General features: G+C 38.7%; 4 protein-coding genes across 7 annotated transcripts in view; 1 reads left to right on the forward strand and 3 right to left on the reverse strand.

The window, feature by feature from the left end:
- Positions 1-270: 270 nt before the first annotated feature.
- Positions 271-30377, reverse strand: RALA (RAS like proto-oncogene A). Of its 3 annotated transcripts, none has more exons than XM_054273663.1 (5): positions 30297-30377; positions 11064-11218; positions 10041-10249; positions 6430-6604; positions 271-2219 (listed from the first exon to the last, which is right to left on the reverse strand). In XM_054273663.1, the coding sequence occupies exons 2-5, from the start codon at positions 11175-11177 to the stop codon at positions 2097-2099; spliced, it is 621 nt and encodes a 206-aa protein (XP_054129638.1). In that variant the 5' UTR covers positions 11178-11218; positions 30297-30377; the 3' UTR covers positions 271-2096. The 3 variants fall into 3 exon arrangements, with proteins under 3 accessions (XP_054129638.1, XP_054129640.1, XP_054129639.1); XM_054273665.1 differs by lacking the exon at positions 30297-30377 and adding an exon at positions 29608-29632; XM_054273664.1 differs by lacking the exon at positions 30297-30377 and adding an exon at positions 29435-29491.
- A 506-nt stretch (positions 30378-30883) lies between these two features.
- LOC128935621 (mediator of RNA polymerase II transcription subunit 1-like) lies at positions 30884-59321 on the forward strand. Its single transcript, XM_054274071.1, has 7 exons — positions 30884-30950; positions 44815-44869; positions 45294-45426; positions 55579-55774; positions 56087-56182; positions 56623-56731; positions 57804-59321. The coding sequence occupies exons 1-7, from the start codon at positions 30884-30886 to the stop codon at positions 58069-58071; spliced, it is 924 nt and encodes a 307-aa protein (XP_054130046.1). The 3' UTR covers positions 58072-59321.
- A 100-nt stretch (positions 59322-59421) lies between these two features.
- YAE1 (YAE1 maturation factor of ABCE1) lies at positions 59422-64210 on the reverse strand. The gene is made up of 4 exons (XM_054274223.1): positions 64159-64210; positions 63021-63323; positions 61296-61417; positions 59422-60859 (listed from the first exon to the last, which is right to left on the reverse strand). The coding sequence occupies exons 2-4, from the start codon at positions 63135-63137 to the stop codon at positions 60433-60435; spliced, it is 666 nt and encodes a 221-aa protein (XP_054130198.1). The 5' UTR covers positions 63138-63323; positions 64159-64210; the 3' UTR covers positions 59422-60432.
- Positions 64211-128966: 64756 nt separating this feature from the next.
- Positions 128967-144179, reverse strand: part of POU6F2 (POU class 6 homeobox 2) — a 309033-nt gene continuing 293820 nt past the window's right edge. For both annotated transcript variants that reach the window (XM_054274174.1, XM_054274175.1), the window contains exons 8-10: positions 141244-141412; positions 132785-132953; positions 128967-129575 (exon numbers count right to left, since the gene is read on the reverse strand). In XM_054274174.1, coding sequence (XP_054130149.1) covers positions 129071-129575; positions 132785-132953; positions 141244-141412 — 843 coding nt within the window. In that variant the 3' untranslated portion in view covers positions 128967-129070. The remainder of the gene's footprint in view (positions 129576-132784; positions 132954-141243; positions 141413-144179) is intronic.

Below are 144179 nucleotides of genomic sequence, written 5' to 3' on the forward strand. Positions count from 1 at the left end.
AAAAGTAATTTTGGATTACTTTTGTTTGTCAAGTTTGTTGCCCATTTTCAGGTAGCCTTGTAGCATCTAAGCAAATTACCTATGGATAGAAGGCAGCACACACATAGCTTTTAAAAAGTGGCTTTTTACCAGGCTAATTTAGTTAAATGTACAATTTTCTTCATGCACATAAACCAGTCTTCTAGAGCACTTAGGTTTAACTGCTTGACAATTGGTATTAGATGCAGCAATGTTTATGAGTAATACAGTTATCAATTAACACTGCACAAGTATTTTAGAAAAATGGAAGTTTATTCATCTTTCAATGGCTCAAATAGCAAATAAAAGGACAGGATAAGGCATCAGCCAAGACAAGTTTTGTGTGTCCAGTGGCTTCATAACACCTCAGTTCCCAGTATACAGGTTCCAAAGCAAAGTCACAATGTTAGTGGTTAGACTCCCTGGCTAGATAGACCCAAATGAGTACACAGTAAGAAGAAGACTGGCTTATATTTGCCAGTTACATGAGTAACTTTTATTCTGCACTTGGCAGTGTACTAAATGCACATACAAAATTCCTACTGATAAATATTGAACATGACAAATGTAACTCCTAAGACTTGAGTCCCTAAAACATCTGTTAGCATTAAAGTTAAATATTTGTTACCTAGTTTTCTTGAGCACATTTTAAACTGTCAGTTATAGGCTTATACATGTATAAAAAGTATAACAGTTTGTGGAATTGATCTAGGCTATCTCACCCCAGAGGAGTCCAAAACCCTCAAACATTCTGGTATATTTTTAGTTAAGATGTAGCACACTGACCATGTGCTAGTATTCTTCTTGTTCTGAAGCAACTGAGGCAGTATGTTTTGTTTGGGGATTTTGGATGTGCATGTTAAAGGTTTCTGTATTGCAAAGCACATTTGATTGTTTGATATCAACATTAAGTAGAAAAGGTAGCTACACTGTTCCCCATTTGAAAATCAACATAGACTAAACAGTACAAAACCTGCAAAGAGCTTCAGCATAACACACCATGTTCCAATAGCTAAGTATTAGGAACATAAAAGAAATTAACCAGAATTTCCCAGACAACATCTTAACTCAAAACATATAAGCGCTACTAGATCAGCCCCACTCCACCCAATTCCAGGGAGTTAAAACCCAAGGAACATCTAGACAAAAATCTATGTGCAAAAGGGAAGTTTCAAGGTACCAGCATGTTAAATTTTAAACAACAATTCCAGGCTTTTATGTGCCATAGGCTTATGACTTCAGTCTTATGTGTATTCTGACCTTTTAGTTTTAAGATACCATATTGTCTACCAAGTTACAGATGATAGAATATGCTCTGTATTATTCACATTACCAGAGTATGGCACACATTTAAAGAACAAACACTGCTAGCAGACAGCTAGTGAGTGAAATCATCCAAGTAACTGCGCTCCACAGAGAGGGCAGTCTTGCACTGATGCATAGGGACAGTCTCCATGCAACAGAGTTGAAAATACACCCTTGATTAAGCAACCTGCTATGTTTGGGTTTTAAAATTAAGGCATATTCAAATGTTTCATGTAAAAGATTACATCGCTCTTCTAAGTTAATCAGGTAATGCAGAACCACATATAGTTTTCCTCAACATAGCTGTTCACATATACATTATTCTTTTTTAATTTGCATAACTCCATGGCAAAACAGCTGCATACTGCTTTGTTAGGTATCATGTTCACAATTGTAATTTTCAAGGCAACAAAAGACAAGATGAATTGACAAATACCAGTGATAAAAAAGTATGCTTTATAAGAACCCACAAAGTAATACTTTGCCCCTCTTGTTCACTATTAAAGAAAAGACTACCTATGAAACACTACATTCAGAAGAAATGTGAGAAGGTAGGCAAATATGAAATGGACTGAACTTTGCTTCCCTTGAAGCCACATAATTTTTTTTCAGTGAATTTGACTTTCAGTGCCGCTCCAAATCATGCTTTTAGTGGTACATTACATTTTCCAACATATTAGGGTAATTTCAGTCACTTCAGCCTTCAATGGCATGCTTATAAATTATGGTTTTTATTAGTATGGTCAGGGTAGGAAAGGAATCCAAGCTTTTGATTATAAAATGCAACATCTTTCTCTGATTCTCTTAGCTAGGCTTTTTCTTTTCTTCTTCCCGTTCTTTTCTTTGCTGTCTTCCATTTTTCTGGCTCTAATTTCTCTCATTAAATCAAAAAACACCTGAAAAAGATATAAAATGATAAATGCAAAAACAAATGACAGACATGCATTAATTTAAGCTATCACTGACATCCACTTCAGTTGTTGTGAATAGAATCAATTACATGCAATCAGGTTGACCAAACAAATATTAATTCAAAAAATCTGTCACAGGTTTTGAAGGTCAAGTGGATATGATGCAATCCTGCTTGTTTCACAGCACCATAATGTTCCCTTGTCTTCTGATATTCGCTTATGAATTCTTCAGGCAATTTTAAACACGAATGGAAAGAAGGGTCTCATTACCAGCCAAGATTTGCAGACATTGTATGTACATATTACTGAAGAAACTTTAGGAAATCAGTTTACCTTTTGAATATTTTAAGTCATGAGCTGCAAAGGCTGAAAAGTGCAACATCCAATTTTAGAAACTTCTTAATGGAGAAGTAGCATAGACTGAAATGCACGTATGTTGTATGGTATGTTCCATAATGCAAGTCTAAGCACAAAGTGACTAGAGAAAAAAACCAAACCCAGCATTTCCTCTAAAGCAAAGTCTTCAAACATACAACTACATAAACAATTTTGTTGCAGTGTGATTTCATGGTTTAGCCCAGAATCCCAGTTTCTCCCCTGAAGATTCCCTCCCAGGTGTGTCCATCACCTCTCCTTTCCCCACCCTGACCCCTGTCGAGCACTGTCTGTCAATCCTGGAGTTCCAGAAGGTCTAGAGTGATTGGGCAGATTCAAAAGATGCCCTCTACCCCTGGGGGAGCATTGGGCCATCCAGATGTCCTTTGTCCCTTGAGACCTCCTCTCCTGTACCTGGTTGGTGGGCTTCCTATCCCTTCCCTCCTCCCCTCCCCTGGGTAAAAGGGTGAGCAACCACACTGGGAGGTCGGTTGGAGGAGTTGCTGGGTTCAGAGGCCTGTGGGCCAGAATAAAAGCTCTGGATCAAAACCCTCCTTTCCTTCACTACCACCCTTAAAGCTTCTCCAGCAGAGGGAAACCTGAGAGGAAGCTCCATCCCGTCGCCACTGGAGCCCCGGCATGCCTGGACTTGTCTCCATGCACCCAGCTGCAAGCTACAGCTAGCCAAAAGTGTCTCTGGGGTGAAACACCACAGTTGCTGCTATTTGGTTCAGCCACTGGGGCCAGACAAGCCAAGGCACGTCCTGTCTGGAAATATTGGTAATACCAATACAATTTCTTACATCAGAATCTCAGCTGCAGCTACCATATTACAATCTTAAAGTACACAAAGTTCACTTTCATCAAATGGTTTAGGACAAAGGTGGAGATACACCACTGACTCAGGTAAGAGAGATTCTACTGACGGACAGTTAAATCTTTATGATTGGACTACTTAAAGCTACTTTACTAATTTCAACAGCAGATCTTGACTTGATTTACAGAAGGTTACAGCAAACAGTATGTATACATCTTCATAATTTTACTGTAGGAAATCAGCTGAGCAATTCAGAAACTTTTCTCTCAGGAGAGAGCCTTTAGATACCCTATCAGCCTGAGAATGCTGAATCTCATCTGCCTTGGAAGCTGTGCAGGATCAGGCCTGGCTAGTACTTGAATGGGAGACTACTTGGGAATACCCAGTGCTCTAGGCTTCCCTGTTCAGCCTTGAGATGAACTCAGTTGGTCAGAGCAGGATGTTAATAACACCAAGGTCACGGGTTTGATCCCTATATGGGTCATTCATCTAAGAGTTGGACTCAATGATCCTTGTGGGTGCCTTCCAACTCAGAATACTCTGTGATACTTTGAAATTTGAACTAAGCAATACATCTATGTCAAGGGATTTGATCCATTTCTGTGAAACATGGACAGTGCATGGGCTGAAAAGCTCCTCTACAGAGCTCAGTAGGTTTTTATTACATTGCAGGAAAAGAATCAACCTTCATCACATCAAATCCAAAGAAAATCAATGAAACTAAACATTTCCATCAAGGAATGAGATTGCCTTTAGATTTTTAAATGTGCACTAAGTTACTTGTATTTAAATCTGTGCTAATGGCAAGATGCAACTGTCAGCTTGCCTAAGTACTCATAACTGTACAACAGTACTTAGCTGTCTGGGATACATAACCTTCTGAGAAAATGTTTAGTGGGTCACCTTTGCCAAAATGAGTGGAGGTTGGCTGTGTTTTTTCAAGTGAGTAAAATCACTATTCTGGAATTCAGAGAGACCAGATTGCAATAGTAACCCCAAGCTTGTGTAGCAAACTCCAAAACTTCATATGCTTCAAGCAACTAAGAATACACAGTATTCACTGGTGCCAACAAGGTCTCATTTATGGCCTGCCAAACCACAAATCTATATGAGACATGCTAATCTGGATCCATTATGCCATCAGCTCCATGTATGTGCAAAGGCTATTGATCCAAGAGCTACTGAAAAAATATGTTATATGCACTTTTTTCCCCAGCTGCTAAACAATAATGAAGTGGATTTCAAGAACTGGATTTTTACAACTGTAATAGATGGCTGTTAACTGCAGTTATACACCAAAACTAAAAGATGTGTTAGTTTTTAAAACAACAAAAAAATTAGGGCTTTATTCAACAATGAGGATGAGTTCTGCTGTACTTGATTAAGAACTCTTTGTTGTTCTGTAGGGTAAATCACTATAGTTCTGAAAAATAAGTTTCTTCAGTAAGATAACTGACAGGACACAACCAACAGTTATTGCAAAAGAGAATTTGCATTACAGCTCTCGTGCTGCAATTGACAGCTCATATATATGGATTTACATTAGAGAATTTTTCACCAAATGCAAGATGCACATTTGGATCAGGGCAAACTCAGACATCAGTACAGATTGGGAGATGAACTTGTTGAGAGCAGCCCTATAGACAAGGACTTGTGGGCTTTTCATGGATAAAAAGCCACAGCCCAGCAGGCCAGTGATATCCTGGGCTGCAGTAAAAGAGGATTTGCAACAGGTCAAGGTAGGCGATTGTCCCCTCCTACTCTCTCATGAGACCCCACCTGCAGTGCTGTGCCCAGGTCTGGGGTCCTCAGCACAAGAAAAAACATGAATCTCTTGGAGTGGGTCCAGAGGAGGCCACAAAGATGCTCAGTGGGCTGGGGCAGCTCTGCTATGAAGACAAGCTAAGAAAGCTGGTGTTGTTCATACTGAACAAGAGAATGCTCCAGGGAGACCTTACTGCAGCCTTTCAGTTCTTTAAGAAGGTGTATAAAAAAAGACAGAAAGAATCTTTTTATGTGGGCAACTTGTGCTAAGACCCTTGTGGGAACAATTTTGAACTAAAAGGGGAGAGATTTAAATGATTAATTGTAAAAAACTTCTTTACTGTGAGGGCAGTGACGCACTGGAAAAGGTTGCCCAGAGAAGTTGTGGATGCCCTAACTCTGAAATTGTTCAAGGCCTGGTTGGATGGGGCCTTGAGTAACCCGATCAAATGGTTGGTATCCCTGCCCATGGCAGGGCAGTTGGAACTAGATGATCTTTAAGGTTCCTTTCAGCACAAACCTGTGATTCAAGGGGGGATCAACTTTGTCAACAGCTCTGAAAGGCTGGCACATTGCATTAAACCTACTTATTTCTTTTGCCACACAACTGTGACTCTTACAGTCTGCAAGGCTGACAGTTATTCTGAATTGCAAGACCTTGCATTCTTGCTGAAGCACTTACAACTAAGCAGGATTTTCTTTCCTCGGAGAAAAATATTCTTATGAGGTTCTGAACCAGGTTTTATCTCTGAAAACTCATGAGGCATTTTTAGGCTTTTCATAGCTTTTTGGGTTCATCTAGTCTTCATCAAAACAACATACAAAGAGGCAGATGGTTAAATGACGGTAGGGGAAGGCTCAAATCCCTCCCCCTTATTTGCTTTTATAATGAGGATCAGGAAGTATTCTTCACTGTTCAGAAGCAGACTCTCCTCTAGTTACAAAAAATGCAGTATGAAGTCTAGGCCAAAAGAGCTGACCCAGGAAAATTTTATAAGGACTTTTGTGTCTTGGATAATAATTACTTGCAGTTTAGAATGGGATAAATGTCTTATGCCTAACATTTTCACTATTCTACAAGGAGTCACCTAGTCATGCGCTCCTGGCAAGCTAAGGAAGAAAAGTATTTGATTAAAATTCCACAAAATTATTGCTAAAATTAAGAACATAAGGAGTATGATCCATGAAAAAGAGGGATAAAGTAAAAACTGATGAACAGATTAAGAGGCCAGTTATTACCTTGTCAACGTTAGCTCGTGTTTTTGCAGAAGTTTCCACATAATTAACATTCCACTGATCAGCTCTGTTTTTTGCTTCCTCTACAGAAACTTGCCTTTTATCTTCCAAATCTGATTTATTACCAACTAGCAAAAAAGGAACATTCTCATCTTCTTTTACTCTTAAGATTTGCTCCCTGGAGAAGAAGAAAAGAAAAAGGAAAAGAAAATTAAGCTTTGCATAGAGTACCATTCTTAGAACACATAAAGAAGAACTCAGACTAAATACTTTCATATCTTACAGTGACAAGCCACTTATTCCTATTATGTAGTTTATGTAACAGGAAAGTCTTAAACCTCATTATGACATTTTACAGAATGAAGACAGAGACAGACAGCTAGTCCTTGAGGAAGGAAGCAGTTGAGTCAGTAAAAAATGAAAAAAAATAGAAGAGGACTGGTTTAGGTGATAATCTATATTAATAATTAATTTCCATGAACAATGTTATTTGCAAGCATCTACCATTACATTACTGTTTTTGATGGTCATTTTTAAGCTATCCAAGCTTCAGATTAACAGCTGATTCTTTCCTAACAAAATGTGCCATTTTAAAGCTGATGAAATGGTCCATAGCACATCAAGAAAAAGATTCCTGAAAGGAAGAGATTTTCTCAAGTCAATTATATTCAATTTCTCCAGAGATCTTCATTTAAATATATACAGGTATGTCTGTACACATACCTGTGTACGGACACAAGCTGTATATACATCAGATTTTTAAGGACAGACCCTGCTACTGTTTTAACTGCTAAGATGACAGGTTTACAACTATAAATAAAACTCAATACCACAAATAGTTTGGTACTCAAGTCTTCAACACTTAAAAAATAATTAAAGTTTTCTTCTAATTGAAAATGCATTAATACTATCAGGAAGAAGAGTTGTCTCAAAAGAAGAGCATTCTGTATTTTGTCTATGAAAAAAGGAGTATAAAGTTAGTTGTGAAATGTAGCTCTTTATCATAGAGCAATTCCTGAAAGACTGTAAAAAGCACAGAGAAATAAATATCTTTTGGTGGCTGAGGTGAGACCAAATTTAAAGTTGAAGAGAGAGAAGTTGAAGACAGTTAAGTAATTGATATTGATTTGGTATACAGCAGGATGCTCACATTATAAAAAGCTCTGAATAGCATGCAGTCTTGTGCAGGAAGCCTACTGACAGAGCTGAGAAACTGCAGATAGTCCATAATTTTTTTTTAAACTGTGCACTTGAGGCAGACTGTGACATCACCTTTAGTATGAGGTATAATTAAAAAGCAACATTTCTCCTCTTCCACACAAATACCAGTGCAAATGTTTTAACAGAGCCTGCAGCTATCCAAAATAGTTTGAATAGCCAGGGGATCAGGAAGGTGACCAGATGAAAACTCAGTGCATCATGGCAGTACCTGTGTAAATAAGACTTCTGGTAAGAACTAGTAGCTTGCAACACTAGTTATCCAGTCAATGCTATACTGGGTTAGCGTGACAAGGTTTTGTTAGTGGTGGGTCTATAGATGTGGCTTCTGTGAGAAGCTGCCAGAAGCTTCCCCAATGTCCATTACTGGCAGAGCCAATGCCAGCTGGCTCTGGGAGAGACCCACTGCTGGCCAAGGCCAAGCCAATGGTAGGTAGTAACACCTCTGTAATAACTTTTTTAAAAGTAATACTGCACAGGTACAATTACACTCAGAGAGGAAAGGAGTGAGAATATGTGAGAGGAACAACTACATAGACACTAAGCTCAGTGAGAAGGGGGAGGAAGTGCTCCAGGCATCAGAGGTGGGATTCCTCTGCAGTCCATGGAGGACACTCATGCTGGGGTATGCTCCTGGCAAGGATCTGGGGGCCCCTGGAGAGAGGGATCCATGCTAAAGTGGGTTTACTGGCAGGAATTGTGGGGGACCTATACTGGAGCAGTCTGTTCCTTAAGTACTGCAGCCCATAGAAAACAACCCATGCTAGAGTAGTTAGTGAGCTGCAGCTTGTGGGAAGGACTCACAGTGGAAAAGTTGATGGAGAATTGTCTCCCATGGGAGAGACTCCCCACTGGAGCAAGAGAAGGACTCTTCTCCCTGAGGAAGATGCAACAGCAGGAACAATGTGCAATGAACTGATTGTAACCTCCATTTCCTGTCTCTCTGCACCACTGGGAAGGAGAAGATAGAGCCCAGCAAGGAGGGAGGGGTGGAGTGGAAGGCATTTTTAAGGCTAGTTTTGCTTCTCATTCTTCTGCCCTGATTTTGATTGGCAATAAATTCAATTCCTTTCCCCAAGCGGTGTCTGTTTCACCTGTGATGGCAATCAGTAACTGAACTCTTCCTGTCCTAAACTCATCAGCCTTTCATTGTATTTTCTCTTCCCTGTCCAGCTGAGCATGGAAGATATAGAGGGGCTTTGGTGGGTACCTGGGATAGACCACCACAGATGCCAAACAAACTTTGACATTTTTACAAAAATGTAAAAAGTTAACCTAAGAGCAATTCAGATTATGATATTCATATTGTCCTTTGAGCCCCTTCTGAAGACTAGACAAGAAATATCTAATTAATGATGTGCCAGTTTGAAATTGAGAACTTTAAAAAAAACGCACATTACGAGAGCCAGAACAATTCTACTGAAAGCAAGCCCAAATTTTAACAAACAGGTTTTCAAGTATTTAAAACTATTGTTATTGCAGTATTATCATTTTCTAAGGCCAAAGATTATATACTTTGAAGCACTGGCATGATTTTAAACACAATTGAATATATTCTTTTGCACTCTAGGGGAACTGAACTGTACTAAACTGTCCTCCATGACTGACAGTACTCAGCATAAGCCTGCAAACAAAAAAGACCTCCTCTTGGATCTCTCAAAATATAGAAATACAGATATATAGAAACACAAATAAATTAAAAACACCAGAAGATGAAAAATTTACTTTCTCCCCTCTCCATATCTCTTCCTCCTCCCTTAGATATTAAACATATGCTGCTACTTAATGCTAATTAAGTTGAACTGTGAGAGCATCTCCAAGAAGACTAATTTCAATGGGAGGCAGATAACTCTTTTTTATTTCTTTCCTTAATTTTATTTTAAATATTTCCTATTTCAAATATTTCCTATTTCAAATATTTCCTATTTCAAATATTTCCTATTTCACTACACTTGGAACTGGTAAAACTGTTTTCTATTATCTTTTGTCTTTTATAAAAATACAGTAATGAGTTATTTAAATGTTTTCTCTCTCAACTGAAATTAAACATCTGCAATATAGTCCTACCTGTACAATATTCTATAACTATCATAAGAGTTTTAATATGATGCAGTCAGTGGTTGAGACCATGGTGAGGCAGCTATCTTCTGAATGTTGCTGTGTGTCTGTTCTGTGGCAATAGGCTTTCTGGTATTCCAAAACACAGCAGCTAAGACATCTAAAGTTCTACAGATAGCAAAGGCCTGACTAGGCATCTGTTCAAATCATTATGTGACAACAGTAAGAGCTGCAATCCAGTCTGCACCACCAAAAGGTAATTACAAAACACACACACACAAAAATCACTTTCAATCATCTCAGTGTATTTAGAATGATTATCTTGCCTTGTAACTTACCTGAAGTCTGCAGTTGCTGCAAAGGATTCCAGCTCTGTAATAGAGAAGACGCAAAGAAAACCTTCTCCACTTCGGAAGTAGTTGTCTCTAATTGCAGCATAGTCCTCCTGCCCTGCTGTATCCAATATATCAATTTGGACTTCTTCCCCATCCAGAACAACCTTTTTCCTGTAGCTATCTGCTTTGGTGGGCTCATAGTCTTCAACAAACTAGAAAAAAAAACCCTTTCACGATGTAAAATCATGCCTGTATAAGAAACTTGCTTCTGTTTGTGCATCTGGATATAGCAAACATGAAATGAGAACTGTAACTAATAACTAAGCATTGTGCATTTAGGCCCTGTGAAGTACTCAAGCAACTTGTAGTTAAAGCAGACTCTTCATCAGCCCAAACAGTTTTTAGGTTTTTGCTTTCCTCAGCCATTACAAGGAAATGTGGAGGTAATTTCAAAACATCAGTGTGTGCCCGACCCAAACTTCTTCTGGTTCAAGCACAACATCTGTCTGCATTCCATTATGAAATCAGGTAATCTTGACTTTAGATAAATTTAGTATCTACTTTTAAAGCACACTGAATGCTTAGCTTCTGACTTTTAACAAAAATGGATGACTTCCACTGGAAAAAAAAGGAAAAGAGAAACTGATTTTCTTTCCTGTCCTCAACACCAGCACAAAAAACACAGAAGAAACTGGCTGTTTCAGGTGTCATGCAACTCAACTAAGTGAAGAAGCTTTGAGCTATAATTACCAAGTTCTTAGTCTTGTGATCAATGCAAAAATACTCCAGTGATAAGACAGAGTATCTAACAGCTGAGAAGTCTGAAAAATGCCAAATTTTACCTTCACAGGTACCTTTAGAGGGCAAATCAGTAATCTCAAAACATGTTTTTGTCACACTTAACTGCTGAATTTCATACCACATCACTTACATTTAGACCCTTTCAGAAAATAATTCTACAAATGTAACTTAAACAACACTATGTAGCAGGTACCTCCTGAGATCATTTCTATGACAGACTCTTACCTCATCATACATAAACTGTAGTGTTAAAGCAGATTTTCCTACACCACCACTTCCCACCATGATGACTTTGTGCAAAGCCAACGAATTCTGTCCTTTAGGTTTATTTGCTGCCATCTTTGGATTGCAGAAAATTCACAGGTATCAAACAGAAAAATCTAGAAGAAAAATATTTCTTTGTTAGTTTTCTTTTCCTTCTCCTACATGAACTGAAAAAATTGATTTTTTTCAAATTCCTACATATTTAATGACTTAATTTCAGTTCTGCTTTAGTGAAAGCTACCTGCTCTTTCACTGGAAACCATTCCACAAGTCATATTGAGCTCACCTCTTTTTTTTTTTTTAATCAAGCAAAGAAATCCTTCACCATTTGGAAGCAGTATTTTACTATGTAGTATTTTCTTTTAGGGGTACAGTAGGTGTCAAGAACTCGTGATAGTTTACTACAAGAATTGAAAAAGGAAGCCACAGTGAATCAACACAATATAAGAAAACATGATATGACAGCTGGAGGGGAAGGAAACAGACTTTTGAAGGATTTCCAGTTTAAATGGCAAGCTCTAAGACATAGCGGCAAGGATTAGCTAGAGTACTTTTACAGGAAAAGCAAGCAAACTTAAGATCTAAAAATACCCAGTTTCAGTAAATCAGAAACCAAAATAACAATCGAGTTTAGACAGAGTGGAAAGATTCAACTTGCCTACAAATGTAATTATTTGGTATATTTGGAGTAGTCGTCTCAGTCCTGTGACTGCTTGTTTGAACACAAATCTCTGCATCTCACCAACACCAAGGGGCTCTATGACAGCTAATTCACATAGTTTAATGTATGTGAATAACACAAGCACAAAAAGTAGCAATTCCATTAACTTTAAAAAAAAAACACGCGTGCAAGAGTTTTAGTGGATCTCTATTTTCCCCACACTTTTGTTTCATTCTCAACCTATCTCAATAGTAATAAAACTGTATTTGTGAATGCTTGCACAGTTCTTAAAACACAGGGAAGTCCCTCTACAGTGACTCTCATCCAGAAACTTCAGGTCAAAACAAGGTCTGAACTCCAAAAGAGACAGTGACATCTACATTACATATATAAACACAAGGAAGTTTTATGGTAGCAATTGAAAACCAAATGTAATTTTCATATTTTAATTAAAAACTCAAAACCAGCACATTCACATAGCTCACTTATATAACTACCAGATAATAACGTAGCATAGTAACTTATAATGATTACCTTGTTACCTTTAGCCATCATGATTATTTGATAACGTCACACTAAAATTACATCCTACTGCATGATGAATTACCCTTGTGTGCAGCCTAAACAATCAGAATGTGAAGCATGACAACTTCCTTCAAACTTGTATCAAAAACCCTAGTTGAGGCCATGCACTAAGGCCTTGTTAGCAGTGATGCAGGTATATAAAAGCACCATGACTAAAGCTTCATCGAGATGAAGCCAATCCTTCATGGAAGTAAAATAAATACACGCCATCAAGGTTCTCACACTGCCATGCCAACAAGCAGGCTGGGAATGAGCAAGCAGCTAGGAGAGCTACTGAGGACCATCAAAGGGACATCACCATGCCACAGCCCAGCAATAAAAGTTGTCAGAGAGGTTTGAAGTTTGTCAGCACTGCCATTGCTCAGGAACTGCTGGGCGTTGGTCAGCTAGCAGTGAGCAAATTTTCTTTTAATAAGTTTTCTTGGGTTTGTTTTCCTTTTTAAAAAATATTTATTAAGTTATCATTATTTCAACCCACAAGTTTTCTTACTTTTACCCTTTCAATTCTCTCCCCGCTCCCACGAGTGGCAGGGGGAGCGAGCAAGCAGTGGGACTTATCTGCCTACCAAGCTAAATCCAAACTATGTAAAAAACTTTTGAGATCACATCAGCACAGCTACCCATTCTACTGTCAAAGAATTCTGAAAATGCAACTGAAAAGTCAGTCAAATTATTGTCCCTGGAAAGATTATCTAAGCAAAATAAGCATAAGTAAGGTGCTGTACTCAGTACAGAAATATAGCAGAGAAATACAACTTATATCATGGTACAAGTTCTTTTTAAAAGAAGATGGAAAACAGCAAACATTTCTGTTTTGGCTTAAAAAGAACAATTTCTTTCTTTTTACTCAAGAGGGAGTACAAGAACATACATAAATAAATAGTTCCAAGTCACGCTTTCAACCTACCACATTGTTTTTCTTTGTGCACTTTTCTCTTAAAAGGAAAAACACATCCTGAAAATGATGCTTCTTAGTATGTGTGTCAGACAAGAAAGAAAATTCATCTGAGTTCCACTATCAACTGACAACAGCTCAGTTTACAAATGTTAAATTACCATATCCACCTGGATGTGACCAACTCTAAGCTTACTAAGCATGAAAATATGCTATTCTTCTCTAAGTACTCCAATACTGGAACCAGTCCAAATGAACTCAGCAGGACCTCACGCAGGTGAGTTTGGGCTAACAATACTACAGTCTGAAAAAAAATTTAAATGCACAGTAGCAATATTTCACTGTAATATTTGCTGTAAATTAATCTCCAGTCTTTAAGTAGATTGAGCAATGTGAAAATTCATATTTTACTTCAACTTACAATTTAACAAGTAGTGTCCCAGTGTGACAAACAAGTTGCCACTTTTTGTACTCTCTGCAGCAGCTGACCCATAAAAAACCCAAAACATTTCCATTTCCAATTTGATCCTGACAAATAATTGTCAGTAAACAACATTCCATTAAGATACTGAAAATAGGAAAACTTCACACTACCACAGACTTGAAATCTTCAAGATAAGCTCGTCATAAACACTATGCCACCTTTGAGAGTAGGAGAGTGGCTCAGGGATGTAAGTTTACTCCCAAGTTCTTCACAAGCCAATAAAGATATAATGCTGGCAAAAACTTAGGTCTCTTGAGTAGTAGACAATGTGCAAAGAGAGAATTAAGTCACAAACAATGCAAGTACAATATAATACGATACTGTGCAAACAACACTTAATCCGAAGAGACTGCTTCAGAGCAAATATTGTGCCAGAGAGAAGAAAGACCTTGAAAGGGATAAGTTCTAAGCTGTTGGCACAATTCTACCTGTTTCAGTGTGCTTTGAAAAACAAAGAAGAACCTAGATTCCAATTTTAACAGTAAAGCACCTGAGATGAAGTTTCATGCAAAGTCTTTCTGCCTGTAATTTATGTAGCCTGACTTATTTTCATAAGAAGTATTAATTTGGGTCATATCTAGTTACTGAACTGTCCTACTTTATAATTACGATAAAACAGACAGAGACTATGGCAAGAACCCTGCTGTGTGAAGCTCAAAAAAGCATACTTCCTTAATAAACATACCATGGCATTGCTTAATTTTGCTTAATAAGTGCAAAATTACTTGCAGGTCAGAAGATAAACACAGGATTATCCTACAGTCAAATCCTACGTCACCTGCAGAAGAAAGATGTTCACAAAGAGCCAAGCGCGGTGTTGTCAACAGCTACATTATCCATTTATACAAGTCAGCTTTTTACCACACCCACTGGAAATCCCAGCACATCAGTCCAGATGGTAACATATACAAAAGTTTACTCTTAAACAGTTCTTCATGTGGTTCAATAAGCTGGAACAGAAGCAAAAGCTGAACTGGCTCAGCAATGTACTGCAGTGTCTTCATTCAGAAGGGCAAGAACATTGTCTAACCACCACACTATGGATCCGTTCTCACCTCTACTGCAGATAAAACTCAGAGGAAGCTGCCCTTTTCCAACATATTTGAGCAGATAAAGACACAAACAAATGAATCTCTGACTGCTCAGACAAAGTAAGCAGTTCTCAAAGCTCCTACAGCTGTTTTATTGCCTGCTTGCAGATAAACACACCCATGATTCTGTGCTCCATCTAATGGCAGTCTTCCAACTGGAGCTAGGATTTTTATTTTTTTTAAGCCAGGCTAGCAAGCAATTAGATTAACTAAGAACTGCAGGAGCAGGAATTATAATTCATGTTACCATCAGTGATATTGGACAAGACAGTGTCTTGTCCAGCAGTCTAGAAATCTGATCAAAGGAAAGAAGAGTAGATAGCAAAATAACGTTTATTTTTACATTATTAAGATCATAAAGGAACTTCCATCTGGAGCTGTAAAGCAGTTGCTTGTCTTGAGTGATTGGCTTCTACCTGCATCAATACTTCTGAGAAACTTATATACATTACAGGTGCACAGGTCCTCTGCACAAAAATTACAATGTTGCCTTGAGTCCCCCCCCCCCCCGCCCCCCCGTGGATTTAAACACAACATGCAGCTCCACCCTCCAGAGGAGCAAGCTGGATAGTGTAACACAACTTAGACACAGTATCGTGTTAACTTCTGCACAAAGTCTTCAAACACAGAATGGTTACCTCCAGCTTCAGAAGAGTAAGAGAGATAATCAGGTACCAGCTCAAAAAGCAGTTTTGATCTCCAGGAACAATATTTTCAGGGAGAAATTTTTGCAAATACAAGTTAGGAGAGAAAAAGACCAAAAAGAGGAATCCTTGGTCTCTCTTTCTTAGTCTTTATTTTGTCCTCCTATGTACTATTTCAGCCAAATAAATGGAGATAAAAATATACTTATGGGCAAAAAAACCTAATGGGTTTTATCCCTCACTCAACTGAGATGACTCTTCTTAAGCTGTCCTATTCTTACGTTGGCTTTTTCTTACAGAATCACTTGCTCCAAACCAATCAAAGCATGTTTCCTTGCATACCATTCCATTTGTCCTCTACATCCCTCCCCAGTACAATAATCCCAAGGTTCATACACTAAAGGAGAGCAAAAAAGTGGCCAACAGAACAGCTGCATACCATCCAAAAAGGGCAATAGACACCCAATTTAGATTGCTTTCTTTCCTTCACTGTGGATCACAGGGTACAGAATTCCCCATATTTAGCCAGCACCAAATACTGAAGAAATTTATAGAAACAATCATATCCAAGATACCTACACCTCTGTCAAAATGTACCCAAAACTGGCCAAGAGGTCAAAAGCTAACAAAGAACAGAGCATATGATCAGCCTCATTGTCTTAGACAAGGTGACCAAAAGAAGTCTAGAAGCTATTCCATTCATTTTAATTCCTTGGAGTCTTGTAAATGCAATGTAAATGAGAACAGACCAGGAAAAGAAAAGCATTACACCAAAGTCACATCACTACAGGCACAAGTTCAGCTGGCATCTTCTTCACTACTATGCATAAAGCTGAATGCAGGCCTTGTGAATATGCAGTTGTCCTTAACAGGCGGACTTTGGTTTGCTGCAGACATTTGTTTGAAGGGGTCTAGTTAAACATAGCTTGTATTTACAGATAGCTGGTACACTTAGCATAGTTGGTTCTAGTTAATAAGTAGAGATATTGGCGCCTTTCATCAATTGTAAAACAAATTTTTATTGTCAACTTTATAGCCTACATAAAACTAATACATCAAAACTAAATCCTAGTTCATTTCCTTTCCTTTAAAAGAAGATTACATAAAGATTTGAAAGTCTGTCATATTAACCTCATTACCCACTCACTTTTAAGATCAGTAATTTTCTTCCCTGAAGACTGCTTTATATAAAAAGCATCAATTACAACTGCTAGCTGATACATTATTGCACCCACCTTTACTCTGTTTAACAGAGCTAGAACTTGATACATTTGAAGGAACAGGAAAAATTTAACTGCAGTATGTGAGCTGCCTGCACAATATCAAGAACTACTTAATATGCTTTTGGCCAAAATACTTCCAGAGAGGCAAAAATTATCACTTACTTACTGAATAATTAAAGAAAATTTTACAGTGGAAACTCATATTGCTCTAAACAAATAACTTTTTTTACTTGAAGAAATTAATGCCTGTACAACTCTGCACTTTACACTTAGTATATATCACCTCTAGAAACACAATCCACACCTTATTTCACACTGAAGTGAAAATCTATGGTAATTCTTTTCTAAAGAGAGTTAAAAAATTTCCCAAAGTTTTGTAATTTCCTGATGTGTATCAAAACTCTGTTGCCTTATGTGACCTACAAATTCCAAATTCAATTTTCTAAGAAAAAGCACAGGAACAAGAATTTTGAAAAGTGGCAACTTATTTCACATCCAAGGACCATGAAGCAATATAATCTTACCTGTTGTGAAAATATCACAAATTCAACCAGTTACTTAATTGTTTATTGAGTCCCATAGTTTCAGTTTTGTTAGCAAGAGCAAAAGTATACTTGAGAATACATTGTTTGAAAAGAGCACTAGCATACTAAGTGCCAAATATCTGGAAGACTCCTCACAAATTATTCAGATATTTCTGCAGCAAAAGCATTCCTGGAAAAGGAGGGAAGCAACTCCAGGCAAGCAGAATCTAACCCTCCCAGCATCTGGTTCCAATTACAACATTCAAACCAGATCAGCAGAAACACCCCATGACCCAGAGATTGATAGGATATGTGAGGACACAGATGGAACACGATAGCAGCTGCTTTAAGAACTAGAGAATAAGGAAGTTTTAAAAGTTAGATCAGCATTATTGTTGTGTCATCAAGTCTGATGGTGTTTTATTATAGTTTCAATGCACAATATCCAAACTCTGCACAAAGTAATATCAGTATTTTATTCAGGTAAAACAAGTGTTTCAAATGTTAAATAATCACTACAAACTTTAAGTAGTAGACTAGAGAAAAAGAAGGAATCCAAATGTTCAAACCTATCTCAGTAATGAGTAATCTCATTAGATAACAAAACAGGCCTCCTGAAACTCAGCCTCATAACAAGTTAGAAACTTTCACAGCAAGTATTTCCCTATGTCCTGAAAATAATCCTTTGACATAAACATGTTGAACTAGGAATTAAGATATGAAGCTTCCCATGAGTTTAACAAGCAACTAAATCGCATTCAAGGTTTTGTAAGAATCCTTCTTTCTAAAGCTTTCTAGGGCACACCTTAGCAGGTGCTTATGCCTCCCACACCCACAGAACATATTTACTATGGTGACTGACTACACACAAACTAACAAAAGTAAAGGACAGAAGACTGACTTCAGTTCTATCTCTCAGCAGAAGCAAATTTCCTCAGGCAAAAGGCCTGAATTTCCCAGCTCCTAGAGACAAGTACTTCAAATCATAACCTTACCCAGGCACTTAAACTGGAAAAGTCAACCAGTGAGCTCTTCACCCAGTATCAGAGGTCCATCCATCCCATAAATTCCTTTGTGTTATAAAGAATACTAGTTCCCTCATGCCCACAGCTTTAGACTCCTAAGACATCATCAGAAGAATTGCAATTTTTCCAACAAGAAGTCACTAAAACACAAGAAAAAAGTTCACAGACTTCTAAGAATTCTCCCAGAGGCTTCACAGGGCCTTAGTGCCAACTTCTGGGCATGGCCATGAACTAGACTGCACTTTCTGAAGTGAGAACAGATATGTATTTCTTATGCTTTAAGGTATCATTTCAGCATTTTCTTACTAAAAGGCCTCTTCAGCTTCCTGCAAGATGACTTGGGGAAGTACTTCCATAAGGAAATTTCTTGAAACCCACATGGAGCAGCACATGAAAACCCTGACAAACTGAACAACAGAAACAGTCTAGAACAAAATGAAAGTCCTAAGATTTCAAACCCTGTAGTGTACAGAAAAGAAAACGAAGCAGCTACATCACTGTCCACATAAACAGCTGACAAAACATGCAGCCCTTGAGCCCAAGTGTGTGTATCTGCAACGCTGATACAAACTGAACCTCCAACACTGTGTCTGATATTCCCACGTCCTTTCTCCCAACAGCACTGGTGCAACTATTAGGTGGCAAAGCATTTAAGGAATTGCTCTAGACAAAAACTAATCTATACTGTTTTTTGAACAGATACGTTACCTAATCAAGTCTTCTGGTACAAAAGGCAGCCCAGAACACATTGCTGAGCACAGGGAGAGCAAAACTACAGCACTTCCAGCCTATGAACACTGTGGCAAAGCAATGCAAGTGTTCTAGGGCTCCTCAACCATAACCCAGCACCTGTTAAAGATATCTCACTTTTTTCAAGTTATGTGATGGCTATTACAAAACACTGGGAAGAATTCTAGATACTTGCAATGGTTTATCAGTGTCACCATTGAATCAGGACTAGATGACAGAGACTCAGATCAGAAAGCTCAGAGGCTAGAAGCCCTGCATTTATTCAGACCTCTTCTTTCATACACTGATTTGCTACAGGTGGACCTGATTGGTCATTAAATCAACACATTTCACATGATTGGCTAATTAAGAAGACACCCTCTTTATGAGAAAAAAAACTTGCTAAAAACACCACCTGCAGATTGTTTATCATTTGATTATCATTCTTTCTCTCCAGGTCCCTAAAGCTTCCCAGACCAATTCATGGGAAAGCTTATCTAGCTTTTTCTCTTCTGACCAGACTGTCACGTCCACATATCTGGACTGATCCAAAGATGAGTGGGAAGTGCAGCAAACTCAAGCCCACCACCAAGGTTAAAGGTTGCTTTCATAGTCCAACAGACTAAAGTTACACTGTGAAATAATTTTGATAATATACACATTTATATAAGAGTCTAGAATACTGTTCCTGCACCTACAAGTTCAGTACATGGCTGCTGCACTCTCTCAGTCTATTGTAATCATTGAGGGCACTCAGCTTTCTGAGGCTGACAGTGCTGAAGTGCTTTAACCCAAAGGCTAAGGGTCATGTCTTCTTCCATATTCAATTTGTAAACATGAAGATCTGTAATCTAGCATATTAACAGAAGGCATTTGTTTTGTATTGATTTAAGATTATACACCATGAGGAAAGAATTAACAGCCACAGCAGACACAACAGTATAATGAACAATTACAACTACAGGCCACTAGCCTGTCAAAGCTATCTGCAGACTTGTATGGATTCAGAGCAAAGGCAGAAAACAGGTACTAAGGTACTACAGCTGATTTTTTACCATGAAAGGCAGAAACAGATGAGGGGGACATTGTGGAAGAGCCTCCCACATCAGTTATCCATAATCAAAAGTCAAGTTACATTCATGGGAGATGCATTTGATATAGAACAAAGACACTCTTCTCAACCCCATCCCCTCCAAAATGTAAGAGTCAACATACAGCCTACAAGGATGAATTTTAGTAATGCAGAATCAACAGCTCAGGTTCTTAACTAGTGCTGTTCCAATAAGAACTCAGTGAAACATTTCAAGGACACATTTAAGTTAGTGTCACCTAAGATATACAAGATATAGCCATTTTTATCCTATGTTTCAAGTACAAGAAAGCTAACTTTTGATTAATGATAAGCTAGGTTTCACTGACACTTGCACAGGGCTGCTGCTTCCAGCTGTTCTAGAAAGCAACAAGAATGGAGTTCCCTTGAAGGCACTATGCCTTGCAGCATGAGCTTCAGCAGTGCACTTCTAAAAGCAGTTCAAGAGCACTGCGTTCAAAACTTGTCCACAGCATATTCAGTATCAAAAATTCAGGGGTTTTTGGTCAATTGTATTTCAAAAGCAATCTCAATCACATCAGTGTGTCCTTTTTGCCCCTGTACATTTACACTTTGATATAGACTATAGAAATTTTAGGTAGATTTAAATGCTGATTTGGCTTGATGGAGTAAATTCTTTGAGAAATGTCTGAAGGTAGCTTCCCAAGACATTCTTGAAAAAATAGGTTTTCCTCTAACCCAAGTATCTTTTTAACTGTTAAAAACCCTAGTCTTCCTTCAGAAGTTCAGAATGTCAGATGTGCATTTTCTAGAAACAGCACACATTTGCATGGTCATTTTTACAGCCAGAAAGAATGACAATCAAGATCCATATTGACTAAACATAAAACTGCACCCAGACAATTTCACTGCTCTAAGGCAGGAAAGCTAACTCTTGACAGAGAAACCTAGAAACAAATGATATCTGCAAAGCAAAATAGTCCTTAGGCTCATGGCAGTCTGCACCCAACAATCTTATGGAATCTATAGAAGGGATGCAGACAGCATCCCTTCTATAGGTTAGGACTTCCTCTTGTTGTTTTGCAGGCTTCTCTTGTCACACCAAGACAAGTTCTGATGCTGATAGCTCAGGGAATTTATCCTGCTCAAACAACTATTTTTCCTTGTTAGCCAGTCATAACAGTACTATGGTGAAAACTCACATGAACACCCTTAAATTCTTTCAAGTATTAGTACAGACAGAACAAACACAGGAGCCTTATTTGAGTAACACTCCTATGAAATTCTTGACAAAGAAAAAGTCTAAGCTTTCAAATAATGCATTTTCAAGGCAGGCACTGCCTTCTTCCATAAGTCAGTGCCTAGGTGAATGAAGTTTCAGCAAAAACTGAGTAGGAATACTGCAATACATTCTCTTTCACATCTCAGGGTAATAAAACAGCTAACAATGAAGGATGCAGGAAATGAGTGCTCCAGCAGGTGCAAGCACGTTTACATCAAAGGCCACAGCACAATTGGCACAAGCACACAGGACTGAATGCAGGGCACTAACGAGACACACCAAGAAGCAGGTACTACCAAGTTCTCTGTCTCCTCTTCACAAACACAGGCAAGCATTCTCTCTCCCACAGGCAGACTGCACCAATACACCAGCCAAATGGAACCTAGTGAAATATGAGCATGTTGGATTTTGCACTTCAAAATTTTCCTTTTATTCCTCTAAGGAACCATGCAGCTGCAGCAAATTTCTTTAGTGAAATCTGACTTAGCAAAATAAGTTACTTCATTCATTTTATGACTTTGCCATCTGTTTTACCACCTAATTAGAAATGCACAAGTTGGTTTTTTTTGTAGTATTACTGCAAGAGCATTACTTTTGCAGCCATATTTTGTTCCAGTAATGTCTCCTGTTTATATCCGATGCAGTACAAATTTCTCCTCCTAAAATCATAATTTTTCTGTTTTATTCAGAGAAAATGATTTCATAGGCACGACTCACTGAATGAGACTGGTTTGCAAATACACAAAAACCTTCTGCATAGGTGATTCAAGAACACAAGTGGTTATAGATCTGATATTGCACAGTAATACAACACACAAAGCTGAAACACTGTTAGGTGGATCTCTCCCCATTTTTAGATGCCATTTATCCTAAAATTGTTAGATATACGATTTGACAAATTGATAGAGTTAATCTAATAGACCCAAAGGACCCAGTTGGGCAATGAATTGTACTTTAGTTCAATATATGCTTGCCAATCACGATACACAATAGACTTTCATGGCTATTTCACATATTATGGGCATTAAATTTGCAATGACTGGAAACAGAGGGCATTCAGTTCATTAAATTAATATGAAATTATTAACATTCATGTCAATTTAACAATTTTCACATAAAGTGCCTGTGCAAGGTGGTTTTCATAATTTCCTGCTTAAAATACTGATCACACTTTTCTTGCAGTACCACAGAAGGGATTTTCAAACTGAATGTTCACAAACTTAAAAATTGCTTTTTGCTCCTGTTTCAATTCCTACAGCTCTTACAATGCACAAAGTAACTTGGAACTGTTAAATGACTTTACAAGAATGTGCGTAAGTTCCAAGTTTTAACAGAACAGGCTATGTAAAAAAAGTTCTTTCCAAAGCAACGTATGTTAAAATTATAGATCAATTTCAGAACACAGGAGCAAGCATAACATTCATTTCTGACTATCTGGGGAACCAAGCAAAGCAGCTATCAAAAACTTCTGATAAACAACCTAAAAATTAGTTTTTTAATCGTACTCCAAAGGCAGACTCTCAGAAAAGGCACCATTAAGGTGGATGGGTCTCAAGTGAGTCTCTCCTCCTATGAACTAACATGGAATGCAAAAGCTAAAGGCATTCCAGCAGTGGCCAAACTCAGGTTATTTTAAAGGCCTGTCTCTCCACAGAAAAACTACTATAGAAGTCTGTCTACAGTGAAATCCAGTATCTTTATCAACATTTAACTAATTTAATTCTAATTTAACACATGTTGCAATTTTAAACAGTACCAAGTGTGAACTGCTTCCCTTTCTGTACACACAACCTTTCACATTCTTGTGAGAAATATGTGATCTAATACCTTTTCAATGTTCCATGGTTTTCTCTGGCCTAAGAAACCTTCACTACCTCTGACTTATAAAAACATCTTCTTTTCAGCTGGTCACTTGCAAGCTTTCAATTCAGTGGCAGTATTTGTATTAGCATCAGTTCACCACAGAGTCAGAAGCTAATTTTACTGCTTTTCTCCTTGAGGGGTTTATTTCTTTTACCTTAATGCACATGCAGTCAGAGCCCTGCATAAAGTCTGGAAAACTTAGCGTTATTAAAACTCATTCCTGTTGTTCATAGATGATAGTATGACTTGTCTTAGTTTGTAGTAAAACTGGAATTACATTTCAGTTTTAATATCTCCTTCAAACCCCTGACCACCCATGACATTCTGACTGGGTTAGGTTTCAGTATTATTATATTGTATTTCATTGTTCATACTATCTGAAAAGAAATCCTAGTACTTGGCTACAAGATTGTTTCTGTTTCAGTTTTCCCTCAGAGAAACATATTTTCCCCCAAACTCATAAAAATACTCTTCTCTCCTAAAACTGTAGTAAAACTTATTAGAAAGATTACACTAACTTCACTCCTCAAATAACAGACTGTTTTCCTCAAATTTTCCAAACTACTCTTAAGATCATTAGATCTTAAGGCTGTTTTTACAATGCTCTTCAAAATACTCCAATCTGAAGAAAATCACAAACTCTGCTTGTTATAAACATGGTCTCAGTTCTAACTCATACATCTTGCAGAGAATATTTTTGTTAGTTTACTTCATTCCTCTATCTGCTTTGACTGCAAGAGCTATAAAATTCAAACAACTTCTCAAGACAGCAAATACAACAGATACAGCTTAACTTTCACGTAACTTTTAGAAAAAGATGCTCTTCTACTGAAATTCAACATGTACTAAACAAAGTTACCTAAAAAGACACAACTTTCTCATTCAGATCCAAAGAACAACATTAAAGAGGCAGGACAGTGAAGAAGTTTCTCAAAAATCAGGACCTCCTAAGGCTTCAGAATTATTCCAAACCAAAACATTTCATATCTCACTCTGGCTCTGGGGCAAAGAAGAGCCGAGAAATTCCAGCATTTTTGTGAGTGGCTACACTATACAGTCTTTAAATGTAATTGTCACTTGAAGCCCAGCAGTAAAGTAGTAACTACGTGGCCAAAATTAGTGATCCACAGGGAGACAGTTGCATGGGTATACACACACACACAGGCCTTCCTAAAACATTTTGTGAATCAGCTACTGACCTCTCCAACATCATCAACCTATAAATTATGACTTCCTATACTCTCAACTCAAGAAAAACCAGTTGGCAATGCCTGCAATGGGATTTCTTACCAAAGCACAGAGGCATTTAAGATACGGAATATATATAGGTCCAAACTGAGTATTTTCCCCTAAAAGCAGAAGAACAAGGATAAAAAGTTTAAATCATGACTTAAGATTCAAGTTATTATCATGATTTTTTTCCAAAAGACCTTCATGTTACACTATAAACTAAAAAAATTGAGTACTGATGCAAACCAAATTAATCATTCAGATGAGCAGCCTTCTTGCTCTTCATCAGTACCTTAACTTTTCCTTACTTTTCTTATCACAGTCTTCATTAAATAGGGAAAAACAATCAAGTACTCCCATTCATTTCACACATCTCAAATTAGTGAGTCTCTTCCTACAGGGTACTCTGAGATGTTCCAGAACACCTGAAATTAATGATGAATTTTACCTGTAGCTATATTTTCTTCCTTACAATACTAACCATTTAGTAACATTTTAGATGGTAAACTTGCTGAACTGAAAGCAGTTTCTGATATTTAGTCTAATGCATCTGCTCCTTAAATTCTGAGTGACAATACTGGACTGTATAGAGAAGGACTCCAGAACACAGTGATTTCTTTCTAGGTTAAGTTTCCCTGATTTTTTATATACTTTACTTCTACTGAATATGAAGCCTGGAACCTCAAAGCCATCAGGTCTAATCAGCAGCAGACAAAAAATATGCAATCTGGACCAGTAAAGAAAGATGCTTTAATAAATCACACTCATAAAGGCCCATGCTGTATCACTGACTTCAATATGTAAACTACATCAATGTAAAATACATTTCACATTCATTTTCAAATCAGTAACAACTTAAAAAATGTTAATTTATTAAAAAATCAGAGAATTCAAGTTGTGATAAAGTGCACTAAGCTACCAGTCATGACTCTCCTGACCAGTCACTGAAGCATGGGAATGAACTCTTAATTTGGACATTATAAATTTTGACCTTACAAAAATCAGTTCTCATGAGTGTGCAGTGTTATTTCATAAAATACAAGTGTTCTGAGGATTGGAATGAAGCTTATGTGCATGTTACACTACATAGGTAAAATTAATTCAGGTGTTTAAGTGTGCAAGAACTTTATGACTTAGAGGTGTCATCCCAAAATAGCTCTTTCACACAACAGTCACTTGGATTCAGTGATTGGATTCACTGATTTTGCTTACTTGGATCTCCAAAGGTAACAGGGACCGATGGTCAATGAGGAGTTGCTTTGAGTAAGGCCTTGATGTCCATCTACTCAAACATCTCACATTGCATGCCCTCACCCATCAAGTGTGGGTTTTGTGACTGACACAGCATGCCCACAGATGTTAATGTCTGGCACATTAACATTGTTTTCCTGTCTGTATCATTTCTTCTATCTTGAGATCTGACATAAATCCCAGAGGGCAAAGTGTTGCAGGTATTAACTACTTCTGTGTTAAAAGCCTTGTCAGGACACTCAGCTATACCAACAGGACTACTCTGCTACATCTTGAAATGACAGACCTCCTTTACTCTACCCTGCCTGACGGGCTTGAATGGGAGTACTAGTAAAGAGATGGACTGTTCCACACACAGCTGGCTTTTTACTTTCTTCACAGATGTTTCATTTTTGCAAGACTTCCATGTTTACTGCAATCTATTTCATGTCGACAAAAACATTTCTGGCTGCCTGTGTGTAGGTGCTATGCATACAGCATTGTCAGACTGTCAGAAACAAGGATCAGAGTTAAAGATCAAGTCTTACAGTAGTACAGAAGGCTACTAAATTAGTGTTTCAGACCATAAAAAGAAACAGGTACCAAGGCCTGAATGCATGGCTGATCCCTACTGCCTACCTACTAAGCACAGGTGCAAAGCACCTTCATAAATAGCATTTTCCATCATTTGCAGAAATACTTGTTTGCTGGTACAGTATATTTACATGCCAATTTTTAATGAAACCTTGTGGGCCACTGCACCAGACATTTCCACACTCTTGCATCAAATGATGTAAACATACTACTATAGAGAAAAACACAATGCATTATGCATACATACAATGCATGAACTTTAGTGGTAGGAATTCAATGTACATTATAATTACTTCAACTAAGGAGCCAACATCACAAAAAAAGCACCATCAATTCCACTAAAGTAACAACTGCAGAGTTACCATGCAACCAACTCTACATCTCTTGTTTGTTCTACCTTCTTTACATTCTTGGCTCCTCTCCGTTACAAACTGATTACAGCACAGCTTACTTTGAATTCTCTGCAGTAACTGCCCATGTCATTTAACATCTCCAACACACCTTTCTCCATTATTACCCCTCTGTGCTAAGCCTGGACACTTCAGTGTTGCCAATCTATTGTCCCAAAGGTGCTGGAAATTTTGAGAGACAAACCGAATCCCAAACAAAATATGACTAGTAAATACTAAGCCCCTTTGGGCAAAGGCAATGAACTCTCTCACTGGTTCATTCTAAGGCAGCATTACCTAATCTATACTACATTTCTTTCCAACTTATTCCTACCTTGCAATCTCATACTGTTTTTTCTATGGGAACTACAGATTCTGTTTTTCTGCTGTAAAGAGTCCCTAAAGCTCTAACCTATAAGCCTAACCTGGTGATTATGGTTTGCACAACTACCAAAGGGATTCAACAAGCAGCTGTAACCACTGATAGATCCTTGGGCTTTAGGTGCTCTGACTCACAAGAGTTAAGAAAACAGGACGAGCAGCAAAACAGGATTCAATGATCCCCTGATCTGCAAGGTACGTTTGCTATAAAGCAACTCTAAGTTATTTATATCCACAATGACTATGACCATTTTCAGATTCTGCAGACAGTAAGCCTTAAAAATAACTTTTTATAACTATCCTGAGAGCTGATTTTAAGTACTGCAACAGACTAATAAAATGTAACAGTGTCTTCCCTACTTAGCAAGTTATAAAATGCAAAATATTTTGCAGAACATTTAGTGGACATACATAATACAAACTGTTCTAATTACTTGGTTCCTCACATAAATTCTTCCTAAGGTAGAAAGGAAGCCTAACACAGTTGTCCTGTAATTGTGTGTTTGAGGCAGGCAGCCCACAATATGCTCACAAGAATGCTGTCACTAGCCTACCAAACTACCTCATTCACATAAAACAGATTTCAATTTAGATGCAAAGTAATTTCCATAGCTTGGAGCCATTAGAAGTTTACTGGAAGCTGGCTATAAGCACTTTCAAGGGGGTGGGGTGTTCCCTGTCTAGAAGACACTAGACACTGATTCCCAAGACCACTACATCCTACACTACTTGCTAGGACAGCAAAGCAACCAAACCTAACCACAAAGTTAAAAGATATTTCTCATATAATTATTTTTTCTTCAGTTGTAAAACTGCAGCCAAAAAAAAAAATGCTGTTGTTGGCTGAAATGAAGTGCCTAAACAACTTTTCAAATAAGAAGACACTGTATCTACAGTATCCTTTGATATCTGAGACTGCCATATATCAGTTTCTAAGACAGCAGCATCTTTTGCCTCAGCAATTATCTTCTTCCAAATCAGATACACTTGAAATTTAACAGGAGCAAAACCACTTCTTAGATGGAACATCTTTGTTTCAGGATAATCCCTCAGAAGAAGTAGATACAGGGATATCGGTGCATGACTTAGTAACTGAGGTTAAGAACACAACTGTTCTTATGGGAACTAGAAGTCAGTGGGAATACAGAACACATATGGACCACTGCAAGTTCTCCAACCACACTTGTTTAACAGTCTTGTGCTCCTCTGGGTCACCTTTAGCCAGCACTGCTTTATGCTCACAGCCACATCTCTCCCTGCCCCACTTTCCCCAGCCCATCCCTTCCCCTCACTAGCCCACTATTTCTGCGGGTTATTTATCCAAGAGTATGTGACCACTGGTGACAGAGTTTACAAAGCTAGGACACATTCCAGTTTTCACTTTCCTTGCTAAAGATTCCTTAAGGTCAAAAAAAAAAAAAAAAAGACAACATTATTACAAGAATGTCAAAGAACATTCAACTCAAAATACTTCACCTTAGGATGTCTGTAATCTTTCCCCCACTCAAGTTCGAAACAGCACTAAAAAGGAAAGACTGAGATCAAGGAATTTGCAATAGTGGAGTAGTACACTCACTATCCAGCAACATAACTTATTTAACCTCACAGCTGACCTCTCATGCAGTGGACTGAAGGCTTTTTTTGATATTTTTGTGCAACACTATGTCATATTCACCTATTTCTGTAGAAAAGAATAAAGAGTAAACATGACTAGCACTATCAATTTCTCAAATTTCTACCATTTAGAGGCTTCCACAAAAAACGTTTGACAAACTGTCATACGAGCACAGAATGAAGGATTTAAATCTACATCAGAGATTGACATTTCAAGCAGTTATTCTTCACTCTAATAAGAATGCTCACAGTTTCTCAGGACTTAAATGTTGAGGTACATGCTATTAGATTAATAAGTCAGCCAAAAAGAAGTGGATTTTTAATTAAAAATCCAGGTATAACCACTACTAATTCCCCTGAAAACTAACAGAAGAGCAGGATCTTCTCCCAGTGCAGCCCCTCTCTCAGGAGCTCCTCGCTTTTCAGTTTAACTTTCAGTGGAAAAGACAAAGAACAACTGATAGGTTATGGAGAGATCTGAACATAAAACTGTATGTGAACTGAAATGCCAGCAGAGACACATATTGCTAGGACTTATGGAAGTGTAATGTTGTGCAGTGCAGAACACAAGTCTCTTTCCAATAAGAACTGGAAATGCAAGCATGAAACAAAATATCAGGGTCATTTTGAGTCTGAAATAAAAACATTTTGGCAGTCTTCCTGCCAGGATGGTTTGGGGATGCTACAAAACAAACACACAGATCGCTCTTCAGGTGGCTCTTGGGATACCTATGGCCCACTTCACATTTTCATCCTAAAGACTCAATTAAGGAGAAGGAGCTGAAGCTATTAACTTCCATTTAAACGAAACCCAACAGCAAACACCAAATCGCATACCTAACCAAATAGGTGAGCGTCGAAAGGCTCTTTCATTTGGGGAACTTAATTGCATACTTCGTACTTCTCCCTTGTGTCACAAGCAAACACAAGATCTAGTTAGCAGTGACTACAGAAAAGCCCAGCACATGAAAGCGGGCAGCTATTAAATGTTACAGAAGCCCTGTTCTTACCCTAGAAACCGCAGCGCCCACATTCACGCGCAGGGTCTCCGGCACCCGGCCGGGGCAGGAATCGCCGCCGCAGCCGCCGCCCGGTCCCGCCGGGCGAGCGCCCCGAACCTTTCCCCGCCAGCCCCGGGGCGCGGCCCCTTTGTTCGGGGTGCGGCCGCGCCCCGCCCTCCGCAGGTACGGGCGGCGCCCGCGGGCGCCCCGCAGCCCCGGGAAGCCGCACCCGCCCCCCGCCGCAACAGGCGGCCGGACCCCGCCGCGGCCTCAGCCCCCCCTCCCCGCTGTTCCGCGCCCGGGCGGGCTGCGGCCGGAGGTCGCCAAGGTCGACGCCCGTAACCTTCAGGGAGCGGCCACCAGGCCACTGCAGGAGGCTCGGGGCGCCGCCCGACCGTCCCCGGGGTGGGGCCGCCAGGCGCACACCGCCAGCCGGGCACGGCGAGGCGGCAGCCGCACCCCGACGCTAATTCCCGGGCGGCGCAGAGCGGCGGGTACGGAGCCGCCGGAAGCCCCCGCCCGCACGGCAGCTTCCCCCACACCGGGGAGCTCTCCCAACGCGGGCGGAGCCGGGTCCTTGCGTTCCCCCCGGCCCCGGCCCCAGCCCCGGCGGCCGCAGTGGCGGCGGCTTCACCCTGGTCTGGTCTGATCTAGTCTGGTCCGGTCCGGCCCGGCCCGGCCGCACGCCCCCATCTCACCTGCGGCCGTGGTGCCGGCGGCGCGCGCACCGCTGCCCGCTCGAGGAGCGCGCGGGGAGGGGCGGAGCGCGCGAGGTGAGGCCCTGGCGCCGCCTCCGCGCGCACGGCCAGCGGCGCGCGCGCGGCCCGGGGCGGAGGGCGGGCCCGGCCGGGGCGGGGCGGGGCGGGGAGCGCCGCAGGGGCCGCAGCGTCGTCACCGGGCGCGGCCCCGCCGTGCCCGCCCCGCGGGCGGAGCGCGCTGTCAGGCGCCGAGGCGCGCAGGCGCAGTGCCGGCCAAGGTGGAGCGGGGCGGAGCGAGGTGGGGGCGCGGCCGGACACGGTTCCCGGAAGGGGGCGGCTGCTTCCGTGTGAGGCGCGGGCGGGGCCGGGCCGGGCCAGGCGGGGCGCGGCGGGGGCGGTAACGGGCGGGCCGGCGCCGGTGCCTGTGCCTTCCCCGGGCGGGTCATTCCCGTGTGGAGCCGTGTCCCGCTTGTCCCGCTCACCGTAACCCCGAGCCTCAAACGGCCGAGCTGCTTTCCTTTCCTGCATCTCCTCCTTTGTTTCAGCCGAAACCCTTAAGGGAGATAGTGAGGAAACATTGTAGCTCGATGTCTGTCCCTCCTGCTGCTCAGCTAATCCCCCATCTGGAGAATAGAGGGGGCGTGTCCTGCCATGGTAAGGAGATAAATTCCCTACATCTGTCGCTAGGTTTATAAACACAATTATTTTTAGTGGAGCTTTCCTCAGGGCACAAGTGTAAGTTGAGAAAGCATTTAATATACTGAGTTTAAGGAAAACGATCACTGGCAGAAGGGAACATGAAGCAGTGAACCTCTTAAGAGTTTTTCTTTTATATAGTAATGGACCATTCCATGCATAGAGGATTTTATAGACGCCAAACAGAACAGGGAGATAGGAGCATTTCCATGTTAATTACAATCATTCAAATAATAATAACAAGAGTGCCTTAATAACTGTATCTTTTACTGCAAAATTGTGGACATCAAGAGGAGCTTTGTGCAAACACAATATGATTTAAACTCATGGTATAAATGATGTAATGAAACCTAAGCATAATATGCTTATATAAAAACTGACTGCTCATTGTGTGTCTGTTTTTCACACTGTAACCATTCACAGACAATACAAATTGTTTTGAAGCATCCCCTTCTCCACATAATTGTTTGGCTGAAGGTAGTTTCCAAGTCCAGAAATTCCATATTTTATCACCTCAGATGAAAATTTTGACCTCGCTGTTCACCTCATGGAGCCATTGCACTTTGCTTGCAAAGCAGGTGCACTTTAAAATCTTCATTGTTCTCTGTGCTCTGTTTTCTGAAATTTTTGACATCTTGACATTTTGACATAATTTAGCCAGTGTTTAGTCCATATTACTCTAGAATTTCGTTTTGTTGGTCTCACATTTCAGCATAAGCTAATTTTTGCAAATTCCTGAGAGTTTGAGAAACTGATAGCAATCCAGATGCAATTAATTCTGATTAAAATATGAAAGTACATCCATTTACACAAAGAAATATTGGATTCTGTTAAATGGAGAGGGCAGGGGGAAAAGGAGGGGAGGAAAGGAAAGCTAGTAACACTGAGTCAACCAAATGTCCAAAATAGAATATTTTTGATATTTCATGACAGGGAAAAGTTTTCATGGTATCTATGATTAGACTTTTCATGAGACCACAAAAAGGTTGGAAGAGTCTTTGTGTGATCCTGTACAAATAATGATTTAGGAGTCCTCAAGAAATCCTGGCTCAACTTCTGCAGCCCTTTGAGTATCTCTGTGCTGTATTACTTTTTAATACGTATTTCAGAATGCCTCTGTTGCAAAAGAGTGGGTGAGTCTTAGTTAAGGTCTCATTAATACTGATGTCTGCAGCCATTCAGTACTTCCTTATTCCTTCAATACTAGAGCTAGTCCAAAATAACCTTTGCCCTGTAAGACATATAGTGTACTTACCCAGATGTTGGTAGCAGCTGTTGTTGAGAGTAATTTCCATTACTCTCTGGAAATGCCCCTTTGCATAGAATGGTTTGGGTTGGAAGAGACCCTAAAGGTCATCTAATTCCAAACTCCCTGTCAAGGGCAAGATGACACCCACTAGATCACGTTGCTCAGAGCCCCATCTAGGCTGGCCTTTAACACTTCCAGGGATGGGGCGTACACAGTATCTCTGGGCAACCTGTTCCAGTGCCTCACCACCCTCAAAATAAAGAATTTCTTCCTAAGATCTAATCTAAATCTAATTTTTTAGTTTACAGCTATTTACTCTGTGTCCTATCACTAATATGCTCATTGCTCTTTTTACCCTTTAGGTATTGGAAGGCTTCAATGAGCTCTTGCCAGAACCTTCTCTTCTCCAGGCTGAACAACCTGAGTTCTCTCAGCCTTTGTAGGAGAGATGCTTCAGTCCTCTGACCATTTTCGTGGACTCTCTCTGGCAGGTCCACATCTTTCTTATGCTAAGGACTCCATATCTGAACACAGCGCTCCACTTGGGGTCCCATGAGGGCAGAGTGGAGGGGGATAATCACCTGCCTTGATTTGCTGGCCACCCCTCTGTTAATACAGCCCAGGATACCATTTGCCTTCTGGGCTGCAAGTGAACTCTCTAAGTCCTTCTCAACTCAGTTGTTCTCAAAAAGTTCTTCTCCCAGTCTGGACTCACGTCTGGCATTGCCTTGACCCAGGTGCAGCACTTTGCACCTGGATTTGTTGAACTTGAGGTTCCTATGGGCTCACTTCTCAAGTTTGCCCACCTGGATATGATCTCTTCTTTCTGTTGTGCCAACTGCACCATTCAGCTTCACGGGTCTGCAGACTTGCTGGGGTGCACTCAGTCCCACTGACAATGTCGTTGACAAAGGTATTAAAGAGCCCTGGAACCAAGACAGGCTCCTGAGGGAGACAACTCATCACCAGTGTCCACCTGGACATGAGAGCACTCACCACAACTCTGGCTGCATCCATCCAGCCAATTCCTTATCCACTGAATATTCCATACATCAAATCCGTGTCTTCAGTTTGGAGATAAGGATGTCATGTGGGACCAGCTGACAGAAGTCTAGGTAATTGACATCTGTCAGTCTTTGTTTGTCAGCTGTTGCTGTCACTCCATCATGGAAGGCCACCAGATTGGTCAGACATGATTTGCCCTCAATGAAGCCATATTGGCTGTCTTGGATCATCTCCTTGTATTGTATGTGCTTAACATTTTTCCATAAGTATCTGCTCCACAGTCTTCCCAGGAAGGGGAAGGTCTGTCCTTCCCTGGGTTGTCCTTTCTCCCCTTTTTTAAAATATGATGTTTCTCTTTTTCCAGTCACTGAGCACTTCACCTGACTGCCAGGGTTTCCCAAATATGTCTTAACAACATCAGTCGCTCCCCTCAGGACCCTGGGATGTGTCTCATCAGGCCCCACAGACTTGTGGCTATTCAGTTTCATCAGGTGGTCTTGAACCTGCTCTTCACTTTACAGTGAAAAAAACCCAGTTTATAGTATACCTTCCATTTTTTGCTTGGATCTGTCCTCTGGCACCTTACCTAAACAAGTGGAAAAAATGAACTCTTTAACCCAAAACTAAAAGAAGTATTTCTATGGAAATGCACTACAATAATAATTCCTATTCAGTTGCTAACAAGTGACCATAGTGAGAGCATCTCTGGTGCACCTGGAATATTTTATGACATGGTTGTGGCTCCTCCCTGTAAGGAAGCAACTGGTCAGAGGAGAGTAGGTATTGCAGCTACTTCACTCCATTGTCTGTACAAGACACAGCCCAAGGCAACAAGAGGTTTGAATTGCTCTCTGGTGTTCAAATGCTACAACAGGTACTTAAAACCATACAGGTTGTGTAGTAGACATTTGCAATGTGGTTATAAAGGGTGTAGATAATGAATGTCCTTTGTTATGTGTTAGCATATGTGCTATTACAGCTCTGCACATAAAATTCTTGAAGGGAAAAATGATGAAGAATAATTAGGTAGAGATGTAATTAATTGTGTGCTAGTAGCACTTGCATTATGTACCTTAATACAATGAAGAAATCAACTGACAAATACTTCATTTATCTTAAAAAGCTAAAGATACAGTGGACATGTCAGACAAAACATGTCTGAAACTTTGGGAAAAACATTGATGTGCAATTTCCATTCCCACAGAGCAAAAAGTACTTGTTCCCTTTAGAACACATTTAGTAGCACACAATTTATATATAAACTATGCATAATTTAACACTGTAATTTTATCTTAGATTTCTGTTGACGTGAATAAATGAACCACATTCTTTGGAAAACCATCTTATCATGCATAAAACATCCATTCTTCCTACAAGTGCTCAATAAATCTTCCAGGGTGAAAGAGACTTAATTTTTCGAAGGGACAAAAGAGTAAATGAACAAAACCACTTACTGGTTCTTGAGGGCACCCTCCTATTTCAGGCCAGGATTGATTACCCTGGCATCTGCTGGGTCTGTGGGTGTATGAGCCTTTGTGTTGTGAAGTATTGCTGAAATGAAATCAATACATGGAGGTAGGATTTCCTGGTATTATGGTTAACTTCTTCTCTTTTAGAGAGAAGAAATTAAAATTTATTAGACAATGTTTTATTACAAGTGTGTAAAGATGCATAAAATTTATTTGTGAATTAATGGAGTTTCTAAGTAGCAGGCCAGTTGAAAAGAAATCACCTAGCCCAAATCCACATGTATTCTGAGCAGAATCACCCCTCCCAATAAAAGGAAAGTGCTAGAAGCTTTTATCCACCTTCAGTTTGCATTAACTGTGGGAAAACATAAGTAACGAGTGAAGAATATGCTAAATAATTACTTGACTAGTTATTAACATAATCATACTTCTCAAGTTTGTAACTGTGTGCTTTTCTGTGCTGTTGTGTAAGGAACAGTCAGCTTTTAAGGACATACTGCTCTTGAGGTATATAACTGGCACGCTAAGGACAGATTGGGGATGTGGCTCCCACTTTACACAACTGAGTGATGGCTGCCTTGAGGCAGTGGTGCATCTGCTGCTTGGGGGGTGTGAGATCTCCCTCTGAGTGGGCCTCTTTCTCTCTGAAAACTAGCAGGAAAATCTGATATGACAAAGTTTATTTTGGTGCCTGCTGTTAGGCAGTACAACTCCAGGTCTTAAGTGACAGACTGCTGGATTGGAATTCATATAATCCTACTTCTACTCTGTGCTGGTTTTGGCTGGGGTAGAGTTAATTTGCTTTGCAGTAGATAGTGTGGGGCTATGCTTGGGATTTATGCTGGAAACACTGTTGATAACACTGGGATGTTTGAGTTACTGCTGAGCAGTGCTTATACAGCCTCAAGGCCTTTTCTCACACTGTCTCACCAGGGAGGAGACCGGGGGCACACAAGAAGCTGGGAGGGGACACAGCTGGGACAGCTGGCCACAACTGCCCAAAGAGATGTGCAATATGACCCGTACCTTATAGTGTCATGCTCAGCCATAAAAAGTGGGAGAAGAAGAAGGAAGAGTGGGGATATTTGGAGTCATGGCATTTCTCTTCCCAAGTAACACATGGTGGAGCTCTGCTGTTCTGGAGGTGGCTGAACCCCTGCCTGCCCATGGGAAGTGGTGAATTAATTCCTTGTTTTCCTTCACTCGCAGCGCGCGGCTCTTGCTTTCCCTATTAAACTGTCTTTATCTCAGCCCTGGAGCCTTCTCACCTTCTGGTTCTCCCTGCCCTCCCCCCACCCTGCTGCAGGGGACTGACCGAGGGGCTGCAAGATACTTACTTGCCAGCTGGGATTAAACTACAGCGTACCCTCACAGTGCCGCTAATTAGCTCTCATCTTGGCCAGTCCCTCCATTTCCCATCCCAGCTTTCATCTATCTTTTACAATTAGAGGTCAAGCTCTGAAAATTATACAAAATTTTCAGAAAGGCACTACCTTTCTTTATGCTTTTTTCAGCACGTACAGCCTGGGGAATGTTTTTGTGATGTGCGCAGATAAATAAATATGTAACGCAGTACAGATTCTGAATGCTATAAATCAACACACACAGAGGCTGTGTGGACATTTTGTGGACATTTGTTTCTTGCCCAGTGCAAGGACATAATCTATCAGCTTTCCAGAAGCTTCACATCATCTGTGGCTGATTCCAAACTTGTCACATGTGTATCCCAACACTTGCAAACAAATATATACACCCTAAAAAAACACATAGGGGTATGACTGTAATAAGATTTTGGGCAATAAGATTCTTGTATTTCCTTAGCTCTATTACCTGTCCAAATGACAATATTCTCAGTACTCCATCTGAGCTAGTCATGTTTCTTAACACTTACAGCTTTCTTACCGATTTCAAAAGGTTCTTCCCCAAATGCATCATACCTATGGAGAAAGTGAGGTTAAGTGACTTGAATAACAAGGAATTAATGAGTAATGATGAGTTTGCAGTCATTCATCTTGTCATTCAACAGAGCTAAGACAAATTATGTCATTCTAGTAGGTGACTAGGAATCTGGAAATCTGAGAAACTCTGAGAAAATCTGGAAACTCTGAGAGTTGAGGGTTACAGCAAAGTTGGTTCATAATACGTAAGAATGGACTAAACATTTTTAAGAAGGTAATTAAGGAATTAGCAAGTGTCTAAAAATATAAAAGCATTAAAATGTATAATTGAATGTGTATTGCATGTATTTATAACAAGCCTTCATAGTTTAATTGGTTTCAGTTTTAAAATGTAAGATATGAAAAACAGTGTCAAATTGTTTAACCAACATAGAATGATGTAAAATGTGTACTTTATATGGAGTTCCTGTCTGCATGGCACCACTGTAATATCTTCAATTGGCATTTGTTGGGATTGAGCTCCTTTATGGTATTGCCTTTCCTGAAAAATGAGTCCTTCCCACATGCTATTTTATTGAAATCAGTATTTGCCACTGAGCGCTGTTTCTTTTTTAGTCTGCATGTTATATAATCCATATCCTTGTATACATTCAATCAGAGCCCTTAAGCTGAACAATCATCTCCAAACTAATATTGGTTTAAAATAGCTTAAAGTAGACCTAAACTCATCTTACTTTTCTGTTATTAAAATAACACAAAATTTTGTATATTTTTCAGATTTTGCTGTTGTCTATATAATTATTTAATATTTTCCTTCCTATGTATTTTCTGCTTTTCATATCCTTTTTCTATTATTTCTGGTTTTCATACTTTATATGGCTTCATACTTGTATCATGTTTCTTTTCATGCCTTTTTCTGGTGATTTTCTAGTCCCTTTCTCCACCTCTTTCTTTCATTGCTAGTTTCCTTCTTTCTTCTGTGTGCTACAGGATGTGCTAGAATAGAGTCAGGTAAATTGCAGTCTGGTTTCTAGTTCTGTGGCCAACGTTTCAGGAGTCACTTCCTCTCTCCATCTCTCTGCATCCCAGTATGGAAAAACAAGATAATAAGCTGGCTCCTGTGTGGTTAGCTTTGAGGCACACTGGTGGAAAGCTCCTTTAAGTAGAATTATTGTCTTTCTGTACTACACCTCTACCTCAGTGATCTCCCCAGTGCTCATCACTATTTTCAGCTCCTCAGCTAATTCTTATCTCCCACTTCTCCTTCCCTCCTCCTCCATCCTCATCTTCTACCAGTAACATTTTCAATGTAGACCTTCAGCATAGTATGGGTATTACTAATTTTGCCATTTTGTGCAGATTATGTGCCAGCTACATTCACTTTATCTCTCTTCAGGGAGAGCTGTGGCAGCTCTCAAGTGATTAGTTCCATTGATTTCATGCTGACTGATGTCAGTAAAGAACATGAATGATGGTGCAACACCTGATTTTAGTTATAATAATGATCACAAGACTCTTGAGAATATAAGAGATGTAGAAAAAGCAAAAATGTTCATTTATGAACAGCAATCATGGTGTCCTATGAAACCCTGTAAGGGGCAAATGCACACACGTGAAGGCAGCCCTCACATGCTCTTTCATGAGGTTATTTAAATTGTGGTTACATGGATCTAGGGCCATTGGAAAAAGATTTATACAATAACTACTTGGAGATTATAGTGCTAATGTCAAGTACAAATCAAATGTTAGCCATATCTTGACTATGAGGAAAAGATATGCCCTGTCTATGTCAGTATGTTTCTATATCCACAGTAATTTGCTATGAACCTATTTTTCTGATGTTTGTCTATACAGCCTTTGACTTTGAAGAATTTTAATCACTTTCAGTGAAGAAGCAGGAAACAGTCAAATCCTGCCAATGTTAAGTGTCTCAGACTAAGTGCCAGAAGTGCTATTCAGTGTTGTCAAGTAAAACTGGCTCAGTCTATATGGCTGTAGTGAAATAAAATGCATCCACTAACATTCTGATGTTACTCTCAGGAGCTAAATATTCACACTGTGTAACTGAGGAGAGGATGTAGAGACTGAATCAAAGATGGCAAAGCATACTGTAGTTTTTATGGGTTGTAAAGCCATAAACTATAGACCATATCAGACTAAACTATAGGAGGTCATAAAAGCTAAGCAACACTTCCATCCTACCTTAATGGAAGAGCACCTAGGATAGATAAAGGAATTGTTTGAATGCTCATCATTTTTTGTAAACACTGATTCATGTTCCTGTTACATGCCCGTTTTATAGCTGTCACTGCTGATCACTCTAAAATCCCATGGCACTTTGTGAAAGAACACAGTTTTAGCTCTGACCTCATAATTTCAGCAACATCTCTTACACGTCATGCAGTTCTAACTGGAACCACTGGTTTTCACTGAGTGCCCAAGGCCCCAGTTCTGTATTTAGGCTTACTGTGGGCTGTTACGTAGGTGCTGTTTTTGCTGGTCAGCAGTTCAGCTGAAGGCTTCTGGAAAGATGCAATTCCAATAAAGTGCTGGAGGCAGGCCCATGAAGATATATTGCTGGTCATTTATTTTGATTTTATGCTTTAAATGAAAAAGAATCAAGACTGGATATAGGAATAATAGAAAAAAAGCAACTCCCAGTGTGCCAAAAGAAACCAGAAACAAAAACCCCACCAATAAAGCACTGATTATGGAATACTGGAATATTTTCTGAAATGATGTCACTAAAATGCATCCATTATATAAAAAGTAAGCCAAAGTTTCTTATGTTCTATAATAAATCTAGAGTATCTTCACTGAAAAAAATAATTGAATTAATGCAAGGATGTGAATGAGCAATATGTTGATTCTTTCTCAGAAAAATTAACATTCAATGAAGTGGAAAAATTATCAGAAATGTTAGAACTATGAAATTACAAAATGCCATTTTCATATGAATCACAATGTGCCCAGGCCATGCATTGTGAAGCATATTACAGAGTCAGGAATTTAGCAAGATGCAGACAACCATGACAAAAATCAACCAAGTAGTAATAATAATTAATTTCTCAAAAGGTGCCTGAAGAAGCATACCTGTTTTACCCTTTAAAAGGGAATAAGATAACTTGCAATTATTTGAGAGCAAAAGAGGATCTAATCTGGGGAAAACTTATTAGGTAACTGTGCACATGAAAGATTCTTCCAGCAGCAGTTTTTGATGAACAGTCAGAGAGAGTAATCCAGAGCAGGTGGGCATGTAGGATTCATGCAGTAATTCTGATTATTTTCTATACTCATGATAATGCATGTCCAGTTGTTGGTTTTTTTTTTTTTTTTTCACGAACTGACCCAGTTAAATGTTTGTGTATTTAATATGCCTGAGAAGCTATAATTAGACCATTTTTAATTATTCATCACTCTTAACTCTTGTCTCGAGTGCAGTAATTCAATACGACAGTTCTGAGTACTGGAACAGCACGTTGTTGTGAGGAACTTTCTGACAATACTTAAGCTTCTGTTTCTCATATGTGATTTTTTCCAGTCCTGCAATTTTATGTGAGGACTAATAATTATCTTGGAATATTTGTCTTGTTATGAATCTGTTTCTATCCTGGAAAAATGGTACAAATTCATTTACCTAAATACATACATTTGAGCACAATGGAAATGGCTTTTTTTGTTTAAAAGTTAAAGTGTATTTTAGGCTTATCAGCCATACTGTACTGTGACTAACTAAACTTGAAGTCCTCTGTTTATTTGCAGAGCAGCTATTATGCAGATCACGTAAGCTGTGGCATGTTTCGTTCTGTTATTTTGGAAGTGTTCTCTTCAAGATAATCAGCAAATAATTTACTTTTCTGCTTATTCAGGACATGATCAAACCACTGAAGTTAGTATCAAGGTCACAGAGACTCCAAAGAGCTCTGGACAAACATTTATGAAAAATGCCACAAAAGTATTAAGCAGTACCAAGCTGTGGTATGTCATATTTGCACATACCCATTCCTGTGATCTGGACTGAGGCAACCTACCTGTTCTTGCTCAGCAGAAAACATTTCAATAGGTTGTTCAAACAAACCTAAGCTAAAATGACTCCCTCGAAATGCTGAAAACATGTTTTTAAATTCATGCACCAATTAACAGGTAAAGCTCATTATTATAGCTATGATTATACCTGTGCTGACTGCTAATGTCAGGTTAAAAAGTAAATTAGTATTTAAGACCATACACCAAATGAATAATTTTACAGAAGTGTGATTTACCACAAGTGTGGAATTACATTATCAATTTACTTAATCACATTTCACCTCCTTTGTAAAAGCTGAAGTGCAAATATATTTAACTCACTCAGCTGCATTGACTTTCTCTAATTAATATGCTTGACACCTGTCTGGAGACAAATACCACTTTTTGACATATACTTCTCCTAGAATTCCTAGGCCCATGCTTAGTTTTTTTTTTTTGTAATCTTATTGAGGCCAATGAACTATGTAGTTTCTACTCAGGTTCCTACATTCAAGTCAAAAATACTCTATTTTATGTGGTATGAGACTATTTCCAGTACTGCATCATGAGGGATCATAGCTGGAAGCAGGTTTGCTGTAAGGTATCCTGAAACAGTGCCACCCAGGGGTTATGTAGGAGACATGCTCTCCTTGCTGTAGACCTGGACATTCCCAAGTAACCACATTTCGAGCTAGTGCCTGTTCAAAGGTCCAGGGTTAACCCTTGAACCTCACTCCACCATTGTGCACTGATTCCTATGTACAAGCAGACTGCAACCTGAGATGGCCACAAAATATACACATTTTTGTAGAAATACAATGAAAACATTATTGATACTGGTTTTTTCACTCCCTCCACTAAAAAGCAAGACAAACTCCCCCTTTTGGTGTGCTTTCCTGTTTTGCTGAGTGATTTTTACTATCATACCTCCCCCTGCTTTTGTCCCCCTGTTAAATTCAGTCTCTGAGAATACTACACCTTCTGAAAAGATGGGGATAGACATTATGCTTTAGATGTGGAAAAACATGGCTAACAGGGTACCTCTTGTAAAAAGTAGCAGAGGTGATGTTGCTGTGCTTATCAAGCCCCAAATTCAAACACAAATCCCTGGGGACCAGTTTTTTGAAGGAGCAAGACTTTTGCCTTGCACAGCAGCTATGGGTGCTGTGTTGCAGCTGCTACAAATAGGAGCCTTGGTTCTTGCACTGTGAATGGAGATACAGGGTGGGTTGCAACCCTTCTTTCAGCATGAAGGCTTGGGTGAGTGGGGGCATGTTCCCAGCAAGTGTGCTTGCAAGAGCTGGTTGGGGTCCACTGCTCCCTCTTCCTCCAGCTGGCTGAGGTGGCCTGATTTATAAGGAACTGTGGTTGCTGCTCTGTCATCCTCCCTGAAGGAGGAAGAAGCTGCCAGTCCCTTCTCACTATCCCTCCTTGGTGTATGCAAAAGGCCATCCCTCTCCTAGTCCATCTGTCTTTCCCCATGTAGTGCCTCTTGCTCAAAGGGGCCAGATCTCTGCAGCTGTTGTGTCCACTAAGTCAAAGAAGCCCTTGGTAATATTTCTTCTGGGTGGCATCTTGCAGGACTCAATTTCTTCTTATTAATAAAACTTTGGAGTCTTCCTGCCTGTCTCAGACTGATGTATTAGGAAATTCACTCCTGTTTCTCTCCTGATAGAGGTAAAGGTTATGGAAGTATCACATCTCAGCAAAAAACTTTCTTTGTACATCTGGATTCTGTGTTAGGCCAGAAAGAATATTTATAGGGAGATAGATGATGGACTGAATATGTTCCTTCTCCCAGCCCCATTCTCATTCCTTGCCATCCCCAAAAACAAACAAACAAACAAAAAAGTTTCACCACTTCATTGAGATTATCCTCTGCAAAAGTGCAGGATAATTTATGTTGGAAGGGACCCTTAAAGACCATCTACTCCAACCCTCCTGCAATAAGCAGGGACATCTTCAACTAGATCAGGTTGTTCAAAGCCCTGTCCAACCTGACCCTGAATGTTTGCAGGGAGGGGGCATGCACCACTTCTTTGAGCAACTTGTTCCAATGTCTTAACACCCTCATCATAAAAAATTATCTCTAATTTTTTATCTCTAATTAAAGTGAGCTTTAATGAGCTCTAGGTGGGTATATCTGGAAATCTCAAGTCTGTGGCAAAGCCTTGGTATTTATAAAGAATATACATAAGAAATTTTGCATAGGTAAAGAAAGCCTAATGGTTTAACAAACTGAAGATTTGGCTGCATATCTGTATTTAATATTGAGAATACTTGCCTATACAAATCTCCTCCTGCTCTTTTTCTGTCAAAGTCCTACACAAATTAGATGGTTGTATGTGCAAAATTCAAGTAAAACATTTTTTTATTCCTTCTTTGAAGCATAACATCTATGACCTTAGCAAGGTTTTACATTTGTCCTCCTCCAGCATTTCTGGTTGCCATTATATTTAGAACATTTTGACATGTTTTTCAGGTGTTGTGAGAGCTATTTCTACAAATGCTTTAATGGAACAGTTGCGTTTAAAATACCAACAAAGGCCATGGACTGAAACTCTGAGACTTGTTTATTTTTGCATGGTAAGAATCACAGGTTAGGTGAGAGAAGGATATGTGGTATAAGAGTATGTTTCCAAGGTAGTTAAAAATTGCTTGACTTTCAAAAACAAGCAAATCAACCAACCAACCAAAAAACCTCATGCAATCCAAAACCAACCAAAAGATAATCCCCAGAAAAACCTGGTGCCTAGTATAGCCTGGCTCCCCATTTTTCTTAGGACAATGGGTTATAAAGTTTCCTGTCTGATTTTAACACTTTAGGGGTTGTTTCTAGCATTGTTTTAACTTGTTTTAACATTGTTTTAACATTGTTTTAACTATTCAGGAGTTAGTACTGATTGTCTACCAGTTGAGGTTACATTCACTATCATTACCATATTCATAGTATGTAAAGAGAATTTATTGCCTATAGGACTAGGAGGAAATATTGTATTTTAGAAGCTGGTCTGATATCTGCTATCTAGACTTTCTGCTGCTGTAATATACCATTCCACACTTCCTGCCCTTCCAGTAGCTGATTTAAGAATGATTGTCGTAAAGAGCAGATTAGCACAACTGCTGTGAGCTCAGTATAAAAATTCCCATTTGTTTCCACACTTCTTTTTATTAATGCTTAACTCAAGCTTTACTCTGAAAACAATGTCCTGAATTTGAACAAAGTGAAAACTCTTCAGCAGTGAGTGTTCTTTGTTAATTGAAATGTGGAATTTGAGAAGTTTTCAGGCAAGAGCTTGAAGAGAACCTGGGAGAGTTTGCTTGCCACTGAAGTGAATGGCTCCACAAGCTGAAACTTGTATTCTAATCTAACCAAGTACTCCTGTGGCACTTACTGATCTCTTCTATTCACTCAGGCAGATTTTTTCTAAAATAAAAACGCAAGTATTTTCTTAGTTTATCTCTAGCTTCATAATGAAATTAGCTGACACATCTAGTGATCAGCTCAAAAGACAGGGGAATGGAAAGCCACTCCTTGTTCCAAAGGCATCTGGTATGTAATTACTGCACAATAATATCTTGACAAATCCATTCAGTGCAGCCATTTCAGAGATAGCTTCAATCGTAGGTAACCTCTGTGTTTGACAAAAACAAATAACCAGAGGTTTGTTGTATGGGGCATCTGTGTGCTCTGTCTCTTAGCTAGTAATTTAAGGAATCTTTCTTTGTCTCTTGTTTTCACAAATGTGCTAGGATAACGCACTGCGAAAGCCTGTCAGTAATGCTCCAGATGGTCTGTTGCTTTCATGCATGGAGAAGATAGAGAGGACACTAAATGGTAATCAGCTGTTGGATAACTCAAAGTACATTTTTTAAAATATTGTATGGAATCTACCAATCCTTCTCTACTGATGTTCTTCACAAAGAGGTCAAATGTACAAACACAGAGGTGGATAAGAGACAAGAGACTTGCAACTCATCTTTGGGCTAAGCCTTCAGGCTATAGTAATCTTAAAGCCTGAGAATATTTGCTACACAGCACAGCACTTACTAGTCATAATAGTTGTCATTAATAACAAGTCATTCAAGAGGTACTGTTTTCCTATTACCTAAATCATGTTCTTTAAAACAAGAAAATACTGGTTCTACTTCTTGATCATTGCAGTTTGATTAAATTGCCTTTCTGGTTTTTGCAGCTCAATCCATGTTTTCTGTGATGAATGTGTTGGAACGTTTATCCAGACAAAAAGGGTAAGTTTGTTTATGAATAAATGCAAATGAGCAGGCATGGCCTCAAGTCCAGAGAGGAATACCATCTGGATGGCTTGTCAACAATGTTATTTTTTAGCTCAGTGTTCTAAAGGAGTGTATTTGCCTATTTTGATTAGCCCTTTGTGGAGAAGGTTTTTGGGTAAAGAGAGTGTATAAATGCCTACATCCCAAAGCTACAGACCGAGGTTAGTAGTTTTGAGCTGACCAACATGATAATGCAAAGAGCAGAGCACAAATACATGCCTGGTTGGATAGTTTCCAGAAGCTGAGCCAAGGAAGAATTATTTTTGAAGCACTCCTGGTGTCTCTTCCCATGACCAAGTGAACTATACTAATTTCCGTTTTTAAGTGACAGAATTTTTATATATACAAGCTTTTTTTTCCCTTTTCTCATCCTTCTCAGACTTACTGTTCATGTTAGCCCCAGTGGGACCACCTGCTACATAACATCAATGATGTTTTATGTAGAAATTCAGCTGGAGGAGGATGGAGATGTGATGGATGTAAAGTTGGCTCACTTTGAAGAAGCTCCTGTGGTAAAATTAATTTTCTCTGTCTCTCATGACCCTGTAGTCTCCCACCTGGCTTCCAGCTGTCATGTCAGAAAGGTTTTGACTTCCTTTTGGTCTTGTCACACATGCAAGCCTGTTCATGACACTAGCTACCTCTTTAGGCATCTGAATCTCTCACCTAAACTTACAACTCAGTTACAGATACTAAATACTCTAGTGCTAAGTATTACAGTAAAAGTCAGCTGACAGACTCACCTTCCAAGAATTTTGTGGTATCATGCATAAATATTTTTATTTTCATGCTTCGATGTTACCAGTATACAGTAAATAACAAGGGCTTAAATATTTTCCTACGAAGGTGTAGTGCAATATATATACTCAGTGGGTGTCTTGGAGCTATTCTCTTTTTTATTCTGCCTTCTTTAGGAGTATATATATTTCTACTAGTGGGGATGTTTTTCTGGCAAAATTTCCATTAAATTATCCACAGAATATCACCCTGAAATTCACATATCACATTCTGCAGTTGTTACAGAATTACAGACAACCCTTCAGGTCCAAGATATAACAACAAGCTGTTGTGGGGGAGTTGGGGGACATAAACTCTGTTTTTTGTCACTAAGTATCCAAATGATTACATTATTACAGTTATTACTTTGGAGTTAATTTTGTCCATTATTTTTAGTTTAAGTCAGCCCTGAAATTTCAATTTGTTCATTTAACCTGCACAGGTCTGTTGATCAGCGAGTGCTGGACAATATCATTAGAATGAAAATGCACATTCAGAGAATTCTAGCACAACCAATAAAAGAAAAACTGGCCAAGATGCATTTTTTTTCTGAAAGAGTTATCAACAAAATATTTCTGTTAATTTTATCCTCTTTCACAGAGCCTTTTTTCTTCCAATTATTATAGTAATATTTTTTTTAACTATTGCACTGTTAGTCTTGGTTTTGAGTGTTGGGGATATTTTTTATGCTAACCATACAGCTACTTAACAGTAATGGGGATCAAGCTTATAATTACTAATGAAGTGCTTATAGAAGATGTGACACAAATTGCAAGAAATATGAAACTCCTGTCTCTTATTCCTGTAGGTTTGTGATGATTTGGTCCAGCTTCTAAGGTAAAGAATCACATATAGGGTTTCATGTTGAACGGAAAGGAATTCCTCATGTTAGAACCATTCCAGGGTAAAAACTAAAGAGGGAAAAAAAAAAAAGAAAAAGGACAGAGGATCAGGGTCCAATAACGTAACAATCCAGAAGACAATAGAACTGACACTGTTTTGGATTACATTTTTTGTGGGAAGTTGGTTCCAATCCTCCATATTGGAAGTTGGTTGTCTTTGTAACTATTATTATCTGCTTTGAATTTGTAAATTCAAGGCTAAAACTGCAGCAAATATAATTTTGTAAAGATACTCCAGGCATTATTTATTTCTCAAGTCATTCCATTGACTGCATCTGCTTCAATGGAGCAAGGGTAAAGAGTAATCCCCAAGGTGTTGGCTCTAGCTGCCAAACACAGCATTGGAATACTGGCCTCTCTATTGATTGTAAGAATTATAGAGCTACTTGGACCCATAGTTTTGGTAATGGACTGATGATGACAATTCAGAACTGGCAGATTTACGCATACAAACTAGGCATTACTTTTCCTCTCCTCCTTCCATCAAATACTAAATAGCCCTTGTATTGTCCTTATGCAAATACCTTAACTGCATGTCCTTCAGGCTTCTCTCAAAGCAATGAAAGAAAGGTGGTACCACATGGTCTGAGTTTCTTTGCAAATACACAGGGGGAGATGTGACCCTAATTTTCTCATGTAGCAGTAGGGCAATTTATTTATTTATTTATTTATATATATATTTATTATTACCATGTTTTGTTCTGTTTGAATAGTTGCTGCTCCACGTCAGGCCACCACTTTAAAAGTCTATTTTACAGATACTTCAGTGAATATGATCAAGGTTCCAGATTTTAATAATAATAAGTATATTTAGGAAATTGGATTCTTAAATCCTGTGGCCGAATAGTTGATAGGGAAGGTAAAAAGAGTAAGAGTAATCATTGACCTTTAGTGTTTGTCACGGTTTGAGGCTGGCACAATCCCAGTGCCCCCATGAAAATACATTCTCCCTGGTGTCTGCTGTGAGATGTGACCAGGAATAGAGCAAAGCAGGCTCCCATTTAGGAATAAAGAAGAGAAAACTTTATTAACCTACAACTATATGTAAAAAGAAACACACAGAAAGGATGAAAACCTTCCAAAAACATTCCTCCTCCCCCCACCAAATTTCCAATACATCCATCCCTCAGATCACGAACTCTCAGTCCATCATCAGCCTTTAGATAATCAATTCTCAGTTCATCAAGGAGAGAGGAGTCCCTCTTGTGCCATAGGCTTCCCCTGGAAACACAGTTGAGACCTCTTGTGTTTCCATGTCACACGTAGCACTGCCCGGAGATCATTTGCCATCCTGACATCTTCCTTCCATGCCCAGTGCTCTCACCACTGCACATGGACCAGAGCTGCTTCTAGGGTTCTCCTCTTAAGGGTGCTTTGCCCAGTTCCAAAAAAACCCACAGTCTCTCACTTTCGGGACACCAGTCCCCCCCAAATTCACCCCCTGGGGCTGAGGGGTCTCGAGAACAGAGATCTTCTTCTTCCCTGGAGACGGAGGGCACCACCACCCTCCTCACCCATTGTCTCTGTTCACGCACTCCTTCACATAACATCACTGCACTCTCTTGGCTCCAAGCCATTGCCTCCCCCTAAATGCCGTCTCTGTGTCACAGGAAAAATGGTTCTGTCCATGGCTGTACAAGAAAAGTCCAGCCAAAGGCCACTCCATCATCTCCAGCCACCTAGAATTCTCCTCCACTTCTCTCGTGGCCCATTTCCTCTTATCTCTATCTCTCTTCTCATTCAGCTCCAGGAGGATCAGCATTTGTAAGGTTTCCATCATGCAAGGAAAGGGTTAAAAATCTCAGGCTCTGCCTGTCCAGAACTCCCACGGCTGTCCTGCTGGGCACCTTCTCGCCACATCCCCCCCTTCTCCTTCTTGGCTGGCCATGTTATCAAATTTCAAGGTGGCACAGGCACAGGCTGGCGCTCTCTCTCTCTTTCTCTCTCTCTCTCCTGGTGGAGGGGGGCTGCCCGATGCCTCTCGGTGCTCCTCCACCCTTCCATCCTCAGGGCCCTGGCTCACCTCACCCCTCACCGGGCCGCATGGCTTCCCCTTCCCCACCCAGCCCGCAGCCAGGCAGGGGAGCTCTGACCTCTTTCACGGATGGAACCTGTCACGGTTTGACGCTGGCACAATGTCAGTGCTTCTATGAGAGAGAAGGTTTTCCTGGGAGTTCTCTGCTTTTAACCCCCTGTGTTCTCAGAGGCGTATCCATGTCCTCAGTGGCCACATCAGGTGCCAGTATTCAAATCTGAGCATCTATTGGTTTGACCACAGCATACCACTCACTTCCTCTCAAACCAGGAGAGTGTTCAATCTTTTGTATTATTCATCATCAGTTTTTTCAGCCCCCTTTTTTCCTCAGAAATGAAGTTATATTAGCTCTATGAGTGTAAACAGCTATGACTTAAAACTTGAACTTACATTTTCCTAGGTTTTTGACTTCCAGTGATGTTAATGCCAGCAGTTTGGCTCTTGATCACTGGTATATAGGTACCATTGGTACTGTGGGTGCTGCTTTTCTGCCTTCCTGGCTTTGTTAAGATTTGTTACAAACCACAGGTATCCCTTCTACACCTCTTGGTGTAGTATTTTATTTGGTTGTAAGGCAGTTTCTTATATGTGTAATGTTTCCCATCAGTCTCAAAGTAACTATAAAATTAAGATTTTAAGAACCAGCCAGCTAATGCATAGGCTAGTACTGTGTCTGTTTCTGTACCACACATGCCTGCTTCCCTCTTTTTTCCCTGCTCCCACACTAGTCCAGCTGGAAAGAGACAGAGAAGAGCTGAGTGACTTGTTTAGGTTCCAGGTTTGAAAGAGTTTGTTCCAGTGTAAAAGTTCAGGCAGGCTTATTTTCTCTCTGCTGATCCACACTACTGCCACATCTGTATAGGAAAGATGGGTCACATCTTCCACACTGCAGTCACAGAGCTGTCTGTGTGACTGCACACCAGAGTCTAGTAAGGTTTATAAAACTCACATAAAATCTACTTAAGCACAGGTGGGTTAGTCTGAACAATGCTCCACGCTGCCTCACCAAGTCGAAATCCACAGCAGTTCTGGGGTTTGAGCAGTCTGAACCATTCATTTACAAACCAAGGCATTTGTCCCTTTTTTTTTTTCTTTTTTTTGATTGATGTATCTATCAGTTATATTTAAGGTCTGTCTCTCTCACATGGTGCTGTGAATTGCAGCATTAATACAATTTTGATATTTTAAGATCAATGTATGCATGCAAGGTCTTAGGGAGGTAGTACTACATGATTAGCTTTATTGGAACATCAGGAAAAATGTTTTGCAGCTGATGAGCTGTCATATTTGTGTTTCATGTACAATTATTGCTTTCAGTAGTGCCTACTTCAGTGCCAGTTTCAGCTATAATTACAGTGCTTGCAACAAAACCAAAGGTTCACATTTTCTGGTATCTTCTAAGAAAATTTAAATCAGTACTGCTACTTGATCTGAGGAGGGGGCCACTGTCACTCTGAAATGGTGCCTTTTCTATTAAGTTGCGTATAAAAGAGTTATGTTCCATCTCATTTACTAGTGATAGTCATTATTTCATTTTTTTTAGGATGAAGAACTATGATGCCTTCGGCAAGATTCTAGAAGACCTGTCAAATATGTATCAAATTCCAGGAAACAGGTTGCAGTTATTTTTTACTCAAAAACTTTTGAAATTCATAGCCTAACTTTTATTTACTTACAAAAATAATAAATTGTCTTTTCTCTCTCCCAGCGAAATGAAAGCTAAGGGATATCTTGCTTTGCAGGCCCTTGAAAAAGACCTTTATTCAATGTCACTTCTTGACAGGTAACTTACAGTCTATGTCTTTGTCCCTTTGCCTCTACCCACACACCTTCATTTCACTAAAAAACAAGTTAACTGATCTAATTATAAAGCAGGATGTTGAAGGCTAATGAGTTTTCTCTCACTGGGAAGCCTGAAGCCTTTGTCAACCCCAGAGAAGCAAACTAGTTAATCTATTGAACTGTGCTTTATCTGAGGGACTTGCGGGGAAACTGGTTGGTTACAAAGCTTGAGGGTGTGTGCACATGACCACCCACTGGGAGCAAACACTGTGCCTGAAAGTCAGCAGTCGTGTTTAGATCTCCCTGTGGCAGAAGTAAAATAGACTTCTTCGGGCTCTGCTGTTTGGGTATGTCATTTCGTCCTCAGGTTTTAGATCAGGAGGAGTGGATGCCAGCTTTTCTCCTTCCTTTTCTCCTTCCTTTTCTCCTTCCTTTTCTCATTTGTTCTTTCATAGAGTAGGATTACAGATAGATAGGGAACAGTTTCCTAAACCTTCTGGTAATTGTGCAAGGATTTTCATTGTTTTCAGTAAATGAGAGTTGAGGGCAGTGCTTTCCTTCTGGATTTTTGATATATCTTCTCTGATACCTTGCCTATTAAGTTACATACACACATACCTTGGCAAGTATGGCCTCCTGTAACTTGAAATACCCTCTTGGATTATTTTTGCAGTTTTCCCTTATGAAGCATAATAACACTATGAACTAATGTACTATATCCCCACTGGTCACGGATATCTCAGTAAATATTATTTATAAGTTAAACAGATTATTTTTCCCATCTATGCAGAGTTAGTACACAGCTATGTAAATGTATGGCTGTATATATTTAGCTATGTGAACACACTTGAAGTCAGAGGGTGGTTCTGTCCAAGTTAGTTAACCAGGCTGTTTCTTCATTCTTTGCTCAACCAGTTGCCACTCTAATATTTTGACCCCCTTTATTTCTGGTAAATAGCACACCAAAGTGCAACATGAAAGAGCTCAGATACAGGGAAAGTGGAAGCCCAAGTCCCAGCATTTATGGAGTTGTGGTCTTTTGGAAGCTGGACATACAATCTACTTCCAAGAAAACATTGTCTGCTTTTGATTAAGATTACAAATTACAAATTACATTAGTCTAGCTAGCACTGCAATGCAGGAAACACTAATTAAGATGTGTTTTGAAATAGAACACAGGATCTAAACAGAGTTAATGAAGTACTTCATGGAAAAGTAGGACACCTGGTGCCAAGAACTGGAGGTGATTGTTTTTCCTTTTTTTCCCCTTTTTTCTCCCTTTTTTTCCTCCATTTTCTTTTTCTCCCCCCACCCTCACCTTTTTTTTTCTTTTCCCGTTTCTGAATTTAAAGAATTGTAATCAAAGCACACTACTGAGTTGATCTTTGTGTACAGGAAAGATCCTCTACTATTAATAAAATCTGCTGTAGGGATTTACTGTGCCTGTATTCTCAGATAACAGACATACAGAACATATATTGAACAGATATTGTAAGTAGAGATGTACTCTTAGAAGGAATCCCCTCTGCCCATCTACAGTGTTGGTTTTTTCACCTTTATGGCAAGGCACCCAACGTATTTCCTCTACTGACCTGTGTAGTAACCATTATTTTTTTATTCCTCAGGAACCCCAATGAACATTGAATTTTACATTTCTCCCTATCAAGTTTTGGAAGCAGAACTAAATAATGGTAAAGCTATTTCAGCTATTCTGCTGTTTCAGCAGAAATAGCTAACAAGAGTTTTTCAATACTACCTGTTTCATTAAGCAAAGTTAATTAATGAAAGCTCAGAATTAAAATTTAAAATTCTAGTTTAGTAGAACAATTTATGTGATGCATTTTAGCACAGTTTTAATGTCCATCAGGAAACTACTTTCCATGTCTTGGTTGTTGATTCAGCTATTGCTGCTATCATCTTTGGGCAACTTTGGCCTTTTGGGTGTGGTCAATGTAGGCTTCTCTTCACTGCCCACACCACTGTGGCTGTCAGTTTGACCTGACCTTCCAAGTCCTTACCATTGTATATTTTGTACACATAAGATTAATATACACTAAATTAAGGAAAATAATGTCATTCTCTTTATCCCTAAGGTTCCCAGGTATGTGGAACAAAAACAGTTGTAACTGTTGAAGGCACAGATACACTCCATAAACTGCCTCTTTCTCCATTAATTATAGATCCTCAAGCTGGAGAGGACAGGTGAGGCTCTGGACACTTGTCAATACAGCAATGGATTTACAAGTCCCTGACTTCCACATAACTTATATTCAGCCTCTGCTGAAACAGTTCTGTTTTATTTATGGCTTTGTGCTCCACAGCTACACCATCTATAATCTGTGGCTTTTATGGTTTTCCCAAATGGACTTCGAAGGTATTGTGTTCATATTTAACTGTGTCAGTTGCTTTGAACTATGAATTTATTCATAGATTTCAGGCCAGAAAGAGACACTGGAACAGTATTACTGAACTTCCAATATTCAACAAGCAAGTCCTTCATAGATTCACAGTAAAGAAAGCATATGTTGAAAGATATTACACCTAAAATACACAAAATAGTTTGTCATCCCACTATGGGTACTGACACCTCATCTCTCTCTACCTCAGTGTTGTCTGGAGGGGAAGTCTGAAGTAACTTTCCAAATTAAATACTTTAAAATTATTTGTAAAAAACACCACTCAGTTTCTGTGTCTCACTTTTCCTTTCTGTGGGTTTTCACATTAACCATGTTTTAAACTAATAAAGTTGCATTTATATAGCAAAACACTTCTCAAGCCAGAAAATGTATGGAACATAATAAACTGCTAGGTACCTAACAGTGGCCTTGCATTTAGAGTCCTTGTTATGGCAATTTCTGTAAAAAACCTTTCATTCTGACAATTTTTTCCTAGTGACCCTGCTTTTTTGCAACTGACTGATGAACTCAGCATGGATTTGCCAGCTCATTTTGTTCTGAAGTTTCATCAGCCTGTTCCAATGTCTTCATCCAGTATTGAAGAGATACAGAAGCTCACAGGCATGTTATAATTGCTTTTTAAGACTAAGTACTTCTGTGACTATGCATTGCTTATTTGCTTTTTGCTTCCCCATGTTGAAGTAGCAAGAAGTTGCTTCTTGGGCAGAACATATTCTGTTCTACCAGTCCAAGAGTAACAACCAGTGCAAAACACAAAAATTCTAAGAAAGATGTGACAAAGGTAAAGTTAAACACTCTACCTCAAATTCCCAATAGCAAAAAAGGGGAGTAAGAAAGCAAATCAGTATTTTTGTCTTTTCAAAATATTGGGTTTAGTTTTTAATAGTAGCTTTCATAACCTATTGTCTTAACCTAATTGCTAATAATGACCTGGTTTCAGGAATTCAGATTTCTGGCTTGAAGCTAGCTCCACTGTATGAGCTAATTGTTCAGTCTACTCTTAAAGAAAAATGCAGTGAAGACTTGTCTACAAATAAATCTTGTTTCTTTGTGGTAAGTATAGTGTGCATCTGATACACACTGTGCTGTTGTGCAAGATATATATACTGAATTACCATTTCCCCATAAACAAGCAATGTAGGTTTCCCAGAATCCCAACAAAAGTGCTCTTTAGGAAATAGCTCAATTTACGAAGCAGTATTAGAGCCTTTCATGTAAGTGAGCTTTTCATCCTCATTAATAAAACACTGTGTGCTTGGCTGCTGAAGTCACACTAATTTGTCTGTGTGTAACCCAAATATTTACTCTTCTAAAAATTATTCAGAACTTTATCATTAATGCCTTAAAAAGAAGGGAACTTGTTGACTGGTGTGAGGAGCAAGTCCCAAGAAGGTACTTACCTAGATTTTTGAAGATCTTTATCATGCTGCATGTCACACTGTTTTAACAAAAGGGGTTTCTTAATTAGATAACAGTGGGACTATTGATTCCTCTTGAAGGGACTAGCAGGAAGAAAAATATAAAGCGTTACAACAGTGAAGCCAACTGCTATCTAGAGACAAGGCTGTTTGAAGAAGGCTTTCCTTTTAATAACTGCATTATTGAAATACAGTTGCTTAGGCTGCATTGGATGTAAAGTTTTAGAACAGAAAGCTGTGGCTAAGATGCTTTCTGCCAGATTTATGTACAGGGCAACTACACTAAAAGCTTCAAAGATCTACTTTTTTATTTGCTAGGAAACATTAATTTTGCAATTCATGGCAGCAGAAGAAGAGGGTACTTTTTTCTGTTCTACTAGCAGTGTTTGTAGAGCTCATTGCCTGCTTAGTTCTTGGACCTTGAGGTGGTGGTACAGAAGGTAGTAGTAAATTTGCACCATGTTAAAATAGTGTTTGGTATAGCTCTTCTCTTCTGTGCAATGGAATTAATCTTTCAGTTCTATTAGATGCACATGAAAGGCACTATAACTTTTCAACAATTCCCTAAAATATTTGTACTTGGTGGGAGGTTTTACTTCTGAGTTTTAAGATTTTATATTTAGAATTACTAAATTGCATTCTAACTGTGAAATGGGTGTAGGAAAAATATGTTTGATCCATGAACACACAAGGAAAAGCTCTTCAGCCTTTGTTAATGTAGGTCCTCCTCATTAACTGCCCTGCCCTGTTCTTAAGGGGACATTCCGTTTGGCATCCTGAAGTAGGTAATACCATACTCAATTTCTAATTTTGTCATAGAATCACTGTTAACATGGACAGGTGGTAAATTTTTCTTACTATTTCCTCCTCATCTTCAAGTGAATCATCAGGAGATATTCCAGCCAAACATATCTCTCCAAAGAAAAAGTAGTAGTGATGGAGGTTGGAACAACATCTGATGTCCAGAAGAGATGTCCAGCAAAACTGCTATCCTGTTTGTGCAACTGTCAAGCAGCATTACTGATATTATTTTGGTCACTAACATTTTTATAGCCTATAGGGCTCTGAAAAGTATTTGGAAGAACTGATGACACTTGAACCCCTGACCACTTGGCTCTGGGTATATTTGCCTAATTTGGATGTATTTGGGAGGGAAAGTGGATCTCATTTAGCTTCCACTAAGTATTCTACTAGAAATGCATAGGTACCATGGACATGCCAGAAATGTATCTTTCAAAAATATTTTTGTTGTAGATTGTACAATTGCCTGATAACATCAAGCTTTACTTTCTTGTTTTCAGTCCTTGAAACATCACCATTCTTTGTTGCTTAGTCTCTTCCAGATCATCCAAAGCACTGTTACTTCATAAACAAGGGCTCAGAAAAATCAGTTGTAGCAGGAGCCTTGGTCAGTAAAATCCCATTTAGCCATGCAAAGTGTGTGCCTGGTGTGATAGAGATTCTTCGACATCAAGTGGCATATAACACTCTTATTAGCAGCTGTGTCTCTGAGAAGCATATAAATGAAGGTAAATTGTGTGGCTGCAAGTGATGGCGCAGTATTAGAGACAAACTAGTTTCTAAATTGGGTGTTGACAGATTTTACTACTCCCTTCCCAAAACTGTCATTACTTGTGAAGAAAGGCAAATGATAAAAAATTCTTAACACTGTATTGATTTTTAAAAAAATTCTATGCTCATTTTATGTACATAAATGAAGTTGTCGAAGTCATGAAAAATTAGACTATTGTATCAGTATTTTTAAAATTCTGGCATGTAAATCAGCCAAAAAGAACCAATCTTCAATGGTGGATATCACTAAACAGTATTTTTATTTTTAGATGATTCAGAACTGCTTTACTTTGAAGTGGTACCACACAAGAACACCAGCTTTTCTGTCTTTTTCCTTCATCCTGTGAAAGAGAATTTAGCCTGTGGTATGTGTGGAATAATTGCTACTGTCCTCTTTACTGAGCTGACAGGGGACTTGGTTCTACCTAGGCTCTTGCACTACATTTCTCAGTTACAAACAGTCTAAGGGCCACTCAACACCGTTCAGCCCAGGAAAAACACCAAGTACATGCACTTGTGTATAAACTGCTTACTCGAAGGTGTTTTGTACTCAGAATAATACAGAAAGTAAATGCAAATATTAAAGTCCTGTTTTGTCTTGGCCAGCATTTAATTAATAAATTGTAATTTCCACTATTTCTGATTTAAGTATATTAAGGAAAAGCAAGTCATGCAAATATATTGCTGCAAAGCTCTTTCCACTGTCTTCAGTCTTACACCTCTTCAAGCATCAAAATGAAAGAATGCTTTTTGATGCTTGTAAGTATTTCAAACCAAAGATTTTTCTTGTTCTGTTACTCCTTAGTGGTAATTGATGTTATAAGCTCTAGAGAAGTCCAATGTCACCTTCATTTAAATCCTCAAGATCCAACTCTAAATTCTACTGATGACTTCATAGCAAGAGCTGTGAAACGGTAAGTTCTTTAATTTCCTAACAGATGTCCATCAAATGGAAATATCATGTGCATTCATAATGCCATGAACTCAGCAACTGGAACACTTCACTTTAGTAAAATGCTGTAATACAATAATGGGAATAAGTTATTTCAGTGTCTTAATTATCTCTTTCAAAAATTTTAAACATTAACAGTGATGAAGTATTTCTAGTAGAAAGCATGTGGAAGCAAAGAAAGACTATTGAGTAAGGGTTTTACTTTTTATGAAGATGCTTTTCAGAAGACTCTAGCTGATAACAGTCTCATGACTAGTATAACTTAAAATAGCATGGAAAGGTCTTTTTACACATCTTCTTAACAGCAATCAGTGCTTCTCTTCAGAAAGTGAGTTGTATATGGCATGTCTACAACACTGACTCTGGCTTGTTTTCTGAACAAATTCCAAAAGAGTGAGTTGTTGTGATACATGAACATAGGCTAGACAAACTGATTCTGAACAGTCTAAGAGCACTAAGTGATTTGGCATAAGCTAGTACACATCTATTATCTGTTTGATGACAACAAAACCAATGCAGGTTGGATTTTGAACCTGAATTTAAACAAGGTACTATTTTTGGAACCAGGTTAAGAGTGGGAAAAAAACTCTTCCAATATAGATGGTGTTTTAGAAAAGATACCTTCTGTACCTGTGTTACACAAAACACGAAGGTTACAATTACAAAACTCAAGAAGAATTAATATATTTCAATATTCTTAGTTTTGGTTTTCACTAGAAGTACCCTTATGACTTTTTTTTGTTGACCAGATTGACCAGACTGAAAGACCTCCCACTATTTCAGTCAAAGCTTCTGTGCACACCTAACTTCAAAGACTCAGCACTAAATTTCAGTGTGTCAACATATATTTCTGGTACAGCATATGTAGTTTGTGTTATGGTTACAAAGTAACACCAGGTTGTAGAAGACAAAACCAGAAAGGAGTTAATGCTGGTTTTCATTCAGGTGCCAGCCACAGTTTAAAAAACAGAAGTACTTTAAAGAGCATCGTATGATGTCTGTAGTAGTAACTAATGTGTCATTTCCTTCTTCAGTTGCATGTCAGTCCCAGTTGTCATGAGAGCTGTTTTCAGGAACGTTGCCAAGGTGAAAGCTGACAGTGAAACACAAGATATGGACGCAGAACAACCTGGACCACAGCTGGAGCAAACTACAGATTCTGACAGTCTCAAAGAAAGCCTTTCTGGTGCTGGTCAGCAAGACTGGGCAGTGAAAGATAAGCCAAATGATACAGAGACTACAGAAGAAAATCTCTCTACAGCCAAACTGGAAACTCTGGGTGATAACATGGAAAAAAAGTAGCCCCTCACTATACACTGAAACCTTGTGGAGGAAAGCAATTCCATAGCTAGTATAGAAGCTGATATAACAGACAAAAACCTGATGGTTTTATAAGCAAAAATGAAGCCTACTTAGTGATTTGCACATGGTATCTCCTCTTTGCAGACTTTTAAATATGGGAAAGTAATTCCCTTGAATCTGCATTTTAAAACATCCAAATCTGTAAAGTCTAACACTGTTCTATTAACCTTTGTTTTGTCTTGTTACTGAAAAACTAAAATATCGTAGTGGTAAACAAGATTCCCTCTAACACTGTCTTTTTTATTGTTAGAGGGTAAGGCATTACTTTATTCTTGGTCAAGAGATAGGTGTTCCTGACAAAGTTCAGCCTCAATGCTGATCCCAACACAAAACTTTTTTGCTTATTTATGCATTTTTTGTGAACAGACATTAATGTTCATTGGTTTAATTTACATAATTCTCTTCATTAATTAGTATTCTACCCCCTATTAGTTATTTATTTCTTTCTCTTCATGCTAATCTGGTCCACATCCTTTATTCCTTCTTTTATCTTTTTCTCCAACTTTCCAGGCCTTAATCTCCTCCATATCTTCTGGTTACTCTAATGTCCTTGAAGGGCCATAAATTTAAGATCCCAGAGGCCCAATCTTCAAATTCCTTTGCTTTGTTCATTGAAGACAGTCGGGCTTAGTTTTAACAAACTCAAGGTTTCAGTGATTTAATGATCGAAGTAGGTCTGTGAAGAAGCTTAATTGGTGTTGGCTAAAAGTGGGCACTGCTTACAATTAGTTAAAACAACTAATTAAAAATTAGTTAGGAAAATTATATATATATTCCAACACTGCACCATTTTCTACCAGAATATGGAAGAAATCTGTATTTTACATGATACAGTCTATAACACAATGCAGGCATGTGAAGAAAAGTAATGTTTATCCTGTCAATATTATGCTAAATAAATTGAAAAAACTTACTTGAATGATTTTTGTATATACACAATTAATGCAGACACCCCTCTTTTTCCACTATTTCATAAATGCATTCAATCTAATACTCTGAACTGCAGTTCTGCTTACTCCTAAAGGAGAAGTGGTACAGAAAGGAAACCAAAATTACAGTCTGTCAACTCTGACAGGGTAATGGAGTCTTTAGTAAGAATGTTGTATAAACTCAGGCTCTGAAAAACAAGGAATTTTTGCCTTAGATTTTTTCTGCCTTTAAGTATGAAATGGTTTTGTATGGGTTTTTTTTTTTCAATTACAGTTTACTGTTCAAAATCTTACTTTGCCTAGGTCTGGACTTCCTTTGTCTGCAAAATGAATGAGTTACTGGAAACTTCCAACAAGTAAGCTGGGAACTTACTATAAATCAGTTTAATTAATGTAAAACAGAGGCATTTACATAGAAAAAACTTCCTGAACAGAGCAATTTACAGCTACAGTGAAGGGAAGCAATGGGAAAGCAAGTCAAATATAGAATAGTTACAGAAATACAAAATGATCAGAAATAGGCATGTGTGGCTGATGTGTTTCTAAGAGGTAGTGAATAAGCTTGGCTTCCTTGAAGAGTTTGAGAAAAACATTATTGGAATGCAGGAAAGAGTTCAGGCTAGATGGACTGACAAAATAAATACAAAAATAACAAAAGGATGTTCATTAGACTGGAAGCATGTTTAGTGTGGTCTGACATGGTAAGAGTAGATGTCTAAAAGTAAAACAGTGAATTGGCAGCAATTCTGTATTTGAGGAAAATGGTATGTTTTCAGCAAAAGTGACAAATATAACTATACAAGGAGGGAAAAATAGTTTTTAACCACGAAAGTGCATTGCATCATGGGTAGAAAAGATAACACATGGAATTTGACAAAAAGTGACTACAGAGTCACAGCACTCTAGGAATCAGCAGCATTACATGTTCTGTTTTGCACACAGCATATCCTCAACACCAGCTTATTCCCCAAAAACACTGAGCATTTCCATAGCACTGAGCAGTTATTCTTTTGATATTGCAGGGGACCAATTTAGAGGGGCTATTTAATGGACCCACTTCATTTCCAAGCTACTGCCAAGAAAAAAATGAGGGTGAAATGGGACCTCCTGACACAAAACAGAAACATGTTTAGTAACTCTTTGTAAAGCTTTAAAGCCACTGTCCCTTTCTGTGAATGTTACCTTTAAGGGTGAAAGTGAAGGGTTTTGTCCAGAGCCAAAATCATGGTGAGGATTTACAAAATTGACTTCTACTATAAAGCATCCAAATTAGATTTTCCTAAAGCAAAAGTGATGCATCAGCCTGTACATGGCCCACAAACTAAGAATCAAAATCCACTGTGATAGTTTGAAGTACCATGAGACAGAAAAACTAATGTTCCAGTTGCTGGACATGATGGAGTACATCCAGTGATAAGCCCAGTTGCTCTACTAACCAAAGAGTCTGCATTTTAACCCAAGCAAGGGTAGACTTTTCAGGATCTGTGCAGAGGTTTGCCTTGCTGCACTCAGACTGCAAGGAACCAACCTCACCATTATTCCTACAAATGTTTTCACCGGAGCTGCTGCCACAGTCGTTGTGTTTTCCATCTTTAACTTCCCTGTACTCTGTCCCAGCTGTGTGATTAAGGTCCATGTCCTGAACTGAGTCTAAAATGTGTCCCAGATGTGGCTGTTCTTCAGTAGAATTCAGATACTTAAGCACGTCATCTTCATGCTTTCCAACCACATCAAGAAGATTATTTATCATACTTAGAGCAGAATCATGTCCATTAAAATGACACCAGGATAACAGAGCACTGAAAAGTGAACAACAACAAAAGTGATTATATTTATCTATGTAGATCTCCGCTTGGTGGAGGCAGACAGACAGCAATGTGACAAGATATCTATGCATCATAAATACATTTATGTATAATTCACAATTTATGGAAAATTCAGGCAGTAGAACTAAATACTAAGCTTAAATACATAGATTCAGACATTTTTGGAAGAATAATTGAAAGAGAACTTTTAGAAATTGTACTTCTACACCCAGGTAGGCATTCCCTGTTCTCAAGATGTGGGAATTCTCAGGTTGCTCACTTCGGACAGTTTTTTTTGGTTTGGGTTTTTTGTTTGTTTGTTTTGGTTGGTTGGTTTTGTTTTTTAATTAAAACAAACAAAAACCTGTATGTGTGTTACCCTGTTACACACTCTCCACATACACTTGACCTTAAGGAGCTTGTAACCTACTTCAGGGTTCCTTTGAACTGGCCACATGTAATCATCAGCTCGGCACCGTGTCTGTAACCTTGATTAAAGCCTGTCTGGAGTGCAAGTTCTTTCCCAGCCTCAACTCCATCCCTATAGCCTTCCTGTAACAAAGCAGTGAAAAAGGTTGCTCAATGTCACAACATGACAAAGTGGACCTCCAACAAATACATAACAATAATAATAAAAAAGTTTGAACAGGTGTCACATCTCTTAAGTTACAGCTTCTATATCTGAACATCCTTCACCGCTACACCCCCACTGCCAAACCAAAACATGCTTGTTGCAGTATACTATGATTTACTGACCCGTAAGATGCAGTTTTTTACTTTTCCTAAAAGGATTCCCAGAAAGTGAGAAAAGAGGGAAACTTCTTTTAGAAAGATCAAAAAAACCTCCCATGTTTGCTTTTAATGATTACCAACTGCTTTGTGAGAAAAGAACTTAGAAAAAAGAAGTGTATGTGGTACTTCTATCTAAAAAGATATGCAGGCTGCCAATCTTCCTCTTTAGCAGAGGTACTCTTCTATCTGTAATCCATCTACATGGAATCCATTTATTTTCACAAAATTAACTGCTGAGCATTGCTCCTTTATTTGCTGGACCTCACTCCATCCAAGAGCTATACCAGAAAAAGAGACAGTGATTGGTGATCGACTGAGTCATACATAAATACACTTAACATGGGGACTGCTTTCTTTAAGTAACCAGCTAATGACTGTAATGCAAATTACTTTCTTTATATTATAACAACATTACAAGATTAATAGAATAATTCTTAACTTTTTTTCATTTCAAAATTACAAGCTACAAAAGTGAAAACTCCTATTTGCTCATAGTGGCCCTGCTAGAAAAGCGGTCCGAAACACAAAATTTATTCTGCCCCACATACAACTCTTAACTTCAATAACACTTCATGATTTTGCAGTATCTACTCAAAAATACCAGAGGGATTTCTGTAAGAACACTAAACAGTTCCTTAAGAAAACCAGTCTTTCCATGGGACACAGATGAAGGAAACTCCACTGGGTCTGCTGTAATACCATTCCTCATCTACTGCCTACACAACTGTTTCCATCCATGCTCTTCAGCCAAACGCTGCTCAACTGTGAGCAGAGGAGCCCCACTCTGAATGGCACAGGATCTGTCAAACTCATCTGTTTGTGAACTTGCTTTGTTCCCTGCAGAACTGCAGAGGCAAGGGCTGTGCAAAGCAGCTTTCACAAAGTGGGTATTTCACTTGGAGAATATATCAACCAAAGACCTACACAGACCACAACGCCCGAGTGTGGTTGCACGTGCAGTCACACATCTTACATTGTGGCTCATGAGCAACTCTACCCAAAACCCCAAATGTCTCCTATTTCTTTATTAGCACTGTTCAGCTCTGTTGCCCTACATTTAATAGGCTATACCTACAAGTACAAAGCAAGTAGCTGGCATCACAATTCAGCACTGCCTTTTATAAATGCACATGGTTGTGCAGAAGGAGTCTTTAGCCAAAACAGTACTTTGCTCTGGTGACTGCTAAGTAGTGTTTATGTACATTTCTGCCATATTTTCCTGATATTCAGAAGAAAGTACACCACAATAACTTTTAAGCAGCCAGTTTTACTTTTGCCTTTAAGTCATTCACATGTATATTGAGTTAAATGTCAGTAAATCTAAAATGCTAAAAAGTATATTAAAAAATTTTTACAAAAATACCTTCAATCTCTTTTTCATAGTGCTGTTCCATTCCTTCTGTAGTAGATACATTTCATCTGCATCTTCATCAAATATATCCTCACTGGATTGGCTGACTGCTACTTGTACCCAGGACATAATAGCAGTGAACTATGACCTCTGTTTATGTGTTAAAAAACCACTTAGAAACTCTCAGAAGTGCCTCTGGTGAAGTGTCAGATTAGAAGTATTGGTAAAAAACTGAGCTCTGAAGAGAAGCCAGGTACGGAGCTGATTATTCAAGCTGTACATGGGAACTCGGTGCTGTGTGCCACTGGGGTGCGTCTGTCAAGAAAAGGAAGTCAGATCATAGTTCGTAAAGCACTTCTGAGATATATCAGGGCAACTTATGATAGCCCTAATATATCTCACACATATGGATGGCAACGCAGCATTTATGAATACTGCCAGTACAAGGACAGCTGGCAGAAACAACCTTATGACTTGCTTCCAACAGCGGCTGACAAACGTCCCATACAGCCGCCACGTGGTGCCCTAAAACAAGCTGTATGTATACACACAACTTTGTGTATTTGTACCGTGTACACAATCTACTACATGCAGGTTAATACTTGCAGAGTTAATAACTGGGAAGTACCTTCACCTTTGATTTACAGTTTTCTGATTATGCCAAATGCTCAACTATCTCATAAAACAGAAACAGTCCTTTCTATTTTGAATAAAGAATTAGCAAGTGCTGCTGCAGTGGAAAGGAGAAATTTTTGGGTTATTTAATCTTTTCCTATGACGAAAACTTTGAGAAGCGTCTCACAACTAATTCATTCGCCTTGCTGTAAATTGTTAGAACACAACGACACTTCCTTGCGGAGACACCGGCGGCTCTCAGAGAACCCAGGGCTCTAGGACACAACCGGCTGCGGTCCTGCAGCCTGCGGCGGGCAAGCGGGGCATGGCCCAGCCCCACAGCCGGCCCGGGCCGCAGCCAGGGCCGGGCCCGGCCGCCATTTCACGGCCACGCCTGTGCCCAGCTGGCCAGAAGCGGCCGCGCTCCGGGGAGTGTTCCTTCTGCCCCGCCCGGCCTCAGACGCTGCCTCCCCTCGCCTCGCCTTTCCGCGCTGCTCGCACGGCCACCGCCGCCAGCCCGGCCCCGCACACTGACCCTCAGCGCAGCCGCCGGCACTCGGCCATCTTCACTGAGGGCACACGGACGCCGGCGGAAGTAATTGCGCAGCGACAGCCATGACGTCAGAGCCCGTCGGAGACACTGGAGGCGCCATCTTGAGTGAGGGCGCAGCTCCCTCCAGTGGCTCAGCCCAGCCTTGCCCTGCCCTGCCCGGTGCTGCTCTGCTCTGCTCTGCTCTGCTCTGCTCTGCTCTGCTCTGCTCTGCTCTGCTCTTCTCTTCTCTGCTCTTCTCTGCTCTGCTCTGCTCTGCTCTTCTCTTCTCTGCTCTTCTCTGCTCTGCTCTGCTCTGCCCTGCCCTGGGGCCGCCGGGCAGCAACCGGGCGGGAGCTGCTGCCGCAGTCGGGATGCCCTTATGCCATCATCACCTCCCGCGTTCTCAGGAGGGAGCGGCATGTGGCTGCCTCGGCGTCCCACAGTGACCGCAGGACAACCCTAGGGTCAGCGCATTCCTCGGGTCACGAAGGTTTCATCGTCTTTTCATTTATAAACGGTGGACTTTAGGAAAAAAAAAATCTGCCTTGTTGACTTCAGAATCGTCAAGCACTTTATGTGAAGCGTGCCCTTAAGCTATCCTATATAAGACCCAGGTAGTACAATGAGAAATCCTTTTTAATATGAAAAGGAGTCAAGTGTTTCATTGCTGACTTTGACTAGAGAAAACAGGAATATCCTGTTGACATAAATGAAACATAAGTACAGCAATGTTGGTGCATGCTGCATTTGGCTTACGAGCATAAGTTTAAAGCTGATTAATCTTCATGAACACACAATGCATCAAGCTTGAATTCAAGCTGCCTGCTTCTCCAAATTGCCAGAGACTGTTCAGTGAACGCGCTGAGTGCCCTGCGGGCCACTGGCGGCCGGACCATCCGAGAGGCCGTTTCCCCGATTCCCCGATTCCCCGTGGGACCACACTCCCTACAGCCACTCACACGTGTCGGGTGTCCCGTTTCCTGTCCCAGGGGTGGCTGGTGACATCCTTACAGCGGGGCTTGGGACGCTGCACGGACAGCAGCAGGGCCTGTCTGAGCTCTGCAGGTACCAGCTCTGCTGCTGCACCCCCGTTCCCTCAGCCCTTCTGCTCTGCACACAACCTGTCCTCCTGCTTCTGGCCCATCTTGGATGCTCGCTGATGGTTGAATGCTGAGGTAGGAGTAGCCAAGTAACCAAATCTGTCTACAAATTCGTGTGTCAGGTGTCAAAATTACTCTGGTGCTTCTGGATGGCCACAACTGCCTATCTGTTCCTCAGCAGTTACTACACATTTCAATGATTGCTGATTTCCTGGCCCACTGTGAGAAATAGCTACTCACTTTTCATAGTTTAGGAAGGCTTATTAAACCTTATCAAAAACACAACAGATGACTGAATAAAGAAAAAAGGTTATGGCGCTGGGAGCAAAATATTTTCTCCGCCATGTGCTCAGCTCCCCTTACAATGGAGGTTTTTTCCTTTTTAACCCTTTAACCCCTCCTAAAGTTCTGTCCATCAATCCCTTCTTCACTGTCCAGTGGTGGAGATCTCTTCCTCAAATCCTGATTGGAGGTCAGATGTCGCCATAGTGACAAGCCAGCCCTCCCAGATGTCCCATGATAACCACATGAGGGGGTACAACATAACGTTTATAACTATAAATCTATAAATCCCTTCTGACCACAAAAACTTTAACTGGTCACATTGACACTTAGCAAAAATTCACCAGGTGGAAACAATTCTTCGTCTGACAACAGCACTGTTAAACTTGGGTTAACCCTTTGCCTATCATCTTCTGCTCTGTCTCATCAGCCTCTTGCTCTTCTGGAAAAGATACACAGGTCATGGCTCAGGGAAGCTATGAGTTTCCCAGATTCACACTATCAGTTTAAATGTCTTAAATTTAACAAAGTTGATCATCCCACACAGATGTTTAAGAATGAGTCTTTATGATTGTGAGGAAAAAAAAAAATCTTTCTGTTATTATCTGTGGCTGGATAATTAGGTGAATCATTGTATACATAGAGCAACATTGTTGGGATATGAAGTACAGTTGCAACTTGAAGACAATTGATTCTATGTTGGTGGTGGCCTGGACAGGAGTGCTGGGATTGAGGGTGAGTTGCAATGTCTCGGGGTGTGGATGTTTTTCACACTTATGTGTGTTCTAAAAGGGACAGTGTCTGTGTATTATGGTGACACTGTCAAGATATATAACAGAAGATCAAAACAGGAGAGCGATATTTCACCGGCTAAAAGCCACTTCTCATATTTTTGCACAATAAAGTTGCCTGAAATTGTGAAAAGCAAAGTAGTTGACTTGTGACCCATTGTTAAGTTTGCCAGTGCCATATCTAAGTTTAAAACCAGGCTAATTTTAGGCTTAGGGCATCTGATGTACCAAAGGTACTTCTGGAACATGAACATGCACATCTCAGCAGTTACTTCCTGCTTTCCTGCTGTGCTGGGAGAGCTTCTAGAGGGGTCAGTACACAGTCAGAACTTAGTAGTAACAAGAGATTTCTGGAGATCAGTTCACAGGAATTCTGCCAGCTTCATCTTAGCAGTAAGGTTTGCCATTAAGCAATCAGCCACGAGTGATCCCCAAAAGTGAACCATATTAGCATATTGTCATAGGGTGGTTTTTGCACCTTTGCACTGTTTTTACTGCATATAATACTTCAGATAAATCATTGCTCCTATTCAGATCATTATTATACAGCTTTGTCTCTCAAACAGAAATGGGAGGGAGCATCCAATAGATTTTGTCATAATGCAGATGCCTCAAGAATTCAAGCTTTTTTGAAGGGTGGTTGATTACCTTGGCCAGGACTTGCACATGGGCCACTCTGTGGGGCAGGTTCCTTTCATTCTCACTACAGCAATTTCTGTTGCTGTGTGCTCTTGTCTCTGGCAGAATTGAATAAAGCCTTAAGAAAAGACCCAGGGCAGAGGACTGTTTACACTGTAAATTGTTCTTCAGTCATGCTCTGCTTATGGACTGACAGAGCCATGTTTCATTGACTCCAGCTTTGGGAGTAATATAATTATTTTAAGAAATCACAGCTCTTAAATGGTATTTGGATAAATTTCACCAACATTTAAATAATTTAAGCATTTAAATGTTTACTTGTCTTCTATAGTAAACAAGATAAAAACATAATGAAAAAGAGCAAGCTATCAAAATGTGAGGAGAATGGAAGCTGTCAATATTTAATAAAGATGGTATATGCATTGTCACCAAACATTACACAATGTTTCTGAAGAGCCTTAAACCGTAAGTCTCTCCCAAAATAGGCACATATTCTATGGTCAGGTCTGTAGTCTTTTCCAGGTATCTGGCTCTACTGCCTAGTCAAATTCTAGGCTCTTTTCCATTAATATCATGGTAAGAGGGCGTTGGTAGGACTGCCTACAACAGCATCAAGAAAGACATGCTCACATGTCTCTGTCCTGATCTTGGATCTGTGCATCTTTTCTCCATGCATGGGGGTGGTGGGGTTGTGCACTGCTGGCTGAATTTCAGTAATAATACAGTGACCTACAGCACATAAATACTTTGCTACCACAGAGAAGGAAACAGTGAGCAAACAGGTTAAATGCAGGGTCATAGGCTTAATGAGGTTTTAAATATTGCAGCTCCCAGCATAGGAGACTATGATGCCCCTGAATTGAAGAAGAGGGTTAAAATAAACTTCTAGGATCAATGAGTGTTACCAGGGCATGGTAATAAACCTACACTTCTGTATTTTCCTGTAATAGCTCTCATGCAGGGTATTAATACAATTTACTAGTGAAGCCCTGTCATCCTCTTCTGATGAAAGTAACTAATACATATGAATTTCTTCTCTGCTTTTGTGAAATCACTTCTCTCTTCTTTAATAACATACAATAATATTGCAACAACAACTCTTTGGGTCAAAATGTCACATTTAATGTGAGAAGAAAATGGAAGAATATGGAAAAGAATGTATCAAAGGTAAATGTCTAACATTCACTTCCAAGCACCACAGGAGTCTTAGTAGCTCTTTTGCCATTACTTCTTACACAAGTATTTTCAAGGGAGAGGATGCTTTTTCTACCTCTTCCTTCACCAGTATAACCAAAGCAACAGAATTTTGATAGTTAAATATTACAACAGGAAAGTTTTCTTATTTGCAGAATCATTGCCATTTCAGATCCTCACAAAGAAACCTTTCCTGTCCATTTCATGAACTGCCAGCAGTTGGGCTTAAGCTCAATTGTAAGTGGAAGTGGCTAAGCAAAGGAGTATTTTTGTCTCCTGTGCTTTTCCCAGACTTTCTTTGAATGTCCTCAGGGCTTGCAATCCGGAAAACTGTACTCTGCACTGCTGCATACTAAGCAGAGCAAAAGGTATACTTTATTAGCACCAAAACAATTCTCTTCTGTCATTTTCCTTAGTTTGCTCCTCAAATAAGAAAAATTTGTTGTCCCTAGAAGTAATATTTTAGAATATCCCTAGAACCCATATTTTAATTCTGGAGTTTTATAACAACTCTAACACTACAAAAAAGATGGTATAACTGAGATAAAAATGAGCTGTATATAGATCGCAGCTCAAAATTAATGTTGACAGAACAGAGTGTAGTATGGGACTACACTATTATTTTTAGAACACACAACAGAGAAACAAGGAAAGATTATTCCTAATTGTATTCAATCTGTTGACAGTGAGCTTTTTACAGTGTGAAATTCCCCATGAACGGAAGGTTATGTCAGTGAGGGCAAGAAAATGAAATAAGTTCTACATTTTAGTTGTGTAACTGAATCATGTGTCTACTGAAATTGTAATACTAGATATGAGTCTCACTGGGTTTGGATCATAATAAATCAGGACTCTAAAGCTTTCTGACTCAGATATCCTTAAGTAAGATTTTTTTTTTTAATGCAGAGCTGCCTTTTTTGTTTGTATAATACTTGATCATAATATGCAAATGTTTACTGTAAATGAAATTGGTCCAAGGAGAATGCTGTATTCCGCTTATGGATTTCCCCAGTGAATTGCATCTCTATTCAAATTATGCAGAATTTTTGTCACACTTCATTTCTTCCACAGGAGAGAAATGCCAGCTCTTTTCTTTTGGCAAAGAGACAAGTTGCTCTCTCTGTTATCACTTGTATAAACTCAGGCAAATGCTGACAAACTGCAGGAATAGCAGCTGTACAATGCTGATCCAGTTGTCTGAAGTGAATAGAACTGCTAGAAGTCATAAAACTTGTGGAGTGCACTGATTTTCTTGGCACCTGAAACCAGGAGAAAACAATTGTTTCAGTGGCAATGCACAGTTTCAGAAAGGTTGAGGTTATGACAAGGGTGGTTAAATGGTGACTTTTGAGTTACATGTGGATTGTGAACAACTCCAGAACAGCATGTATGCCGTATCTGCAGCATATAATTGGCTGGCTGACTGTGCTTGAACAAAGGCTGCTGGGCAACTCATAGCTAAGGAAGAAAGTGAGCTGGCATTGCTGGGCCTCTTGGGACTCCCTTCTACAGGGAGCTACAATCTCTTGCAGAGCCACTGTCACCTGTAAATGGCTACCCAAGGTCCCAGATGATGACCCTGCTAGCTGAGACAAAAACAGTTGTCCAGGACAGCATAATGCTGGGCATGGAAATATGTTTATGCCCCTTTTGTCCATTTTTACCTTAAAACTGCTGCCACAGCAAAGTGATGTGTTTGATATTACTGCACCATCACTGGCAGGGCAATTGGGCAGTGACTTTTCCTTCTCTTAGCTCCTTTTCTTCTCCCATTCTTAGTCCTATCTTCTTAACCAGTGCTGGAAGAGCAAGTATGCTTCTGGCTCTGAGTTATGCTCAGCTACCTGAAGGTGATAGCATTCAGATAGTAGCTAAATAGGGATTTATTCTCCTGCCTTCCCTTGAGCGGGATTTTATCACTTCCATGGGTTATTTTCTCAGATCTGTGAGTACAGTGCTCCTCTTTTACAATTACCATTGGTGTCAGCGGAAGGCGCTATCTTGAAGAGCAAGTGCAGGTGCCATGCAGCCAAATGGACAGGGTCTTTGTCATTTAAACAAGATTAAATGTTCCATGGACGTGTCTTGAGCATTACTCACTAATCTGGAAGAGACTGAGCAAGGTTTCTCACATCTACTCCAGATTTATTTCACATGACTTAACTATGTAAATTTACCTGCCCAAACTTTGCCACAGTATCTTGCTCAGGAACACACAAGTGCAGTTAATTTGACCCAACAATCAACTGCCATGTAGACAAGTAACATTAGGTACTTTTTTTCATTGAATTGTTGTAGTCAGTTTCTGTCACCCCGACTTACACTGAGAAAATGTACTTGAGGCGAGAAATACACTGAGGCTAGTGAGGTAGTTACTGATTTCTGTGGGTTTACACTCAGGGTAACACAGTTCTCAGTGTGCAGAATCACAGAGAAGGTGAACTTTCTGATCAAATCTTCTGCAGAGGAAGACTTGCTTGTTCTTTAAGAAAACTGAATGTCAGTGCTCATGTTGCAAGCTCAGGCCCAACTTTAGAGTAAACGTGAGATACATTCAAAGCCTGAAGCTGCCTTTTTTTGCTCATCCAAAAGCAGCAGTGAGTGGCTCAGTGAGGCACACCATGCAGGCTTGGCTTGTATTTTTAAATAGCAATAAAGAACTTCAAAGTTCTTCAAAGAACTAGAAAAAAGAATTATGAACTATACTTGCTTTTTGTGAAATAAATGAGGTTACATCTGCAAAACTGGATTGTATTTTACTACTCACTCAGTGCATCAGCTGACTAATTGCAACTAAACAATTTTACAAATAATGCAACAATTACATAAGCAAAACCAGAATAACCAGAATGAATTCAGCACCATGTGAAGGCAAGGAATCAAATTCCATTCTAACATATCAGGAACTCTAAGTTACAGGAGATGAAATCTAAGGGAAACTGATTTGAGGCAATTTGTGCTCAGAGATGACAAAAAGCTCTCTGTAGAAATGGGTTACTTAATTTTATTCCTTCCTTCACCCAGATTCCAGTAATTTCTCTTTCTAACTCACTTACAGGCATCAATATCTTGAAGAAGCTTTGTTCAGATACATAACTCAGGTGAAAAATGGGAACTGTGCTATAATTTTAATTATGTAGCAGTTGCAAACTGATCACATTGTATATTGTTAGGTTTATAAATATTACCTTTCTGTGGAATATTAATATCAAGGTCCATTCTTGTTATTTATAAACATGGTATAAACTTAAATTAACTGTCAGTCCTGTTCCCAGGACTCTGTAAAAATTTCACATTTAGAATATTTTTCTAAATTAAGTGACTAATTAAAAATTTTTTGTGTGTGTGTATTATCAGATTCTGTTGAGGAGCACCCTTTATCACAATGTTTGGTAAAGTGATTTACAGTTTATTAAAGAGATTATTATTTAATAATTTGGCCAAGGAAAATCTTCATGTCCTCTGAGCAGGTGGAATAGTTTCCTTTTTTTTCTAGCATGAAAGAGTATATAGTGCTGAGGGTTACATTGTCTCCTCATGCAATATTAGCTTCTCAAGTGGGTTCTCAGAATATATTAAGACATAAGATGGTGTAGCCTGGGATTCCTTGAGACCATAAAACCTTGTCTTGTTTGTGGTTGCTACTGCCATATTCCTGTGTAATGCTTCCAGCTTCCTTTCAGAAGCTAAAACAACAAAGCTCGCTTCCTGATTGATTGATGGGGTAATGAAAATTATTAGTAGCCCTTACAAACACCATAGATTTAAAAAAAAAATCTCAAATATTGACACCTTGTCACTGTATTTGAAACAAGCATTTGTCTGTTTGTTGTATTAAATTTAGGTAGGCATGTACACACTGATACTTATGAGTATTGTCTGCAGACTCTGAGGAGCTCACGAGTGTATTTCAAATTCGCTTCAACAAGGGCACCAGGCAGTGTTATAAGGATTTTGTAAAAATCCATCCTTTAGAATCTTGTAAGTAATCTCTTGGATATCCTACAGGCTTGCCTTCATAAAGCTTTCAACACTGGGTTGAGTGGGCTGCATGTGTGTGAAGCTGCCCTGATTGAAACGCCAATATTCTCTCTTTCTCTGGGCTCTGAAATTTACTATTGCAATAAAACAGAAGCATTCCCTTGCATACTAAACTGAAGTGGCTATGAAGAGCAACTACTGAAGCCCCTCATTTATTTCATGGTTTCAGTCTAATTGACATCAGCATTCAATCCTTTCTACTGGCCTATTCATTGTCTCCCTCTCCTGGAGATTCAGTCTGGATTCAGTGTACAACAAATTCATTACTGAACTGCAGTGCCTTCCCTCTCTGAAAGGAAGGGGAAAGAAGAAATCACCCTGTAATTACAAGAAAAGAGTATTTTCTTTTTTTTTAGCTCTTAGGTATTTCCCATAATACCTACAGCAAGGAGCCAACACCACTTCCCACATCTCCCAGTCCAAGATTTTATGTTAAGAGGATATTTATCTACCTCTTTGACTCCAAAGAACCCATTCCAGAGACATCCTAATACAAGTATTTCTTAATAATTCATGGAATGATTGATATATTGCAGACTGTATATTTTTGGCATATTATTTAATCAGCAGCAATAGAAATGCTCTTTTTATAAAGAACATGAATAATTTATTTTTAGTACTAAAGGATGAGAATTCATGCAATGCATCACTTGCAAGAATCATGCAATGAGCTCTAATCAGAGACTGGGAAACAATGAAAGTGATGAAGGGCCACTGGTACCCATTGATTCTTCCATAAGAATGGGGACCAAAGAGTGTTTGGAATTAGTACAGAAGAACTCATGTAGCATAAAATAAAGAGAGAAAGAGGGCAGACTGGGAAAAATCTTGCTTCACGTGGGGAAATAAAAGCAAATATTATGTGTAGAGAATACAATGAATTATATGGGAGGGCACAGAACATGGAATGGAGCCACCAGATAAATGCAATTTTATGGGGAAAAGTGTTAGGAGAAGGATGAGGTAATATTTTCCTGTGGTACAGGTGGTATTTTTTAATAGTGAATACACAACTGAATGCTCTTTTTAGCATAGTGCAGACTGTGTGGGAAAATGGACCCCCAAAACCTGGCATTTTTGTATCTCTCTCCTGTTCACAGGACATATCCTCTTCTTTAGTGCTCAAGGTAGTAATTGTGAGGACCACGAAGACTTAGAGCTCAGCTGAGGTAGAGATGGTATTGTCGAATTAGACACTTATGAACTCTAGCATAAACACTAAGAAACCGGGAATTTATTCCACACTTACAGTTTACCACATTTCTAAAATGCATCAAAAACCTGGGAAAAGCTAGGAGGTTTTCACAGCAGATGCTATGTGCATGATGTGGCTTTGACAGATGCTATAGAGCATGGTGAGAGAACTATTTGTAAGATGAAACATTCATTGGGACTTCTGTAGTTGAGAACTTAGAAAAGGCCTAATCCCCCACATTAGCACTAGCTGAGAGGAAAGAGTCTCAAGAACCACTGAGGGCTTGGATCCCATGTTGCCATATGGCTAGAATTTATGAGATTCAAAGTAGCTGAACCCAATAAAAAAAATGAGGGAGATCATAGATGTTCTGTTTCTACTCCTTCAGTGGACATTTCCTAAGTATTTTGCGGGGGGGAGAGGAGGGGGGAGAAAAGTAAAGGTACTATCTACAGAATCTAAAGTCATGCAAAAGAACTCTCTGCTACTAAATTATGTAATAGTGTGTGTCACTAATTAATTAAATATCAATAAATAATTAAAATTTTTCTGTAATTTGGCATGCTTCTGAAATTAAATCCATTCCCCTGGAGTGGTTAGTTTTTGTTTTTGTTTTTGGTTTTGTGGTTTTTGTTTTTGCTTTTGTTTTATCTGTGTAGACCTGTAAGGGGAGTTTTATGGGCTTTCTTTGGTTTAAACTCTTGATTTAAAAATTTTTATTTGTGCTGATTAAGAGAAAATGGAAGATCAGTGGATGGTCCATAATTTGAATAAATATCAGGAGTGGAAATCAGAAAAATTCTTTAAAGGAAGAATAAACCCTTTATTTGACAGATTAGCTGCTGGTTGCTGAACCTTATTTACATATGAGGTTCTCCCTTCCCCTAGCTCTTAGCAGACTTGCAAAAAGTCCAGCCATCCCTTTGCTACCTCTCCTGCCCTGTTTTCAAGCTGCAAGGTATAGTACTGAGACATGGGCCTTGGGTGCAACTTGGCTGACGTTGATTGAACAATTGACTCAGTATGCAGGAATTCAAGCCATGTGCCCCAGCCAAATGCTGAACACAGGGTAGTTAAGGTGTGAACTGTTAAAATGTTCAGTAGCATTTCATGCCTGCAACAAAAAGAACCTTCTGTCCAATTTTTATGGGCAGTTGATGTTGGGCAATTGGTCAATTTGCTGGATCAGAAGTAGTGGCCTTACCTTAAATATGTTACTGTCTTTTTGCTGTATGCATTTTCCCACTCTGTAACAGAAAGCAGGGAACTTTTCAGATTCTGAAACTAAAACAATGCGAATATGTTTAGGCTTATGAAACATATTTCCCAGTATAGTGTCATTAATAAAAATCGCAACAAATGTACTTTAGAGTAAATAAATGAATGAAATTTAAGACTGATACTGCAAAATAAATTTGGACTGACTCTTGGTTTTTTTTGTGGGGAAATTCATTAGACTGTGAAAATTAATCACTCTCTGCATAGTACCTCACTGGTACGCATGACTCACTGCGAAATAACTCTGTTGTTTTGAGACTTTGCATGTGTACTGGATTGATTCAATGTTTAATGAGATTTTTGGTTTGCATCTCATTTATGTTTATGCCTTCCAGATGGGCTTCATTTGTCATAGTATTTCTTAGGAATTTCTTTTTCTATCTCAGATTTGAGTGTCTGTATGATGAAGATGTGAAAGAAGAAACTGAGCAATATTAAACATCACAGACAATTGATTGCTAATCATAAAGAAAGCACATTATGATTGTAAATAGTAGTGTAAGAGAAAAACCTGAACTGATCTGAATTTTGGCTCTAGGGATAAGATTCTCAAGCAAAATGTGTATCTTAGTGTGTTCCTAGAGTTGAATTTGGGGATTTAAAGTTAGGGAAGAAGCTAAAGTAGATCTTTTCCTAAGATTTTTTTTAGTAGCAAGGCTTCTTTTCTTCTTCACAGGTCTTGAAAATCGCATTGCCTGAGACATTTACATTCTGTGTAAATGAGACATTTACACAGAAGAGCCCTAAGTACCTAACTTTGGATTATAAGCATAATACAGGAGCTGTATAAGAAGCAATATCTGCCCAATTCTTTCAGTCTCTCCACCTCAGAAGAGAGGACTGATTTGTATTTGATCCACTGAGCCAAGGCTCAGCCCTCAATGTTGGGGTGAGAACAGGTTGAAGCAAGGTGGCTTCTTGTATGAGAAACAAATTTCACCCCTTCATTTACTGGAGGGGACACTGACATTATAGTATTGTTTCCCCTGGCAATACTGATCTTTCCATCCCATCCCCTCCCCCTTCCTTTTCCAATCGCTTCCAGGAATAGGAAAGACACACAGAAATTTTGGAGTCCATGAGAAATCTTTCATAATTTTGGATAATGGAGTAGTCCTTTTCAATCTTTAGTGGCTGAAGCTTTATTAACAGAAGCTGGGTCATATGTTCTCAAAAAGATTTTTGCCACATAGATTACTGGAAGACCTTTTGACAAATTTCCAGCAAAAGGACACCTTGCTAGAAATGACAATCCTTCCATGTACAGATGTAGAAACAAGCACAAAAAATTCCTGGGTCTGTTAATCTTGCAAAATTCAGCTAATAATCAGAGATATGCCCTTCATGCAAAGTCAACCCAAAATATATTTAACACAGCTACATAAATATTTATAGTGAGAATAAAACAAAATAATAACATTAGTAAACCTGGAAGACAAAAATACTAGCTCAAAAGTCCTTTGTTTCTGTCTTAAAGCTAACTGAATTATTTTTCTTCAACTGTGAATCTGTAAGTCTCAGGAAAAGATGCTGAAGGAAAGCTAAAGTAAATTGAGTTTGAGGCCATAGACCATTTGTCAAAAGACACAATACAAACAAGAATTAGTTATATCTATATATAGCAATTTGTTAAAGTTTAACAGTGAATAAAAGGAGGCTGTGGTACCAATTACTTGGTGTAGACTAGAAGAGGAAAATTGTTTCCTGGTAAGCCAAATTAAATCCAGAGTAACCAGAGAAGATCGTAGATGAAGTTGGTGGTGTCAAAGATATCCATTCATTCGATCTGTCTTTTGGTAACAGCAATATTAATAGCTGTCATGGTTAGAAGTCTCTCACTATAATAAATAGAACTTTGACTGTAGTCTCCACTTCTTTCCCAGAGTAGATTGAAATAAACTTCCTATTTTCTCTGCCAGGATATGGTTTTTACCGTTGGGAAGTATTGAGGGGTACCTAAGAAGAATTAGAAATTGCTCTATGGAAGGAAGAAGAGAAGGAAAAAATAAAGACTGGGAGATTTGGAAACCCTGAAAACAGACACCAGATAATTGCCATGCACAACAAAAGGAGCAAAAGTCTTGGGCAGCAGCTCAGATGCCTGATTAAGACTGTTTTGTCTTTACTGTACATTATAAAGAGCCATATATTAGTGACTGGTGTTAACTCAAGTTGATATTTTGGATGTAATTTATTATCCAAGCAGTTTCCCCAGTAATGTGACATGTTTAAGGAGATCACAGGGAAAAAAAAAGACTGGTGAACTTTCTGTCCCTCAGCAGATAAAAATTTTATCATGCCTTTTCTATTTTTTTATTCTGTTTTGACACTGCCTCCGTCCCCATATGGTCAAGTTCTCCTGAACAAATTTTCATTTTGTAGAGTCACTACCAAAGCTGTAATCACAGCTGGATTGAACCATGCCTCACCAGCCCAAGGCAACTTAAATTGATTGTTTTTGTGGGACCCAGTGGCAAACATAATTTACAGCATCCCTGACCCTGTTGCAAACACTTTTTTTCCTGGCCTCTTTCAGTTTGAAGATAAAAACTGTCACAGTTCTCTTCAGGCAGTAACTTTTCAATAGCCATTAGTGAAAAGCACTATATTTAATGTTCTGTGCTTTCTTATATGGAACAATGTATACGTTTCAGGAATTACACAACCCTTTTGTAATGTTCTTTCTCACTAATCTACAGCAATGCTATTAAAGATATCCTTGGAGAGATTTAGGAAAGCAGTTGTTCACTCCACTTCAAATTAAAAGAAATAAAAGCATATGAATTCAGAACTGTTATTAGCTCAATAACAGGAGTGGTATATACTTCATCATAAATATTTTTTCTTGTGTTGGAGTGGGCAACAATTTTTTTTTCTCCTAAAAATAACTTTCACTCTCTTGCACAGCTCGCCTCTGGCCTGTAGGTGTCATAGTCAGAATATGTATGAAAAAGATAAATATTTGTCTACTTACTTGAAATAACTTTCTGAAAAGCAATGTTCTTGTTAGGTAAGTACTGTTATTTATTGAAGCTTTGGAAGTGGAGAAATTACTCTAGTACATAAACAAACATAAAATATAATGGATTTCACTGCACATTCTCTACCTATGAAGATAAAGTTTCTCATGTTTCTCAGGTAAACAACCATTTTTCTCATGATTCTTAACCTGATGCCTCCATCTCTGAACTTGCCTGTCTTGATCCTGCTCTTTGTCCTTTTATCTTTCACCTTTGCTTCTTAAAATTTCAGTCAGATAAGACCCAGAGAAGTGACTGAAAATATTAAAGAGCAGCATGTTTCTATTCTAGGCATAGAGTGTTGGACTGTCGCAGACATTTTTTCATAGAAATCCTTTCTTTGGGATTTGTTCATCTTCTGGGAAGCTGAGGCCCCAGAAGAAGAATGTAAACAATTGCTATCGGCTGGTGTGCAATGCAACAGGTGCAGTGGTGATTGGGCTTCTGTGAGTGTTTGGATTTGCTGACCACTCACAGGAGAGTTGGTCCTTGCTTTCTGCTGGACACAGAACTTTGTTATTCATTCTTTTCTATGCTATTCTTATCTTAGAAAGCCTCTGCAATTTCTCTCTTTATTCCTTTTAGAATAGTCATAATGTGTTACATATCATATATCAATAAATCTAGCCTTCTGATCATGGACCGAGAGTCTCGTCCACTTCTCTCACCTTGAAGACCTTCATCAGGTCGCTGTAATATTGGACTTTAGTTGTAATAAAGGCGCAGGATGAAGCACCAGTGAATGCTAGGGAAAGTTGCCTGACCAGTATGGTGGTCAGGACCAATCCTATGATGGAGTGATGTCAACAGTCAACAACAGAAGACCAACAGATGTCATCTATCAAGATTTCTGTAAGGCTTTCGACATGGTGGCACAAGACATCCTTATCTCCTAATTGGAGAGACATGGATTTGATGGATGGACTTTTCAGTGGATAAGGAATTGGCTGGATGGATGTAACCAGAGAATTGGGGTCAATGGCTCTATGCCCAGGAAGAGGTCAGTGGTGAGTGGTCTGTCAGGGCTCTGTCTTGGGATCGTGCTCTTTAATATTTTTATCAATGAAATAGTGAGATTGAGTGCGCCCTCAACAAGTTTAAGATGCATGAAGCTGAGCAGTGTCGTCGCAACAGAAGGATGGGATGCCATCCATGGGATGTGGACGAACTTGAGAAGTGGGCCCTTAGGAATTTCATTTAGTTCAACAAATCCAAATGCAAAGTGCTACACCTGGCTCAGGGCAATCCCAGACATGAGTCCAGACTAGGAGAAGAACTTGGTGAGGGCAACTATGATGAGAAGGACTTGGGGTTTTGGTGGATAAAAAGCTGGACACAAGCCAAGCTGTCCATCTGCTGTAGAAATGTGTTTGACTTTGTGATGCAAAGTTTCACTCTGGCTGAACTAGAAGTATGAGTGGCATTGGGAATCATATTGGGCTCTGCCTGTGTTTGAAGGCCACATCTAAGGCACGGTTCTTATTCTGACCCATGGAAGATCTCCATGTTTTTCAGAGTGGCAGGGTTATGATATGGCTTACAGCATACAACCTTATGTTTCTTCTGTATAGATATTTACACATCTGAAGAAGTCATACTTTGCTCCCCTTACAGATATTGGGTATAAATAAGGCAATTTAAAGGCATGATTTCTGACACAGATATAAGTTTCAAAATTGTATCTATTTTTTCTCCATGACTCTAAAGGTGCTCAAGACTATTAACTCAGAGGTAAACCTGCATTTGCTCACATAAACTGAACAAAAAAGTCTATGTACAAGCAATGAAATAGCTCGGAACATTTACTTCAGCGAAGTCTGAATGGATAAAAATATGAAGTTGGATGATGGTAATCTTACTGTATGTTTGTGTGCTTAAAAGTATAGCTGACTTCTGCCAGAATGACAACAGCCTGGTTAGGCCAGGCAACAGATTAAATTGCAGTAAGAGCAACCAAGGACACATTGCTTAAAAAGTGTAAGAAAACCAATCAGTTATATCAGGACGAAAAACATCCCCATCACCTAACTAAACCCTCCTAAGTTGGGTTTAGGGAAGCTCTGCTTTAGGATTGAGATGTTCCTGGTGAAAAGAGAAAGCTTTCTTCTTAAGGTGCTGGGAGAACAAGTGGGATGAAAAGAGCTTGGAAAAAGTTTGTAGAAAACAAAGAATATTGAATATCTCGAATATTTTCTTTTCTTCTTTAGAAAATGTGAAGATTTTTTATTTCTCTCTGAATCTAGGTGTTTCTTGTGCCCTTGTAACTGTTTTACCTTTTTCATAGCTAGTCAGCATATGAGTCACATTTATTTTTGCAGACACAGTATCTCAACTGTTGCTGCTAAAGAGAGATGCACCAAAGACTTTCTGCCAGAGACAAGGTTTCCCACTCCCCAGGACAGTTAATTAAAGCAATAGCATCAACATTTAGACAAATTCACAACTTTTTCTTCCTTTAATGAAAGACAAGAAAAACAAAAACCAAAACAATAAACAAGCCCAAACCCTATATGAGGATCACATTAGAAGAGTTCCATCATTTTAATTAAAAAAAACTGTAACTGAGTAATGAGTTCAACAGCCTTACTCAGTAACTTTACATGTAAGGGCAAAAATATTAATGCATGCAAATGACATTGGTGACAGGAATATTCTCATGAGCGTAACTGCACTTATTCTTGATGTTTCCTTTTACAAATAAGATGTAACCCCTCAAAAATCTCAATAATACTGTAATACCTGTGGTTCTGAGGCACATGTCACTTAGGAGACTTGCCCAGCTCCATCACTTTTAACCCTGACAAGTAATTAGAATCTAATTTATGAATGCTTCACATCAGGAAAGGAATCTGAATTTGTTCAAAGGAGTCCTCGTCAGGAAGTTTTCCTTAAGCAGAACTTTACGAAGTGTCTTTGCAACCAATATTTCTTAATTCTGTGGAGAGGAAAAAAAAAACCTGTGTGGGTCTTTCAAGACCCTGGTAACTTTAGAATTATTTTTTATTGTTGTTGTTTGTGGGTTGGGTTTTTTTGGGGTGTTTTTTAGGTTTGCTTATTTTAATGTTCCTTTGAGGAAGAATTATTGGGTGCAGCACATCTCAATCATCCTTTGACTTGGTATATTTTTGTATAACATTCTGGCAAGCAGTGAGAACTCTAGATTTAGGGTTTTGTTTTGGTTTGTTTCTTTCTTTATTTTTTTTTCTTGCTTGCTTTTATTGTGAGGTTTTTGGCATGTGTGTGTAAAATTAGTATTTATTTAGGGGTTTTCTATGAGTTAGTAATATTCCCATTCTTCTGGGGAACCTTTGACCGAATGAACTTCAGAACCTGCTGTTTCAATATGCTACGGTATCTTAGAGCTTCTACTCTCAAGTACATAATATTTAAATGTTAACTAAATAGAAATTATAGGAGCTGTTTTGAGGGAACTGCTACAGGCTGCTTATCATGTCTGCTCCTTAGTATAAACACAGGTATAAAAATGTTTGGATCCTGACTGAGCTGCACCAATAAAAATGGACATGAATTACATTTTTAAATTATTTACAACTTCACAGTGGCTGTGGCTTTAAATTATTGATGCTTGTGACAGCAACTGTCAATGAGACAAAGCTTGCTCTGAAACAGCAGCAGCGTACTGTGGTATTCAGTGCCTCCAGTCCTTCTTATTAAGGAAAAATGTCACTTCTTTCATAGTAGGAGAGCATAAAAAAGAAAGCAGGATCATTATTAAAGGAGAAGTTTCCTTCAAGACTCTTTGATTACAGTGTGTCTCTCAGAACTCTTGGCATAACAAAAATGCTCTAACTGAGCATGAAAGAGACTGGTCTTATCAGTAAGAGACTGCATAATGTTTGCTGTAACAAGTTTTTTTACATGTAGGGTTATAGCAGCAAAAAGGTCCCTGCTGGACCACAAAGGATAAGACAGCCCTGTGTGAGAGGGAGACTTTATGGGGAACAACACTTGTCCCCACATACGCCCCACAGTGCATTGTCTAGGGTGGTGTCACTCATCATTCAGGCAGTGCCTGCAGAACAATGGTATCAGCTGCCCAGATGTGGTACAAACACTTGCACCTCTGTTGATATAGCAGTGACTATCAAAAGTACCACAGGTCATCTGTCTTCTTTATTACTTCTGCTCCCTCCCACTGACCTATGAAGCTGTAATCTCCTGAATCTGTCTATCTATATCTGACAGGTTCTAATAAAGTTTTTTTGTTTTAGGTGCAAAAGGACAGGTCTGTTTTAAGTATGCTGGTGCGTGGCTCTGTTTTCCCTGTTTCTTTATTCAAGTTCAAAGCAACACACACTAGTTGAAATTCATGAGGACAAAAGGAGAACCTTGTGTTATTTGGATGTAGGAGCTTGCTTGAACCCATTACTGCTGAAGAAAGAGAAGATTCCTGATGTGAAAATGCCAGTGAGCCGTATGTGTGTGCTGCATGTGTACTTGCAGAGTGGAAGAAATCTGTATGGAATATGAAATTGCATCCTGTACTGCTGGGGATCAGGTGCTGGATTGTATAAAGACAAGTGCTGTATTAAGAGTGGGGAATGACTGAAGAGTGATTGTCTGTGGGTCATGATTTTCAGTAGAGGAAGAGAATCATGCCTATTTTGTGTTCTTTTATGTTCACAGGTGGAAGGAGAGAATCAAAGTCTCCTGCTGTCATTTAAGAAACAAAGATTGTTTTAATGACTTAGAAAGTAGTAATAGGTACATGGACACAATGCCAGAGAGCCTGTGAAGCTGCAAGAAGTGAATTGTGTTTTCATGGTTCAGGTTAAATCCTGCTAAAATGGACTTGGACTGATATTAAGGCAATGGCTGACCTCTGGTTGCAGGTCACCAAATGGCAGGAATTCTATCTCCCCCAGAGGATCTAAATGGGCTCATCCGTGTAGCCTAGAGGGACCTGCAGCTCTGTGGCTTTACATTGCCCAGGGTCCTGGCCTCGGGGGCCTATCCCTGGCCTGCCATGCAGAGGAGAGTGGCCTGGATCAACACTGCTCAAGGGATCCCTTTTCCCAGCAGAACACCCAAAATACATAGTGTTTGTCATGAGCCCAAATATATTTGCTGTAAGATTATTAATTTTTTTTTCTTTTTTGGCACTCCTTCATTATACCTGTAGTAACTGCCCTGTGTTTTAACAATGTAATACAAGTGCACTAAGGATAATCAAGAAATGAGGACATGGGACAATGACAGAGTGCTAAGCTCTTCGACAATTCGAGTGTACAATGAAGGACTTAGAGACTCAAGAAAAAATTTACATAACTGTATTTGTATGATAGCAAATGCAGTATTAAGATGAAAATTTAAGGGTTCGACGAAAAAAACCTCAAACAGCCCAGTTGTGGGATTTCCTAAGCTGGCCTTAAGAAAAAGCACTGTGAAGAAGCTTTTCAAGTGAATCCCCTTTGACTAAAGTAGCCATGGCTAAAAAATAATCTTGTTTGATAACTTCAGTGTTTATAGAAGCAGAATATTACTTCAGAAATAGTATAATAAAGATCACCATAGTGCTAGTATAACAAAGTATAATAGTATAATGGAGATCACCAAGATAACTAAGATGCTTGATTGTATCATTGATTAATCTTTTTTTTACTTTAATATTTTAGTGCTCCACAGAGGCCTAATATTTGATAGCTTATGTTATCTTGGGCCCACCTCCTCAAATCAGCAATACTGTATGTTGTTCTGCCACCATTTACATGACCTCCAGCACCATCATAAAATAAAAGTATGCAATATTAGAGACAGTGACTTCACAGATTCTTTGGTACACAAAGATGCTTCCAGCATCTCTTACTGTAGGTAATAGCAGGACTGCTGACATCGTATGGAAATGGATGACATCATAACTTTGGGTGTTGACTATGGAGTACTGACATCAGGTAGCACCTACAGACTAAAAACATTAAGGTCTTTTGATACTAACTTGCAGGATCCAGCAAGAATATTTAATTTTGTAGTTTAACCACTAGTTAGTGACATAACAGCAACAACAAATGCAAAGACTCTTATTTTCATCTTAAAAACAGTGAACAGGCAACACTAATGGGAAGATCTCATTGTCAATATGCCGTGAAGAAATGAAACCTAGTGAAATGCAGCAATTCATGTAACAGAGTGCAAAGAATGTCTTTGAAAGCAGAAATGTAGCATGCCTTATTTGTCTAAATTTATCCTACATGTCTCTTAAAAAGAGAAAATTTACTCAAGTACACACATTAATTCATTACATTATAAGAACCATTGCATTTAACATTTTTTCACAGAATCTCTTTGGTGCAATACAACCGTGTTCATTGGGTTAGGTCTTTCTCACCCATCTCATGGGTTCATTGTCCTCAACTGCTACTGAACACAATGTAGTCTGAGGCCTTTCATGTATCCAGGGTGTGGGGAGGGCTTTCTGCAGTGACAAAGCTGAAATGTGTCCAACTGTATAGATTCTTTAATCAAATGCAGATAGATTTCTTCAGCACCTGGCTACCTAAGCATCTCAGTCTTTTTGACATGTCATATCTTCCAGAGGGTTAGCAAAGGGCCAATGCATAGCTGAATTATTCTTAGCAAAGTAGAAACTGTTGGTCATGTCTTATAGGTAGGAAACTGGGGAACAAGATAGTGCCCAAAATTAAGCATCTGGTAAATTATGGAGCTTGGAACTGTAGGTCTTCCAAGTCCAAGCATTGCCTACTTTACATTTTACAGAGAGGAGAACACAAAAAGAAACAAAGCTTTTTATCTAGATCATGAGGACAGTCAGCCTCGGCAAGTAGAATCCACCTCAAGACTTTGAGGCTTAGACTACTGCTTCTACGACTGAATACTTCTTTATGGACAGAAAGATCCCAGAGTGATCATTCCTCACAATAACATGGCGGAGGAGGCAGAGAGCAGACCAGATACTACAGTTCCTTCAGCTCAGGGATGAAGAACTTTTATTTACACAGTGCGTCAGCCTTACACAAGCCATGGATGGAAGTGTGGCCTACAAAACCCTGGACTATCAAAGTGTGAAACTTTCTGCACTACAGCCTCACAATAATGCAGACTCCTGTTCATACAGGCCTTATGTATGGGCTTTTTCCCCCCACTAAACTAAATAGAATTTATTTTTTTGATATCTATATTATGAACAGCAGGTGATGCTATAGGACTTGGGATTAAGCTATGTCTTGACTCCAGTTCTCTGCAATTGCTGCTGAAGAGTGAGGAAAACACACTCTGAGATTTTCCTCTTATCTGTGTAAAACAGGTCTATACTTTCAGATTATAGACCTGATATAATGTATATAATATATAATAACATAATAACATAGACATGATATAGTGTATATAATATATCATTTCAGATTTAAATGGTTGCACTCAGAAACTGGAAGAAATGGTAAGCTGTTTTATACCAGTAATTTATGTGTGTATTTAATATCCCAGAAAAATGTGTTAACAGGGTCAGACAAATTCAAAGAAGGCCTCTCTGTTCCCTAATTTTGGTCTTGTGTTAAAAATTCATCTGGGTGATATTATGAGAAAAATAGTAATCTCAGTCTCAATGTGAATTTTTAACTGTGAAAGTTTCGTGCCTTCAAATCTGGTGAAAAAAGGGGGAATTTTCATCTCCATGTCTCTTGCACTAACTCTTATGTTCTTCTGTCTGTTTCCATGGTACATAGGAGAGTAACAAATCAATCATATCAATTATAAAAGTATTGCTGTTTCACCCCTATTAGCACAGTGCTTATTTGCTGTCTCTTCAGGCACATGATTTCTAGTGTAATACAAAGTATAGTTTTACTCTTTACTCAGGTTCACAAAACAATGTAATACTTTGATTTTCAATTTGTGTGACTGCATTAAAAATCAGGTTTTAATTTGCACTTTAGAGGCCCCTATGTTGAGCTCCTCACCACGTTCCCATGGAATTAAGCTAGCCCTCAGACTTTACATGGGGTAGAATAATGTTGTGTTGCAATTTAAGAGACAGAGATTATTTCTGTGGACTACAGTGTAGAAAAACCTCAGCAGCAAAAAATGCAGCTTTTAGTAACTGCTAAAAATGTAATACCATGTAGACATGCATAAAAATAACTTTATATACTAAAATTAGGGTATTTATATCCAAAACATTAGGATGAGAGTCTTTATAAAGAAAACCAGTGGAGGGGACAAAACCAACCAATCGGCCAATGTTGTTTTATAGTAACGTAAGATAAATAAGTCAATTAAAAATCAATTGTTTTCCTCTTTTTCTAGTAGTACTCAATAGATCACTGACATAGGCAGTGACAAGGAAAGGCATGAAACCTTGAGTTTAACTTGAATAATTCAGAAATGCATTCAGTCAGTGCAACAGTTACACTGCTTTATCTTCCGTTTATTTGCCTATAAGAGCAGAACAGTAAAACACAGACTGATCTATTAACAATGTTAATAGATTACAATTATTTGACATCTATAGACTCCAGCAAAAGTAATACAGAGATTGCATTAGTGGTGATTGGGGTGTTTTTGTCTGTTTTTATCTGTATTGAAAAAAATAAATCAAAACAGAGGTACAGCAACATTTTCACTGCTTTTGCCCTAAAACAGAGCTGTTTATAATTCTGCTCCTAAACAAAATCACTCACAGAAAATTCAATGTCTATTTTACAAAGTAAGAATTAAAACTTTTTTTCAGGTGAGTATTAACTTAAAGAGGAAACAGAAAGTTTGAATTTCACAAACTTCTCAACTAGAGAACAAACATACAGGGAAATATCACAAACTAAAACTACCAATATCATTCTTTGATCAAGTTTTGTTGTTTATGATAAAATACTGAATGATTTAGAGAAATATTAACAGATTTTATCATCAACTGAAAATTCCTATGCCTTACGTTGATGCAACAATATTGTAGGTGATCAGTCATACATTCTTACATTAGAAACAAACTGGAAAATATTTATGAATTCCTTTGGCATTCACTGAAGTTTTTCGCATGGCTTTGAAGTAAACCTCGTGTAAAATTTCCTAATTGGAAGAGCAGTCTACCTGGCCAACTGCTTTTAATTACATGTCATAGGAAACTTCCTTGTAGACCCCTATTAGCAGAAAATTATGTGTTTAAATGCAAAATTCCACTGCTACTATGTGTACTGTTATTTCTGGTAGCTCTGTAACTAAATGTTCAGATGTGATATTTGAAATGAGAAGTGTAATTTTCTTCTTTTATTGCACAGCTTTTTAACTACTTGTGGGAGTCTTACCTGGGACATTGTTATAGGTGAAGTCTGTATACTGCAACATCATTCCCCACAACATTTAGAAGAAACTGTTACATATGATTTGTCTTTCCTCTTAGCTGTTCTCAACTGTTAGCATGATTTCTGCAGATGTTGTTACATTAGGGACAGCAGCTTGCTTTCATCCCTTTCCGTGCTTGTGGAGTGAGGTTTGACAGTCTTCTCCAGGGACTTCAGAATACAGTGTTGGATTGGAGAAAGTTGTCACAGAACTTTTCCTGCCTTCCTGATTCCTTTGACTAAGCCCTCTGCTAGTTTGATTTTTGTTATATCTCAGCTCAGTGCTCGTCACCTGGGAAGTGTTTGAGCTGAACATGTTTAGGACATATTCCCCTCCAATATAGTGGTGGGAAAGTATAGACCAGCCAGTCTGGCTATGGGTCACTTAATGTGGCAAGTTTAGATCTTTTTATGGAAAAAGCACATATGAAAATTTGCATTGTGTGGCACCTGCATAGATCCAGGATAAGTAAAGTCATGTAATAAGAGATAAAACTTCTTGCATTGACTTATCTGTACAATTTGTTTCATGGGGAGCGTTCATGTTGTAAGGTTGCTCCTCTCTGCAGGGAGAGAAGAGATTGTACCTGTTGGGGAACAACATGAACAGGGTTACACCATAAAAGGAGCCAAGCCAGGAGCAATGGCTGACCCCAGAGCAGGACAGCGTCTCGCCGACAGGGTACCATCCCACAGGGCTCAAACTAAAGGAGCAAAGCTGGAGGTTTGATACAGGATCTATCAACAGCCTGTGGCATAGTGAGGAAATCAGCCATGTCCAGGGGCTTACTGGAGAAGGGCTGTAAACAAGGCTGCACTGAGGGTCCCAAGTCCATCCAGAACATGGGGTTGGATGGCAGCTACCTACAACACACATCCTGGCTTCAACCAGGAAACAAGGCCAGACTCAAGGGTAGAGACAGGCACTCCTGTGACTCAGTCTATGCTACGAGTGGGTGTGATGAGCTGAACTGAGCTAAGGCTCCTGGACCAATGGTCCAAGGGTGTGGAGAGCAGCTAATAAGGGCTATTAGAACCCACAGGACCCTGCTGGTAGCGGCTAAATATCCGGCTCTTTTAGGATTGACAAGAGCATGAACTGCAAGTCTTGTGTCTTTCAGATAAGAAATGATCTGAGGTACATGAAACAAGAAACACCAAGATCTACATGCTTTAGTGATTTGAGGGCATTTGTCAGAGCCAGGACTGTACACCTGCCCTTTCCCTCACCCACAAGGCCATTCCTTCCCTGCTTCTTTTCAGATTTCACAGTAAGTTTTGTCGCCTTTTCCTTCACGCTGGCAGTTGTGTTCCTTCATGGCATATGGTAAGAGTACTTGCTTCTTTGCTCCTTCTGACTGTGCACAAAGCAGCTGGCAAGAACAATCAAATAAAGCAGAACTCTAGTGGGAATGGTAGGCTCTGAATGGTTGCTGATCACCTCCTGGTCTTTGTAAAATGGAACAAGAAAAGAGCTGGAGTGAAAGATTAAAGTAACTAAAAGCTTCATTGGAGCCAAAACTCTCAGGAGATTTGGAAAACTCACAGGAAGTTTTAAATAGCCTGTCATGCTGTGCTTGCAAGCATCTGTATTAGGATGCCAGCAACAGAGAAAATGATTTAGAAGGTTGCCCTATTTCTAGAATAGTTGTCTTTGAAGTGCTCTACGTGCCTAATAATTTCAATGTAATTTAGACAAAAGGAAAGAAATCCTACAACTGTTATAAGGAAATTTGAAGAGTATGGTACCAGATAGCTGCAAACATGAAAAATACAAACTGAAGATGAAACCAGAGAGATGAAACCAGAACTGAGGCCTAAGAGCAATTTTTAAGGACTAGATATGTTCCCAGCAGGAGGTGAGTCTGTAAGTGGAATAAAAAATTCTGAGAGCGACTATAGAAAAAAAATCAGAATTAAATTCTCATGAAACATTTTGAGCTCACCAGGCGAAGAAATTCAACCAGTCCACAATAATACTATGGAGGATGGTCAGTGCTCTGAACTTGAAGACATAAGAAAATCAAAATCACTAAGAGTCACCTGAGGCAGAAAGTTATACAGAGCTCAAAGTTTGGTCCAGCAAAAACAGCAAGTGGAACTGGCATGTGTTCAGCTCCCAGGGTGTTTTCTGGGAAAATTCATCAATATTTTGATGGGATGGAAGGCATGAAGGTTTAATGGAATGACGTTTTGATCTGGGAAAAACACTAGTTGAACATAGCTGGAGGCACAGAGAGAATCAGAACTAAACTAAAGGAAACTTAAATCCTGTATGGTGGAAGAAATGTACATGTAGATCACAATAAAGCTGAAGGTATCACTAACATCTCTCTGAGAGATAAATAAGATGGTGCAAAGATTCCTTGAAATTCTGAATTATGGAGAGAGAATTGCATCTAATCTGCAAGATACACAGAGCCCTAAATAAGGGTTGGAAAGATGAATTCAGCAGCAGCTCATAAATAGATTCTGCAAGATGAGATTGTGACTTTCAGCACTGAGAAGCCACATGAGTGCATTCCCAATCCATCTTGCTAATCAGAGAAGAGCTCTCGGTTGTCATCATGTCAATGGCAAACTAAAGCATATTTAATATGTGTAATGCTATCACATAACTTCATATACAGATACAAAGGAGCAAGGGTAAGAAAATAGCTAGGGAGCAGTTCCAGGATGGTTTTTATCAACCTCTCTATAAACATAAACATCTAGTTCAGTCCTAAGCTGCCAAATAGTGTCTTCTTGAATAGTGGCTTTCCTGCTTATTTACCACATAATAATTAACTTTGATCATCTAGAAGACTGAACTGAAGAAAACCTTGATATTATTTTTGCTTCTGATTTTCTTTGGATCCAAATCTCTGCTGACAACAATATTGCTTAAGGAACGACAATGTTAAATTTTGGCAATGGCAGGAAATCTCTAAGAATTCAGCAATAATAATAATAATAATAATAATAACAATAAATACTTTAAAAAAGTCTTTTAAGGGCTGTGGTTTCAAATCTTCTTTCATCTGACAGCCCTACAGAAAGATTCAAGAATTTGGAAAGCCATGGCACCTCTATATGTTTTGATCCTAGCTCAACACAGAAATGGTTCAGAAAGAGCTCTTTCAGTAGCTCTTGATAGGCTACTGTGGAAGAAGAAAATACCAGGGTATATACAGTGTTCTGATATATCCTTGACAATGTAGAAATTATAAAGCCATTGAGTTGGAAAGTCTTACATGTATGGAGAAATTATGAGGCTTAGTAAGTAGAATCAGAGGGCTTTTTTTTCCTTTATCATTTTTTTTTGATAGAAAACTGTCTCAGAAAGAACTGAAATCTGTCAAGGCCTTTCGTGGCTACCAAATGAGCAGTCAGAAATCCAGCTTTGCTTTACTCAGATAAGACCTTGTTATGAAAATTTGCATGGCACAGTTATATATCTAGTTAGACATGGCAAGAATTTGCTTATTATGCTGTACATTTATTTCAATATCAAATTTCAAAGGAAAATAAAGGTATGCTTGTATTGTCTATTCTAAATTCTATCTCATTGTTCTGCTCATATTCCTTTATTGGTACATTTTTCAAATGACTTTGCTCTATCTATGACAAATTTAAGCTTCTGCATTCTGCCCCTAAAAAATATTTTTTTGCCCTCCAACCTTGATTTTTAGACTGCACTAGACTTACATTAGACATGAATGAATTTATATATATATTGATCAGCATTAGGTCATGATCTTTCCATTTGTATGCATTTAAGAACTCAAGAATAAAGCTGAAGTATAGAATCAGCCATACATCATTTTTACCTCATATTAGCAGGTGATAGTGTTTCAGTTAAAAGAATATCTGCAATATAGTTTTAATTTTTGATTTTTCACAAAAATTTCACCAGATCTTGTAGGAAGTGTACTGAGAACATGCCTATTAATGTCTGTGTTCAAGTCAGGTACATTAGTCTGCTCATCATCTATTCCAATGAGGTCTTTTTTTTGGGAGAGGTGAAAAGGGGAATTTTTAGTTGTAGCCTACTGAAATAGCCTATGTTTACATTAATGAGAAGAGGGGGAAGCATCCATTTATATGCAGCACTATTAGTCCAACTTTAACTGTGGATAACATGACATTACCACTAGCAAGCATAGACTTGCTCCCCTACATTTTATATCTTTAAAAATGCCCCTCGCAACTTTCCCAGTCAACAGGTTCTGCAAAGAACAAGAATTGATTGAACAGCTGCCCCCTTCCAATATTCCATAACATAGGCAGAACAAACCCTACCTAATGTCATCCAATGTGTTTCTTATTACTGCTTAATCTGCCCACGTACACAGTGTGATAGTTCAATTGAAGTCATATTGATATTTTTGTTATACTGGATATCAGTGGATGGCAAAAGTGACAGTGATACCCTCTAATTGGGGGTGTATCAGTCATTTTCTTTTTTTTCATGAGCCAACAGTGCATTATTCTACACAGAGAACTGAAGAATGCTGTGGGTGGTGGGTGATTTAAAAAAATTACCTAAGTCCACTGAGGTCTTTCTGTGAACTGGAGCAGCTAGGTTACCACATAATCCTGAGTTGTTTAAATTCTCCTCCAGTAATCGCAGTCCCCTCCTGTTATAATGCAGGTGTACTGCTGTGACTCTATTAGTTGTTCTCCCTGGAATTTCTCTGCAAATGATTACTGGAACAAGGAGCATCAGTGGGTGGGGGGCAAAGATTTATATTGTAACGAGATGATGTGCTCTGTACAGCTTCTGAAGCTACCAGTCTCTGCTTGGAAATTAGGTGTGCTGTTTCTCCTTTTTGTGGTCAAACAAATCCTGCTGTGGTATTCATGCAAGCCTATTTGTAAAATATATGATACCATATATGTTCTACATAAGTTTTAAATAATCCTCAGAAGTGTTTTGTTCCCTTGTCATTTAACACCCGCTTTATTTTGGGGTTTCTATTCAATTCCTGTACTGCAAGCTCTACTTTGAGCCATAGAAGCTAGTGCTGGAAAATAAGACAGCTAGCTTGGCAACTCTGGTACAGAAACTATCTCACAAATGAATGTTTTTCTTTTCCTAAAAGTATACAATGTTTTTGCAAGCCTTTTTCAGACAATCCTTCCTCTTTAATCAGCCACTTAAATCCTTTATATTTTTCCCATTTTTCATCTCACTACTGTCTTTTAAATTGTGAGCTCAGCACTCATTTGGAGCTAGTTCTTGCTAATGATCACTCAGGTTTTCCTTGTGGCCAAATCCCAGAACTTTTGGTCTACCTTTTCCTCTAAAATATTTTTGCTGCCTTTTGGTTGGGAGTACTGGGTTTCCTAGCTCAATAAGCCCATAATACCTCAAATCATCAAAGTAAAAATACCATCTGTAAATAAGCACAAAACCAAAAAGTAAATGTAACCATAAACAATATTTCTCAAATTATCCATAAATAAAATGTATGCAGTACAAATGTAGGATACATAAAACATGTAATAACATCAAACAAGCCAAGTAATTAAAACCCTTATAATATAATAAAGAATAATCAAAATATAAATATAAAAAGCCTAACAAATTAATTACATCACACTGCCTCAAACCCACCAAAGCAAATACTACATACTCACAATAATAAAAACCACCACTAAATAACTAAAAACCTACTCCATACCTTGTGCTACGGCCCATAACACTATCCTAAGCCTAAAAAACCAAATCCTTTAGAAGCATAATGCCCCTAAAAAAATTAAATCAAAAAATAAGACTCATTTCAAAAACAGCCTTATCAACACCTAAGCTAAAAACCATAACATTAAATAAGTGTACCATATCCCCTACATACACCAACTACTAATAAAGTAAAAAAACCCAATAAACTATGAAAAACCACCTAAAAAATCTTTCAAAATTAAAAACAACATCTAACTGAAGGACACCTTAGTTAACACCCAAGGCTCCACCAAACAAACAAACCCTAACCAATCTAAACCTCTACATACAATAAATAAAAAACAAAATCCCAATAATGCATTTTAAAAATTTACTAAAAAATTTCAATAAATTCTAACTCAAATATAAATGAACCCATCCACAAAATTATCTTTACTCAAAACCAAATAACCAAATTACACATAATAAATAATACAAAAAACCCAACACAATACATACCTAAAAAATCTAATTATTAAATTAAACTGTATATAAATTTCACTATTTACTAAATATTACTGTAATTATCTATATATAACTGTATACTATATATATTATATATATATGAAATTAAAATATATAATAATTTTAACAATAAGCTAACAATATAAAAATAAAAAATGAAATCACCTAAAATAATTTTATAATACTAAATTATATCCACATTCATCTATTTAACTCAAAAATAAATTTTACACCTTTAAAATTAGCTCTAAAAGTAAAAAGAAAAGAAAAAAAGTGCACAATTTATTTTCAAATGCTACACTCACTCCTCCATACTCTTACTCCTAAACTGTTATCTACAAACAAACAAACAATAAAACAGAGCTCTCCTTTACTTTTCATTAATTTTTAACTAGCTATAACAAAAAATTCCCTAAACAATATATTTTTTATTTTCTTAGAACTATTTAAACCTACTCTAAAAGCCCAACAAACCACCAACAACTCACACCTATGGCCCACCAGGCCAGGCCTGGGCCACAACATTTCTGAACCCAAAAACCTAATAAAAAACTAAATAAGCCAAAATACAAACCAGGAAATAAGTGTTCTACATTTATTACATCTTCAAAGCAGCCAAAAGTTTTATTATATTATATTACTAATTTTTTATACTAATAAATAATTTACCTATTAAATAACCAATTATTTCCACTTTTCTCCAAAAAAACCTTTTCCCAGACCAACTCAAAAAAAGCCACTTAAATTAACTTTCTAAAAAATCCTTCTAAAAATTTTTTTCCCAAATTTACCCTAAACCAAAACACCCAAACAATTTATTTGACAGAAAATAGTTCTGTGCTATTCTTTCAGTGTTCTAAGCAGGGCCTCCTCACAGATACTCTGCTTCCCACACTGACAATGATCTGACATTTCTGCTTTCCACCAGTTAAAAGATAGATGAAATTTACACCTCGACTGGACCTATCCTGTGAAAGCCAGTCTAAAGCAAACATAAAAAATTACTAAGATTTGATCCCCTCAGTTTAACTTCCCTTAGCAATTTTCATGCATGTACATGAAAAAGAAACTTATGTGCTACCCATTTTACATTCCTACAAGAAACACATCATGGGAATGGCTATAGTTATTTCCATTTTCAAACTTACTTGGTTCTCCCTTGTTACAGTGAATAAGACAAACATTGCCTCATTGCCTATATATTTATCTGAGAGAGATGGATTAGTCACAGACACCTGTATAATATAGCACATACTTTCTGCAGTGCACAAGACCAAATATTTTATTTATTATTTGATGCTTTCTTTAGTAACACAGCCATACTGAAATCATTAATTCTCAGCTTTGGTCCAAATTTTTTTTTTTTTATAAAAGTGAATGCCTAACATATGTAGATGGGCAAAGATGTATTGTCAATGTGATTTTTCTCATAGATTCAGCTTTACCTGTTCAAATCAGGCCATTGCTGAGATTCCTGGAAATATATTTTGCCTATGAAGAGAAAGATAATTTCCTCTCTTTGGAAAAAAAAAAATCTGTAAGTGTGAAAGGCAATACCTCTCCTCTAAGAAGACCTCATAAATCCCTGCAAATCCACTACTTTAAACCTCTCATTCTCTGTATTCCACACCACCACTACCACCACCTCACCCCTCCCAGCATCCCTATTGGTAAAACAAGCAAACAAAACCAAACATTCTCTCCAAAACCAATCCCATATAAAAAGGAATTCCCTATTATAGCCACAGAATTTTTTTACAGCAGGGAGGGGTTTTGAAACATAACATGAAAATATCCCTTATTAATACAGTAAAACCTTTTCTTAAAAAAAACCAAAAACATTAAAAGCTGATGAATTAAAATTTCTTCTGACTCTGCTTAGATATCTAAATCTTAGTAATAGTTCTGACTTCTTCCTGAGAGTGTTTTATGATAATGAGTTACTATTAGCACACTATTAAAACTGAACTCTTCTGTGACAAACATCAGCACCAAAATTATCCTATTGGAAAACCACAAACCTAAGGAATATGTTAAGCTCTAGAATCACTACAAATTTTAATTCTCCAGCCTATAAGGCTGATACCACAGTGTCTTATTGAAACATGGACACTCAGTTCTTCCAAGATGCCAGCCAGAGGTGGAATACAAGAAACCCTTGGAAATTGTTGTCATCTCAGACATGCCCTGTCAGCTTCCACTGACTCCAGTAATCTGCTGCAAAATCTCAATTGTCGTCTTAAAATAATTGCAGTGGGCAATTACAGACATCATAGGTCACAGGAAAAACAGATGTGCTGTGGACCAGTTAAATTAGTCTTGCAGAAAACTGTCTGGAGCCAAATTGTAGCCGATGGCAACTTTGGTTCCACTTCATTACCTTGGTAAGGTGTGAATGGCCAGGATGGTAATTTGTACCACTTAGATACTATTGTTTTTAACCCTAGGGAATTTCTTTCTTTTTAAAAAACATAGTAACATCTAACACATCTTCACTTCTGTGACAGTGGTCAGAGCAGCTAAAGCCATGAATAGAAGAAATACAAATATCTGAGCTTTCAACAGTGGAGCTTCACAGGTTACCTGGGTTTCCATACAGTATGTGGGCAGGACTCAGCTCTGTGACGTGGGTAGAAAAGTAATTTCATTGCTGTGTGTACTGGTTTGGGCTGGAGTAGAGTTAATTTTCTTCACAGTGGCTAGTGTGGCGCTGTGTGATGGATTTGTGCTGAACACAAGGTTGATAATACAGAGATGTTTTGGTTATTGCTGGCCAGGGTTTACACAAAGCCAAGGTCTTTTCTGCTTCTCTTTCTGCCATATTGGTGAGGAAGTTGGGGGTGCATGGGAGGCTGGGAGGAGACACAGCTGGGACAGGTGAGCACAAACGACAAAAGGGATATTCCAGACCATATGACATAATTTGCAGTATATAAACTGGAAACAAGAAGGAAGAAGGAGGAATGCTTGGAGGGATTGCACTTGTCTTCCAAAGTAGCTGTTGCATGTGATGAGGTCCTGCTCTCCTGGAGGTGACTGAATGCATGCAGTGAAATAATTCCTTGTTTTGGTTTGTTTGTGTGCACAGCTTTTGCTTTCCCTATTAAACTGTCTTCATCTCAACCCATGCGTTTTCCAGCTTTTACCCTTCCAATTCTCTCCCTTGTCCTAATGGTGGGAAGTGAGTGAGTGGCAGTGTGGGGCTTGGCTGATGGCTGGGGTTCAACCACAACTCTGTGGTATTAAAATCAATTGCTTTGGAAAAAAAAAATCTGGTGAAATTGAGAGCAGGAAGGAATTGAGTTCTTGCTCTATTCTTTCCCACTCTGAGCAAGTACTAATTCTTTGAATTTCCTATTAGTGTTGTCAGGGATGAGTAATGAAATGGTTCGCTCTCACAATTAATGGGTGAACATTATGTGTATGTTAAGAGAAGTTTTGTAGATGTATAGTTATGTTACTGTAACATGCCTTCCCCTTGCATGGTTATCACAGGCATTTGGGGAGGGTTGGCTTGTTACTGTAGTAACACTTGACCTACAACCAAAATGTAAGAAAGTGATCTCCAGCACTGGACGGCAAGGAAGGCATCGACTGACAAGACTTTAGGAGGGGCTAGAGGTATAAAAGGCACAGCATCCATTTTGAAGAAGACCACATGGCTGGCAGTCATGGGGGCTTCCAGTGCTGTAATTTTTCCTTATTTAGTCCTTTTGTTGTAGTTTTTGTTAAAGTTTAATAGAATTTTAAAAAGTGATCCGTCGTTTCTCAGTGTCTCTGCAGAGCAGATAACCAGTGTTTTTCAGAGATTGCTTAGAAACAATCACTAGGAAAAATAATTAGTGTGTCTGGTCAAGATGATCAAAGGCACTTGAGTGCTAAATTTTATGAAAAAATTTGCCTTAAGTATTTTTCAGGATTTGGACTTGAAGCCAGAGACTGGAAGGCTTTAACTATGGCATTAATTTCTCATGTACTGACTAGTTTCTAGTAAAACAGGTTCATTGACCAGAAAAAAACCAAAACAGTATGTGTACTATACAAAATGAAACAGAAGATATGGAATGATGAGAATGAAAATGAACAATTTCCAAATGAATAGTTCAATCATAGAATCATTTAGGTTGGGCAAAACCTTTAAGATCATTGAGTGCAGTCATTAACCCAGCACTGCCAAATCCACCACTAAACCATGTCTCTAAGCACCGTACACACGTCTTTTAATTACCTCCAGGGAAGGTGAATCAACTGCATCTCTGCACAAAGTTTTCCTGCTGCACTTCCAGCTCCTGGATTTTGCCCATGCTCCATGCATTGTTGTAGATACAGTCCAGTTGGGCTATTGAGCCCACTGCCTTTTATGTGGGAGAAGCTCTAATTCCTGCTTGACAATTCAGATGCATTTCTGTGGTTTCTAATACACCAAGGGCACTTGTGACTTTGCTATTACATGAATCACCACACCCAACCTCCACTGATACAGCAGACTGAAGGATCTCACTAGCATACCATCCCTCAAACTTTGGTGTGCTGCTCGCAGGCTTATCTCTAGTGAGCCTGGATTTATCCCTTTGCCCCTTCAGATCCATTAAAAGCTCTTTCAGTGAGTTCTGCTAACTCCTCCACAAAGATCCTTTTCCCCCATTGAGATCCATCTGTCATCAGCAGGCTCTGGTGTTGTGTAGACTGACCCACGATCCAAAACCCCAGAATTCTGTTGGTGACATCAGGCTCAGAGCCAGGAATTGATCTGCTGGATAATCGTATTTCTTCCTTCATCATGCCATGAAACTGAGAATGTTACTCGTGATCCTGATTCCTTGACCAGAGGCCTCAAGGCCCTGAAACCTCTCTTGATTTCCCTTGGGCTTCTTGTTGCAACTTCATTGCTGCCTACCTGAAAAGTCAATAAATGAGTAATAACCTGAGTGTCGTACCAAGGTGGGGAACTTTCTCTTTGCATCTTTAACCCTGGGTCCCTGGGGAGACAGCAGACTCCCCTAAAAAGTCTGCTCTGCATGTTGAGCATCCTCATCCCTTCAGAAGGGCATCTACTATGACTATGACCCAGCTGTTTTTCTTTAGTGAAGCAAGCTTTATGCAGGACACAGTCCAGTTTATCCTCACTGACACCTCTGTGCCAGGTGAATCATCCTCCTTGTTATTGTTTGGTTGCACTTGCAGAGCCTCTTGCCTGTTATGCCAGGGCACCTGGGATGGTGGGGCATTCAGAGATGTGCCTGCTGTGCTGGGCAGGAGCTTGTTGCCATTGCCCCTCTACCTTCTGTCACTGTGTTCAGCCAGGTGGAAAGAGGACCTGTGTCATGCATCCTCTCTGCTGTCAAGCCTGTCTCAGGGAAGGCAGGGTGTGAGTCCTGTGGTCTGTCTCGCTATCATTCTCAGATAATCTTCAATTTACTGACCTCCTTGCACTAAGTGAAGGAGTCCCTCTACCTGTCCCACAGAGGTGCTCACTGCTGCTGGCCAGTACTGCTGTCAGAGTGGCAGCATGTTCTCACTGAGGTCTGTCTGGGAAGCTGGGTCAGCTGTGGTGGATGCTGAGCTTAGAGAGACCATGGCTTTCTGCTGGGTGGATAGCAGGGCTCCCTGGTTGAACTGTGTGGAGGCTTGGCTGCTGTTGCTCCTGGCTCCACTCAGGTAATTTCTGTTGCTGTCATGCAAGCTGTGGGCTCCTGTGGCTCTCTCATCTTCTCCTGAGTTTTCCCTAGTTTGGGAGCCTGTCCTGTGCACCACACAGGAGTGTTTCATTGCAGATTATGCCAGCACTTGGAGCAGTCCTTGGAGCCCATATAACAAGTACTTCAGCAACATCTCTTTCCCCGGAGGAAGAGATATAGACTTACTGGAATCATCAACTCAGTTACAGAGACCTTGGTTAAAGTGCTCATAGTCTCTACTCCAGTTCTCTTCCTAGAGGTTTTTGCAAAAATAAGTAAGGGCAAAATATGAAACATCTGTCCAACATAACTGATGAGCCTTCTACTTCTAAGCAAACCTACCTAACTCATTTACACAAGTCTTTTCACTGAAATGCCTACCATTAGTGCAATTACACAAGGGTATACAATTTCCCTTGCTGTTTGCTCAGAATGAACAGTCACCCAAAATGAAATGAAGTGGTAATCCCTCAGTCTTGTCAGTGGGACCAGCTGAATTGATCTAAATGTTATGTTTTTCCTTCCTGAAAGAAGAATCACACATGAACCACTGTCATTTAATTATCAGATATTGCTTCATAATGGAATTCCTCCTTTGGTTTTTTGAGAATGTGGAACTTACATTCCCATGTTACAGGTGTTTTTAATGCATATTGATACTACTATTTCGGCTTCTTTGTCTGAAGAAGGTAGCTCTATGAACAATGGACGTGCTTTTCCCATAAAGATTTTTAAAAGTATCATTTGCTGCATTATTTAAAACTGTTATTTAAGACAGCTTTTTTCCAAGCTGCTTGGAAAACTATACTTGTAGTTGTTTTAAACTGTTGTAATTTCTGTTTCAAATTCTACTTTTTACAATATCTCCATAGAAATAGGTGTTTAAACTCAATACATTGTGATATGAAACCTGAAAGTGCATACCCCCACCTGTGAGAATTCTACCCCCATTTCATTAATGCCCTGCATGATTCCCTCTCTATTTTTGTCAGAGAGTGTAGCTAGTTATTAAAAATGAGAAGGTTGAGCTATCAAGCTATGCTGTTTCCTACACTAGTAAGAATTAAAGTAAAAATAATTAAAAAGTATAATTACTAATGCAAGGAAAAGTTTTAAAATCTGTCAGCTAATTGTATGTTCCTCAAAGCTTCCCTAGAATTAAGTATTTTTGCCAATTATTTAGTAAGTGCCTAATTTGCTACTACTGGGGAAGAAAATTACATGGTTTCTTCTAAATTATTAAACAATATTTTGATGGCATTGACAGAACAAATAGTAAGATATTGACCACAGTCATCATGTTATAGACAAATCCTTGCAGCTTTCCTTTTTATCTTTTTATGTGAAATTGAAGAGAAGAAAATTGTCATTAGCTGTTATGAACTACATGTGCAAACTGTGATTGGAAGCCATACCAAGAGTTCAGCTTCTTCTAGATTTTCTTTTAAAGTCACTAATATAGAGGAATTTTTCTAAGAAAGCATTTAGAACATCACAAAGAAACTTGATTGCAACATACACTCAATTTTCTGGCTTTACAGGATTTTTGCTGTTCTGCTGATCACTGGCATCAAGGTCTATTTTCAGTCTTTGGGAAGAAATGTCTGCATCTTTAACAGTATTTTAATAAGGTGATATCTAGACACCTTAGGTTCAATCCAACTTTACCTCCCTTTTTAGCCATATTCATTAGAAAAGTTTAATTTCTTTCCCCCTAAATTTCCTGTGATTGAAAGATCATTGTGTTACATATTCACCTGTACTTGTCCAGAGAAGTCAAGGCTTCATGATCAGGCACAAGGCAGACACACAGGCAGAGGAAGATGGAAGGGCTGCTCAGTGCCTAGTGGGGATGAGTTTGTGTTTTGGACTGAATGCAGGTGATTCCCACATCTCCCATATGGACAGGGATTGTCCTAAGGGAAGGTTGTTCCTGTGTTGTGGAAAAGATGCCAGATCCAGATGAGAACAAGAAGCAAAGGTGTTCACAGCGGAAGAACAGGAACTTTCCTTTGAATTTGTACATATCTTGGTTCTGGCCAAGACAAGGTTGATTTTTGCAGTAGCCAGAATGGGCCTGGCTAGGGCACAAAGGTTATTCTACACTACCTCACCGTTGCCAGGCTGGGAGAAAGGGAGTCTTCCAGTTTGAACATGGTTTGAAGAGTCTCAGTATGAGCACTAAATTGGGGAGTACCATTCCTAAAGCATGACAGTACATCACAAAGTTTGGGTTGATTACCACACTTATGAGTGTATAGCTGTGCCCATGTATAGAAATGATCAAAAAATGGACCACAAGCCATTACCAATATTTAGGGTGCATGGGAAAATGAGGTTCTTCAAAGTTCTTTAGAGTATGTTCTTAAATGTTTAGGATTTTCTAATATTTTTTTAGGATTTAGTATGTTTCTTAAATGTCTAGGAGAGCCTACAGGGCTTTATTTATAGAATTTGCTGTACCAATTCCATAATAAATCAAGGCCAGTTAAGACTCATAATTTGAATGTATTTTTCCATGCTCTCAGGAGCAATTTTTATTCTTAGTTTGAAGGACAAGCTACACCAACAACCTTAGAATAATTTGTCAATTTATCTCAAGGCCTAGATCCATTAAGTCTGAAACTTGGCTAACAACAGTTGAAAGCAGGAGGAGCTGCTCTACTGACACATTAACACTGCTTATGAATATAGGCAGATACAGAACTGCGTATGTATATAAATGCCTTTTATTCCCTTTTTATTTCATGTACAACCTAGTCATGGTCACCTTCTCATAAAAAAAAAAAAAGAAACAGAAAACCTTAGCTCATTGGGCTCAAATTACGCCCACTGAGGAATAGTTCAAAAGAATTTAAAAATGTTTGGGCAAAGCCCCTCATTCCTGCAACCTTTTATTCCCATAATAGTTTATGAAGATTAGTTGATTATCAGCCTATATCAGATGGCCTTAGAGTTGAGACTAGATGCCCAAAGTGTCCAAAATACAAAATCAGTAAAACATCCAGGCAATAACATTCAGATGAGAGAACTGAGAGTTGGAAATGAGTGAGAAAGCAAAAAATGGCTTTAGAGGAAAGAGCTTAGTAATTAAGAGCCTGGAGTATAAGCAAATGTCTGGAAATGTGCATTGATTGCATAATGCACAAGCATCCCAAAAGATATGTTTTTTTTTTTTTCCTGTGTAACATCTGGCAGCTTGTGTGACTGAAACTTGTAATCATCTTGCACACCTTCTATGCCTGCAACAATATATCTTTTGCAATAATAAATTTTTAGATGACACCCTCATTCCCCAAATGAGCAAGAGAGAGTATCAAAACTGTGACAGAATTATAAAAAATTCTGTTCTTGTTTGGAAATTAGATGATATGCAATGAAATAATTCCTGATTGCTTAGGTAGGCTCTTATTCAAGGATGTCCATGTGCTTTGCCTTGTAAGTTTTTTTCCCATAACATTCAATCTAATCTGGTTTCTACAGGTTAAGTCTGTGACCAAATTTCCTCCAAGGCACTTTCAACCTGCATCCACTGGCCTCAAAGCACTTCATGGATTGCTCCTGTTTCCACTGAAATCAGTTTTGATGCTGAGAACAGGATACTGTCTGTAATTATGAAAACCTCTCAGTATCTTATCTAAGAGATGGTCATTTTGATATTTCTTCTGCAGGTATATGGATATGGGCTTGAAAAATGGATTAATTTTATCTGGTATTAGCACTTTGGCGTCTGGACTAAGATAATCTTGTAAGATCCCTTCTAAAACTAATAGGCAGAGGAAGGGAACTTTGGAGAACAGTTCACTGTTCCTGTCTTAGCATGGTATAAATCTGTTTCTGTGAGGTTGCTATCTCTCTGAGACAAGGAAACATGATACCTTGCTTTTAAATGAGAAAAAGGCTGAAAAATCAGATTCTATTATTTCTTCAAATGAAATGTTGTCTGCATTGGCTTTTTGGATTAAAGACAAGACTCTCCTTGTGTGATTGGGACACATTCTGGGGGAAACAATTGGTCTTATTCTGTAATATTAGCATAAGTCATCATTCCCTTTTGTTGTTTTGATGGTTCTATATCTCCAGGGTTCCCACCAAACAGAAATAATAATTAATTATCTATAACATGTCTGACAGGATCCTCCATGCTTGACCAGAAGGTTACAGTATTAGTCTGGTGCACACTTATAATACAAAAATGAGGATCATTGTAATCTGAGGAGACAAGTGTCCTCTGCTGGTTTTAGACTCAGTTTGGGAATTCTAAATGGTTTTCTTTGAAGACACTTATGCTGTGAAATCATTGGAGAAATAAAGATTAGTCGGGCATTCCAGGTATCATCATCCCTAGCCACTCCTGCGGCACTATTTGGAAAGGAGTTTTTTCCCCTGTAGATATAAATTGCCATGTTGAAAATCGTAGATTGGCCTCATGTAGAAGAATTATCTACTCACTAACTCCAAGTAATCACACATGGACCATCAATGACTTACTATTTACACAACATCTTATATTCAAGGTTTGAATGAAAGAAATACTGGAACTGAACAGAAGGATTACAGCTTTTTATAAGTTCTACCCTTATTGTTAGATTTTTATGAGAAAGTCAAAAGATACTGATTCACAATTAAAATGGAATATAGTAGGTGCAGAATTTCAAGTCCAAAATTCTCAAAAATTACTTTAGAGCCATTTTTGGTGGGAGGTTACAGACAAAGAATGTTCAAATTTTAGCGAATGAGTTCTCTGGTATGTCAGCAGTAAGAAGTTTGATGGATTAGGCTGCTGATGAGTATTCAGTCAGTGATAACATATCTTTTGGTTATTTTGTTTGTTGCTTCCATTCTACTCAAGTGTGCATTTTCTCCTAATTAATGGTTCTCTAGATTTTCAAGCAAAACTCCAGATCACTTGAATCCTAGTATGATGTACAGCTGGTAATGTTTTGTTCGAGTGGTTACAAAAATAAAACTCTGGTGGTGACTTCTTTCTGAAATGGCTGCAATTTCCGTGGCAATAATTTTGCAGTCATTAATATGTTTGGGAGCAACTTCTCCAATCTTAGTGCACTCCAGTCATGTCGCCAAGAGTGATACAGTGCCTCCCCACACTCCAAGTACAAGGTCTTATGCTACCCATAACTTCTCTCTCCACTTGGAAACCCCCTGTCTATCAAGAGGTTAGATTCACCTTGGCAATCCCACACAAGATAAATAAATACAATATCTCCTGTCATGACCTTTCTGTTCCTCATATTCAGCATGTTTCAACAATATAAGCAGACACAGTTCAGGCTCAGAATGTATAAATACAAAAATTAAAATGTCCTTTTGTCCTAGATCTTGGCACCTTGTGAGACAAGGAAGCACACTGGCTGCACAGCACGAGGAAGGCAGAGCAAGGGCCTCTGCCATGGCCTCTGGCTGAACGCTGTGATTGCCACTGGGACTGTTCAAGAGGCCTGAGCACAGATAAGGTAGCGTGGCTCAAGTGCTGGGTTTGCCTCGTGAAAGTTTTTGTGGAAGAAAGTGCTAAGGAAAGGAAAAGGGGGTGGAATGTTACTTTCTATATGGCAAACAATTTACACTGTCATTAATATTGCAAGCCTTTTTTTCAGAAGAAAAAAAATCCCTGCTTTATTTTAAGATTTTTAGTATGGTTTATTCTGAGATTTAGAAAACACAAGAGAGTCAGGCCTTCCAGACAAATGCATTTACCTTGACGGAATGCATTTGCAATAGCTTTACAACAATGGCCTAGAGAATACTTGCAATTCACATTGGACTATTTTTTCTCTTTTTTTTTTTTTAGTGCTTGAAAATGGACCTGGTTTGGGGGCCTAATTCACAGCTACCACACCTACTCTCTCTGCCCAGAGAGCGAAGAGAATGAATAGGTCAATCACCTGACATATTTCCATCCAATTTCAAGGGTAGAATGTGTTCATTTTCTGACTAATGGCATGTCATTTTGCAGAAGCCTTTGGTCGCGAATTAATCCTGGAATCAAAACAGATTTTCCGGGGAGCAATCTTCCATCAAGTATTGATTTTTTTACACTCATGGAGTCTGTACTCCCTAATTTAACCTGACAATGATTCTGCACAATGGGCTGGGAGCACCTTGGCAACTCACAGAAGGAACTTTTAGTGTCTTTTCTTTCTGCAAAGTAGTGGAGGGTGGGGGGAGTGAGGAGTGGAGGAAAGAAAAGACCCAAACAACACAGTTAGTCACTGGGGGAGTGTTTACTGTCTGATGTTTTATTTCTGATTATTTCGAATGGAGAAATAATGCTAACTTTAGAAGTAATGTAAGTGGAGATGTCTCTGAAAGACGCATGACTCTGTGAAATCCTGTTTATGGCAACAGTCCCCTGCTGCTCTTGCACCTTTTACTCACCCCCAGCACTCTTGGATGCTAATAACACAAAAACCATAATAGCATCTCCAGTTGCACCTGATGCTCTTATGAGTTGACATTTTACTGTACAAAAAAACAACAACAAAAAAAGAAAAGCTTGTGCACATAGAAGCATAAAAATGCATCCTTTACCAAAAAGGTGGTTTTTGACTCTGGCCTCAAAAATCCAGCTGCCAATGGCTAAGCTTTGCTGTTTAATTCTCCTGCAAGACAAACTTCTTTGTAACTGCTTCTCTACATGATCTCTACTAAACCCTGTTCTAGCTGTTTGTTCTATTTATTTGACTATGTACACCAGCAAGAAAAAAAAGAAAAAATTATTATTATTATGAAACAATAATACATAAACCAGTGAAAAGTGAGAAATCATTTAGAGACAGAGGGATTGATGGGGAAAGCAGTGAAGAAGCTCTAAGATGCTGTTTTTTAACAGAAAACAAAGATGGGCCATTTTTGTTTTTGAAGATACACTGCAGAAGTGAAATAATGCAGCGTAATCATCATTCCCAGGTTAAAACTTCTTTCTCAGAGATGAGAAGCAATACATATATTTAAGAAATAGTGCATAAGATGCCCATCCTTTTGCCTCATTCTGAGACTGAAATGGAAGAGATTTTAAACAACTTGCACAACGATCTTTACAGAAAAATAACATCTCTGCTGATGATTTCTCCATTAGAAATGCTTCATTACTGAAAACATTGCTATATGACCTGAAAAATAATACTTTTCTTTTCTTTACCGTTTCAGAGACAATCACAATTTGAGACGTATTTTGTTGGAAATATTTTTTTCCCTCTATAAAATAACCTTTCAGCTTTACTTGGTATAAAAGAAATATAAAAACCTTTATTGGCCTAACGGGAAAAGGTTTGGACAAAACCCCACTAGTTCTTCCTTCAGTTTGGCTATCAAAACCATAGTATAATAATTGCATTTTTAGACATTTCATTCCAGATAGTAATCTGATGCAGATATGACTGTGCAAATTTCTGATTGATAGATCTCTGTCATTGTCAGTTCTAAATTCAAAAGAGAACAAAAAGTGTAGAAAATGAAAATATCTTTAGAAGAGACAGTGCTTGACTGAATCAGGACCTAAATTCCTGAAAACTGCAGTTCCAGAGGATAGTACAGGAAATGTTTGTGGAAAATAAATAAACTGAGGTACACAGAAATAAGAGGTCCATATGTAATTTCAATAATGATATTAAATAATAAATCAGTAATAGTTGTTCCTGAACACTAACAATAGCATATTATTTCTCCATTGTACTATTTCAGGAATACCTTGGAAACCACAAGATGAGTGTTTTCTGGCCTCATCAAAAAGGTTAGGGTGAAGAACCCTTGTGTGAAAAGTTTTGAGTGATAGAATATGTTTAAATTGTTACAAATGTTTATAAAAGTGCTTCTAGGCATAAAGATGATGACTGAAATCATACAGAGGAACAGTTGAAGATAGCTCTCTTATTGTTAAAGAACTCTCTTCTTGCAAGTTTTTTTTCTACTTTCATCTCATTTTCCAGAGACATTTTGAAAGAGGACTGCTTCTTTTCTTCCTTGTTTTATGAAAGTGCCTTTGTACATTAGCGAAGTGCTTTAATAACATGCACTTTGTAAAAGTCAAAAGTGCTCTATTATCCATAAGTATAGCAGTAAATAGCACTTGTTTTAATTGAAAATATCAAACTTTTGTAGCTCTAAACACATCAAAGACATATCCATTTGTACATCTCTTCCAAAGGGTGAATTCTAGTGCTTTTAGACAGACTGAAAAAGAATCAAGCTTATTAGAACCATGAGAAGTTTTCAAATTGAAATGCCTTTCAACCTTCAAGTGGTTAAAATATGGAAATGGTTAATGCACTTAGCATGTGAAGCCCCTTTGAAAGACTGAGGGGTTTAACCAATTATCCCTATCAGCTGAGAAGTGCCAACTGACCACAGACAGTTTTAGGTCAATCCGACTTCAAGGTAACACATAGTGGTTTACATTTTTATGAAACAGTTTAATCTGTAGGTTAATTAGCAAAGGGAGATTTAAACTGTTGTATTTTACTTTACAGGAGCATGCACTCAGCCTGTTGCTGTGGCTTGATTGAAGGACAACACAATTTTGAACCACTATAACTTGACAGTTCTTCAAGTGTACTTAAACTTTATATACACGGAAAAGTGTAGTGATTTGCTTAGTGTCAGTGTAACAAAACTATTTCTAAACCAATTTATCTTTCGTCCTTCAAGACAAAACTTAAATGGCTTAAGGAGTGCTATTTAGCTGGTCAGTTATTAACTTAACCTGAAAGAAGATGATGTCTCACTGTGGAGGTAAAGAAGTGTCCAAAGTGATTTCTGAGACAAATTGAGTTACATTAATAAAGCTTTTGAGACCAGATGAGGGCTACTGGCTCTGGTACAGACTGGGGCAAATGATGAACACAATCACATAACCATGCCTTAACAAGTTACCATCTGTCAGCCGAGCTCTGGTAACTGACTGTGATTAGATTTCATTTTGATAAAAAGCCAATGGAAGGAGGACAAATAAAAATCATATCCCCAACCATAAAAATACTAATAAAATTTTAAATACCTGTCCAGGACTTAGCTTCCTGTTTTCTTCGGGTTTCTTGTCCCTTAAAGGGCCCATCTTCTTTTTCAGAAGCCTCCTGTCCTCTATTATTTATTTGTATTATCATTTGCTTAGAGACCTGTGTCAGGACTCTAGCCATGTAGTACAAACATATTCTAGTTATTGTCTCACTTTGATTGACAAGGGCAGCAATAATGCTTGAAGCCTTCACAGAGCACCATGTTATACATAAGCCTCTGATGTAATGTCCACAGTAGGCCTGTACTATGGCCTTAATGGTGTATGGATGCTTCCATGTGGACAAAATCTCCACATAAACTTGGAAGCAACAGTATGAGGGTCTATGTCGCTGACAGAGAAGGGATGTTGCAGGTACAGGCAGAGAAAAACTGAGGTCTCCCACTTCTCAAAATATGACTATTGATAATAATTCCTTGACCTCTACACCATCAATAGAAGGCAAGATATTCTCTAACCCTTTAAAATTAATGGAGCTTAACAGGAGAAATAAATTTCTTGTTCATCAGAATGACTATCTCTGTATATTTCTTAGCCTTCTGCTGCTGCACTTTGAAGTGTGGGCATGATTAGGTATTATGTGAAGAGTTCTTACTTGTTTTCAGATTTGAGTGTAGAAATGTTTCTGTGCAGAGTACAGACACTTTGGAAAAAGTTCAGACACCTCAGATTCAGTAGTCTAGTATTCTTTACTTTGAGCAGCCATGTGTTTATTCAGGGTATTGCACACAGCACCTGGAACGTTCAACTAACACCAATCTTCGTGATAAAGAGGAGCAAGGTGTTGGTAAAAAATTATATCACATTTAGGACCCTTACTTTGATTTTAAAAGCAGGCTGAGTCCCCAACAACTCCTTTTGACATGAGTAGTGAAGGACCAACTGTTTTCCACTTTCACATAGAAGCCACAGTAAGACACCTACTTTTGGACTTCAGAGCTTAATTTAAGGTGCTCTACTTGAAAAAACTGTATTATTAATTTATTATCAATCACCCCTAGATAGGGATACAAAGAGCATTAGATATACCATGTGGCATACTCCATACAGTAGGCAGTTAGGGAAAAGAAAAGATCAGAAAAATAGAGTACACTATCTTATATGCATATTTTCAATTTTTTTTCTTACTTTGTGTCACACACTCGAAAATGAGTAATTTATTTACAATAATATCTATTTAATGAGTTTAGGTCACCTTGCAGCTGAAAGGCAGTCAGAATTGCACTGTGGTGTTCCATTATTGCTGAAGAATTGTGGCATGATATCATATCTGAAAGAAATAGTTGTAATGGAATAATTAATGACATGGTACATGTAAAGTATTGAAAATATTGTGCAAAGATGAAGTGGTCATGACCAGTTTAGTAAAGGTGTGATATGGCCTAAGTCTACAGTTACCTTACAATTTATCCTATTCTCTTTCTACTGGATTACTCTATCCTATACTCTATCTATAGAATTATATCCTATAGTCTATCCTATACTCTAGCAATACTAACTTATTAGTAATTCTGATTACTAATTAACGTTAGTAACCTGTAACTTAAGTCCTCACAGTGTAGGCAAAAGAAAGAATTTAAAAAAAGGCTGCCAAGTAGCTCCAAATATTTACTCTCTCTTTTGACTTCTCCTGCTAGTCTCTTTCTACCTCCCATTTCATTCTTTTATTTACCCAGTTCATTGTCATTCCCTTGTCTTGAGAACTCCTTTCTGCAGAGTAAGAACTGTTGTTTCTCATGACTTATATACCATAGCTGTGGGCTCAGGAGTGCAGATACAAATCCTTGTATGTCATCAGCACTGCTGACTTGGGACTGGCATTGAGTTTGTAGCAAAGGTGGAATAAAACACACTAGCTTCATCCTAGCAGGATTGAAAGGTCAGAGTACACTAAAATCTCATGAAGTTAGTTGGGATATTTTAATAGTTAATTGCACCAAGCTGCCTATTTTCCATCTCCTACATTAGAGGCCCTTAGAACTAAGTTGATAATATGAGCTTACACCTAAGTTGTATCAGTGGTAGGTCTGGCACCTTAATGTGTAATTAGACAGCTTATGTATAGCTTATCCAGAAGTTTGCAGCTAAAAAGAAAGAGTAGTCCCATTTCCCTGTGCTTTGTTTTGGCTGTGATACTTCCCTGGTAGCATAGTTGCCAAATCCAATTTACTAATTCAGTGGAAAACTGACTGATGTACCCTCGATCCATTCTATTTTCTCCTGGATCAATGAGCTGGGTGAGTTGGGAGTGCAGTTAGATCAGAGCTGGTAATAGAGTGAAGGACTGAACAGCCACAGAAAGGTACTGGAGGCAGCATAGGTGGGAGCAGAAGTGAGCCCTTCTTAGAAGTTGTAAGCTCTCAGAGGTGCTCAGCTTGTATTGCCTTACCATCCACTTTAACCCAGAGTCATGGGCTATGTGACTGCTGAAAGATGTTTTTCTTTCCTTTGCTGGTGGTGCAACACAAAAGAGAAAGCAAGCAGTAAGGTGGTGTGAATCAGTTCTTGGGCAATCAAGATCTTAAGCTGCTGCAATTCTTTCTGCTGGGGGTCTGCCCATGAGCTCCACAACAGAGGGCTGTGCTAATGATCTTGATTTCATATTTGCAGTAGACTGGGAATATGCACTCCAAAGTTACCCTTAAGTCAGCGTGTGGTGAGTTATTAAGGCCTTCTTGCTCAGTCCTGATCCTGGGTATAACAATACAGGTGTACTGAAGTATACAGACATGACAAGCCTGTAAAAGCAAAGGTTTCTTGCTCTGTCTTTAAAATGAGCACCTCAGAGCATTCAGGTGGTTTCAGTCTACAAGATCCAGGTGAAACATTAGCAGACTGCTTCTCTCCTAGGGAGAGAAATAAACCAAAGCTCCCAAAGCAAAGCTAACATTATAGAGCACCTGTCAGGGGCAGCTGTAGCAGGTCCTTGAGAGACTGGAAGGGAAATTTGCTGCCCAGGAACTGGTGCCATCATCCCTGGGAGGTGTGAGCAGGGCAGGCTTAGGGAGGCTGGGAAGCTGGGTTCATACCAGGTTGTCTGGCAGGTTCATAATGATAAGAGATATGAGGCCATGCCAGGACATTGGGCAGCTCAGTGCCAGGCAGTACTGTGGGGAGCTGCATATCGGCATTCCTGAGACAGGAACTGATGGCTGGGCTGAAGTGGGCTTGTAGGCAGGGGCAGGGACAGTAGGGTCTGTTGGTGCCTTTGGGGCATTAACTATACTGGTCTGCACAAGTCCACATCCTTGGGGAAATAACCCCCAAATCAAACTGATAAACCCTGAAAACATTGTCAGAATTTTTTCCCCCTTGAAGGAAGAAAATCCAGTGATGAACCCCATCTGCCATCTTTCCAACCCTTTAGATTTTCTCCACGACGGTCCATCCTTGCTCCACCTGCACCTCCCGAGACAGCTACTAGTTTTCAAAACTCTTTGTTGCTCAGAAATTGCAGCAAAGTGGCTTTAAAATTGGTTCTTCAGTTTTCTGTGTGTGCACAGACACGTTACTTACCAAGGCAAATGCTAATTGCAACATATCAGAGTAATTGTCAGCAGTGCAGAACTTAATTTTCTACTATGTAGACATCTATGTTGGTTGCATGTATTAGAGTTGTCATGCTTTAAATGTCAGCACCATTTTAACATCTATAGAAGTCTGTAGAATTAATGATGAGGGAGATTCTTACTGTAAATGTATTGGAAATGGCAGCGTTCAGTTACCTGTAAATGTTAAAACATTGTCTACTGAGAGCTGACAAAGACAATCAGTAGATGCATGCTTTGGTTTGTCAGACGTTCAGCCCCTGAAGACCTGTTTCAGCTCACTTTGTGTTCATCTGAATGTTATTCATGGTGCCAAGAGGAACCATCTGGCCCAAGATTATAATGACTTCTTGTCCTGGTTTAGGGCAAATTTGGGAAAAAACCTCTGAAGTGGTCCCTCCCCCAGCTGGTTCAGGAATATATTTCCTTGGGGAAAAGTGGAAAAAACTATTTATTTACCAGGCAAAGCATTCACCAGCACAAAAAATGAACAATATTAAACAATAAAACATCTTGCTGCTCCAAAGGAGATGACAAACTCAGAAAAGTCCCCTTCATGAGCTGTAGCTTGGCTCACTCAGTCTCTGATCAGTCCCTCCAGCACTGGAAATGCCACAGCCCAGGCCCGGCCTGGTGGGCCACAGGTGTGAGCTGCTGGTGCTTCTCTGGGTGTTCAGTCCAGAGCAGGTTTAAACAGGTCCAAGAAAAAGAAAACCCAGAGTCCAGGGAACTTCTCTGCCTCAGCTAGCTAGAACTATATAAAAGCAGGGAAGAGCTCGGTCCTGCTGTCTGTCCATCCACAGACAACACAGTCCAGGAGAAAGAATGTGGAGGAGTGAGTGCAATGTCTGATAACAAACTCCATGCTTCTCTCTCCCTTCACTCTCAGACCCAGTCTTAAATGTGCAAAATTTATTTCTGGGCTAAACAGATGGACAGGGATATGAGCATCAAAAAGTCCCCCCAGGACATTTCTGCCCTTGGGAAGAGAGGGGGGAAACTGTAAATGCCTCAAGGTGATCTCACTGGTGCTCTGGGTGGAGATTGCTGTGTGAGTGCTGCAGGGGTGTGCCCCGTACTGGCCTGTTCAGACAGGTGGCAAGGAAGCTCCTGTAGAAGTTTTCGGGGAAAGATAGCAGGGCAGTCTGCCCTTCTGGGAAGTAAAGGCAGAGCAGGTACATGGGCTTTCTTTTCAGGAGTGCCCTGCCAAAATGCAGACAAAAAGGGTTCTAATGCTTCTGTACAACCCTCCAAGTGGCTGTTTGGATGAAAAATGTCGATGTTCGTAGAGCTAAGTAATTTACGTACTTTCATGTAAATAGCTCTATTGTTTTACATTGTACTGGGTAGTGGAAAATAGCTGTCAGTCTGTATCATTCAGAACCAGTGCAGATTTCTTTGAGTCATTTCCAGCAGTTACAGACTGTCTTGACAGGATAATTTACGTCTGAATTTTACCCATTTCATATAATAATTTGCAGTTCACTACTGAACTGGACTCTTCCACTATATCTGAAAGGCACCCAGACCACTTTTGAATTCAAAGTCTGAATATGCATCTGGCTTCTTTTATGTTCCAGAAAGATGCTTCCACTAATTATCTTATTTGTGCTTTTTGTAAAATCTCTCAAAGTAACTAGTGAAGATAGTGCATCTGCCACTGATGACTTAGTGTGAGTAACTGAGTTTTAGATTTGGACAATAAAGACAGCACTACAGCAAAAATCCCCAAATGCCTTTAGAAAGCAAACACAGAAAGGTCACTGAACAAAATTCACTAATGAGTTCCAACACATATGCAAAGAAACATTTTTTCCTAGTTTTCATTCAAATCCCATAAATTGTTTCTTACCATTGAAATTACTTATAGTCTTTTTTTCACAAAACACGAGAATTTTTATTAATTTAAAACCCTTCTGAATCTAGGCAGGTGTACAAATACCCTATCCCCTCTCCTCTTTCAACATTCCACATACCCCTGACAACAAATCTCTGTGATTTTTCTTCCAGGAGGATATGTAAGAAAACACTTTGAAAAAAGTTGTTAGACACTTTTTTAATGGTTATTTTATGTGTGCATTTCACTTTGCTGCAGGCACTGGTAGAAAAAAAAAAATCAATCCATATTTGTGTGGAATTAAAAGATGAAAAGGAAAAAAATCTCTTCCAAAATAATTAGCTGTGTGGTATAAGGAATGGAATCATCAAAAATACTTGATTTTTTCTCCCGCTGCTGTTGCTACTACTGCTGCTGCTGAGCCCTTAAAATACCCAGGCGCATTAAGAAAATAGGAAGGTTTATTTTGGGGTACAGGCTGCTCTTGTTCTGGAGACAAGTAAATGCTAGCCTTTTTATGAAGCCTGTAAACCTCCCCAGTTCTAATTTTGGAGTGAGTGCTTTAAAATGCAATTCAAACCAAAAATAGCTTAGCAAGGCATTTCTTTAGACAAAGATTAAATGGGTCAAGCATTCATTCAGCAATGGTTTCAAATGTGTCTGCAATAGCTGCAGATGAAGAATTTTATGCATCTGTCTCCATATCTATGGCACATTTGTGTGTGCATATATAGTACAGAAATACATGTTTTCACATAAACATTAGCATTTGTGTGACTATGTATCCACATGAATATACATGGTAAATGTGGTTAATCTTACATCTCTTCCAAAGGGCTCTAGAAGATGCAGAAAGGAAATACACTTGCATTTGGTTTGGTCAGAATATACTTGAAAAAATAGTTTATTAAAAATGTGAGGACTCCTGGATGACTTAAACATACAACCTTACTATGAGAGTGCATTAACTGTGGGTAACTTCAGCAGGAAAGATTAATATTGCTTATAAAAAGCCTGGTGTAGAATGTTTGTTGTGCTGCCAGCAACACTGTATAGCAGATGATTTTTTGGTGCCTGGCAATGATTTTTGCACAACGTACTGTGTAATCATTGTCTACAATGCACTTTTTTCTACCATAAAACCTGTAGAAGGAATAATATGGCTCTCATTTTTTCTCTAGCTTCTAAGGAGAACTCTAAAATATATACCTCATGCCAGTAGTCCATAAACTCCAGTTGTGCTAAGGCACTGTGCAATCTGAGGCTACCAAGATCAATAAAATCATTCAACCCACAAATATTTCTACAGCTATAGTTCTGTGAAAAGTTAGAGAAGCGTATATATCTATATGTAGGAAAAAAGAGGCTATTGTTGGTTGGAGGAGCAAAATCTGCTGGATTTAGACTGCAAGAGAATAAACTGCAGAAATGTGATGTTCATGGTTTCATGCCAGAGCAGTAGAAATTCAAGAGATGCAATACATTCAGGAAATGGATTTAAGGGGGATGGATGACTGGCTCTGGCAATTGCTAATAAGACATAGAATGTTTCCTGCCAAGGTCACTGATTTTACTCCATTTCATTATCAATTATTAAATATCTTTTCCTCTTATTATTAGTTTACAAGTTGTTTTCACATGAGGGATGCCATTTGGTGTCCTATGTGAGGTGAATTGTTGATGATGAATCAGGCTCAAAGCAGAGTGGTATCTGTCACAGGAAAATGCTGTTACATCACTAGTAACTTGCACTCTGTCCTGGCTCTGTCAGGAGTCTCAAGAGAAGTACAAGGTCTAGGTAAGGGTATAGAGCTTGATTTTTTTTTTCCTCTCTTGTTATATGTGCTATACTGCATCAATGAGAAAGAAGGGTCTAGATTTTTCTACCAGTCTGATATTTCTCACATGCAATAAACTTCCCAGCATGGGAGCAGGGAGTGTACTAGGTGGTCAGCAGTTGGCACTTTACTCAGCCATGCTTATATCTAGGACCACATTACCTTATGAAGTAAGAACTATTAATTTTAATTTTTCTCCTCAATCCCAATGGCAGTTTAAATTGGAATTTAAGAGATTGAGAGACAAAGAAGGGATTTGGTCATATAAAAAAAAGTTGAAAAATAATAAAGAGAAAGCCTAAACTACGTCAATTCTTATATGGAAAAAAAAAAGAAAAGACCATGTTTCAGTTCCTTTTTTCCTCACAGAATTCCTTATCTAAGGGAAATTCTCTGAGGTTCATTAACAAAAATACAGATATTTCCATCAAGTCAGTCCTCAAAAAAATAATTTTCCTTCTGAACAGATATGGTGTATTCTTCATGTTGCTAAAGGAAGGAAAAATATTAAATATTACTGAGATGGTGTTGGCAAGCAGAAAATTCAAAGCACAGTCATAAGGTCCCTCTCTAAAGGACCTGATGAAACTTTGAGGCAGTGAAAAGTTATCTGCTTTTTGTGGATGTGGATGGGGTGGGGGTTTGGCTACACCTGTGCTCATATCTGATATTTCTGTGCTCAGCCTTTTCCTTGTTCCATTCTTCTTGCACCTTTGCCATTGGAGCAGCTTGTGTGATTGCCTTTCAACTAGTTGCAGTCATAGAGAAGTGAGTTGGCTTAAAAAATTTGAAAATTATGTGTTTCTTGAGGTTGTCCCAACTAAAATGAGATAATGAATTATAAGAAGAGATTATCTGCTGGAAGATATGAAAAGACATTTTTCAGCCTTTGTGGGTAGGGATGAGAAAGGGGCATAGCAGACAATCTTGCTGTTTGCAGAGCACATTTGCCTATGCCAAGAGAAAATTATGGATGATCATCTTCTGAAATGTGCTGCCTAGTGGATCTGGATATGAGGATTTTGGGGAAGACTGTAAATTGCACCTGACAATTATGTTTATAGTCCTTAACTGTGTTCTGATTGTGCTTTAAACATCAGAGGCGAAGAAAAGCAATGGTTGAAACACTGGAAAGCCTCAAGGAAAATTATTAGAACTGACCAAAGAAAGGGAAAAGTAAATACATGTTGATTATCTGAACTATACTTTAAAATTGCTTTATGTAAGAAAAGGTCTTCAGGAATACATTTTTGCCCCATTAGCTGTATTACTTGCTAAACTCTCTATTTCATCAGTTTTTCCATTTTGAAGACTTGTCGGTCACCTACACTTCACTTTCCAGCTCCTCAGTGTCTGTGGCTGAGCAATGATTTTCCTTCCTTATTGATATGTCCCATGGTGGCATCCTGAAAGGTCCTGAAGGATAAGGGTGGTCAGCAAGGGTCCTCAGGCCTCAGGAGCCAGGAGCCACATGCTTTAGGCACGTGCATTGCAGGGTCTACTGCATTACCCAGCCACAGGATTTATCACCAGACAGCCCCTGAAGATGCAAGCCCTGAGTAGAGAGATGGCACTAAGCTTGGTGTGGATTAACCTTGCAGAATGTCTGGCCTGCACAGTGCTTTGTAGCAGGACATGTCTTCTTCTCCTTGGAGGGCTGTTTTCTGAGAGAAATAAGCCTCACTGCCAAACATAAGCAACCTTCATTCTAACAAACTTAACTGGGTGTAGACTTTTCTGGATTCCTCTAACCCATTTTATGGAACAGGTGCTGCAGTGAGCCTGAGAGCTTCTTTGAAAGCAGATGAGCATTTGAAAAAAGAGGAAAGCATTGGAAAAAAAGTCCAAATGCTATACACTTCTGGAATCACCACTCCATCAGGGAAGCAACAAAGCTACTTAAGGTAAACCTATACTCTTATACATTTGCACATCTCCCCCACTTTAAATACGCTGCTTGATGATAATAGCAAACACAAATGGCCTTAAACATGCTACAGATTTTGTTAATGAGTGAAAACTTGTGTTTATTTTTTGACTGTGTTCAAAAGTAGCCAATTTAATTGCGTAATATCTGAACCACAAGAACAGAATTTCTAATACAATACTTTATAACCAGGATCTACAGGGATGATCTTTTCCTCTCCCCCTTCCTTTTAATCATCTTCCCAGTGCCAGAGGAATGTAGTGCTTTTTTTGGCTAGAGATTTTCTTCATCCTAAATTATAATATCTGCTATATTGGACATTGAAGTGACAGACTGCTTTCTTTTAAAGACAGTACCTCTCCACAGAAAGGAACAGTTTTACAGGAAGTCAAGGCCTATATATGTGTTGTGCTGGGAAAAGCTTTGAACTCATTTGTTATAATTTCAATGCATCCCTGAAAAGTTAACTTCTCTGAAGAGTTTAGGAGATAGCTTTGTGAAAGGAAGGATGTGAGAGCAACACTGGTCCTTTCTGGTATGCCTGTTTCAAGACGTCAGCAGCTGGTCTTGTGAATCACATTAAAATTATGAAGAACTTTAAGCACCAAAACAAATGAAATATGGTTTCCCATTATATGCATCTCCTGGTGGCTTGTGAGCTCAGTGATATTTCTTCCTACAGCTGGGGTTTTTAGAAGGACTATTTTTATACTTGTGCAAGTTGATTTCTCAGGTGTTCAGTAAGGTTTACTTCCTCAAGTTTATAATGTACATAACTTTATTTGCCCAGCTAGTGTTAGTGATGCTGGGATGCTACCTTCATAGATACATTTAGTGACATGTGTAAGTCTTCACAGGATTGGACCTACCCTCAGCATATGTGAATCAATTCTCTTTTTTATCACTTTTTCTCGCTCATTCACCAGTAAATCTTGATGTGCCCTTTATTATTCTTGAAACACAAACTCAGAAGGGAGTGTGTCTTAACAGGAAAGGTATACACTGTTTCTTCTAAAATTAATATATCTATTTCTGGCTTGGCAGTTGACTGCCAAAAACACTGCTGAAGATAATCTGGAGGGGAGCTTACTTACAAGTACTTACTGCAGCCTTTTTCTCACCTGGGAGACAGAGCTACCTCTTTTTTCTCTAGGCTATTTTCATTAAACCTGTAGTTATCTATCTCCTTTATGTCAGATTTGTTTGGAACCAGCCAATCTTTTAAAGCATCGAGGTTAAAATTGTATGAAATCTGAGCAGATAAAGAAAGAAGCATGCATGAATTGTTTCTTTATAATACCAAGATGACATGGCTGTGTAAACATTTTAAGACATCCAGCTTACTGATACATGATTGAACTAAACAAGAGATGCTGGCTTTGCATAAAAGCACATTCATTTTTAGATATTAAATAATTATGTATTAAATTAATTAGTTGAGTAATATAATTAAAACAGGAAAAACCAAATCTACACTTAAACAATAAATAACTATGCTATGTGGTTCTTCAAAAATCGACATTACCTCGACATTACCTTCCCGCCCTCTAAAAACTGGGAATGACTGCATATTAAAGAATATTTAAAATTAGTAAGGATATTATTCCTATTACTCCAGTAAAATAATCTTAGGCTCAGTATTTATGTTTTAAAAAAATTTAAATTGTTCAGGACATACAGGTTTCCATTTTAGTGTGAAATTCAACCCATTTCCAGACATAGAAGTAATATGTCAAATTCTCATCTTCAGCTGATATCTGGGGCCACATGACTGCTTTTGATATCACACCTTTAGCCACAGCAGAGGAAAGTATGTTGTAAATAATACAGACTTCTCAGAACCTTGATGTACAGTGAGTGTATGCTCAGCTGATACCAAGCGATTGACAGGCTTTTACTGCAGTGTATGGCTGTTCCAACACAACTTAGGAAGAGACACGGTCTGTCAGTTCTGCCTTTTTTTTTTTTTGTTATTTATTTTTTGGTTTTGTTTTTGTTTGTTTGTTTTAAAATGAATTAATTTAGTTTCTTTCCTTTTCAGATGTGATTTTTATTACATATTGCCTATTGAATAATTTCTATGACTGTGTCATGAACCGTAAAGTGCTTATGCCAATTTGGATTTTGGATCCCTGCTCTTTGTGTTCCTCACTCTGGATATACAGACCACTTCGTGAGTTTTGATCCCCAGATGAGCTGATATCTCTTAGGGTCAGGTTGCTGGTGCACATGCTTGGGATTAGTTATACCACAGACACAAAATGGTGCTGCTGTAAGTTCTCATTATTAGTGGTCAGTATGGAAATTTCTTAGGGTACCTTCAGAAGGAGGGATCTTAAATTAAATGAAACAATAGAGAGTATTTCAAAAATAAGTAATGGCTCATGCTCATGCACTTATTCCTCTCAATGTTCCCCTCAATATTTCCCCCATCTTACTCTCCAGATTATCTGCAGCAGTGTTTTTGGCAGTCAACTGCTGAGCTAGAAAGAACTGTTTTAGTTTTAGAATAGACATGCTCATACCTTTCCTGTTGAGATACACTTCCTTTTGAGTTGTTTGTGTTTCAAAAATAATAAAGGGCACATCAAGATTTACTGATGAATGAGCGAGAAAAAGTGATAAAAAAGAGAATTGATTCACATATGCTGAGGGTAGGTCCAATCCTGTGAAGACTTACACATGTCACTAAATGTATCTATGAAGGTAGCATCCCAGCATCACTAACACTAGCTGGGCAAATAAAGTTATGCACATTATGAACTTGCAAGATCAGTCTCTTTAGACTGCACAGCTAGTAACTGAAAATAGCTGCTGCTTTTCAAAAGATAGCCACTTCTCTTCAGCTGCTTTCAACCTGAATGAATTGAAAGGTAATTTTGGAGAAAGCTTCATGCTCCTCTGTTTAAGAACATATAATTGGGCTGAAAATGTCAAAAGGACAAAGGAAAATGGTAAAAAACATCATAGTGCCTTCTTTGCAAAAAGAAATTACAGGATCTTCAGAGTTTTGTGTTCTTTTCTTTCAGTTAATAGTTAAAAGACAAATTAATATGTTTTAGAGAAAGGTAGCAAGAGCTTATGAGTACACAAGCTGCTAAAAATTAATAGCATTACTAGGAATTGGCTGATGTAGTTCCCAAGCCATTCTCCATGATATTTGAAAAGTCATGGCAGTCAGGGAAATCCCAGGTGACTGGAAAAGGGGAAACATTTTGCCTATCTTTGAAAAGGGTAGAAAGTAGGACCCTGGGAATTACCAACCTGACAGTCTTACCTCTGTGCCTGGGAAGATCATGGGACAGATCTTCCTGGAAGCTGTGTTAAAGCACATGGAGGACAGGGAGGTGATTCAGGACAGCCAGCACAGCTCCACCAAGGGCGAGTCCTGCCTGACCAACCTAGTGGCCTTCTCCAATGGAGTGACTAATGGATCAGTAAAGAAGGGAAGGGTTAGAGATGTCATCTGTTTGGACTTCTATAAGGCCTTTGACACTGTCTCAACATCCTTCACCCTAAATTGGAGAGAGATGGGTTTGATGAGTGGACAGTTATATGGATAAGAAAATGTTTGGATGGTCACATCCAAAGAGTAGTGGTCAGTGGCTCAGATCCCAATGGACATCAGTGAGAAGTGGTGTCCTTCAGTGGGTATTGGGACCTGTGTTATTTGATATCTTCATTAATCACATGGACAAAGGGATCAAGAGCACCCTCAACAAATTTGCAGATTACACCAAGCTGAGTAGTGCAGCTCCCATACCTGAAGGATGGGATGCCATCCAGAGGGACCTGGGCAAGATCAAGTGGACCTATGGAAATCTAATGAGGTTTAACAAGACCAAGTGCAAAGTGCTGCATCTGGGTCAGGGCAACCCCTGGTATCAACACAGGCTGGGGGATGGACAGATCAAGAGCAGCCCTGGGCAGAAGGACCTGGGAGTGCTGGTGGATGAGAGGCTGGACATGACCCAGCCATGGGCACTCACAGCCCAGAGAGCCAACCATAAAAAGCGGTGTGGCCAGGAGGTCAAGGCAGGTGGTTCTGCCCCTCTGCTCTGCTCTGGTGAGACCCGACTTGGAGTGCTGCATCCAGCTCTGGGATCCCTAGCACAGAAAGGACATCAACCTCTTAGAGCAAGTCCAGAGGAGGCCAATAGGCCAAGCTGATCAGAGGGATGGAGCACCTCTCCTATGAGGAGAGGCTGAGAGGACTGGGGTTGTTCAGCCTGGAGAAGAGAAGGCTTTGGGGTTACTTAATTGCTCCCTTCCAGTACATGAAAGGAGCCTAAAAAAGATGGAGTGGTACCTTTTACAAGAGTATGTGGTGACAGGGCAAGGAAGGATGGACTTAAATTGAAAGACAGTAGGGTTAATTTAGGTATTAGAAAGAAACTCTTTCCTGTGAGGGCAGTAAGGTACTGGAACACAGAGCCCAGAGAAGCTGTGGATGCCACATCCCCAGAAGTGTACAAGATCCAGATTGGAGGAGGCTCTGAGCAATCTGGTGTAGTGGAAGGTGTCCTTCCCATGGCAAGGAGCTGGAACTAAATGAACTTTAAGGTCTCTTCCAACTCAAACCATTCTATGATTCTATGACTAAAACCTGATCAAAATGACTGAATGTAAGCACAAGTTCTTCAGTGAATTTTAAAAACAAGCGAGACAGAGGTTACATGCTGCCTCCAGGAAATTCATGCTTCTGGGACAATTCTGGCTCCACCAGGATCAATTGCAAATTGTCACACAATTCAGATTTGTGCTGTGCCACCATCTTACTGTCTTATAAGACCTTCAGTATTCTGGGACCATTTGAGGAACTTTTCTGGGGCCATCAATAACAGAGAGCATACAGGGTTGGATATCTTCCTGTTGGTGGTATTGATAGATAAATTGGATGGAGCATGGATTTTTCTTCATTGAAAGCCAGGATCTCATCAGCTGAACACCAACATTATGTGATGTCTGAAAAGAAGGCATCCATCCCTGACAAAATGATTGGTGCTGTGATGGTAGAGGCTGGATTTTAAACCACACCCCAAAACCAGAATCTTGGGGCCTTTTAGGACTGGCCCACTCATGCCCTTACCACAGTTTTACCACCAAAGCCACTTTTTGCTGACCCTTGATTTGTGTGTGAGTCTCAGGCCTGACCCAAGACCCACCCACACCAAGTGGGCCTGTGATCACACACACAGCTCTTGGTCTGAGAACTGTTTTGACATGAGGCCACTGATCATACAAGAAGTTCAGTGTCCAATAAAAGAAAAGACATGTTACTACTTGAGCTGCTACATGCCCTCCCTGCAGCTGCTGTGGTAGATTATTCAAGGCTGCTGCCAGTGTTTTAGAGAAGCCAGTGCTATTGGGGTCTGGATTGAAGATCACAGTAATGGCTGGTGGGCTACCTGATGACTTTTCTCAGTCCTGACCACTGTTGTCTGTCCATAGTGTGGCAAAATGCAATAGTAAAGGACTGTGAGTGAGAGGAAAAAACAAACATCCAGGTCTGTAGACCAGATGGAGAGAGAAGGAAAAAAAAATCTTTCAAGTCTTTAGTTCTCAAATATTTTCAAGAACTTCACTATCTTGTATGTGACTGATTAACATTGATCTGAATTCTCAGATTAAAAAACAAATTCTCTTGGAACCTTCCTTCTTGATAAGTCTGTTTTGCTTCCTGAGTGCTTGTCTGATTGAAATTTAAGCCAGTAGAAGAGAATCTTTGCTTATCATAGCCCTGCTGGTACTGAAAGGTTTTTTAACAGGTATAGATTTAGGCTGTGATCAGTGCTACAGCAGTGGAAGAGACTGTATATAAACATGTGTTCTACAGCTTCTGACCTTACTGTCAGCTTACCTCCCATCACATCTGTCTTAAGGAAATACAGGACACAGACATAGCTCCTTGTTTATCAAGAGTATTGCAAATATGTTGGGGGTTTTGTGTTTTAGGGGGTTTAGTTGTCTTTTTTTCTTTTTTTTTTTTTCTGGAAGTACAAAAGAGAAGTATGGAAAGCAATGTGCTTCTAAAACTCCTTGTCCTATAAGACGCACTTAAGGAGCTCTGTCCTGACATATTAAATTTCTAGAAATTTGATTTTTAAGCAGTCTGTAAGGAGTGTGAAGCCTTATAGTCAGTATTCAGTAGCGTTAACGTTGGATCTATTTTGAGATTTCAGTGATCAATAGGAACTTAATTGATTAAATTTGTAAAGTCACTGTTTCTTGCAACTTGATAGATCCAGATTATTTGGACTGTAATGGCTATGTAGGATCATGTATCTATGAGGCAGCTGAAATACCTAGAGTATGATGAAAAGAAGTTTTGCCTTTTTAAATAGACTTGGAGGAAAAAGGCTCTCATCAATGTTTGCTTGCTGCTTTATCACAATGGAATGAAAAAAATACATGTTCAACTTTTAGTAGTTGATATGAAAGCACAAAGGGTCGTACTCCACACTCTTGTATTGTATAAGTAGATGAATGACACGTGCTTGAAGTGGCTGTTAGACCATAGTATGGAGACATGATGTGTAGAGAACCCGATGCAATCTTTGCGTTGTTTATGAAGCTTCTATCATTATGTCTACAAAATAAGCTGCCTTCTTTGTTCTCTTTCTTATGTACCTCATAAAAGAGAGAAAAATTGCATGTAAAAGGGACATTCTGATCTAGAAAAAAATCACAGTAAATAAATATTCCAAATGCTCTCTGTTTCTCTATGCAAATAAATACTTTATTTTAGTTTTGATGTTTAACACATGATATTGGAAAAGTAAAACAGTATTAAATAAAATCAAATAAAAAAGTCATTGCAAAAATTTTGTTCCCAAGACTCAAACATAATATTCTAAGATTGTCAGAGCTTTTATTTCAAGGCTGTTTTTTTCCAAAAAAATCTTTATAATACAAGTAAATAATTTCTCAAATTTGCTGACATTTGAGAATCCTGTATTTTGACAGAACTCAATATGACTCAAGAGAAGTGGCCTGAAAACTAGGCATTTCTGTGACTTAATATAATAATTACAGAAAGAACTGAATAATGAACCGCATGGGCTCTGCAAAAATGCAAGAGAAATCATGAAAATGGCTGACCCAGCCTCTCCAACACACTCCTATCACTTACCAGGGCTTTGTTATGGGAGAGTGGATGGAAGCATGGGGGGTACACTGGCCTTCATGTCCATCTGTACTTTGCTCCCTTTGGCCTGGGGGATAACACACACTCACCTGGGGGGCTCCAGAGTACTCCTGAGGGAGAGCCTCTACTCTGCAATACCTGTAGAGAAAATAAGATATGGCCAATGCATGCACCCACTCTGGGTAAAGAAACAGTGTTTAGTTTTGCAGATAAAGTTATGCTCCACAGTGCAAATGGATTTTCTCTCTTCCTTTTTTCAAACATTTAACTATTTTTGTATTGAGCTGATGTGAAATTACATGAGCTCAGATAATGTGAATAATGCATGAGATTTAAGACAAACACATGAAAGGAGCTTATTTTTCATGTCAAACAAGTCTTTATTTTTTATGGTACAAATTAAAAGTGACAGATCTGAAGCTGTTAAGAAATACACAAAGTGCAGCTTTACTGACCATACAGATATTGCTCTAGATTAAGTACAGTTTTTGTCAGTTTTTTTATTTTTTATTTTTTTCATGTTAAGCAACCTGTGCAGATAAATCAGCTTTGGTTTCAAAGTCAGAGTAGTAAGGAGCTTTTAAATATCCAGTTTGTTTTCTTGGTCACAAGTCCACCATATCCACTCCTTTTTTATTTATTCATATTTTTAAACAACACAATACAGTCCATTTTGTACTGCCATCTTTCCCCCTGCATGCTCCATGCATGGAAAAACAGATCTCTTTGCAGTGCTTCGTAAGTGACCCTGGTGACCATTCTGTAGATTATAGCACATAGGACAAAAATAATAATAATAATAGTAATAATAATAATTAATAATAATAATAGTAATAATATCACTTTTTAACAATAAATAAACAAATGTGCCCCACATAGTCTCAAGTTGGAAACAAGCAAACCACATGACAAAAAGCTCATTACAAAATGTCTTCCAAACAGATTTTACAGTCAAATATTGACATGGAAATCAATTTCCTCTCTTATCTTCTTATTTGAATGTTGGTCAATAACTGGGTACAAGTAGAGTGCTGAGGTAAAACACTGATGAACAGTTTTATTTTTGTATTTTTTTAAAATAGTAACAGTTTAGTATTGCGAGATTGTCAGCAACATTTAGCCATATCTATACAATGTGCATATACCTACAAACATTGAGCTTTGGTCCAGCATTGAGAAGACGAGCAAAGGCATTTTACATATTTCTTTTTGGTTATAGCTTGAGTTCTTTGATACGCCTCTACTTGTTCCTTCCTAGCTCCTTTTTGCTTCCTTGTTCTCTCTCTTTTTTCCTTTTTTTTTCTTTTTTTTTTCTTTTTTGGCTTTTTTAAAATTTTTTTTTCAGTAATAATGTAAAGAAATTGGAACCATTTGAATGCATTTGATTTCTTCAACTGTCCAAAATAGTTTTTTAGTGAAAAACATAAAAAGACAAAATTAGAAGAGTAAGTGAACTCTTGGTTCATTATTCAAATAATATTTTATATATATATATTTATATGTATTTTAAAAAAATGAATTATCAACAAAGTGGAAAACCATTAAACCTTCACATATGACCAAAGAGACTTTTGTTTCATTTGCTGGTAGCAACCTATCTTTTAGTCACATGCAAAATTAAAAGGTATTCAAATGTTATCAGTACATGAAAATTGTTTACAAATGGGAACCAGAAATGTTACCAGTAGCATAACAAAACAAAACACTTACGGCCCTCCCAAAGATGTATGATCACATATAATTTATCTTCCTAAGAATCTGTTCAGGCACCATTTATGCCTCATAGCAAAAATTTGTGTATAAAAAAATTAATATGAGAAGCATTACAACACTTTATAAATAATTTACAAAACATAATACAAAATTAGAAAACTGTAAAAAAAATCACTGCACATGAATGATTTTAAGTCTGTGGGATGAACATTATTTTTTCTTCCATGCTGGCAATTTATATTTATTTTACATTTTCACTGTCCTAGTTATATCCTTCCGATATGTACTTTGGAACAGAAAAGAGCTTATATAACTGCTGCCAGCATATTTTTAAACATTTAGTATCTTTCATACAGTGTTTAGTTAACTTTTTTTCTTGGGGGATTTTTCTTCACAGAATTTAGAGCAGTCCCTGGGAGAATTGGAAATTTAGTTTTGAGGCAATGAATGGTTGATGGTTTTGTTCCCAGGCTGTTGATGGTGGGGATGGATGGGGGAGGGTATGGCCTTAAGGATGACTGAACATGTAATTGTGTATGTGGCATTAATGACTGGGCAATTAGGAGTGTTCAGGAAACATGGGTAGGATTTCAGGAGTAACTGCTTCCAAATATGATTTATTCATCCTTGCTTTCCTGTTGGCTTCTGAATGGTGCTCTGATCGTTATGTAGATTGAACAGTGGTGACAATTTCAGAGCTGTTTGGTATAGACTACATAGATATTTCTGAGGATATAGGTATCTATGGAGAGAGAGGGTATAAAGAAAACCTAGAGGGGAGATGTTGCTGTGAGACTCTCTAATTTACATGCTGAGCTTGGACAAAGCATCTCTTTTGTCCCTCTCAATTTGCCAGTGGTTACTGAGGTGTTTTTTCCCCAGCATTTATATCAACAGTTGAAAAAGAGTCCATAAAAATTGTCACTCTCCTCCTCATAAAAGCAAGACTGAAAATATCCTAAACATACCCTGCTGGAGCATGAAGTCTAAAATACATTTGCTGGACATGAGTTCATCCTGGAGTACTGGATCTTCAGTGTGCTCCAACACTGACCTCTGAGAGTGCTGACATTTAGAAGCAGCTTCTGGCCCAGATGATGGTCTCTGAAATCTTAAAGCTCCACCAACCATGCAATAAATACTCCACTTTACAAGGCAAATTCCATTTTTAAAATACTGAGGGCCAGATTCAAAGCATAGTGAAATCAATGAAAGTCTATTTCTTTCACTAAATTTTGGATATAGCCTGGAGTTTTTGAAAACTCTTTAGTACGAGAGGTGTTATTTGAAGACTCCAGCACTTCAGAAACTTCTTTCCACATCCTAGGCAGACCACCAAAAATCCAGCACAACCATTCTGAGGTCAAGGAATGCAATCAGGAGTTATACCAGCAGAATTTTACCCTCTCCACAGTGAGCTGAACCAATTATCTGATGTTATCTTTTGGGAAGACCTGATCAAGATGCAGCTTCTATCCTAATGGTAGACTGAATCTTATGCTCAAAGGCTTGAGCATAACTGAGCAGAAGATGAAGATTGTGGATGACCTTCACAGGACAGACCACACCTCATCAAGAACCTGCAACACCTTTCTCTGCCTCTGAGCCTTGGTATGCTTGTAGGTCCAATGACCACAGTATTTTAGTAGATGCTTGTCTAATCAGAAAGGAAGCCACAGAGATAACCTGTCTTTAAAGAAAAATCAGTTCACCTGAATCATACTGCAGGTGATCTACCTTATATTATCAAAAGACATTCATTGTTTTTCTCTATGTCCCAATTGCTTAGTCTAGCCACTGGCCACAGCAAGCACCTGCAGAAGCACATCCTCCTACTAAAGAAGTCAACAAGGCAAGCATCAATATGGCATTAAAAAAAGCCAGAAGGAACAAAACACTACCATCAAAATTGTCTATAGTGACATAATGATCAACACATCCTCATCACTTCTCAGACTGTCCATTTGTTTTCATCAGAACCTCAAGAAATTTCTTTGGCTAGCAGGCTTTGGACAGAAATTGCTTCAAATGGAACCATAATATAGATGCAGTACTGTACCAAGTGTGCAGTTTATATTTATACTACAAAATGAGTTTTGGTAACCTCTTCAGGTTCACGGCCAAAGGACAGAGAAATCTCAAGCTACACATTCAACAAAAAGCACAATGTTCAGTGTGGGCTTGAGAGTCTGTCAGATATAATCCTAATCCTTCTTTGTCCTCATTGCATTCCAGCATATAAAAGTGTTCAGATTTCACTTTTCTTTTTAAAATTCTTCAAACAGTACTGGGTTTGGGGGGCTTGGGGAAGGGGTGGGGAATGAGCTGGAAGGGAGGAGGCAGCAAATAGAATCAGAAAAAAACCCAGAAAAATAAATGCAAACAAAGACATACACCCTTCGAAGAGAAATACCAAACCCCCAAAATTTTTGGCACCCAAACATTAGGAGATTGCAAAACCGTTGACTAAAAGAAAAGAAAGTGAGGTGACTACTATGGAATGGCTTTGTACACACCTGCAGGGGGTACAAACAAGGGTGAGAGAAATTAATCCTGTATTCCTCTTTGCAAAATACAAATGTAAAAATTTGTAACACAATTTTACACTCATAAAAGAGTAGACTAACAATCTAGTTTGCAATGCCATGTTTCTGACTTTGGTTAATAGATTTCATAGTGAATAAGCACTTGATACCTGAAAGGCTACAATCACTCCTCCAGGTGGCAGGCTTGTATTCTCTTTTAAACAGATAATAGTTTTTTCTTTTTTTCTTTTTTTTTTCTTTGTTTTTTGTTTTTTTTTTTTTGTTGCTGTTTGTTTTGTTTTTTCCTTAAAATGTGTTAATATTTTCATAATATACAGAAAAAATTAAGCAGTTATTTGGTTTACTTTAAGTCCATTTAAAAAAACTGGCTTTTTCAGTTTTTTGGGGAACTAATTCTACCACATACACTCTAAGTGTTGTGTATTTTTTTTTTGTTTAAAGTTTTTTGTTTTTTTTTTAAATAGGAAACCCCCCCACGGACATTTATAAACTGTTCTGTCCTTCTTGTAGTTTTGTCAGTCTTTTACTTACAAGGGTCATTAATAGGTATTTTCACAAAGTTCAAATGGACACGTTTCAGTTGGTGTGGGGTTTTTTTTTCTGTGTGATTTGGCTTTTTTTGTTTTGCTCTTAGGAGTTTTCTTCCAGAGAGTCTGTTAAAGGCTCCATAGGAACTGCTGTTGCAGGCTCATGTTGTTTCAAACGTTTAATTGTGTTCTTCAGTGCTTGCCTCTTATTGCAGAACCAAACTCTAACTACTTCCCGGTCATAGTTCAGTTTCTCTGCAATCTCTGTCATTTCCTGCCCAGAGGGGTGCGTGTTCTTCTCAAAGTGGGCATTCAAGATTTCAAGGGCTTGTGGCGTGAATGAGGTACGCCGCTTGCGCTTTTTGGATGGTTCGCTCCCAATAAACTCGGTAAGGTTCTGCATCCCTGCTCGATGGCGGGCCTCAGCCTCAGCCATCCACCGCTCAAGCACCGGCTTTATCTTCTGGGCGCTTTTAGGGGTGATGTCCAGCTTTTCAAACCTGGCAGGATACAAAAGGCCAGGGTTCAGTTTTGCTGTCAGACTGCTAGCTATAGTGTTCTCTTGGGCTTCCTGTGGTAGGAAAAAGTGGCTTCTCAGGATGGTGTGTCTGAGGGAAAATTGAGAAAGAAGAGTCTTACACTGATGCTCTGCCAGGGTGGGACTTCCTGCCTGCCTGACTAATTGACTGGCAGAGGTAATTTACAGTAGATTATGAAAACTGTCAGATAGGTATATCTATACATGGATATATATATATATATATATATATAGCTAGAGATTTAAGCTAACACAAAATGAGCACTACAACAAAATTCTAAGTACACTAAATAATACAGGTTAATAATCACATTTTCATATTTCTGATAATCTTCAAAACCCTTGAGACTAAGTCTAATTACAGGAAATGATATCAAAGGCATTGCTTTTATCATCTTGTCTTTGTGCTTAATCCTTTTGTTATCTCTCCCATCCCATGTTATCCAAACACCACAGCTTTAATAATAAAACCAATGGCAAATACTCATCTCTGAATATCAGGTTTCCTTTCCATTTTTCAGTAATTTTCACTGTTTGTAAGTTAATGCTATATCCCTTTTCTGGGCTGGAAAAAAAATTCCCATAGCCACGGTGGTGTTCAGCTGAAACAGCTGGACACTTTGCAATCATCTTGCTGTCCTCACAATGTGCAAAGACAGACTCATGTTTTCCAGATGAAACCCAGCATAACAGTCCACTAATACGCTGTGGCACCAAGCTGAGTTTATTGTGGGATTTCTGTAAACTGTACCAGAATGATATCATTTCCTGTAAATGAGGTCTTCTATATATCATTTGCCATCAAAAGTCTTTTGCCAAACCAGATTTTACAAGTATTATAAAACATCTGGAAAAGCAGCCACACAAAGCTTTAATCCTTTCAAAAACAAGCAGAAGAGCAGAGTTCATTTCAAGTCCTATAAGTATTTGTTTCTTTCATTTACTGAATTTATCCTCTTTTGCTATTAAAAAAGTCTTAACCCAATTTCTTTGGTGCCATCCATTTGTATTTTCCCACTTTGCTCTCTCCGCTCTGCATGTTGAGGTATTTAATTCTGCAGAAAGGCAACAATTACTGGATGTCGCTGCTGTGCTCTCCAGCCCAGGTGGTGCTGAAGCACCACCACCACCACTCACCACAGAGTGCTCTGGGCATTAGAGGAACTGAATCAATCCCTTTATGCCAAGAAACTTGATGGCTGGAGCTGGACATTTTTAGTGTCTCCATTCAGCACATGGAGGCAGCAAAAAATATTACAGCATGAAACAAAGCACTTCTCACAAACAAATAATAAGACAAAGAATAATTTCAGATAATGGTACTCCAAAGACTTTGTAACTGGTGCCTGACATCTTAATGTGGTATTGACCGCAAGGTGTCATTCCTTGGTGTCTGGTGATATTTTAAGCTGAAGAATATATTTTAGAATGTATTGTCTTAAATTAAAGGAAATAGTGTTATTTGCATGCAGGACATATCAAGGTGGTATATTGCTCTTATGACCTGCATAGGCCACCAGAAGATTCTACTTTTGTCTTTGAGCTGGTTGCTCAAACTTGTTGCCTTATTGCCCCTTCCACTGACCTGGAGTTCATACTGAAACTCCTTTGTTACAACTGAAAAAAATTGAAATCTACTATTTCTGAGGAACACATGGTGCTACTGAAGCAGCTTAACGAAAAATGCACAGTCATAGCATGTAATTACACCCCAAAATGGTGTCCATCTGAGGTGGGCAAAGGAAATTAAAAAATATCTGTAACCTTGCAAGTATTTGGGATAAGCTCTTGCACCCAATCTCAAGTTCTGAGCAACTTGCTCCTCCAAGGAGCCCTCTGTAAAAGGTCTCACCATCCCTAGTGCTTTCTCAAAGTGTCAGGTAGATGGAGAAAATGAGAAGACAGTAAACTAGGCAAAAGTAAAGGAAACAGCAATGTGTTCCTTTAAAGTATACCATTATAAACAGCAACTTAAAACTACAAAAAATTTCCAGTTGCTAAAAACTCCACCAATTTTAGGCATTCTTTACCAACTGACCACAAAGAAATAAAAAAAACCAAAACAACAAAACATAATCAAAATTAATCCTTAGCAATAGGGAGCAATAACATTCATATCATTGGCATTGTTTGTTAGTGTTGTTACTGCAGGACATGTTTGGTATAACGACGCACAAGTCTTGAAACAAATTTCCCAGCAGCAGTATCCTTGTATAGACTGAATAAAGGTTATTTTCAACAGGGAGGTATCTTATAAGAAAAAACAGTAGGGGAGACCATAGAAGTGAGAGGATCCTATGGAGCTTTTTGTATTTAACAACAATCAATGGGTTTTATGGAAAATCATTGAGCAAAATGTGAGCTGCAAGCACACTACCCCATACTGATGTTATTTATAACCTTAGTCTTTAACTGCAGGAAAAGTACACTTCCATTCTATGGGGAATACATTAAAAGTATAAAGAGCAGATAAAAAGACAGAGCATTTCATGGATCACCAAGAACAAAATCCACTTAAATGAGCTTAGAGTTGGTTTGTTGGCTTTCACTGATGGAGGACTATAAGGCATTGCCCAAGAGGAAAAAGCTGTTACCTAAGTGTGTTTGTTACCTCATGCATAAACATAGGATTACTGTAATAGACATACATGCATATAAGGTGTTTGCTTCTACTCTAACTCTGTCAAGACTGTATTATTATTTCTTATGATTAGGACAAATTTCTGCTTTGCATACATAGGTTTGTCTTAGTTTTTTTTCAGTAAATATTTGGGTGGTAAAAGATGAATAGCTGCTGGTTTGCAAGATAGCAGGAAAGCTATTTTTTCCCCTTCTGTGTTGCCTAGGTAAATCATCATTAACATCCTCTATGTGAAGTGCTAACCACAGTAATACAGGTTTAACTTAGCAGGGATGCAGCCATGAAATATTTGTTCAGTAACCCTATCTGTAGAAAATGGCACAGTATGAAGAGGGTCAGCTGGTGCTTATCGAGCATCAGCAGGATCTCCAACTCATCTATGGAATTAAGTCTCTATGCCAGGAATATTGTTTCTCACTTGTTTAGAAAATGAGGGAAAAAAAGAGACCAAAAATCACTCTAAATATACACGGTAAGAACAATTTATATGTCAGATAACAACATTTAAATATCAGGTTAAATTATACACTCTATATGAGTGTATAATTATGAGACTCAAACACAAGCATGCTCCTCACAATAAGTTGGATCATTATTAAGGACAAAGAAAGAAGAGGAGCTATGATGTAACTTGTTACCTGCAGATGGCAGACTGGCTATAGGCTGGGCCTTCGGTGGCGCTCAGGGCTTGGCCAACTTGAGTCTGTGTCAGGCCAAGGGACAGGCGCCGGATTTTAAAAGCTTTGGCAAATTCTCTTATTTCTTCCAGATTTACCCCATCCACTTCTCCAGTGGCTGTCTGAGGATCTGTTGAGATATTTTTGAATCATGTCAGTTCTTTGCATCACATATCAGTGGGACAGGCTTACAGCCATTTTCATTGCCAAAACTTCAATTTTTTAAATACTGACACCTTTCTCTCCTTCCCCAAAGAGAAACAGACTTGCCTTGTCAGGTGTGTTCAGACTGCTAAGATGCTGACTGGGCTGCAGTTGTCTGGAGGTGGAAGACTTCCAAAGATATGTCTTTGCTGAACTCCTGACAAAGGCCAGCTCATCTTTGAGGGAGAGTATGCCTGGATTCCATGCCTTTTTATCACATAGCGCAATGGCTGGTGTTAATAAATATGGTTCCAGTCTGTGGGGAGGGCTATATATACTATGAGCTGCTTGGATTTTTAACTTGAAATCAAGTCTTTGTACTTTATCTAAAGTTAATGCCAAATAAGAAGATTCACAACTATTTCTTCCCTTTTACACATTACCCGACCTAAACTGCTGGATGAATGTCCAAAATAACCCAGCAAGTGAACAAGTCTAAAATAGTTCTGCCTTGAAAACCTCCCTAATTTATTAATTGTCTTTTAAAATACACCCTTCTGAGAAGCAGCATTTCAAGCTTTTTTTTCTGCCTCCCATCAGGTCGATAATCAAGGAGCAGCAACACTGGTTTTGGATGGTAATGCTGCACAGTTTTTTCACTTTTACATTAGCCCCTCAGAAGATAATGCTTATGATGCTGTGAGAATAAATATGTCCTTCCTTTCTATAGCAGTTTACTGACACAGAAGCCTTTGTCCCTGAAAGGGCACATAATAAAGCATGTCTACCACAGAAAAGCTCCTTTGGAGCTGGATAACTCGGTCAATTTAGGACTTATCAAGGGAAATGACACAACAGCTGGAGAATGGAACTTCCACCCCCCACCCCCTCCCAAGCTACTGATCCCTGACTAAATGAAAGTGTTTGCCAAGTCAGAGACAGCATGGGACTGGGATGGTAGAAGATTTCAAAGTGTTGTGCAATCCTGCATGTAGTGAAGCCATTCTCCCAGTGAGACATCTCTATTGTTCTTCACCTCATTCCTCAGACTCCGAGGTGAAAAGTTTGCAGTACAATAACCCCTCAATTTCTGTAAATGCAAGCAGTTGTCCAAGGACAGTGCTAGACTACATTACCATTCTGAACCTTTTATGAGAATGGCTCCTGCTAGTATGGCTCTATTGAGGGCTTATCAGCATTGCAGTAGCAAAGCTTTTATTTTCAGGGGTTTATAAACCTGGTGTAAAATTTCCTAGTGATGGAAACATCCTAAGAAAAAATCCTTTTGTCCAGTAATAGACAGAGGGAAAAGGGTTTTCTGGCATAAAAATTTACTCTGTTGCTTGAGTGTAAGAAGCACAAATGGCAAAAATATTTTTTAAATTCTATGCAACCAGGGACCACACGAACTGTGCATACAGATAAACATGCACATAAGCTGAGCCTTGTTTCAATGATACTCCACACTCAGAAACATCTCTGCTGTTCTCACTGCTGTACTGGTGGTCACCTGCACACCCATGCACTCAGTCAGTACAAAGCTAGGGTGCATATTGTTTGATTTAGGAGTAAATGCTGTGACAGTGGCCACTGAAGTTTTTATAAAGTAATTGCCTGCAGAAGCATGGAATTTTTTTGGTTACACCATATCATCTATCTAGCATATCAGTTCTGAATTTCAGAGACACAGAATGGAGCTGCAGACTTATCTGACTTTAGGTCTCTATACTAAATATCATAAATGATACTGGCCTCAAAATCTCCCCTGAGCAAAGTACACTAAAATGGTGACTTTCCTCGCCTCTTTCCTTCTGTTAATTTAAGGCCTCTGACTAAGGCTGTTAGGAATGTAACAAAGGACAATTCAGGTGTTGCCAGAGAACTTCCAAAGTAGCAAACTATGGCACCTGTAATCCTCCCCAACTCCTGTTAGGAATAAAAAGGGAAGTGAGAAAATGAATTGTAGAGAAACTATAGAGAAATTCTGCCAAGTTCTGCTTGATCTAGAATGATCTGGCATTGTTGCAACAGTGAGCATCGTGGAAAGACTGTTCCTGCCTGCGGCACTTGGATGAGGGTAATATTAGGCTGAGCTCTCCTTGAGATGAGAAAAAATCTGCGATGCCCTTCAGTAATATGGGAGTAGAATATAGTATACAGTGGAATATCTGTAGAGAAAAAAAGGCTTCATTCTTTCATAGCGTCTTTGGCAACAGGAAAGTACTAACAGATGGACTGAAACACTGAAATGTTTTATCTTGAACTCTAGGGAAAATAGCATTTGTGTGAAATTGGAACCACTTCTACTTTGGGCATGATTCAAAGCCCTTTGAAATCCATGGATCTTGTCTTCTGTCACCTCTCTAAAACACAAATAGTGTTAGGAAGACCATTCTATTGGCACCATCATTTGTATGTTTTACACTATTGCATTTAACTGTCATCAATACAGTCTTAGACTTTATGGTCTAAATATGCATATTCATAAACATATTCAAGGAGATTATGGACTTAGTTTTAACATGTTCTGAGCTTTCAAAACAGTTGAACATATAGCGCCCTTCACATTTTAGGAAGAGTAGCTTACTGAAGAGAGTAAATAAACTGGCTCTTTTCCAATTATGTGGATATCCCAGGGAAGGCTGCCCAGTGACAACAGGTAAATAGACATTGCCAAACCCATTGAGTGTTTGGGATCCACGGTAATGGATTTCAAGACTCCCATGTTTACATTATTGCCTGAGAAAACAGTGGCTGCCTATGAAACTACTGGGTGCTGGAGAAAGGTCACAGGGTTGTCTCGGATCATTTAAGAGGATATGGGTGCCTATAACGAAAAGAAAGACAGCTAAAATTCCACCAGCCATCCTGGTGGATGGGGAAGACAGATGAGCAGTATGGAAGAAATTAAATTCACAGGCTCTCCTGCACAGAAATCTGTTTTTTCATGCTGAAGGGAATACTTCTCCCACCTTTGAATTCTTCTGAAAATCCTGCATGAGTTTGTTGTTGAGTGAAAATATGCTGTGACTTTAATAGTTTGGGGAAAGAGCTGCTACAGAGAAATCAGTGCACCCTTAAGGAGAAACCAAATTTCTGTTGCACAGAGTTCTGCCATGGGAGGGATTACAGGGGGATGATTTCCCCAGTCAGAGAGGAGGAGAAATAGCTGGCTGAGGAGGTCCAATGGAAAGTAAATTGGATAAGAAAGGCAGGACAAAACATTGGTAATGGAAAATGGAGTGGAGCTCAGGGGAAAAAAAAAGAATAATAATTTGTTTATGGGAGGCATTTTAATTTCACAGTAACAGATGACAGTAAAATGAATTTGGGAGGAAGAAAGGAGCTTCATGGAAACACAAGTCTCAGAGCACAAGGGGAAACCAGTGATTTCCACAAAGAAAACATATAGCGTAAAAGTTAAAGAAATGAGCAGAGGGATGCATTTCAGAAGAGGAAAATGAAATGGAAAAAAGGGAGGAATAAAGATGTAGAATTGAATGAAGAGAAAATAAAGAAGACAAAAGAGAATACAAATAGGATTAGACAACACAAAGAAATCATACAGAAGGGACAGGAAGAGTAGAGATGAATCTTGCAGTCCTTGCTTAGAGAGAACTTATTTTAAAATATTTTTTATTTGGAAATAACTGTTATGCTTTGTCTCCAAAATAATTATCACTTGTTGCCGGTGAGGGATGAAGGGGTGATGATGAGAGAAAATGGAAAAGCTATAAAGAAGACAACAACATAAAGGGGAAAAAAGGGACAAGAAATAAAAAAAGAAAGAGAAATTAAAAACAAAAGGTAAGGAAACTTCTTTGAAATTAAGGAACGTTAAAGAAAAAAAAACCAAAATCATACAGAAAATATTACTAGAATGAAAAGTAAAAGTAATAAACCCAAGGAACATGGAACACTACAGTTAATAGAGTTCTTATGAATTTGTACTTGTACTTTAATAATTTCTCTGATGTGAAGCAACATCTTGTGAAAGAGTTACTCTCTTTGCAGTCAGTGTGCAGAAGCTTGCTTCAAATAATTATTTGCTGAAGTTTGGACGCTGTATGCAATTTGATTAACTGAACAAGCGGCTAAATGTGACTAGTTTTACATGAACTTTGCTATATTTTGCAATTATTTCTGGAATACAGCAAATCTCTGCCAAGGTACTCAGCTCCAGGACCTCTGCCGGAGGTCTGGATTACAGTTTCGTAAGGAATCAGGAAAAGAGAGCAATATTCCTACCTCAGGAGGAATAAAGGAATCAAAGTTAGATTCAGAAGGCCACAAGTTGTTTCTTGCTGCCCTCATGACTTCTCTCAACAACGCTGACCCATTGCCTGTCTCATCCCACTAAAAGACTTTCAGACAACACTGCATTTCAATTGTAGGCCCTTCATACAAAGCTTGGCAGCCAGTGTGGGAGCTGGGAGTCTAAGAAGGCCACAGGCATGACACAGAGGTGCCCCCGCCCTTCAGTGATCTGCATCTGGAAAGTGAACAGATTCTGTAAAGAAGTGAAACAAGGATGACTTTCTATCTACATTCTCATGTTCAGCCACGTTTTTGTGTAAATGGCTTTTCAGTCACATGAAACAATTTTCAAACTCATGAAGGTCATTTAATACTATTTGTCCAAACACTGGTTTATCACTGTGAAAGAAAAGCTATAAAGGATCCCATCTTTTTCATGTTTCATTACACAGATGGTTTGATCTTTCCTTACTGAACTGACCATATTTTCCACTTTCTTGTAGGCTCTTTCCACATTAGACTAGAAGAGAGTAGGTAGCTCTCTTGTGCCCTGTTACACCATCCCTGATGTGGTGGCTCAAGCAGGCTTAGGCATGCAGTGCTAGTTCCAGTTTGTGGTGGCTACATGCTCTCAGGAGTATGCTGGACAGCCTTTAGGGATAATTGAGATGACTGGTTTGCTTCTGTGTGTGTAAGGTTACTATGTAAATGGCAGAAGTGAGTTGATCTGCTCCTTATGCTATTCATTCTGTTAGTCTTGTGTTGTCTTGAATAGCAGAGACTGAATGAAGCTGGAAGCATAAACTCAAAACAGCTCCGCAAGCTTTTTATTTATGTTAACGTGGAATTTTGTTCAGAAGATCCCTATCAATAACATTTTATTTTGGAAAATTTGAGTTAACTTCCAAGTGCAACTCCTTCAACAATCAGTCTGATTGTATGAAAAGTTTCCCATGCCTGTAGCTCTTTTTGATAGACCACAGTAAAGACATGGAGACTGACTTGATGCTCTTCTTTGCGATCACTTTTCACTGTCTTCTGATGGCTGCTAGGGAGAGTGGGAGTTGGCATCAGCAGGATTTGGATGCAAAGGGGGAAAAAATAACCTTTAGTCTAAAGAAAAAATTAAGATAGAAGAAAAAAAAATTGACTTGAAGATTATTGAAGAGCAGGGATTAGAATTTGGACTGGAGGGAGAAAGGGCCTGACTGTGCTGAGTACCACTCACTGTGATGGAGGAAAAGAAAAAAGGAAAAAGAGGTGGCACTAGTGATAAAACAATATAAAGGAGGACAGAAACTACCTAATAAGAAGGTTGGTAAAAGGGTACAGATACAGTCTGGAGACAGTGACTGAGTGGGAAATGAAAGGGAAGAGAAGTTGGGTAATGATGGACTGTAAGGAAAGGACTGCAGGCAGAAAACTAGAGGAACAACAGCATGGAGGCAAAGGGAGAGTAGGTGGTCTGGAGAACAGTGTAAAGAATTAATGGGACTAGAACAAGACAAGTAGTGGATGGAGTCAAGCCTGAGAGGATCAAGTAAAAGTTCTATGTTCATTAATGTATCTCCCAGTTGTGCCCAAATTGATATTCCTGTGCCTCGTACTCTACTCTCAGCCAAATCCATAAGCACAGCATGCTTATTTCAGAGCTGAACCAACAAGATGATAACAGAACTATCAGCTTTTACAACACATCTCCTATTTCCAACTATGAACATAAAGATTATGTCACCATATGACTGATTTATGTTACTGTTCTGCTTTTGAAACAACCTTGAAATTTATCCATGCAAAAAATGAAGCTAAAAGAATACCCTTAGAGCTGCACAAATTAACACTCAGAAGTTACAAAGTGCTGGAGTTACAGGAGCCCACAACACAATGTACCATAGTCTTTGAGCCCTGGATTATCAGTTCTTTTTCATGTGCCTCATTCAGTGCACAGGATCAACTGTCCTTCATTACAGACGAACTGATTGATGTATTGCCTTTTTACTTGTTCAGTGTGTGGCCCCAGACCTCTATTAAAGCTCTTCACTAAAGACATCTCCTCTTGAGCTCTTCTGGTTTCTTTAAAATCTTAATTTATTTTCTTGTGTTTCTACAAGGTGAGGGTCTTCCCCTTCTCATTCACCGAGAAGTGGACAGATATTGAGAGAAGAAGCAGTTTTGGGTACCCAGTCTAGGTCAAGTAGGAAATTATTTTTTAGACTGTCTGTAAATGGTTCTTGATACAGTTCCACTATGAAAGTGCACTTAAAATTGCAACTGTGAGTACCGGGTTCTTCTGTAAATTAAAGTCCAGAGTCTCAAGCTGGATATTGAGGGAGCACTTGTGAAAAATCTCTTTTAAGTGATTTGCCTGCCTTGCACTGGAATTACACAGCAGACAGAAGGCTTCAGCTCCTCAGTCCTCTATTGCCTCAGGCAAGACCATCCTTCACTCCTCTATAGCTTCCTACCTCAAATGTTATGCAAACTGAGGAACAGATTAGTGAATCAGATAAACCCTGGGACAACAGCCACCTGTTGTGTTAGTAATTCTGATACATCCCTAGGACAATTCCACTGGGAATGCACTGAAAGAAGGATGAGAAAAAAAAAATAGATGATTGCATGATTTTAATCTCAACAATATATTGTTATAATGAAATACATGTTCTAAGAGGAATTGCATACAGTTGAATAAACAGCTGTTTTTCAAGTATTTTCTAACTTTGGATGGATTTATCCTGTAATCTTAAGAGGGCTTCTTCCATATTGCATTTATTTTAAATAAGAATGTCCAAAAGAGGAGCTATTCTAGACTAGTTATTGAAAAATAACTCTGCACCAGCTATTTCACTCAATTTGCCCACATGGACTAGAGGTAAATTTATTGTATTTGTAATGTAAAACCTCTTCTTTGTCTTCCTTCTACAAGCATGTCTATGTGAGAAAATTTACTAGTGACAATGCACCCATAGCATTATAATTATATCTGTATCTATATGCAGATATTTTCATTCCAGAACAAAAGTATTCCCACTGGGAGTTACATCAGCATAATTTTACCACTACAACTCTACTAGTAATTTCTCCATGCAAATTATCTCTGAAATAACCCAACCAAGATTTTTTCATATCTTCCCTTGCATAACAGTTTCTCCAAGCCCTTCATAAGCTTGTATCAGTCACATATTTTTCACTACCAATATAGCATAAGTTACAGTGTTTGATTACTTAGAATATCTACATGGAGTATCATAAAACAAGGTCATACAATCAATTGGATTTTTGCAGATGTGCAAAAACTGTTAGTGCTTCTTATGTATACTGTCAACCTGTGGTTTTTGCTATGTAAAGACCAAGTTAATGCTGATAAGGTAATAGCAAAGACTCTCAACTGCAATCTGGAAGAAAGTGCTGTTCAGGTCAGCTGTTCTAATTCTAACACTGGAACTCAGTTATTTCACTGCAGTGTGCTTCTCTCTTCTCCCCAGTGTGTTCCAGTTCATTCTTGTTTAAGCGTTGAGAGTTTTTTCTGGCAAGAAAATCTCTCACTCTGGATTTGTGCAGTATTAGGGCTTGTAAAATGGTTTGCTATATCACCCAAGCAAAGAAACAAGCAGCTTAACCAAAAGTAGGAGTACCTGTTTGCCAACCAAATTCTGAGAACTGTATTTCATTATATTGACTGATTCAAAAACTTCTAACTTCCAAAAAACATAAACTACATTTCAGTTGTAACAATTGTCCTCATGAGTCAATTAATGGCTACTACCATTTTAATGACCATTTTCATGACCATTTTCAACACTGATTAAATTTCTCAAGGCATGTTTACCTTAAGCCCCATCCATGATAACACTTAGTGACTCTCACTGGTGAGAGTCAGCTATTTTGCAATATACAATCTACTATATTCAAAAAAAAAAACAACAAAAAACAAAAGGAGGGAAAGCAGATTGGAAAACTCAGGAGCGAGGAGGACAAACAGAAGGGAGAATTCAGGAGAGCCAGGGAGCAATACTTACTGCTGACTAACTGGCCAACACTCAAAGCTGAAGAGGAGGAGGATGAGGAGGAAGAAGAGGAAGCCTGACGCACTGGGCTTTGAGACATAGATGCTTGACTGTGAGCCAAATGCAGGAGATTGGATTGTGAAGCTGCTTGTCCCACTTGCGTCTGGGAAGGCTGATGGAGCTACATGTTAAAATGTAAAAATAGGTATTTAGAAAGTGAAGCAATAATAGGAAACTTGCAATGCACCATCTCACCCATCTACTTCTGGGGAACAAATCACATAGGAGCATTAAACACCATGGGCTTTATTCAAGTGACAATGTTGCAGGAGAAATCTGAGCTGCTTAGAATATTGTCCAATTGGAAGGTAAATGCTTTTTTTGTAATGGGTGATAAGAGACCCATGACATTACAGAAGGATTCTGATTTATTAAATACATATCCTTACCTGTTTTCTGACTCATGAAACCAAAGTTTTATTCCCTACATGGATTCTCATAGAAATCAGGATTGTTTCACAGAGGTCCTTTCATATTGCAGGACCAGGACCAGGGCCAAGAAGAATGGGAATGGGGAAGAGGATATAAACTGAGCAAAAATCCCTTTCCTACAGGAATCAGTGATTTGTTTTATGACATAGCTGACAAACAAACAAAAGTCATGGGAACAGATAAGTTGTCTTTGACTAAAACACACATAAAAATTTCTGAGCTCTATCCACATCAAGACTATATCCAGTATGACATGTGTGAAAAGTCTAGTAAGTATGGTAGATGCAAATGATACATGAATTGACTTTCTAAATTTTTTAAACAAATATTACAGGAGTGTAGTCTTTGTTTGTTTACTAGGGGAATGGAAAGAACCATCAATCCATTCTGCCTATAATATGCTTTCATGTAGCATTGAAATCTAGGAACATTCTCTGGTACTGATTTTCACATAAAACTCTCAGAAAATTTGAAGGGCAGTCTCTCTACAAAATAAAGGCACACAATGGACTTCACAGTTTTGAATTGAATTCTAGTAGTCCAGTACAATCTTTTCAGAGCATAAGAATACAGTAATACAGGTCTGATACACTCTAGTGACTGCTGCTTATTATACCTTTATTTTATGTTATTCTTGATATTGATCAAAAAAGATCATAAAAATATTCTAAAAAGGCTTCACTTCACTGCAGCTGTTATCTGCATTTTCTACAAGGGAAAAGATAAAGGCCTATGAGGCCTTGCTTGAAGTCAGTAATTAAAATCTATTTCTTGAATGCCAAGGAGTATGAGGTTTTCTGTTTTGATATCTAACTGAAAAAATGACTTTAGAAAAGGAGCTATATTCATTAGTGACACTCAAATTATATGTATTATCCTCCCAGCACACACAGAAATCTGTCTGATGCTAAATATACAACAAATTGTATAAAACTGTAGATAAAGGTATCTGTTCACATTCAAGATGGCATTTTCTGTGGAATATATATGAACTATTTTAATGACAATATTCCTGTTAGAGTCTGTTAAGAATGGAAAAACTTCAATTTCTTTTTCTACCTTCTATATGGAATAATATAACAGAAAATGAAGGAAGAAACTTTGATTTAATCTTTAATAAATATTAAAGTTATATAATTAAGTATAATTATTTTATTTTTATTATTTATAGAATTGTCTAATTATTTATCTGGCCAGTTTTAGTGTATTCTGACTTCCTTGTGGATTAATAAAAAAGGCATTTTGTTATGTGTAGGATTTTTTTTTTCTCAAGTACATTAACAAAATATAACTAGAACTTTATCAAGGGGATAGCAGTTGAGAAGCTGATTAAAAGGCTTCCAGTTTTCAGACTCATGCAAGGAGTGAGCATCTTAAAAAAATTCTCTAACAGCTGGATTTTATCTACAGAGAATTCCCAACTCAGATAGTACTTTTATAATATCTTCTCTTAGGGAAAAATACCACTCTAATGGCTGGCCTCTTTTGAACACTGAAGAAGTGGACTGCCTGCCCATGCATTATATCCACATCACATCCAGACTGCAGATTTCAGAAACAGGCAGGTGTTTGGTGTCTGGGTCTGTTGTCTGAGGGAATCTCTGGCAAAACTAAAGATTTCAGTGCAGGCAAGGGAAGGTAAGTACTGTATTTAGATGAGTTAGATGCTTTTACACTATGTGGAACAGTCTAAGAGATGTTAGTGCTTATCTGTGAGGATGCAAGAACAAATGCAGCAGCTATCTTTAAAGAGAAAGATCTGCAAAATTATAGGCCAGTCAACTAAATTTCAACCACAGTAAAGTACTGAAGAAAATAATCAAACAATTTGTAAGCACTCACAAGAAAACAAGGTAGCGACAGACAACTTGGATTGCAGAAACAAACTGTGTCAAACCAATCTGATCTCCCTCTAAGACAGGGTAATTGGCTCTCGTGGACCAGGAAAAAGCAGTAGGTGGTCTGACTTTACAAGTGTCTTGATACTCCCTCATGTGACATTCTTTATAATTTAAGGAAGCATAGTTTAGGTGAAATTGCTGCAGAATGAATGCCAAAATATTTGGAAAGCAAAACTGAGGATGAAGTATCTGTGGAAAAAAATGGGCATGCATGGTGCTTCACAGAAGTCTGTCCTCATTCAACACTACTCAATATTTTCTTAATGACCTGGATGACGGAGCAGAGAACACCTTTACTAAATTTACATGCTGATGACATGCTGGGAGGAAATTTTGACAGGCTGGATTAAAAGATTAGGAATCAAAATATTGCTGTGCTTTGAATAGACTGGCTGCGAACCTGTGGTATAGCAAAAGTGAAGTAAAGGCAGTTCCCATACCAAGACATGTTAGTGGGAGTGATGTCCGCAGTGCATGTGAAATGTATCCTTTCTACTGAGCCCTGGAAAGACCTCTGCAGAGGAGGATGCCATGTCCACAGCTAGGTGCTAGACT

Source organism: Melozone crissalis, unplaced genomic scaffold (genome assembly GCF_028551555.1).
Source record: "Melozone crissalis strain CALT ecotype California unplaced genomic scaffold, PUWL_Pcris_2 ptg000016l_1, whole genome shotgun sequence".
NCBI lineage: Eukaryota > Metazoa > Chordata > Aves > Passeriformes > Passerellidae > Melozone > Melozone crissalis.

What these genes read in the sequence shown, in the direction of transcription:
- RALA (XM_054273663.1), bottom strand. Translation starts at nt 11,177, where the DNA reads ATGGCAGCAAATAAACCTAAAGGACAGAATTCGTTGGCTTTGCACAAA. An exon ending in TACAGTTTATGTATGATGAG is followed by an intron (nt 10,250 to 11,063) that starts GTAAGAGTCTGT and finishes TTTTTTTTCTAG; the next exon opens with TTTGTTGAAGACTATGAGCC. An exon ending in CACGAGCTAACGTTGACAAG is followed by an intron (nt 2,220 to 6,429) that starts GTAATAACTGGC and finishes TATCTTTTTCAG; the next exon opens with GTGTTTTTTGATTTAATGAG.
- LOC128935621 (XM_054274071.1), top strand. Translation starts at nt 30,884, where the DNA reads ATGTCTGTCCCTCCTGCTGCTCAGCTAATCCCCCATCTGGAGAATAGA. An exon ending in AGGGGGCGTGTCCTGCCATG is followed by an intron (nt 30,951 to 44,814) that starts GTAAGGAGATAA and finishes TGGTTTTTGCAG; the next exon opens with CTCAATCCATGTTTTCTGTG. An exon ending in TGAGAAGCATATAAATGAAG is followed by an intron (nt 55,775 to 56,086) that starts GTAAATTGTGTG and finishes TTTTATTTTTAG; the next exon opens with ATGATTCAGAACTGCTTTAC.
- YAE1 (XM_054274223.1), bottom strand. Translation starts at nt 63,137, where the DNA reads ATGTCCTGGGTACAAGTAGCAGTCAGCCAATCCAGTGAGGATATATTT. An exon ending in CTATGAAAAAGAGATTGAAG is followed by an intron (nt 61,418 to 63,020) that starts GTATTTTTGTAA and finishes GCTTTGTTACAG; the next exon opens with GAAGGCTATAGGGATGGAGT. An exon ending in CAGTTCAAAGGAACCCTGAA is followed by an intron (nt 60,860 to 61,295) that starts GTAGGTTACAAG and finishes TTCACTTTTCAG; the next exon opens with TGCTCTGTTATCCTGGTGTC.